Genomic DNA, 141,915 nt, shown 5'->3' on the forward strand with positions numbered 1-141,915 from the left:
GGGTAAAAAGAATCTCAAATCCAAGATGAGCACACAGCCAAGAGTCATTAAACACTGAGGAAAGACACTGCCGTGAAAGAGGCACAGAGCACAATAAACAGAGGAACTGACACCCAAAGAAACAGAGCTAACAGAGCAGATAGATTAAACATTTACAATAAGCACAAACATCCTCAGAAAGTTATTAGAAGAAACAGTCTGATATCTCAGAAATAAAAAATGACTCAAAATCATACTCAATAAATGGGCTATGAACAAGTTGCATACCTGTGGATAATAGCATATAAATGAGCTGGAAAATCAAGTTGAGAACTTCTAGAATGCAGTGGAGAGAGAGAGAGAAGGAGAGAGGGAGAGAAATACAAGTTAGGATATATGAAGGCTAGATTTAGAAATTCAATATCCATTAAACAGAAGTTCCAGAAAGAGGGAATAAAGAGAGAGGAAATGAAGAAAACTAGAATAAATACAGGAGGAAATTTCTCAAATTGACGAAAGACTAAAGTTTTCATAGTGAAAGGGGCCATCACATGACAAGCAGAATAGAAAATAAAATGATGAATAGACATGTAGGATGAAATTTAGAACATGAAGGATAGAGAAAAGCAAAGCAGATTAATATCAGATTCAACTGCAACACCGCATGCTGGAATATCTCCAGAAGTCCAAGGGAGAATTATCTGAACCAGCCAAGCTATCATTCAAGGGTGAGGGCAAAATATATAAAGACAATTTCAAGCATCCAAGGATGATAAAATAAATCCTCTTCGATCTTACCTGTGAGAGGATGCATTCCAACACAATGAGAATAATTCCAAGAGAAAGCTACAGGATTTAAGAAGCATACATAAAAATGAACTCAAGCCTGTTCTCTGTCTGTGAGTCTGTTTCTGTTTCATAGATAGGTTCATTTGTACCATATTTTAGATTCCACATATAAGTGATATTGTACGGCACTTGTCTTTCTCTGTCTGACTTACTTCACTTAGTGTGATCATCTCTAGGTCCATCCTTGTTGCTGCGAATGCATTATTTCATTCCTTTTTATGACTGAATAGTATTCCATTGTATATATGTACCACGTCTTCTTTATCCATTTATCTGTCAATGGACACTTAGGTTGCTTCCATGTTCTGGCTATTGTAAACAGTGCTCTATGAACATAGAGGTGCATGTATCTTTTTGAATTATAGTTTAAGACAAAACTGTTCTTGTTGGCAGGTAGTACAACCTTCTACCTAGATAACCCAAGAGAGTTATTTGGCAAATGATTAAAAGGAATAAGAGAATTCAGCATGCTGGTCAGGTTATAATAGCTTCAAGCTAGCATAGGCCTTTCCTATGGCCCAGCAATAATTAAGTTGAAAGTGCCACCACCAACACCACCACAGACCATCATTAGTGATCTTATTTTCTTCACCATGCTGCCCTTTTAAAAGTAAGTCCTCCAGGGCTTCCCTGGTGGTGCAGTGGTTGGGAGTCCGCCTGCCGATGCAGGGGACACGGGTTCGTGCCCTGGCCCGGGAGGATCCCACGTGCTGGGGAGAGGCTGGGCCCGTGTGCCATGGCCCCTGAGCCTGCGCATCCAGAGCCTGTGCTCCACAGTGGGAGAGGCCACAGCAGTGAGAGGCCCGCGTACCGCAAAAAAAAAAAAAAAAAAAAAAGTAAACCCTCCAGAAAAGCCATCTTTAATCCCTAACCTCTCTGGTTGAATGTCTTTTCTCCAGAGTGGAGGAAGCAGATGGGAAGAAGAGTGCAGCCAGCAAAGGGGCAAACTTAGTGCTGCCTGGAATCTCCCTCTTTCTGGAAGAACTGCTATTTCAGGCAGGACCAGAGTTGGCAGCACAAAAGAGCACTCGGCCAGCAGTGAGAGGACTGGGAGGCCAAAGAGAGAAAGTGATGAAGTTAAATAATGACCAGCAGAGGTGCAGCCACAGGCCAGGTCTCACAGGACCAGCTCTCTGTGGTGGGAAGTGCCTCTCCTTCTGGGCCTCTGCCTTCCAGGGCTCAAGGTCTCCAGAAGCCATGGCCCAGCATAGGGCAAAGTCTGAGGAACAGAAGGGTTAATGCCTAAGCCAGTGGTTCTCATCCTTTGGTACCTGCAGAACCACTGGGAATAGAGGAACACCAAATGCAGATGCCAGGGCACCCCACTCTCCAGAGTCTACCTCAAGGAGCTCCTGAGGGGGTCCAGTGTACAGCAAAGCAGGGAAACCCTGCCCTGGAGTCATGCACAAGTGGAGTCTGGGCTTCTCTTGCTGCACTGGCCATTAGGCAAGGGCTGGCAGCTGCCCTGACCACAGCAGGGTCTGGCTGCCTGAGCTGCAGACTAGGAAACATGTGACATTGTCTCCCCACTCCTGGCACCCCATCATCCGCTCCCTTTGCCCATCTCCTGACTTAATTGTTTTTTCATCATCTCATCATTTCCACCATTTATTTCAGGTTTTTAATTTTATTTCTTAAATTGAAGTATCCACCCTTAATGACAGGAACAAAGAATTAAAAAAAAATCTGAATGCCCAGGCCAGCACCCCAGGGCAATTAAGTCAAAATCTCTGTGGCAGGGCTGGGGCCTCAGGGTTTCCTGAAGCTCCCCACGTGATCCCATGTGCAGCCCAGACAGCCATTCCCTAAGGGTGACCCATGGGCCTCGCCAGGGATTGATTCAGGGATGGGCATGTGACCCAGTTCTGCCCAATGAGACGTGAGAAGTCTTGGGGGTTAAGGCGTTTGAAATTCTGTCAGTTCTGGAGGATTCTTCAGCCATAACAAGGAATGAAGTACTGATCCATGCTACAACGTGGATGCTCCCCAAAAGCATTAGGCAAAGTTTAAAAAGCCAGTCAAAAAGACAACATATTCTATTATTCCACTCACATGAAATGTTCACAAATGGCAAATCTATAGGAACAGAAAGCAGATGAGTGGTTACCTAAGGCTGGGGAGAGGAAGAGGATGGGAGAGTGACTGCTTCATAGTTACGGGCTCTCCTTCCGGGCTGCTGACGTTGATCTGGACCTGGGGAGTGCTGATGGTTGCACATCATTGTGACTGTACGAAATGCCACTCGGGGTAACTTTTGTTGTGTGTTTTTCCCGCCCCGACACACACGAAAAGTACAGCTGTTCTCTGAGAGAGTCCCTGGGAGAGATGGTACCTCTCTGTGTCAGGGGAAGATGAGGTGAATCCCCAGATCCTGTGAGCAGCCTGAGGAAGGAGCCAACACGAAGGAAGGCAGAGCAGAAAATGGGGCAAAACTGGTCACAGATGGCCTGGCTGAGCCGCTGAATCTGCACGTGCCCCGGGGTCCATCCCGCTTCCAGGAGCTCTGTTATGGTTGATGGTAAATGCCCTCTGGTTTAAGGTTGTTTGGGTCAGGGTTTAAGATCACATGCTTTACTTTATTTATTTATTTTTATTGCCTGTGCCACATGGCTTCTGGGATCTTAGTTCCCCGACCCAGGCCTTCGGCAGTGAAAGCGCTGTGTCCTAACCACTGGACCGCCAGGGAAGTCCCTAAGGTCAAACGTTTCAGATTTTCCTCCTCATTTGTTGGTGCTGCTGTCTCACTGGGCTGAGTAGGCTGCTGGTGACCCAGCATGAGCAGTGACCTATCTCCCCACCCAAGACTTGAGTCAGACTTACTAAGAGCCTGGAATGGGCACGGGAGGGCCCATCTGTAAGTGTGGCTGCACAGGGCTGGCTGCACCCACACGCAGCCTGTGGGGCTGAGTGGTGGCCTCTGGGAGAAGGGCCCCTGAGAATGATCCACAGGCACATGTGAGTGCCTTGGTGCCAGGTCTCATACCCCAGACACTGCCCACAGGCGGGCAGCACATGGGGACCCAGCTGGAGAAGGCGTGTATCACCAGAGGAGTGGTTAGAAAAGGGGTATCAGCCTGTGAGACTTGGGCTGTGGCCTTGGGGTGGGGGGCCTTGGCCCACAAGCCTGCCTTCCTGGTCCTCATGGCTGGACCACACTTAAGAGGGGCATCCAGGTGATATAGTCAAGGATGAGGGCCATTGACTTTGGCCAACCGTTTCTCTTGGTGCTGAGCCAGTCTCACCCAGAACTTATGAGAAGATCTTGGGCTTCCCACGGCAATGTCCCCAGTGGGCCGGGACGTACTAGCCTCAGGGAGGGGAACCTAGGCCCTAGGAAGCTGGATTTTCACTGTCAGTTCAAGCATTGGTGTCTGAGATGAGCGCACTGTACTTGTCCCCAGAGTTGACTGAAAGGAAAACACACAACGTAAAAATTGTGAATTTTAAGTTTTATTTGGAGAACTTACTGGGGACTATAGCCTGGGAGACAGCCTCCCAGTAGCTCTGAGGAACTGCTCTAAAGGGGTAAGGAAGGAGTCAGGATATATATGAACTTATTTGCTGGTAAAAACACGTAGTCAAGCAACAAAAGATTATCGCTAATCACTAAGAACAGACATTTCAAGCTGATGATATTAGCACTTTTCTATGTATGGAAAGATGCAAGATCTAGGGTCATTTGAAATTCTTCCTTAGATATGCATCTTAACTATCTAGGGATCAATATAACCAAAGCACAGAAAGTTCCTGTTTTTCTCCATCCTGAATCTCCCACAGGGTGTGATGCTGGTGGGCAGCTGCAGTGGCCGATGGCCTGATCCCTGTAGAACTGGAATGGCTGGCAACATTGTTTTCTTTACACCTGGGACTGGGTGACACCGGGTGGCCTCTGGGCCTGCTTGGCTGAGACCACCTCCCCATGGTGTGTCCACCAGCTCCCAGGGCCGCTCCATCCCTTCCAGCTCTCCTGGGCTCAGGCCTCCGTTCTGCAGGGGCTCTGTAAGAGGAGTGCACTTTGGCCCTTGAATGGAGGAGCAGGTGTCTCCTCAGACTGCCTCCTGTTTTTCTGGAAGGAGAGCGGCCTCAGTCCCATTCTGCAGGAGGAGACGGCTAGTGTGTCCGGGACTTCCAAGACCGAAGGGAAAATTGCCACAAGCCTCAGGACCAACTTCCACTCAAAGTGGGCCTTGTGTGTGAGCCAGGCATTTGGAGCGATGCAAGCCAGAGGCTTCCTGGCATGGCCAAGACTGGCCCGGCTTTCAGACCAGGGGGGCTTCCAGGCTCATCCTGGGAGTGAGTCACGCCCACCCCCTTGCTGATCTCACTCCCCATCCACACGGATGAGCAGGGTCCCAACCCTGCAGGGCTCCTCTCTGCCCATCCTCCCCACCTAGCCCTTCTCCCTCCCCTGGGGGCTAACATGCACCCTCCCCACAAGCCCTGGAGTTCCTGTTCTATGGCTAAGATGTGCCTACATCATTAACCTGGGGGTCAGCTTCCATCTCCTCCTTCCCACAGTGGATGGACACGGGCACTAGACCGCAAGGCTCCCCCTGAGTCCTGCGTCACCCCTCCCAGCCCCATTCCATCTGGACGTCGAGACCCTCGAAGACTCCCAGCGTCCATGAGATCCCCATCAGGCCCGTGCTCCTTTCCCCTCATTCACCCCCCTCACCTGTCCTCCTCCACTGCTCCCCGCGTCCCAAGGTCCTGTCCTCTCTCTCTCTCCCCCTTTCCCCAACCCCAAGCCCTTGTCTGCTCGCTGATGCCTTGGTCCCTCTATGTAAACCTGTGCCAGTGTCGGGGACTAATGAGCATCTACTCACATGGTCTAACTCTTGTCTCACCATCCCCCGACTCCCCACCTTCTATAGCCGACCAGTATTGGGCACTGGACAGGCCTGGGCACCTGCTTGCCTCATCTCACCTTATCCTCACGACAGACTCCCAAGAAGATGTTGTTTGCATGCTCTCACAGCCCGATGAATGAATGAACATCTGCCTTCCTGCAGGTGTGGGCTTCTCCGGGGTCTCTGCCCTAGGCTCGGACCCACAGTGAGGCTGCCACAGGGACGGCTGAAGGAGGGACAGATCATTCTGTGGTACTGGGGACTGTTGGTGACTGGGTTTCAGGAGTGAGAGGATGAGAAACCAGGCTGACTTGTCAGGACAGACATCCTGGACTGGGGTAGGTGGCGGACAAGATGCTGGGCTGTTGCCCATAGATACTTCCTGGGCAGGCAGCTAGAAGGCACTGAGCTCTTCCCTTCTATCCATTTTCCCTTCCTCCCTCTCTTCCTCCATCTATCCATGTAGCTTGGTGTAGCTGTCCACAGGACATGTGGGTACCACAGCTCAGTGGAGCAGACCAGGAGGAGGACCAGTGGGCTTTGATAAAGACTGAGAGAAACAGGGAGGAGGTTTTGATACCAAGGGGTCAGCTCGGCCAATTGTTGCCAAGAGGAAATATGGGCACAGGGGGGCCTGATACCCTGATTTTTCTAGAGAATCCAGAAATGTGAGTTTTTAGGTACACTCTCCGGATTGTTAAGTGTTGACAACTAAGCACAGTTAAAACACTGGACAGGCCCCAGCTGTGTGAATCAGGCAAAACGTGTACAGGCTGGAATCAGTGCAGGGGCCGGCAGTCCGCAGCCTCTGACATGGGATCCAAAACGCAGGCTGTGGAGTCAGAAGTAGAGCCCGATGTTGCACATATATATATATACAATGGAATATTACTCAGCCATAAAAAGAAACGAAATTGAGTTATTTGTAGTGAGGTGGATGGACCTAGAGTCTGTCATACAGAGTGAAGTAAGTCAGAAAGAGAAAGACAAATACCGTCTGCTAACATATATATACGGAATCTAGAAAAAGGAAAAAGGGTGGTTCTGAAGAACCTAGGGGTAAGACGGGAATAAAGACACAGACCTACTAGAGAATGGACTTGAGGATATGGGGAGGGGGAAGGGTAAGCTGTGACAAAGTGAGAGAGTGGCATGGACATATATACACTGCCAAACGTAAAATAGATAGATGGTGGGAAGCAGCCGCATGGCACAGGGAGATCAGCTCGGTGCTTTGTGACCACCTAGAGGGGTGGGATAGGGAGGGTGGGAGGGAGGGAGACGCAAGAGGGAAGAGATATGGGAACATATGTATATGTATAACTGATTCACTTTGTTATAAAGCAGAAACTAACACACCATTGTAAAGCAATTATACTCCAATAAAGATGTAAAAAAAAAAAAAAAGTAGACTTGCTAGTCTACTGGCTAACTGAAAGATGTGGGGCAAAGCACTCAGCCACTCTGAACCTCAGTCTCCTCTTCTGTAAACTGGGGTGAGATCTACCCACCTCGCTGGGATGGTATGAGGGTTAAACAGGTAACGCAAGACAAGCGCCACACACAGCGCCTCCTTGGAGCGACCCCGCCACCCCCAATGATGGCTGTTGTCGCTGTTTCCATCACAGTGGTGAACGTGGGCCCTGGGTCAGGCTCGGGGGCAGCGCGGCAGCGAGGACCCTCCCAGGCAGCCCCTGAAGGCTTGCTAGTGCCGGCTCCTTGCGGGTGGCCGCCCGCAGGCCCCAGGACCACGCGGAGGACGAGGGGCTCCCAGCCAGGACCGAGACTTCCCCTTCTCCTCTCCTTCCTCCTTCCCCTTCCTTCCTTTCCTAGTCCTCTTCCCTTACTTCTGCTGAAAGCGAAAAGGGGAAAAGGGAATTTTAAAAAAGCAGAACAAAGGTTTTGGTTATATATTTTTTTAACTTTTTTTCTGGCCTTGCTGTGCCGCACGTGGGATCTTAGTTCCCCGACCCACAGGGCGGGGGCGGGGGCGGGGGCGGGGCGGGGGGAGGACCCGCGCCCTCTGCAGTGGAAGCGCAGAGTCTTAACCACTGGACCGCCAGGGAAGCCCTTGGTTGTATTTTTTGTTTGTTTGCTTTTTAAGCGTATTTGAAGTCTCAGTTTTCGGAAAAGTCAGCATAGGTCACGGGGTAAGTGCAGGGAGTAAAAGTTGTCTCCGTGGGGATCAGAGCCCGGGGCACTGGGTCCTCGAGACCCCTACTCTCAGAAGCGTTCCTCCTCCAAGCCTCTGCTCAGTGAGTGTTCTGGGGGCTGCGGGGCTGCGGGGAGGAGGCAGGGGGGCGGCTGGGGTGAGCGCAGGGGCAGGGGAGCCCCTTGATTCCCAGCTGTACGTGTCACAGGCTCTCCTGATTGCTTGAGTTGCCCTCAGTTCGTTTCTGTTATTTGACTCCTAGATGGAGTTGTCTGGGTTTCAGGCAGCAGTGCCTGGTCCACGTTCACTCTGGGAGCCCCAGGTCTCTTCTTGCCTCCTATGGTGTCACTACAGCTTCTGCCTCTCCTGTGACTGCTGTCTGTCCAGCTGCCCCTCGCTGGGGCCAGTGGGCAAGGGTGGGGGCCTGGGTCCTTGGCGCTGCTCCGGCTCTTGGCCCTGTGCTCCTCCCCTCCCCTCCCCCTCCCCCTCCCCTCCCCTCCCCCTCCCCTCCCCTCCCCTCCCCCTCCCCTCCCCTCCCCCTCCCCTTCCCCCTCCCCCTCCCCTTCCCCCTCCCCCTCCCCCTCCCCCTCCCCTTCCCCTCCCCTCCCCTCTCCCCTTCCCCTCCCCTCCCCTTCCCCTCCCCTCCCCTCCCCCTCCCCTCCCCTCCCCCTCCCCCTCCCCTCCCCTCCCCCTCCCCTTCCCCCTCCCCCTTCCCTCCCCTTCCCCCTCCCCCTTCCCTCCCCTCCCCTCCCCCTCCCCTCCCCTCCCCTCCCCCTCCCCTCCCCTCCCCCTCCCCTCCCCTCCCCCTCCCCTCCCCTCCCCCTCCCCTCCCCTCCCCTCCCCTCCCCCTCCCCTCCCCTCCCCCCTCCCCTCCCCTCCCCCTCCCCTCCCCTCCCCTCCCCTCCCCCCTCCCCCTCCCCTCCCCCTCCCCTCCCCTCCCTCCTCCCCTCCCCCTCCCCTCCCCCCTCCCCTCCCCCTCCCCTCCCCTCCTTTCCTCTCAATCTTTTTCTCAGTGTCTCAGTATCTTAGTTTCTCTTTCTCTCTGCTTCCACATGTGTTATCTCACTGCTGAAGGGTTTCCACCTCACAACTTCTCACTTCAGCATCCCTTGCTGACCAGCTGATCTTCCCTGGGTTTCTCAATTCAAAGAAAAAAGAACCCTGGGGGAGGGGTCTCAGAGCACTTCTGGTCGCTTGGGTTCACCATCACTGCCCATCAGGTCTTCGGTTGCTGGCCTGCCCATGGATTGATTGCCTTGTATGGGCCAGGTGTCATTCCCAAGTACTGTGTGACCTTGAGCAAATTCCTGCAACCTCTCTGAGGCTCTGTTTATCCCACCTGCCAAATGGGGACATTCATATTTATCTTACAGAACAAAAATGTAATCCTGGGGATGTGAATTCCTTGAGGTCAGGAACAATGTCTTATTCACCTCTAGATCCTCAGATTCAGATTCATGATAAGCGCTCAGTAAATATCTGTTGAATTAAGTTGTTTGTAAGTGGTTTATGTATGTATGAATTAAGAATGCTTTTTGCTATGAAAAACAGAAAATCCTCTTTATAGAGGCCTAGTCATATAGCAAGATTCTTCAGATCAGGTAACTGCTTGCATTGGTTTAGCAACTCCTGATGACAGTGCAAGCTTATCTGCAAGTCTCTTGCTTATTGCCTTGAGACCACAAAATAGCTGCTGCAGCTCCAGACATTTTATTTGTATTCAAGGAAGCACAAAGGAGGAAAAGCTGCATGCTTCCCTTTAAGCAAAAAAAGCAGAACCTTCCCAATCCCAGAAAATTTTCACTTAAGTCTCATTTCTATGTCAAATGTCCACTCAGTTCCAATGGAGGCTGGTAAAGTAAGTATTTAACTCTCCCAGGCTCTTTAAAGGAGGCAGCAAGGAACAGGGGAGAGAAATCTTATCGTTTTAGCCAACTGCACTCTGCCCCAGTCCTTTTCCTCCTGCTCTCCTCCCTCTGTTGGGATTGTGGGATAGAGGTATTTTGTGAGGATTGTGCCTGGAGTACAAGAGAGAGAAAGTCAGGAACAGGATTCAGGCCTGGGGGTAGGAGGTTTGTGTTACTGGAAGTGTGGCCATTGGCTAGACCATGGCCCTCTCTGGACTGGGGCTTCCAGGCTCCTTAGTGAGGTGGCTGAACAAGATGGTGTCTGAGGATCTTCCAGCTCTCATGGTCTAGCTTCGTGAGAGCACCGTGAGAAGGCCAGAGAGGAAGGGAGAATGGAGTGGGGAGCAAAGAGTTAGAAACAAGTATGTGTGTATATGTGTGCAGAGCTGTAGACATGTTTGTAGGCAATGGGAACTGAAGTGTGGGATTGAAGCATCCCCAGCACTGGGCTAGCCAAGACAGAAATGAGAGAGCTGTAGGCTATTGTGTGTGACAGTATCCCCAGGCTGGCAGTAAGTACCCCCTGGGGGCAGTACCCCCAGGGAGGCAGTAACCTCAGGTGAGCAGTACCCCAGGTGGGCAGGACCCCCAGATGGGTAGTACCTGGGCCTCAGAGATGGTTCCAGCTCCCTGGCTGGACCAGATTGTGAAGCAGGGAAAGCAGCATGGACCAGCCCTTCATTTTCTGTCGGGAAAGAATGAGTCAGGGCATCTTGGACTCCTCCCTCCCGCCCCTTCCTTCTAGGGAGGCACTTATTTATCATTAGCTCTAAAGCAATAAGAATATCTTCTCTTTATTGAACTCATTTGTGTTTTCTGCTTTTTCTAAAAACCAAGTCTGGGCCTGTAGCAGTGTTTGCCATCTCTTAAAGGAAGAAATTCTCCCTTACCCCAGGCGTGGGCCTAAATTATATTTAAAAAATAGCTTTGTTTTTTAATTATTATTTTTGGTTTGTGAGAATGAAATAGGCTTATAAAGAAGTGACTCATTATGGAAAAATATAAAAACAGAATTTGTGAATTTTTGCTGTTTTTCACTAACTTTGTACATTTTCTTGCTATCCAAGAAAGAAGAAACTACAACTGACTTCATTGTGAGCTCTTTACTTAAAACTGTGGACTAGATTGTTTTGATTATAATGTTTCTTAACTATATAGAAATATAAAATTAAGCATAAACTTCTTATGCTAATAGCTCTTATACTTTTGGGTACCATAAAACCAAAACAAAATTAGAAATCATATATAAACATTACGAAACCAGTAAAATTCAAAACAACATTAATTTAACATGAGGGATAATGATGTTTTCCTGAAAATTAATAAAAATTTACAGTAGGCCTGGGAGGCATAAGACTTTATTTTGTTTTTCCTTTTGCTTTTGTCTTGTTCAGCATGGCTATACTTCTAAGGACAAAGAAATTAAAAATAAATCTTAAACTTTAAGAGTTTTAGTCCTCCAAGTAATACTAGTAATGTAATTTTGAAATTATTTGATTCACGTTATAGGAGACAGTAAATAAGTAATTACACTAATTGAAACAAAAATTATCAGGTTAAGGGGGAAAAGATAAAAACATAAAAACAAAGAAGGGGGAAAAACCCTCTAATATTAAATTTGAATTGGTACTATCAATAAGAACATATGGTTTTTATTTATTTATTTATAAATATTTATTTATTTATTATTTATTTCGTTGTGTTGGGTCTCAGTTGCAGCAGGTGGGCTCCTTAGTTGTGGCTCGCTGGCTCCTTAGTTGTGGCATGCGAACTCTTAGGTGCAGCATGCATGTGGGAGCTAGTTCCCGGACGAGGGATCAAACCTGGGCCCCCTGCTTTGGGAGTGTGGTGTCTTAACCACTGTGCCACCAAAGAAGTCCCTGGTTTTTTTTTTAATGTGAATTTTCTAGCTCTGCCCATTGAGAGGGCCCAGGAGCAATCATATCTCAGTAGCAATGAGTACACCTAGCACCCAGATTTTGGATTCTAATACCATTTTCCACTGAAAGAGATTAGAACTCTCAGAGAAATGGCTGACTCCAGGCATGGAGAGAGAAAATACAAGGTGAGCTTGCCAGAAAGCAAGGAAGCCTTTTATGATGGTAAATTTTATACGTCAACTCAGCTAGACCATGGTGCCCAGTTGTTTGGTCAAATATTAATCTAGATGTTGCTGTGAAGTTGTCTTGTGGATGTAATTACATCTACAATCAGTTGACTTTAAGTAAAGGAGTTTATCCTAGATAATGTGGGTGAGCCTTGTCCTATCAGTTGAAGGCCTTAAGAACAAAAAATGGATCAGAAGGCATTCCACCTCCCTGACTATAACATAAAAGTCCTGCCCGAGTTTCCGGCCTGCTGGCCTACCCTACAGATTGCAAACTTGTTTGTCCCTACCATTGTGTGTACTTATTCCTTAAAATAAATCAAATACATATATTATTGGTTCTGTTTCTCAGGACAACCCTGACCTTGAAAGACTAATAGGGATATATCAAAAGGACAAGGAACCAGCTAAATGGGGCCCCCACAGGCCAAATTTGGAACAATTTGAGCATCAAAAAAAAAGAATAAAGAATGAACTGATTAAAAACATTGAATAAATAAAGACCCATGAGACCATAGCAATGTTTAAAATGAAAGAGAGAGAAAGATGAAAAAACCCACCTGATTTACTACCTCATTTACTATTATGACTATTATACCAATTCCTTATTCTGGAAATAAAGAGAAAAAATTAAGCATTTATACGATCTTTTTAGCAAGGAATGTAGAAAGAATGTTAGTAAACAATTATTTTTCAATCCTCAATGAAAGAATTGATTTGAGAATGGATCATCAATGGATGCTAAACCTCCCTTAATTGAGAGTGTGCTAGGGATCAGGGACTTGCATGGGGCCAAACTACCATCCTGCCTCTCATCTGCTAATTGTGAGATAAAAACATGCCTTCGCAGTGGGAAGAGCAGGCTGTCACCAGCTTAGCCAAACTGAATATCACTACCAATGGAATTGGCTGGCATTAGGCACCTCCTGTCGTGATGTGTGTGAAGTGCACAGCATCACGGGGTGGGTGAACCTGCCAAAGAGTGTTTAGACTCAGCTTCCAGTTTATAAGAACTCCAGGGAAGCAAGTCAAACCAAACCCCCAAGGAAACACAGTTCAGAATTTGGGACATTCTATAAGACAACTGACCTGGTTTCTTCAAACAGGCAATAGCATATTCCCCCCAAAAGGTGGGGCCTCTTCAAAGTGGACTAAAATGTCTCAGCAACAAATGCAAGCGTGAACATTACTTGAATCCTGTTAACAAAAAAACCCCATATAGGGCTTCGCTGGTGGCGCAGTGGTTGAGAGTCCACCTGCCGATGCAGGGGACACGGGTTCGTGCCCTGGTCCAGGAAGATCCCACATGCCGCGGAGCGGCTGGGCCTGTGAGCCATGGCTGCTGAGCCTGCGCGTCCGGAGCCTGTGCTCCTCAACGGGAGAGGCCACAACAGTGAGAGGCCCGCGTACCGCAAAAAAAAAAAAAAAAAAAAAAAAAAGAAGAAAAGTTGGAAAAAACTGTAGAAGCAAAATAACAACGTAAATGTAATGTGATGGAAGACGTTCATACCTTGTAGGGTAGCACTTGGATGCCAGCTCTTGCTGCTGTTTTAATTTTCAGGTGCCCACAGGACTCGGTGTCATGAGAAGACTCAATTCTCCAAGCACTTTCTCTACTAAAACTATGGTCAAACCTTTTTACCGGGCGTTATGTAGTTGTTTGGCCTTCTCTTGATGCCGACAATGATGTATAAAATCTTTTATATTTACCATGAGATACAGTACTTGGTGAGAGTATGACCCTAAGTGGAAACACACATTCCAGCCTGCTGTGGCTGACAGGTCTCAGTTATAAGGTGTCATGCAGATAAGGCAGGTACCAACATGGGTGGCTGCCCAGTGGGCCTCCATTCTATCAGGGCACTGATTATGGCTCTGTGTCAATTTTAATACTCACTTTCCCAAATTCCCTGTTGCTAAGCATGACATGTGACTCAGTTCTGGCCAATGGGATGAAAGTAAAAATGATTCATTGGGTGGGGCTTCTGTGTAACCTCTGTACAAGGGACACACTTGGGGGGCATGTGGCTTCAATCCTTTACTCTTTGGCTCTCCTGTTGTCCCCCACTAAAACTGGAGGTGTAACAGACATCTTGCAGCTGTGAGGATACACGTCCCACAAACTATTACTAGAGTAACAGAGTCAGAAGATGGCAGGAAACTGTGTCCTTGATGACATCCTGGAACAGCTGCATTTGCTCTGCACTGCTTTTCCTCAGATTTCTTAACATCTAGGAGAAACAAACTTATATGTGTTTAAGCCAGTGTCTGTTAACTTAATTTGCATATAAATAAATCCTTGAATGATTCATTTAAAATATACTTTCCGGTGTTTTTTTTTTTTACATCTTTCTTGGAGTATAATTGCTTTACAATGGTGTGTTAGTTTCTGCTTTATAACAAAGTGAATCAGTTATACATATACATATGTTCCCATATCCCTTCCCTCTTGCGTCTCCCTCCCTCCCACCCTCCCTATCCCACCCCTCTATGTTAGATGTTTAGATTATCATATGTGCCATGAATGTTGATGCAAAAATTCTTAACAAAATATTAGCAAATAGAATTCAGCAATATATAAAAAGAATTATACACCATGACCAAGTGGAGTTTATTCTAGGGGTGCAAAGCTAGCTCAATGTTAGAAAAATCAATGTAATCCATCATATTAACAGTCTAAAGAAGAAAAATTATATGATTGTATTAATGGATGCAGAAAAAGCATTTGACAAAATTCAACACCAATTCACACACACACACACAAAAGAAAACTCTTAGAAAACTAGGAAAGAGGAAACTTCCTTAATTTGATAAAGAACATCTAAAAGAAAGCTACAACTAACATCATACTTAATGGTAAAAGACTAATGCTTTCCCCCTAACATTAGGAACAAGTCAAGTATGTCCACGCTTACCACTGCTACTCAACATAGTACTGGAAGATCTAGCCAGGGCAATATGTAAAAAAACCCCAAAACAACCAAACCAAATCAAAACAAAACAAAAACAATAAAACCCAAACAAACAAAAAAATGAAATTAAAAGCATATAGGTTGAGGAAGGTAGAAATAAAACTATCCCTATTTGCAAGTGACATATTGTCTACATAGAAAATCCTGAAGAAAGAAGACAAAGAAAACCTAAATAAATGGAGAGACATATAGTGTTCATGGGTTGTAAGACCTAATGTGAAAAGATGTCAATTCTCCCCCAAATTGACATACAATGCAATTCCTCTCAAAATCCCAGCAAGAAATTTGGTGGGTATAAACAAGATTATCTTGAAATCTATATGGAAATGTGAAGGAACTAGAATGGCTTTTTCATTTCAGCCCCAACTATTCTGACACCAGTGGATGTACTGCCATAAAATTCTGACACTACCCACCCAGAGTTAGCCCAGACCCCACAAATCAAAGGTCACAGTCACCAGCAAGACTACTTCCACTCCGGATTCCAGCCACAAGTGGGGTCCCAGGACACATGTGCTTCTGATGAACTGCCTACAAATCTGCGGGTTCCCACCATTTCCTCAGATTAGATGATTCACCAGAACATCTCACAGAACTCAGGAAAACACTATACTTATAATTTAATTATAAAGAATACAAATCAGGAAGAATCAAATGAAGAGACACATAGGACAAGGTCTGGGGGGATGGCAGAGTTTTTGTGCCCTCTTCCTGTGGAATCAAGGCACATCAAACAGGAAGATCCACTGAGCTTCAGTGTCAGAGTTTTCATTGGGGCTTTGTTATGTATTGAATCATTGGCCATGTGATTGAACTCAATCTCCAGTTCCCCTCTTCCTCCCCTGAGGTCAAAAGTTGGGCTGATATGACACGGCTCAAAGCCCCAACCCTCTAATCATGTGCTTAGTCTTTCTGGTGACCAACCCCCATCAGGAGTCATTGCATCTTTTAGCATAAAATCAGGTGGGATTCAAAGGGGCTCATGAATAATAGACATTTCTATTACTCTGGAAATTCTAAGGATGTCTTCTCTCTTCCAGGAACCCAGGACAGATGCCAGTCAATTCTTTATTATACAATAATAGCTAAAACAACTTTGAGGAAGAACAATGTATGAGGAGACCCTCTATCTGTTGTCATGACTTGTTATATAGCTAGTGTTATTCACACTGTGGTATGAGCAAAGGAATAGACCCATAGGTCAATGAACAAAACAGAGGACCTAGAAATAGACCATACAAGTATGGCCAACTAGTTTTTGACAAAGGTAGTAGGAAAATTCAATGGAGGAAGGAAAGTCTTTTCAATGCACGGTGCTGGATCATTGGATATCAATAGGCAACCCAACACCTCACATCTTTTACAAAAATTAACTCAAAATGGATTGTAGATTTAAATATAAAACATGAAGCTATCAACCTTTTAGAAGATGAGATAGGAGGAAATCTTTGGGACCAAGGGTTTTGTGAAGATTTCTTTTTCTTGTTTTTTTTTTCTCGGCCACGCCATGCGTCTTTAAGGATCTTAGTTTCCTGACCAGGGATTGAACCCAGGCTCTCAGCAGTGAAAACGTGGAGTCCTAACCACTGGACTGTCAGGGAATTCCCAAGGGTTCTTAAATATGACACCAAAAATGCAATTTCTGAAAGAAAAGAAAAGGATACATTGGATTTCAAAATTAAAAGCCTTTGTTAAAAAAAATCCTGTTAAATGGATGAAAAGAATTAGCTTCAGACTGTGGGAATATATTTGCAGACCACATAGCCAACAAAGGACAATGATCTAGAATATATAAAGAGCTCTCAAAATTCAACAGTGAAAAAACAAGCAATCTGATTAGAAAAGAGATAGAAGACATGAAGAGACATTTCACTGAAGAGGATGTACAGATGGCAAATAAGCACTGAAAAGGTGTTCAACCTCATTAGCCATCAGCAAATGTAGACTATGATGAGTGATTACTATACACCTATCAGAACGGCTAAAATGAAAAATAATGACAACACCAAAAGCTGGCAAGGATGCAGAAAGCCTGGATCTCTCATACTTTGCTGGTGGGAAGGTACAATGGTACAGCCACTCTGGAAAACAGTTTGGCAGTTTTTAAAAAAATGAAACATATGCTTATCATATGACCTGTCAATTGCACTCCTGGCTATAAACACTCTGGGATAAATACCAGAGAAATAAAAATTATGTTCACACAAAAACATGTACACGATTGTTCATAGCAGCTTTATTTGTGGTTGTCAAAACCTGGAGTCAACCCAAATGTTCCTTAATAAGTAAAGGGCTAAGCAAGGTGAGGTACGTCCATCCATATCATGGAATACTACTCAGTAACACCAAGAAATGAACTATGGATGGATGAAAAAAGCCCATCTCAACACATCACATTCTCTATGAATTCCATTTATAGGACATTCTTGAAATGACAACATCATGGAATTGGAGAATGAATTAGTGGTTGCCAGAGTGGGAGGAGGGTTGGGGGAGGGTGTGACCATGATGGGACAGCACCAGGGAGGGCTTTGTGGGCTGGGATAATTCTGCATCTTGACCGTGGTGATAGTTACTATGAATCTACACATGTAATGAAGTGACAGAGAGCTATACACATATATTGGACTAACGGCACATTCCTGGTTTTATATTGGATCAGTTAGGTAAGATATTACCACTGGGGGAAATGGGGTGGAGGGTACATGGGATCTCAACTACCTTGTCACTTCCTGTGAAACTGTCATTATTTCAAAATTAAAAGTAAAGAGTAATGGCCTATATGGAAAAGAATCTTAAAAAGAGTGAATCTATGTACATGTAAAACTGATTCACTTTGCTGTACACCTGAAGTTAACACAACATTGTAAATCAACTATACTCCAATAAAAATTAAAAAAAAATAAAGTTAAAGAAAAAAATGATGGTAAAATAAAACCTTCTTCAGAAAAAAAAAATTATTAGGATAGAGTGTATCAGGGCCCACCACCCCAATTGGAGAATCATGAAGTGGGGGCAGAGGGGCTGGGACTGAGCCCTACTGGGTGCAGGTACATTCTGGTTGCCCGGCAGGTGCACTGATGAAGTCAGCTGTACTCACCCCAGAGGAGAGCGCCGTCTAGTCCAAAGGGTCCAGGTAGCGTAGCATCCCGTGCTCTCTGCTTCCCACTCTCCTCTGCTTTTTCCGAGCACTCAGTGCATCAGTGCTGTTGGACACTGGGAACACGGTGATGAGTAAAGGTGGAGGTCTCCTCCTTGGAGGGACAGGTAACACAGTGGAAGAAGAGGTATCGGGTCCCAGAGCAAAGGCGCTGGCCCAGCTGGAGGACTTGGGGAGGTTTCCTGGGTGGCAGGAGTCTTGAACTGAGTTTAGAAAGATGAGCTGGAAGCAGTGAGGCAAAGAAGGAGACGCTGGTTATATAGAGAGGACAGCTGGGGCCGAGCGCTGGAGGTGAGGGTCGGCAGAAAGGGCTGGGCGTGCAGGGAGAGGAAGGTGTGTAGGCAGGCAGGGGCTGGGCCTCCAGGGTGCTGTGCATTAACCTAAGGTATCTGTCATTTATTCTACAGTCTCTGGGGAGGCAGTGAAGGGTAGGAGAATGGCATGATCTGATGAACATTTTTTTTTTAAAAGAACTACTCCGCAGAAAGTGTCTATGGATGGATAATTGTTAAGTATTATAAGTTGCTCTTTACATATGGTACCCATCCGTCCCCCAGCTGCTTGAGTGTTGTTTTGTTTTTATTTATTTATTTATTCATTTACCCATTTTTGGCTGTGCTGAATCTTCAATTCTGTACCACGGCTTTCTCCAGTTGCGGCGAGCGGGGGCCTCTCTTCATCGCGGTGCGCGGGCCTCTCACTATCGCGGCCTCTCTTGTTGAGGAGCACAGTCTCCGGACGCGCAGGCTCAGCAATTGTGGCTCACAGACCCAGCCGCTCCGCGGCATGTGGGATCTTCCCAGACCGGGGCATGAACCCATGTCCCCTGCATCGGCAGGTGGACTCTCAACCACTGCGCCACCAGGGAAGCCCTTGATGAACATTTAAGAAAAATCTCCGTGGGCAGTGGAGAGGGCAAGTTGGTGGGGGGAAGGCCAGGGTCCAACCCAGAGGACAATGCCGGGGGGGGGAGGTGAGGGCCCTGTGGGCATGCGGAGGAGGGTTCAGATGGAGGTGGACCTGGGGGCTGAGTTGACCAGGGCTTTGTAGCTGCAACATAGATACAGTGGTTCCAGAGCCCCGGCCAGGCCCCCTCCAAGAATGCCCGGAACTCAGCTTCCTCTGGGCTGCCAAAGTGTCCCCGCCTGGACCCTGGGGCAGGATGGGCCCTGCCCTGAGCTACCTCATATCCTTCTCTGAGCTGCCAGGCCAGGAGTCTGCTCACTGCTTGGGAATGTCTTAGTTTCTGCAGATGACCTGCACGGGGTCAGGCTTTTTGAGTGATGCTTGCTGCCGGGACCCGCACCTCCCCCATCCCCCCAGGAGCTGCAGCACCTCCAAGGGTGTCTATGTTGGTGTGGATGCAAAAGTCATTCAAAGTGTGTATGCTTGTTCGGGTTTCTCTCCCACTTGTAGAAATTTTGGCAACAGCACTTTATAATGTTATGGATGATCGTCTACTATTGGGTGCTCCTTCCAAACTGAAGACTCCTTGTGGGCAGGCACCTTGTGGGCAGGGTCCTCCTATGTGTGTCCCCAGCTCGCAGGGCCGGCTGGCTCAGTGCTGGATGAACACTGACCAGAGATTTCACTGCTTGGTTGGCTGAACTACTCTCCCCAGCCTTTGTCTGTGCACTTAGAGGCAGGCTGTGCTGGGGCCTTATTAGGCTGTTAAAAAACACCTCCCTGCTCCATGTTTACAGTGGGGTTCACGTAAACTGTATATATGTGTATGCGTAAATATACACACACACAGGATAGTATTTGGAATGCTAACCACTGCTTCTCTTATCAGCAATTTGTTACCCGCTACCCTCCCCGGTTCAAACAAATGAGCTCTCCGCTTTCATTGCCTCAAGGAATGGATCAAATTCTTGGTTTTTGACTTTCATTTTTTTTTAATTTTTAAATTTTATTGAAGTGTAGTTGATTTACAATGTTGTGTTAATTTCTGCTGTACAGAAATTATACATATAAATACATTCTTTTTCATATTCTTTTCCATTATGGTTTATCTCAGGATATTGAGTAGAGTTCTCTGTGCTATACTGTAGGACCTTGTTGTTTATCCATTCTCTATGTAATAGTTTCCATCTGCTAATCCCAAACTCCCAATCCATCCGCCCCCCCACTCCTTGGCAACCACAAGTCTATTCTCTATGTCTGTGAGTCTGTTTCTGTTTCATAGATAAGTTCATTTGTGTCACATTTTAGATTCCATGTATGAGTGATATCGTATGGTGTTTGCCTTTCTTTTTCTGACTTATTTCACTTTGTGTGATAATCTCTAGGTCCATCCATGTTGCTGCAAATGGCATTATTTCGTTCTTTATATGGCTGAGTAGTATTCCATTGTACATATATCTACTACATCTTCTTTATTCATTCCTCTGTCAATGGACATTTAGGTTGTTGGCTTTTGATTTTTAAAAGTCTGGACCTGTTTATAAGCCAGTAGGCTGGGGATGGTACCTGACAAGTTAGTCGAGAGCAAGCGTGCCTCCTGTCAGATCAGAAAGCTATTCTGAAGGTGGGATTGTGGAGAATCGGAGAAGAGAACGTGGCTTCTTTTAGGTTCAGAAAGAGGCCCCGACCCTGCTGCCAGGACCAATCCCCGGGGACAGGGAGAGTGAGGGAAATCTGGGTTTGGGAGAATCTGAGAGCAGAGTACACCTTGCCCAGAGTCCCCAGCTGTCACGTGTGAGGCAGGAGAAACCTGCCCATCCTGTCTGGGCAGTGGGCCCTAGGGAAGCTTCAGAAGGTTCCCTGCGGCCCCCACATGGAGGGAGGAACAAAGTGATTCGTTAGGTCTGTTCTGAGAGGCTGCCAAAGCTAGGTGTCCTAAAACCCAGTCATGAGGGAAGGGGGCTATTTCTCCCATGCCCTGGAACAGACCCACGATGCAGCTGGGTGGCTGACACAAGGATCCCAGACTGGAGACAAGGGTGGGAGCACGATGCTATGGTGTGTGGAAGTGGCCAGGAGACACACGTGAGGCCAGAGCTTTCTATGTCTGGAGACATGGGAGCAGGGGGCAGGAGGGACCTGCTGGAGAAAGAAGGGTTTAAGAGGGAAGAGTAAAGCGAGTCAAGTTTTTCCTGCACAGCCAGGACTGTGGCTTGAGATCTGTCCCCACTACCTTTGAATGCACATCTTTTCAGCCATTTTTTATTTAAGGAAGCATTGTTGTGTTTGGGGGTGGGGGGCAGGACCCATTGAATTGGACATTGTCAGATGTTTACTTAGAATGAACAAAAACTATTATTATGTTCTCTGTCCCACTCTGTAAAATATAAAATGCGAGAAACATGATTTCATTGCAAGAGTGATGCTGGCCACCTGCACCCTGTGAATGTGCATCACTGTCTGCCCGCCACACCCCTACCCCCATAGGTCCACCAGTGAGAGCTCGGCTGAATCCTTGGTGCTTCCACCAGCTCCTGGGGGCCAGGAACTAGGCTGGGGTGGTAGAAACTGGCTTTAGAAGCAATACAGGTCTGCAGGAAATAAGTGAATTATGCACGGTCAAAGACGTGTAACCATAAGCAAATGCAGCATACTTAATGCAGCAAATGTCAGAGAGAGAGGAGGTGACAAGGGTGGGGCATATATGAAAAGACAAAAAGGCAGGTGCCTTGGGCTTCCCTGGTGGCGCAGTGGGTGAGAGTCCACCTGCCGATGCAGGGGATGCGGGTTTGTGCCCCGGTCTGGGAAGATCCCACATGCCGCGGAGCGGCTGGGCCCGTGAGCCGTGGCCGCTGAGCCTGCGCGTCCGGAGTCTGTGCACCGCAACGGGAGAGACCACAACAGTGAGAGGCCCGCGTACCGCACAAAAAAAAAAAAAAAAGGAGCAGGCAGTGACTGGCCCAGTTTCACACCACTAATAATCACAGAGCTGGGACCTTTTGGCTCTGAAGCCTATGTTGTTGTTGTCATCTTTTTGGTCTATTACCTTTCAGCCACACCATAGACCACACACAGGTCAACAAATGTTTAAAGACATGGGGGAGGCACACAGGGAAGTCTATTATCTTAAACATTTTTTTGCTCTTGGAGATTTCATTTGCTGGTGGCCAAAGGGAGTTACTGGTTTTTGCTTGAAGCCTTGGAAATAACCTGGGGCTGGTTGGTGGCCCGGTGACTGGCCTGTTCCCCAGCCCCTCCTGCATGCCCTGGTTAAAATGGATGAAAACTGGAGCTGACCATCTGGGTCAGTAGGTTTGGAAGCAAGTAGGTAGAGCCTGGAGACAGGTCCCCTTTCAGAAGGTCCCCTGGAGGGCTGTCTTCCTATCTCTGCAAAGGTCCCCTCCAGGATAGTGGTCATGCCCGGGAGAACAGATGGGTATCAGCACTGAGGACCAGCTTGAGCACAGGCTGTGAATGGCATGTCCTTAGCCTCTTTCCACCTGTATTCTGAACGTCTACTCCTTAACTACGTACTTGGACGTCCCAGTTTGCCCAGGACAGTCCTGGTTTAGATCTAATATCCCAGTGTCATTGTTTTTTCCCAGTTTCCCTCAAACCTATCCAAGTTTGGACATTTCACCTTAATTCAGATGGGCCAGGTAGAGGCACTCAAGAGAAACTCTAAGTTGAGGATACTTGTAGCATTAGGAATTCACCAGGGTTGTCTCTCAGAAGGACATTATTTTGATAACAATATATCAGTCGTGACAACTGCAGGTGACCTCACATTGGCTTTAGCAAGAAAACAAATGTATTGGTTGGTTTAGTTGGATAGTGGGAGGTGGGGAGTGGGCAGGATTCAAGCATGACTGAAACCACGTTCTCAAACAATATTGTTATGTCTGTCTCTCTGTCTCTGTTTCTCTCTCTGTCTCCATCTCTCCAACTCTCAGCTCTTGTTGACTTCATTTTCTAGGCAGGAACTTTCACATGGTGAGCAAGCTCACTTCTGGAGGCTCCACACTTACATCTCGTGTATTAGCAACCCCAGCAGGAAGAGGAACTTCTGTGTCCTACAGGCATATATTCCTACAAGGCCAGGGAAGACTCTTATTGGCTCTACTGGGGTCATGTGCTCATCCCTGAGCCAATGGTTATGGCTCACCTGGGGTATGTATGCATCATGGTGCAAGGGACAAGGCAGCCTCAAAAAAGAAGGACAATTAGCTGGGCAGAGTAAACTTATAGCATCTGCTACTCACTGTATAGAGCCACCATTTACAGAGTCACTTCTAATATTCCAGGAGCTTTATATATATTGTTCTTTATTTCCACAATAATCTAAAGAGTGTAATATACTCCCATATTGCAGATGACGGTTGAACAGTTTAAATGACATACCTAAGGATGGGCAAGTGGTAAACTGAGGAGCTGACTTCTGACTCTAGGTCTGACTGGCCCTCCCACAATATCATGGTGACATTTTACACTTGGAGGGAGTGAGGATCATTTGCGCCAGGGGCCCTTCTTGGACACCGTATCACACATATGCTGCCTGAAATAATGCTTCTGGAAAGACCTAGGCCCTTTTGGTTCTGCCTGTAGATTCTTCTGCATCCTCCCTGTCTCTCTAAAAGATGAAGCCTGCTGTCCCAGGAGGAAGGTATGAAAATGGTCTGTTCCCCATTCTGGAGATGGCCAGGTGCTAGGTGATCCCAGCACAGGACCTAGCAGCCTTGTGCCTTCAGGTAAACCTGTCTTCTTCAAGTCTCCACCTGTAAGAGAATGGCACAAGGTTCTACTGCTATTGAACACAGGATTACTCTGACGGTCAAAAGAGTATAAAGCAAAAAGCTTGCTTTGTAAGACAGAATGATGCTGGTGATGCTAAGAGTCATAGTGCCATCTCAGAGCGTCTTACTCAATTCTTGAAGGATAGAGGGAAAACATTGCGCAGTGCTCTTTTGTCTCCAAGGGACAGGAGGACTGCCCTTTGCCCACCTGAGTCCTTCATGGTTTAAAAAATAATTTCCCCAGACCTCACTCTTCAGACATGCAGACCAGCAGGTACGGCACACAGTCTTTCACAGCGTGGTTTCCCAACCAGTGTTCCAGGGAACAGTTTCCTCATTTCAATTTGTGTTTTTAATAGCATTTCTTTCTGATTACGAAAATAGTATACAAAAAAATTTTGCAAAATAAAAAACGAGGAAGGGGTAAAAAAGACCAAACCCATGCCAAACTGCTCCACCCAGAGATAGCAACCATATTTGTTTTTTTAAAATTAAAAAAAAATTTTAATTGAAGTGTGGTTGAGTTACAATGTTGTGCCCCTCTCTGCTGTACAGCACAGTGACTCAGTTATCCACATACCTTTTTTAGTATTCTTTTCCAGTATGGTTTATAACAGGACACTGAATAGAGTTCCCTGTGCTCTACAGTAGGACCTTGTTGTTTATCCATTCTCTATGTAATAGTTTCCATCTGCTAATCCCAAACTCCCAATCCATCCGCCCCCCCACTCCTTGGCAACCACAAGTCTGTTCTCTATGTCTGTGAGCCTGTTTCTGTTTTGTAGATAAGTTCATTTGTGTCATATTTTAGATTTCACATATTAAGTGATATCATATGGCATTTGTCTTTCTCTTTCTGACTTACTTCACTTAGTGTGATCATCTCTAGGTCCATCCTTGTTGCTGCAAATGGCATTATTTCGTTCCTTTTTATGGCTGAGGAGTATTCCATTGTACATATGTACCACATCTTCTTTATCCATTCATCTGTCGATGGACATTTAGGCTGTTTCCATGTTTTGGCTATTGTGAATAGTGCTGCTCTGAGCATAGGGGTGCATGTATCTTTTTGAATTATAGTTTTGTCTGGGTGTATTCCCAGGAGTGGGATTGCTGGCTCATATGGTAATTCTAGTTTTAGTCTTCTGAGGAACCTCCATACTGTTTTCCAAAGTGGCTGTACAGATTTACATTCCCACCAATAGTGTAGGAGGGTTCCCTTTTCTCCACACCCTCTCCAGCACTTGGTATCTGTAGACTTTTTAATAATGGCCATTCTGACTGGTGTGAGGTGGTACCTCATTGCAGTTTTGATTTGCATTTCTCTAATCACTAGTGATGTGAGCATCTTTTCATGTGCCTACTGACCATCTGTATGTCTTCTTTGGAGAAATTTCTATTAAGGTCTTCTGCCCATTTTTCAATTGGGTTGTTTGGTTTTTTGTTGTTGAGTTGTATGAGCTGTTTGTATATTTTGAAGATTAAGCCTTTGTCTGTCGCATCATTTGCAGCTATTTTCTCCCATTGCGTAGGCTGTCTTTTTGTTTAGTTTTATTTTTTAATGGTTTCCTTTGCTGTGCAAAACTTGTAAGTTTGATTAGGTCCAATCTGTTTATTTTCATTTTTATTTCTATTGCCTTGGGAGACTGACCTAAGAAAACGTTGGTACAATTTATGTCAGAGAATGTTTTGCCTATGCTCTCTTCTAGGAGTTTTATGCTGTCATGTCGTATGTTTAAGTCTTTAAGCCATTTTGAGTTTATTTTTGTGCATGGTGTGAGGGTGCGTACCAACCACATTTGAATATCAGTTGGGGCTATAATGTTGTAGAATTAAATATACTGTATTATTCTATTAACAACACATTATAGCATTTCCCCATCACGAAAAAGTAAAAGTGTTATTATTGTTTTGGTAAACATTTCATGTTTGGCTATACTGTAGTTTAATCACAGCTGGTAATAGGCCTTTGTGCAGAGGCCTGGGGTTGGGCTTTGGAGAGCTGGAGGGATGCAGGGGCTGGGAGGCCTGAGCTAAAAGGACAGAAGGAAAGGTATACCAATAATCCGTCAGATATTTGCTTGTCTGCTCGTTTATTCCTGCCTCGATGTTTGAGGGCTCTGCTGGGCACCAGGCTCCCCTCCCTGTTCTCCTGTCAATGCCCACTTCAGGTTGCTAACATCACCCCCTCAAAGAGCCTCCCACCACCCCCAGACCCCATCAAGCCCCTGCAACAGTGAACTTTCGAGGGAGGGGCTTCATTGCATGCACCACTGGCAGAGCTGAGCCCAGACTGGTACTTAGTAGGTGCTCAGAGACGTCTGGAGACTGAAGGAGTGAGTGAACATGAAGAGTAACAAGAACAATAATAATCGCCAACGTATCGTCAATTTTGTACTATTATAACGGGATGAACATCTTTGTGATTAAAGCTTTGCTAAAATTTTATATTTCCTATACTTGGGATTCTAGGGTTGAAGAATTTGATGATTCTTAATATATACTGAAAGATTGCTTTCCAGAAATTCTGTATCTGTTATACTCTCAGAAGCAGTATGTGAGAGTATCTGTCTCTCTGGTTTTAAGTAACATAACTTAAAAAACGATTTGTTGATTTGATGAAAGTGAGGGCAGGAACGGTATCTCATTGATTTAATGGACAGTTTTTTTTTTTTTCTTCTGGTAAGACTGAACTTTTAAAAAAACATTTATTTATTTTTTTTGGCTGTGTTGGGTCTTCGTTGCTGCGCATGGGCTTTCTCTAGTTGCGGCGAGTGGGGGCTACTCTTCATTGCAGTGCATGGGCTTCTCATTGCGGTGGCTTCTCTTGTTGAAGAGCATGGGCTCTAGGCGCCCGGGCTTTGGTAGTTGTGGCTCGCGGGGTCTAGAGCGCAGGCTCAGTAGTTGTGGCACATGGGCTCAGTAGTTGTGGGTCGTGGGCTCTAGAGCGCAGGCTCAGTAGTTGTGGTGCACAGGCTTAGTTGCTCCGTGGCATGTGGGATCTTCCCAGACCAGACCTCGAACCCATGTCCCCTGTACTGGGAGGCAGATTCTTAACCACTGCGCCACCAGAGAAGCCCAAGACTGAACTTTTAATACCTATGTATTGATGATTTGAATTTCCAGTTTTGTGAACTGTCCATTTGTGCCATTTGCCCATTTATTTGTAGAAATCTTAATGTTTTTCTTATGAATTGTGAGTTCTGTTTTATTTTCAAAGATATTTCTTTAGTTTCTTACACTTCAATTTTTTATGTCAACTTTCTTTTCAAAACGGAAATAATTTTTTTCCTGATGGTGAAAACAATGGACTATCCTGGTAAAAAGTAAGACACTAGAGAAAACCATAAAGAAGAAAGTAAAAATCGCCTACATTCCTATCCTTTGGCCTATACTAACATTTTTTGAGCATTTCCTTCCGAACTTTTATCCTGTGTGTTGACAGTATTTTTTGAGGTTTAAAAAAATTGAATTTTTGCGTACCCTCAAAGAAGCGTTTTTTTAAGTCAATACTTCCTCCAATGGTTTTGTGCTTTAAAAAGTCTTTCCAATCTAGAGATCAGGTAAAGAATTATCTTTTTTAAAGATAAGAGCTGTGTGTATTTTTTAGTTATGAAGGCAACATACTATATTACAGAATATTTAGGAAATTAAGGGGAAAAAATCAGCCATAATGCCTTGATTGTAACACATCTATTTCCTTGTGCATGGTTCTTTCGAGTCTCTGATCATGAGCACTTACTTTTATGTTGTTGCAAGGATAGTGCATGCACGATTTCCTATCTTCTCCTTTTCACTCATAATTATACTTAAGCATTATTTTCATGTTGCTACACAATCTCTGTAATTGTTTAAAATGATCCTCTAATGGTCTCTTTGGTCGCTGTGCTGTCTAGCTAACCCTATCCTGCTGATAACCATTTAAGTTGCCTCCAATTTTTCTGTCAAGTGATATTTTGAAACACCAAAGTCCAGTGAAGCAGAATCTCCCACTGTTCCCTGGAGGCTGACTGTAATATGATTTGACTTCTGCTCATTTTCTCCTTTCCTCAGAGGAGGACTGGAAGAAATCGCTCTTAGAGAGTGGTTAGAAAAATGCCAAACATAAAATTAGGAGGAGAGCGACCATGAGGTGAAAGCTTGATGAGCTTTTAGGAGAAAGCTGCCTTAGAAACTGCACTGTTTAGGTTTTGTTCTTGTAACCCAGGAATCGGGCATGAGTTTATTATAATAATAATTTTGACAAAATGCCTTCCCCTCATGCAGTGCTTGGTGCTTTTCCTGGTATGCAGTTCCGTGTATCAGCTGAGGGCCTTAGTGCTGGAGGGCCTGGGTCTGAATCTCTGCTTATCTCTTTGACCTTCAGCAGCTGCAGAGCCTCAGTCTGTCTTTCTGCAAAAAGCAATAATAATAGGCCCGGAGGACTGAAGTCCTGAGCACTCTTGGGGAAATACCAGAGGAGTAGCCAGAGAGGTTGCAGAGGAGCCTTCCCGGGGAGCACAGGCCAAACCTTTTTTTCCTGGGCCTCGGTTTCTCCATGAGTATGGCAGGCTTGGTGTATGGTCTGCAAGAGCCTTTCCTGTTCCTCCCAGAAGCCTCCAGGGGACCCCTGCCCTGGCTCCTGCCTGGGTGCTGGACATGACCAGTCCTCCTCAACAGGGCCTCCAGGACTCCTCTCAGTACTCAACTCAGCTCACATCCCTGGGACACGCCCTGACTTCCAGGGCAGCAAAGTGCTGTGGCATCCTTCTAAGCCCCTGACATGATTTTGGGGAGGGGTGTGGTGGGATCAGTAAACCCAATGCATATTTATTAATTTTGAACAAGTGTCATTGGTCTGTTGGCAAAGTTGTCATCGGTGGGTTAGCAATAACCTTATCTTCTCTTTGAATAATGACAATTACTCATCTTTCTTCCATCAGGGCATAGGAGACCACCCAGTGTATAGTGGTTGGAGAGCCTGGGATGTGGAGTCAGAGGTCTGGCTCCAGGCCTCTCTGTGCCTCGTTTGCAAAACGGGAGAAATACTAACACCTACTTCATCGGGCCGTCCTGGACACGGACCGAGATAATGCCTGCCTATGAGACACTTAGCAGAGTTCCAGGCACACAGGAAGGCTCAGTACTGTTAGGCTGCTGTTATTATAATAATTATCCGCAAATTAGAAAACCGAGCGCCTGGTTGGCAAGGGACTAGGCAAAGGGGACAGTTCACAGGTGGCGCCCTGAGAACCCAGGTCGAGAAGGGTGAACCTAGAGGCCAGGAGGAGGCCGAGCGTCGAGGGGGGTGCCCAGAGGTGAGCCGGGGGAAGGAGAGGCGGCTCCGGCTGGGCTGCGCGCTCCAGCCCGGGCTCCCTGATCGCCACACACTTTATCTTTGATTTTTGAAAGCACCCTTCTCCTCCATCTGGCCTTTCCGGGGCTGTGGAAAGGAAAGACAGCCCGCGGCGGCGCCGGACCCAGGCCTGTCGTATTCGTCCCAGCCCCGGGGCGGTGTCATCGGAGGGTCCCGGGAGTCCCGCTCGCCACCTCAGCCGCGGCGACGGTGGGCGCCGCTCCCTCCTCGCCGGCCGAGCGGTTCCGGCGCCCGGGTGGCCCTTTAAAAGGCCGTGTCTTGTCCGGACAGGGCGGGCGGGGGGCGCTGACCGCCGCCGGAGGCCCGGCCCCTCCTCCCTCCCCCTCCCTCCCCCTCCCTCCGCCTGTCCGTCCCTCCCACGGTCCCCGCGTAGCTCTCTAGCTCGCTTGCCGGGCGCACGCTCCGCCTCCGCCAGTCGGCTCGGCGGTCTAGTGCGCGGCGTGGAGCGGGAGCCCGGGCCGGACGCGCGGCCGGGGGCCGGGGCTGGGGGCTGGGGGCTGGGTAGATCGGCGCCAGCCACCGGGCAAGCCTGAGCCGCAATGGCTGAGATGGGCAGCAAGGGGGTGACGGCGGGGAAGATCGCCAGCAACGTGCAGAAGAAGCTCACTCGCGCGCAGGAGAAGGTGAGCGAGCCCGAGCCCCTGCAGCCGCGCCGTCCGGACACCTGTCCCCCACCCCCGCGCCGGGGGCTGGTCCTGACCCCGGGCCGGGCGCTGTCACCTCCAGACGAGCGCTGCCGAGGGCCTAGGGGGGTCCACAGGCTGCGCCCCCTGGCGCTCTGGGTGCCCTCTGCCGTCCGCGTCCTCCGTCTCCTCTCACCCCCGGCGGGGTGCAGGAGAGGGCGCAGCTGTTCCTTCACCCCACCCCACCCCCCACCCCCGCCGCTTTGTATCTTCGCGGCACCTCTGCAGAGGAGCGGCGGCCCCCGCTCTTCTCCGGGCGCGAGGTCCAGGCTAACCCCGCCCTGGAGGCCGAGGCCGGGAGGCTGGGAGGCGAGGTGGCGCCCCTAGCCCTCCGGGACCACTTGAGCCCTGCGGGCGGGGCCGGCGCTGGGGCGAGGGGTCCTGCCCCTTGTCCCCAGGGTCGCTTAGTTCCGGGAATCCCGAGGCTGCCCTTCTGCTCGCGGGTGCCTGCGCGCCGACTCCAGGCCTCTGAGCGCTTCCTGCGCCCGCCGTTCCCTCCTCTCCACCCGCCGCTCCACCTTCTGTCCCCGTGGGCCGAGGGAGGGGTTAGGTTTCCCTTCCCGAGAGGTGCCTGCGGCCTGGAAGCTCCGGCCCGGCTCCCGGGGAGCAGAGAGCTGCGCAGCCCTCGAGAGGTGCCCTCGCCGGAGCAGGGGCTTCGTGTTTCCGGCCGCGGGGGGAGAGGGTGGCGGCTCTGGCTTTGGGAGCCCGCGGCCGGGGTGGGGATCCGGCCCGGAGGAGGGGCGGCCAGCCGCCGGGGGTGTGGAGGGCCCCGCAGGAAACCCGACCCCTCGGCGCGGAGAGCCACTGTTTGCAGCCGGGGCTTCCCGGGGCCCTCGGACTGTGCAGGAAACGCAGGATTGGGCGGCAGGGGTCCGCGCCCGCCCGGCTTGCTATCCCTAGCCGCCTCTGGTTTATTGAATTGGATCACGCCAGCTGCTGACGCCACTTCCCCTGCCGACTCCAACTCTGAAATCTGAGATTGCAGAATCAGTGCTGCTGCCAGGGTGGCCCCCCAGTACTCCCCTGGCCGGGTCTGTCCCCTCTGCCGCCCGATCCCGGAGACCGGCCGGCCTTCCCCCGCCAGGCTTGTGGCTGTTTATAAACAATGACTTTTGCAGCTGAGACCTGCGGGCTCCCTAAGGATGCAGCCACGTGACAGCGGGGGTGGGGGTCGGGGTGAGAGCGGCGGCGGCCTCTGGACCTTCCCCCGCGCTTCCCTCCGAGTCCTGCAGCTCATCCTTGTGGTCCCGGGCTAAGGAGGTGGGGGGTTGCGTAGAGGGAAGGGCCCTCAGCCAGACTCCAGATCGGGCCTGTCCCAGCTGTCCTCCTCCCCTCCCCAGGGCGGGACGAGGGATTAGAGTACCACAGATAGCTGGCTGGGGGCTGGGAAGGCTTCAGCGCCCAGGTTGGCGGGAGGGGAGGGGCAGATGCCTCTGCCCTTGCTCCCCGCCCACGGCTGGGTAATCCATTTAGGTGCCTGGAGCAGGCAGCTCTGGGTCTAAGCCTGCTTCCTGCCCCTGAGGGGCTGAGGAAGATGAATGGGAAGCCTAGGGAAAGCTGAGGCAGTTTCCCTGCCCCCAATCCAGTGACGTCCTAGTCCTCCCCGGCTCCCCTTTGCTTTTGCTGTGTCCCCGTTGCCCTACTTGCCTTGTTTCTGCAGCAGCATTTTTCAGTAATTTCAGGGGCAGTAAGCATGGGCTGTATCCCCTCCGTGTACATGGCGAGAGGTCATCACTGACCCCACTGAGATGCCTCCTCTCCCTCCTTAGCCTCTGTTCTGTGGCCATGGGCAGTTGGTTGACAGCTGGTCAGCTGTGGATGCTGGCCTTGGCCAAGGGCTGGCCCTGCCCGAGCCTGAGCCTCATGGGACTGGAGTTGCTTAGCGCTATTGCTGTTCACTGCCCCGTGGGCTCTGGTTGGGAGGTCTTCCCCAGCGGAAGCCAGAGCAGCACCGCGGGCATCCTGGCCGAGTCTGGGAAAGTAGCCTCCCCTGCTGGCCCAGCTGCAGCCCCCTCCCAGGAGCCCGATGACTTGACCTACAGCAGTCTCTCCCCTCTGCCCTCCGGAGGCTCAGAGTCTGCGTTGCAGCCTGGGTGCCGCTGACCTGGCTATCTCCTCGGCCATCTTCAGGTGGCCCTCAGGACCATGTCTAACTCGCAGTGTCAGTGGTCTCATAGGCACCCAGCCCCCGGCCCCACCTCGCCTTGGTCAAATCTATGAGTAAAGGGGCAATTCCAGTGGTCCTGTTGCCACGGCAGGGTATTTCCTGAGCAGGGACAAGCAGGCGCTTGGGCAGAGGGCCTAGGTTGTATCTGCATAGGGGGAAGGGCCCCCACCTCTCCTCTTCTTTTCCGCACGCTCGAATTCCCCCCGTGTCTTCTCTGCCCAGTCGTCCACCAGGATTCAGAGGGGGACGGTGAGGTGTGGGAGAGCTTGCCCGCTGGTGCCTGCGGAGCCAGCTCTCCTGTCTCCCAGCTCAGTGACTCCCCGCTGGGCCCTGGCATTGCCCATTGACCCGGCAGCATCCACCTCTGGTCTGGGTGCTCCCTGGGGCTTGAGCAGATCCGTGTGGGCACCCAGCATTCACCTGGCCCCAGCAGGTGCAGAGTGACTGTTATGAAAAAACAAGGGCGTTTGGGGGCTTGGCTTGGGAGCCCTGACGCAGGCTCTGGGTGAGCCGATTTGTCCCGTGTGTGCTCCTTGGCCTTCCCTCATTCAGCGAATCCTGCCTGCGCCTGGACCTGTGCTGTGTGCCTGGGCCTGGGCTGAGCCCGGGGTGCTGCGGGGAGCAGGGTGCACGTGGCTCTGGCCGGCGTGGATCTTACTGTCGTAAGGTCCTGAGGCCTCTGGCCCTGGTGTGAGGAGGGCGTGAGACCACAGCGGAGGGCTCCCCGTGGTCCGCCAGCCCAGCATGGCACTGTCAGCGCTCACCTCCCAGCCCCCAGCTGCCCCCAGGGTGCTCGGGTGCAGAGTATGTGCCTGGAGTTCGGACCCGGGTACCATGAGGTCATCTTCCCGTCGCGTTTGGCTTGTCGGATCCTCTATAAATGACTCTGTCCATTTTGGGGCCTCAGTAGGTGGCTGGGCAGAGCCAAGTTGGGGTGGAGCCTGGGTCAGATGACAGAGGAGATTAGGGCTTGGTGGGCTGGGTCCCTGGGGTGATGGGACGGTCGGGGAGAAGGGACAGTGAGGTGGGGGTACGCTCTGGCCTGCTTGCCCCAAGGTCCACTGCCCAGAAGTCCTCACGGGGTGTGCGTGAGAGAGGCCGGCCTGTGCTGGTGGAGCCGGGTCCGCGGAAAGGCGCAGGGGAGGAGGCTCTGCCCACTGTCTGCGCCCCCGACCCCACCCCACCCCCGCCACTGGCCCAGGCTGCTGGGAGTGGGGAAGCCTGGCCCCGAGGGGCAGGGCCTGGGGCTGTCCGTGCAGGGAATAGCACTGGCGTGTCACAGCAGATCCTCCCTAGAGGGAAGGTGCAGTGGCAGTTATTTATAGGACCCCGACACACGGCCACGATGGGGCCACGCTCATCTGGGTGGTCAAGGTCTCCCGTGCCGTAGCCATGGAGGCCTCCTCAGTAGGAGGCAGGCCTTTGCAGCCAGTTCTTATGCTCACAGTGGCCTTGAGAGTAGCCACGCCACACAGAGGGCAGGGGGCAGGGAGCCCGCCGGGTCTGCTGGACGGCCTCTGAGGCCCCGGGCCCCGGTCAGCAGTGGCTCTCCCCGGCCCCGACTTTGCACTGTCCTCCCGATCGGGGTGTCTCTCTCGCCCCTGAGTGTCCTCTCTCTCGTCCCCTCCCATGTTGGCTTTGCCTCCGTCCCTCTGTACCTCCCTGCGCTGTGTCCCTTTCCTCTGATCTTACACAAGCGTTTCTGCACCTCTCCGGGCTCGGATCAGCTTCTCCCTGGACCCGAGTTATTTATGTAGACGGTTCATCTTGCCGGCACTGGCGAGAAGGCTCCTGAGCTAGGCGTCATCTCTGGGTGGGGTGTTTCTGGGGGCTCGGTGGACGTTTGGCTGAGGCCTGTGGGTGTGGGGAGGTTGCAAGCGTGACCTCCAGACTTCCTGGGCCCCGGCGGGCTGGGGTGGGCTGGGCCTCATCCCACTCCGTTGAGTCTGCTGGCTCGTGGCAGGGCCCAAAGCAGGCAGAGGCTGTTATGCCCAGGTCGGCTCACTGGGCTGTCTGGGGCCTGGGGGAGGTGTTCCCTGGGGTGGGGGAGGCAGCTGTGGGTCAGGGTGCCTGTGGAGTGGGGGAGTGAGCTGCTGGTCACCCAGGGAAGGGGTGGGGTGTGTTGGGAGCGGAGAGGGGCGCCTGGGCCGTAGATTTGGGTTGGATATGACCAAGTCTTGAATGTCGGTGGGATCTGTGGATCCTGTGGACTCTCAGAGAGGCTGAGGCCTCAACTCTTCACCCTCCTTCTTCGCAGATGACCTCGCCGTGTCCCCTTCTCACCTTCGCTCTCTGGCATTGCCCACGCCCTTGCTCCTGGAGGAGGCCATCTCCGTCCAGCTCGCCCCTTACCAAGTTGTGCTTCTGTGCCCCCTGTTTCTGCCTTAGCCCGGCCTTGCCTGGGCTTTTGCCATGAGGTTCTAGAATCCCTGGGTCCTACCCAGGGGCGTGTCAGAGACAGAGCCCGGGCATGGGCTCGGCAGGCAGCAGGTGGGGATCCTGGGTTCCCCTGACCAGCCAGGACCTTGGGCAGATGGCAGGACCCTCCTGAGCCCAGTTCCTTCATTTATGAAGTGGGGGTAATACTGGTTCCCCTTCACACGCCTGTTGTGGAGAGTAGGGCCTCGGACAGCTGCCCGTCACACAGCAAGTGCTCAGTGGGCAGAGCCGCACGATGACCCGGAGACCTCCCTCCGCGCCAGGCCCTCGTCCCAGCCCTTCTCCCTGGAGTGTTCATTACAGGCCTCTGCAGACAGCTAATCCCTGCTGAGCCCTTGACGGATCAGGGTTTGTAATGTTGTCCCAGCCCACGGTGGTATGTGTGCGTGTGTGTCTGTGTCTGTGTCTGTCTGTGTGTGTGTGTGCAGAGGAGTGGCGTGTGGCGGGGGAGGGAATTGCACAGTTCTGGGGTTGGGGTGGGAACTGGACTCATCTGCACGTAAATCCGGTGGCCCTGGGTAAGTGTTCCCCCCTCTCTGGGCTTCACTCTGGCCATCCGTAAAGTGATCACGGGGTTTGCTTCTTCATTTACTTGGAAAACCCACTGTGTGCTGGGCACCATCTTGGTTCTGTAGGGCTGAGCAAAATCAAGCCCCTGCCTGCCTGGAACTGACATCTTGCTGGGGGAGACACTCAAGAAACGAAAAGTCTGGTGGCAGGTAGATGCAAGAGCAGGGCAGCTTTTCCTCCGTGGACTGTGATGGCTCAGATCAGCCTTTCCTGAGCATTCCAGGGCCGGGCGCTCACATGGTGCAAGGGATTGGTTTGGGGAGAGGCTGACCGAAGCTTCTGGCTCCAGGTGAGAGGGCATCTGGGGGATGATGCCTTCCTGTTTGATGTCACCCTGCTATGTGGTTTTCTAAAGCTCTTTTTTTTTTTTTTTTTGCGTGGCATGCGGGATCTTAGCTCCCTGACCAGGGACCGAACCCGCGCCCCCTGCGTTGGAAGCATGGAGTCTTAACCACTGGACCGCCAGGGAAGTCACTAAAGCTCCTTTTTTGGCAAGTCTCCTTTTGGGATTAAAAATACAAAGAAAAGGACACCAGAGCTGAAGGGCACTGACAGTGCAGGCCAGGGCTGCTTTGTGGGCGGGGCTCTCACCCAGGATGTAAGAGGAGGTGGGAGGGACCAATAAAAGAGGAGGAGGGAGACACCAAAGATGGCCCAGCCCGGGGAGGACCACTTGAAAGAGTTTCACATCAAGCAGCAACTCAGGGTAGTGGCGACCACTCTCTAGGGAGCTGGGTTTGAATCCCTTCCCACACGGTACTACCTTTGGGCAGGTCACATTGACCTCTCTGAGCCTCAGTTTCCTCACCGGAAGTCAGTGGTGAGAGCCACGGAGAATGCTGTGTGGACTAAATGGACACAAGTGAGGGGCAGGACTGGTGGTTCTTGTGCCGGGGACGGGGCATGCCTCATGGGACCTGGCTGGCACCTGGGGCTCCTGGGGCCTCCCCAAAGAGGCTGCCACCTCCCAAAGAGGCCACATGGCTCTGGACCGGGCAGTGAAGCTGGCTTAGTGCCAAGGGCTGGCAGGGGTCAGGGCTGGGGAATTGAGAAGAGAAAGGCAGGCTCTTCCTGTCCCAAGGGAAGCCTTTGTCAAATATTAACTTAAAAATAACCTGGTTTGGGGGCTTCCCTGGTGGCGCAGTGGTTGAGAGTCTGTCTGCCGATGCAGGGGACGTGGGTTCGTGCCCCGGTCCGGGAAGATCCCACATGCCGCGGAGCGGCTGGGCCCGTGAGCCATGGCCGCTGAGCCTGTGCGTCCGGAGCCTGTGCTCCGCAATGGGAGAGGTCACAGCAGTGAGAGGCCCGCGTACCGCAAAAACAACCAACCAAACAAACAAACAAACCTGGTTTGTTGCACACCTGCTGAGTGCCAAGTGCTTGGTGAAAATTCTCATCCTCACTGCAAGCAGGGGAGGTCATTATGATACCCATTCAGGAGATGAAGAAACTGAGGCTCAGAGCAGTGGTGTGACTTGCCCATGGGCTGTCCTGGTCCACTGTCTGGGGTGCTACCTCTCCCTTGGTGACTAGGCCCTCAGGCCAGGGGGGAAGGCCCAGATCATGCAAATAAGATGCGGATCTCTATCCAGGAGGGAAGGCCTGTCTGGGGGGGCGGGGTGTCATTTGACAGATTTTGGTCCCAAGACCTTCCCCACCATTAAATTAGATCTGGGGCTGTTTGTCTGCCCCTGGGTCCCCACGTGGGGTCTAAGCTTATACTTTGGGATGTGGCCTTTCTGTTTTGGGGGTGTTTGGTGGGCCCTGGGGTGAGGGGACAGCCTGGGGTTTCCTGAGGCAAGTCTAGGGACAGGAATTCGTACCTGCAAGTGAGGACAAATGAGGTGATGTGTGTGTGTTTTCCCAAATATGAAAGCTGCATCCGCTTTACTCAATATAAAGGAACACCCTTTATGCTGAGATTGTATCTACTTTTGTTCATATTGTTGCAACAGTGTTTCTTTTATGAAATGATGGTAGTTCTGGTAGTTTCTTAATGTTTTGGGGGAGGAAATAGTCATAATGCTGACCGCACCCCCCCTCCCCGCAAAACACACACGCACACATACACACACAGTGGCCGAAAAACACACGCACACGTACACGCACACACACACTGGGAAGATTTTCCTGGTGTGGAATCTAAAAGTCTGGGGCCCAGTGCCCTGGGGCAGTTTGCTGCCCACCCTGTGGACTGGCCGCCTGGAGCTGGGGTGTTGTTGGCTGCTCTCCTGGGTCCAGGCTTGAAGCAGGCCCGTGGTGGCCTGGGGCAAGCCCCCTAGAATATCTGCTCCACAAGGGTGGGTCCTGCCTGCTGCGGTAGCTGTGGTGCCCCCAGCCCTGCACACAGTAGGTGCTCAGTGCTTCCTTGTTGACCGGATGCTTGGATTCTGCAGGCAGGTAGAGGCAGGCTGATGGCTGGCAGAGGCCCGGGAGGCCCTGGGTTCAGGGTGTAGGGTGGGAGGGGGAAGGGCGATGTGGCTGCTGGATTTCAGGCGCCCAGAGAGCACAGGAGGCATCAGAGCCCAGGTCTTGGGGTCAGGTGCAGGGGGCGCATCCGGCCCTGGCACAGGCCATTCCGAGGGACCCCTGGGCATCGCTGCTTAGAACCTTCTCCGGCAGTAAAATGTCTCAGGGCTGTGATGGTGCTACCCTGAGCCTGGGGCTGCTGTGCTTGGGCCCAGACACTCGAGTTCTCAGGAGTGGGCTGGGGTCCTGCTGGGGAGCCCTCCTTGGCTTCAGGCCAAATGCCAAAGAAGGGTTGGCCTGGGCTGTCTGCAGAGGTCCTCTTCCGACCTGAGAAAGCTTTGAGGTGACCGGGGTGCAGGGGATCCCTGACCTGGGGGTCTGTGTGATTTGCCAGACCTGAGACTCACTGCTGCCCTCAGACCCACTTGGGCTTGCTCTCAGCTGGGCCTCTTCCCTCTGCCTCCTGGACCTCACCCTCAGCCCCAGTCCCTGACCCCAGGTCCCAGTGCCACGGCAGATGGGGTGGGATTGGGGCCACAGCACTGGTGGAGGGTGGGTTTGGAGCCTCGGGGTGGGCGTCGGCCTTGGGTGCTGAGACCCGTCCATGGTGCTCCTGGAAGTGGGCATTTGTGCCCTGTCCCCCCCATGCTGTGCCTGGGGTGACCGGCTGGGTCTCTGTTGCTGTCTCTGCTCTGTGGACAGGGAGCGAGCTTGCAGACATCTCTGCCTCTGCAGTGCAAGGCCGCAGTAAGGCAGGGGCTGAACCCCAGGGGCTGGGAGTGAGTGGGCGGCAGCCAGCAGCAGCCACCGCATTGCTGGGGGGAGGGACTTGTCACTGTTGTCACTGCCAGTGGAGCTGGGGCTCTCAGGCCCCAGAGGCCCTGCAAGCCCCCCCGCCCCCATCCTGGAGCCTCCAGGGCACCTTTGTAGGGACATCAGAGCTGGCTCCTCGCTTTAGATGCCTGGACTTCTGGCGCTGAATTAGCTCTTCTTCCACTTGTCATTCTCTCCTTCGTGGCCTGCCCATTGTGGGCCAGAGGGCTGAGGTCTGAGGGCACTGGGAGGAGAAGAACTGGCCCCTGCCCTCCAGGAGCTCCCAGCCCCACAGCCAGTGCCCATCACAGCACTGGGACGAGGTGAGGGGAAGGACACTGGGGTCCTGAGGAAGCCTCCCATCAGGCCTGAGCAGTCAGGGAAGACTGCTTGGAGGAAGTGGCATCCCCTCTTGAGGGAGTGAGCTGGGTCAGGTTAGAATCCAGCTGTGCCCAGGAAGGTCCGGGGTCGGGGGTCTGGGGCAGGGCTGCCATCCTGGAGTCCACTCCGTCAGGGCTGGGGTCACAGCCTTCCTCCTCCCAGTATGGGCAAACCTGCTTCTCTCTGTTTTGAGGCCACAAGGTGACACTGCGGAGGGGATGACACTGCTAAGCCTGTCGAACTGGGAGGGGTCAGTGGGCCAGCTCACCCCTGTTCAAGGCACCCCAGTGTGCTCCGCCCTTTGAGGCCAGACCAGATGGCCAAGTGGGGGTCCCCTAGGTCTTGGATCAGAGCCAGGGAGGGTCCTCAGAGGATGAGGGGTCATGCCAGCTGGTGGGAACGGTGGCTCGGAGCGCAGACTGCAGGGTGAGGAGTGGATGACAGTAGGTAGCATTGTGTGGATGAGTCTCAGGGCCAGCGGCTGGCTGGTGAGGGGTCCAGGGCTCCACCCAGGCCTGTGCTTGAGGAGCTCTGCAGGGGCCGTGGGGCCGGAAGGCGGCTGGGGTGACGGGAGCGCCTTGCCAGCTCTTTTTCCGACAGCTGCTGCTACTTTCTTTGGACCTTTTGGTCACCTCGGCCTCTCCCCAGGACTGCGACCAACATGCTGGAGCCCTGGCGAGCCGGGTCCCGTCGTTGGGCACTGAGGGCAGACCTGGCCCAGGGAAAGCTGGGCCGAGGGGTCTCCCTGCTGCTCCCGCCCCGGCCCCATGTGGCCGCCCCTACTTCTCTGCTCTGAGACGGCATCACCTCTCTCAAGATGCATCCTCCAGCCTGTCAATAACTATCTTGGGGCCAGATGTGGATGATGGAGTGGATGAGGGTGCTGAACTGAGCCCTGGATCCCTGGCAGGTGGGCAAGAATCAAAGAGAGACTGAACAAGGGAAAGGGAGGAAGGAGGTTGGGGTGAGTGCGGGAGAAAGACAGACCTGGGCAGAGAGAAGGGAGCATGACCCCAGTGACCACCCACCCGCTCTGGGGTCCTGGGCAAGTTGTGCCCTCTCTGAGCCCCTATTTCCTCCTCTGTAAACGGGAATGGGAGTTCCTGCCCACGGGCTTGTGGAGAGGGTCCAGGAGGAAGGAACATGATCAGTGCCCAGTGCCTGGTGGTGGTGGAGGAAGTGATGCGCTCAGTGCCTGGGTGGGGAGGACGCACAGGTTTTGTCTCAGGGAGCATCTTGGGGAACCCCTGGGAACCCACAGGTAGGGACCATTCTGGCTTTTGTGTTCTGATGACCAGATTCTTGAAATTGAACTGCAGTGCATTTTTGTTTCCTTTTTTTTCCTGCATAGGCTGAAAACACTAAATCGGGAGGGGTGGTGTTGCCTCTCCCAGGAGGGAAGCCAGAGCCCCCCTGAGCCGGAGCTTGATTGAATGGATGGGGGGAGGGCATACAGTTCCAGGTGGGCTGGGTTGAGGGGCCTAATGAGGGGAGGGACCTGGGGACATAGGTGAGGGGTCTCCCATCATTCATTCATTCGTTCATTCATTCGAGGAACTCAATGCATAGCAGAAAGAGCCGGGGCTTGAGAGATGTGGGTTGAACCCTGGCTCGGCTGCTGAACCTCAGTTGCCCACCTAGGAGCTGGGAAGCATGAGATGCCCCTCCCAGTGAGGTAAGGTGAACTCCAGGACTCCTGTAAGTGATAATGGTGGAGCTGAGTTCTGCTGGGTCCAGCTGGGTCTGGATGATTCTGGAGGGGAGGTCAGGGTTAGCATCTCCATGGCATTTTGTGGTTTACTGAGAACCCTCCCACCTGCTGTGTTTCATTTGTTCCTCTCAGTGATTTATGAGGTTGGCGGGACTGGATTATGGTTCCACTTGGCAGATGAGAACACTGGGGCTCAGGGAAGCCCTGGGATTTCCTCCCTCCCAGTCTTGGACTTGGCCCCAAGTTGGCCTTTCCTGGGAGTTGCCACCGCCATCCCTGAGCTGGGAGAGGGTGGTTGGAGGATGCTTGGAAGAGATTATTGTAGTGCAAATGTGAATGCTGAAATGTTTTCCATTAAAAATCAGTGGGTGGGGGGCTACGCTGATGGCGCAGTGGTTGAGAGTCCGCCTGCCGATGCAGGGGACACGGGTTCGTGCCCCGGTCCAGGAAGATCCCACATGCCGCGGAGCGGCTGGGCCCGTGAGCCATGGCCGCTGAACCTGCGCATCCGGAGCCTGTGCTCCGCAATGGGAGAGGCCACAACAGTGAGAGGCCGGCGTACTGCAAAAAAAAAAAAAAAAAAAAAAAATCAGTGGGTGGGGACTGCCTTTGTGGGGCGAACACCTGGGGAGCATTGTGTGTGTGTGTGTGTGTGTGTGTGTGTGTGTGTGTCGTGTGTATGGGGGAGGGGTGCTGGCCTGCTAGAGGAGAAGGTGACCCTGCAGAGCCACCTTGGGACTTTCCACATGGCCCCTGGGATCCCCCATGACTCCACCAGGCAGGTGGAGGAAACTGGCTTCATGCAGGTATCCCAGAGGGTCAGGGTCCGATGTGGAAGGAACTGTCCTGACTTGACTCCCAGGGGGAGCCTCAGGTAGAGAGAGACCTGGGTGCAGATTGAAAACAGAGTTGGGAAGGGAGGGGAATCCCACGGGCGGGGGAGGGGCGGGGAGACTAGGAGGAGTTAATGGCCGGGAATACAAGTGGAGTCGATCTAAACGGAGAAAGAGAATCCACAATTAATAGGGTGCATTTGCTGAATCTGGGACAGGATGAAAATATTGTTGTTTGAAATATAAACTAAGCCAGGAGCTAGTTTATAAGGGGTGTGTGTGTGTGTGTGTGTGTCCGCCACCCAGGCCTCCTGGTGGAGGGGACCATGGGCCTGGCAGGGGCCACAGCCAAGGGGGAGGGGGGGTCCTGGGCCTTTCCTGTGGGCCTCTGGGGCGGTGCTGTCCTGGGTCTGGTGGACCAGGTGGGGGCCATCCTGGTACTGCACTGAGGAAGCTGCCTGCGTGGGTGCAGGGCTGCAGGGCCGCCTGGGAGAGCTGAGTCAGCGCCCTGGGAAACCCATGGCCGGCAGCAGGACAGAACCTGATGCCTGCGTCCCAGCTTTGAGTCAGTGCACCGGCGGGTCACGCTGTCCCACTGTGTGCGCTGTGGGTGGAGGTGAGAGGCCAGGAGGGGCCACACCCACATCCTGCAGCCTGCTAGTGCTCTCTGGAGCCACGTGGCGGGGATGGGGAGGCAAGGCTGTCAGCACACCGGAGACCCAGGACCCGAGCTCCTGCCCCCCGCCTCCACGGGGGACTTGGGCCAGTTACTCCACCCTTCTTATTTCGATTTGCTCTTCCATACAGTGGGGTGACTGTCCTCCCTGCTAGACCCGAGTCTCCAGTGGTGGAGGCTGGTCCCGCTGTGAATGTGTGATCCTGACACCCGCACACAGTAGGCGCTTAATGCTGAGTTGGGGTGTGAGGCTCCCGTGCACGAGGGATGGAAAAGGCTTCTCGGAGCATCTTACACAGCGTGGCAGGTGGAAGGCCCATGTTCAAATCCTAGCCCTGTTCCTACCAAGCCCTTGACCTTGGGCAAGTTACCTGTCCCCTCTGAGCCTCGGTTTCCCCGCGTGTGAGGATTTAACGGGGGAAGAGGTGTCTCCATTTCACAGCCGAGGACACTGAAGGTTGGGGTTCCAGCTCTCGGGTGGGGTGGGGGTACTGAGGCGCCTTGGCGGGCGTGGGGTGTTCAGCTGTGCCCATGCCCTCCATGTGTGTCCAGTTGGGCCATCCTGCCCAAGTCCGGGCCAGCCTTGGCCCAGCAGTGGTGGAGCCATCCAGGCTCAGCTTGGGATCCAGATGGTGAGGCCTCGGGGGAGGAAGGCAGGGGAAGGTGTTGCCCAGAGAGGGCCCGGCAGGGGCCAGGTGACACTGTGGACCCCTTCCCACCACTTTTAGGCCTCCCCCGACCCCTATTCCCTCTCCCTGTAAGCAGCAGGAGTCTCTTCCAGCTTTTAGATGCCCCAGAAGTGTCCAGAGCTGCAGCATGGGCTGGCCAGGAGCCGACCTCCCGGGGTCTGGGGCTGGGCGTCCACCCCAGGCCATGCCCTACGCTGCTCGTTTCCGCTCTCCTCCTTTGGCACATTTTGGGTTTTTTTTAAAAAAGAGGTGGGTAACTCTGACTGGCAGCTCAGCTTTCCCTTACTGTTGAACTGTGTTTCTCCTGGGAAAGCGGGCCCTGGGGGAGGAAAGGGACAAGTGGGTGTGAGCAACCTCCGCAGCAGGCCCCGACGGTGAGCTGGCACTGGCTGTGATTTCTGGGGGCCAGGGCCCTCTTTTGTGGGTGGGTGTGGGGAGTCTCTGCTACCCCTCCGTGTCCACACTGCCTGAGCTCTTCTCAGGGAGGGACGTGGGTCAGACCCTGAAGGCCTCCTTAGCAAGATAGACTCCAGGGCTGATGCCCTGCTGCGACCCTGGGAAGTCAGAGACGGAGGGGCCTTTTGCGCTCACTTGGTCCTTACCTCCCGCCTTTCAGGGTAGAGGTGGGACCCTGGGTGGTGACCTGCCCAGACCTCTGGCGGCCCCTGCATTGTCCCCTGTGGTCTCCGGGCTGGGAAGGGGAGGCCCCAGCTCCTGTCCACCGTGTGCTGATTTCCTGCGTCTGCTGGGCTGGGAGGACCAGTGCCTCCCCCTCAGGCCCCTCCCTGCCCACCTTATTTCTCTACCCGGCCCCAGCTCAAGACCAGTGGTGCAGGGTTAGCAGGAGGGACCCTGGGGAAGCCCCTTTGCCCACTGGCAGTCAGCGCCTCTGCCAGGGCCGGGGCCGCCACCGGACTCCCACTCTGGGCCCCTCTCGTTTCCCGCACCCTGGTCTTCGCCCTTGCTCTGACTATGCTCCCTTCCAGCCCCTCCCAGCCCCCTCGCAGCCTGCCCCCAGCCCCTGCTCTAGTGGAAAGCAGTGGCACTGGCCCTGCCCCTGGGCTGGGAGCAGGACCCCCCTCTTCTGCTCTGGGGCCCTGTACCAGTGAGTCCCCAGCCTTTGATTCTGCATCTGCAAAGTAGGGTGTCCTCACAGGTAGTGGCAACTTGGAATCAGGCCAGGGCTGAGTTAGGGGAGCCCTTAGGACAGCTCCCGGGCAGCTGAGGGCCTGGGAGGGACCACAGGGCGGGGATGGGGAGAGGTGGGGGGAGGGAGGAGGGAGCCGGCCCTCCCCTGTGCTGTGTCTTGGGCAGGGCGTGTGTCTGCACTTGGCAGGACGGGGTGGAGCTATTTAAAGTGGACTCTGGGCATCAACTCCTTTGAGTGACAAAAATAACAACAATAACCAAAATAAAAGCACTAACATGTTGGGGAAAAATACCACATGTCTTATGTCCTTTAGGTACTCTTTAATAGTTCCAGGTTCACAGATGTGGCCATGGAGGATTCCGAGTGGTAAAATGAATGAATAGCCTGGTTGCACATTTAGGCCAAACAGACATAGGCAAAGGGCTGAGGGCATTCAGAGGAATAAGTGAAGCCTTGTGCCTGGGGTGGGGGTCAGGGAAGGCTGCCTGGAGGAGGTGATATGAAGGGCCGGCTTGGCCTGGCGTCAATAGGGAAGTGGTTCCCTGATGAATATCGTGGAGGTGGCCCTGGTCCTGCCCTGGTCAGACCTTTGCTTGGCCCAGGCAGGTGGGTGGAGGGGAGACTTTCACCTCCCCTGTCCTGGCTCTGGCTCTGTGCTCTGCTGAGTTGGGGGCTGGGCTCATGCCTTGCTGCTTTTCCACACAGGCTGTTCCCCCAGGGAGCCCAGCAAGCAGCTGATGAGGGGCTGGTGGGAGGTGGCTGGGCTGGAGAGTCCACCCCTCTGCTGATGGCCGGCGTCGTGGCGCCTGGGGCTGAGAATAGCACCCACACTCGCATGGAGGGGACAGGTGGGCCGGCGGTGGCTGGGGGTGGGTGGTGCTGACGTCTCTGAACAGGTGGCATGGAGGGCTGGGCGCAGGGCGGGGCTGTGCGCGTCCTCCGCTGGCCCCACCCAGCACGGATGCAAGTGGCCGGCGGCGGGTGACCTTGTGGCTGGGAGCCCTCCCTGACCCCTCTGTAGAGTGGGCGGCATCCTGGGCTCAGCGCTGGGATGTCAGATAGCAAGGCCCATCAGGGCTGCCTGTGGGTCGTCAGAGGCCAGTACTCTGAGCCGCTGTTTGGGCTCCAGGGGGCCTTTACCAGTTTACCCTTTTACCAGGGGTCAGGGTAATGGTGGTGGGGCTGGCAGGGCCCCTGCAGAGCCAGGGGGAGGAGGCTGCTGAGGGGGGTGGGACCAGGAGCCGGAGGTGGGCTGGCTGCCCTGCAATGCTGTGTGTAAGCCCGAGTGAGTCATGGCAAGCAGGTGCTTGGGGCGCCAGGCACCAGGCACAGGAAAGGGATGTGTGGGCCGGGGGGGTGGGGGTGGAAGGGAACGAGGTGGCAGCGGCTGCTAGAGCTTTCTGGCTTGGGTGGGAGGAATCCCAGGTCAACCTAGGGGTAAAGGGACAGGGAGAAGCCAGCCCCTGCTCTGTGCTGGACCCTCTTAGCTACACAGCCCCACTTCATCCTTATACCCCCTTGAGGTCTTGGCTGGGTTTGCTGATGGTGCTCAGGGCTCAGAAAGGTGAGCCCTGGCCCCCTGGCCTCCCCGCATCGGAAGCGGTCCAGAGCCGGAAGTGCCCCTCCTGCCCTTCCCTTCCCTTCTCTCAGCTGCTGTCCAGACCAGACACGGAGCTGGTCACCACCCTGAGCTGTTGGCCAGGGGTGGGAGCCACTGAGGGGGCCGGTGGGTGGGGAGGGAGAGCAACAGGAACCCAATGATGGGGCCTGTCCTGGCTGCACCAGGGGTCCTGGCTGTCCCTCCCTGCCTTCCCGACACCTCTGGGGACCTCAGACTCTCTGTGACCCCCAGGTGTCCCCACCTCGGGTGATTCAGGCTCCTTCCCTCTTGTTGCTCAAACCTGGCGCCCCCCTCAGCTTTCTCCCTGTCACCCCATCCTTGAGCACTTCTCGCCATTTCCTGTCTTGGCCCTGAACTATCATGGCCTCTCACCTGGGTCACTGTAGTCACCCAGGTGGGCTCCCTGCTCCAACCTGCTCTGCAGTCTGTTCCCACGCAGCAGCCTGGTGGGTTTAAACCTGTGGGTCAGATCACAGCTCTCCAGAGCCTCCTGCTCCCCGCTGGAGTTTCAAAGCCCTGTGGCCTGGCCCTGGCTGCCAAGGCAGTTGGTGCAGTGGTTGGAGGGTCTAGCCTCTGGAGCCAGGCTCGGGGTTTGGATCCTAACCACCCTGCGGGCTGGCTGTGTGACCCTGGGGAGTTTTTAAGGCAGTGCCTCAGTTTCCATGTCTGCAAAGTGGGGATAATAATAGCACTTCCTTCCATGTGAAGGGCTCGGCACCTGTGTTGCAGGGCATCTTCCTCCTACGCCTGCCCTCTTGCCCTCTTTCACACTCTGGCCTGCTCTTCCCACCCCAGGGCCTTTGCACTTGCTGTGCCCTCTGCCTGGTGTGGTCTCGCTCCTTCATCAGGTCACAGAGGTCACGTCCCTGAACACCGCCCTCTCCGTGCCCTGCTGTGTGTCTGTTCAGAGACTTACATCGCCACTGGACATGCCTCCCCCTTGGAGCACCGGCCCTTCCAGGGCGGGGGGCCTTGCTCTGTGCCCTGGAGAACACAGCCTTCCAGGCTGGGGGAGGGCATCCCAGATGAGCCAAGCCTCAGCTCCAGTCCCAGCCCATACAACCCAGGGGCCAAATCCCCAAGTCCAGGGGCGGTGACTCCTCCATTGCATCCGAGCTGTGAGGGCCAAAATCACTTGGGGGTCCCTGAGGAGGGAGCAGTTTGGGCCCACCCCGAGAAGTTGGTGAAAAGTCCCTTTCTTCCACTGGAGGGTGGGCTGGGTGGGGTGAGGGCTAGAGGGGGAGGTCTGGACAGTTGGGTGATGCTTGATTGTGGAAGGGAGTGGCCTTCCCCTCTGGGTGGTCCTGGCCCTTCCAGAAGCTCTCCTACCCACATGGAGGCCTGTTTCTGGTTCTGGTTCCGTGGACATCCAGGAATGGGCTCAGACTGGCGGGTGGTTCCTGAGGGGAGGGGAGCCAGTCATGACCAAGCCTGGGCCCCCTCCTGTGCCCCCTTGGGGCTCCAGGGCACCCCATGTGGGCTGACCCCCTCCCAATTCCTCCCATATGGAAAGGGGCTCCTTTAGAGCCATTTTGTTTGGGAACCAATGGCCAGGTTCAGATTCTAGCTCCTGTTTACTTAGCCCTGAGACCAGGGGCATTAGGCCTCAAGTTTTTGTGTTTTTTTTTTTTCTTTCTACAACATATTTTTATTAATTTACTGCCTGATAGTTATCTATAATACCTTTTTTTTTTTTTGGCCACGCCACGTGGCATGAGGGATCTTAGCTCCCCGACCAGGGATGGAACCCAGGGCCCCTGCAGTGGAAGCGTGGAGCCCTAACCACTGGACCGCCAGGGAAGTCCCAGGCCTCAAGTTTCCTCATCTGAATACCTCCCTCTCATGGGATTTAGCGAATGCTTGTAAGGCTCTCGGGAAGCGGCTGCGTCTGATCTGTGACAGCCTCCGCCCCGCACCCCCCAACCCCTTCCCCATCCCAACTTCGGCCCCTGCTGCCTCTGATCCCTGGTGCTCTGTTAGGGGCTGTTCCAGCCTCCTCCACCCACCGCAGCCCACCCTAGCCTCCTCTGGGGTCTGGGTGGCCCTGCTCTGGCTTCTGGCCACTGGCTTATCTGCTGAACAGGCTGGAATTTCAGGCTTCCTGGGAGGGGAGGGGAGAAAGGAGAGGAGGGCAGGGTTTCTTGGCTGGAATCATCTGGAAACTCCTTACCTGGGAGTAAGTCAGTAAGTAAGCTGGTTTCGGCCAGACTGTCGTATTTCAAGGCGCTGTTGTGGGTCTGACATACATGGCGGCCAAGTGTTTGTGTACCAGTTAAGGACGTAAAAAAAGAAAACCAAACATCACTTTTCACTCTCGCCAGTATTTCTAAAGGAAAGGAAGAATCACTAAAAGAGGAAGGAGATAATTTTAGAGTGACAGTTTCCCAAGAGAGGCCCGTTGGCTTCCTTAGTCGGTCAGCCGTTCTTACCAGGGCCCACAGAAAAGGATGATGAGTCTCCGTGGACTGGTGTCAGGGGATAGCGACTTCCAGAACATGAGGACTTGTGAAGAAAAATAGATCACCGAGTGGGGTGGGGCCCTGGCGCTTCAGGGAGGCTTGGGAGGGGAACCTGGAAATGTTTTTCAGTTTTGTATTTCATTGCAAACATGTTTGCAAACTTTGCATTCTAATACACAATCTGTGCCGCTTATGTCACAAAAGTGGTTTCTTTACCAGTTAAATCTTTGGAACGCAGCAAGGTGGAGCAGGCATCTTTTGTAGTAAACAGACACGCTTCCTGTTACCCCCAGGCGGCTCTGTATCCCTGGATCACAAGTTGAGGGATTTCCCTGGCGGTCCAGTGGTTAGGACTCCGAGCTTTCACTGCCCTGAGGGCCCGGGTTCAGTTCAGTCACTGGTTGGGGAACTAAGATCCTGCAAGCCCAGTGGTGTGGCCGAAAGAAAAAAAAAAAAAAAGAATCACAAGTTGGGTTTGGGTTTTGAAATCCGTCAGGTTTGGGGTCCTGGCTCTGCTACTCAGTAGCTGAGTGACCTCTCTGAGCCTGTTTCTTCATCTGTTACATGGGACCAACAGTCACACCTTGGGATGTCCTGGTGATATGAGCCCACTTGTAAGGCAGTGTCAGGGGTGGTGGGCCCCCCTCAAGGTGCGTCCTTGGCCAGGGCTCCCTGGGGTCATGCCTTGCACTATGATCTTTGTGGAGCTTTGAAAGAGGGGCACATGCAGTCCATGGGGAGCTTGGCTGGGCGGGTGCGTGGCTGAGAGATGACATCCGATGGTGAGGGGTACCCCCCCCCGCCGGGGTGTGAGCTGAGCTTACAGACTTCCCCTGAAAGGAAGGCAGGTGGCAGCCTCTCCTGTCACCTCCTGCAGCCAGCCTGGGGAGACGGAGGTGCCGAGCAAGGATGGGGGCACAGAGGAACCAGGGAAGGGGGCTGTCTCTTGGGGGCAGCCCTGAGTGTGTGCTGGGCCGAGGAGAGGGAGCTGGAGTTGGGACCCCCTCTCTGGCCTGAGACCCGCCGGCCCAGAGGTGGCCCTTCCTGGGCCTGGAGCCTGGCTTGCCCCCCTGGGAGACTGTTGCTTTCCCTTTCTCTGGTTTTCTCCCCAGCTCCCTTCTGCATTCCAGATTCTTCTCCCACACCGTCTCCTGGCCTCCGCTCTGCTTCTTGCCTGGCTCTGTGGCCTCCGTGTGGCTCCTGCCACCTTCGTACTGTGTCCAGAGGCGACTGAAGGGCCGGGGCAGGAGCCGTGTCTGGGAGCGTGTGTGGGGCTGTGTGCAGACACATGGGCGAGCACCAGCACGCGGACACGCGAGTGTGCACACGGGCCTGCGTTGGGGGGCATTCTTGCCTGCTGCGGTTGGAATGCTGTTCCTGGCTCTTGCCCAAGGCCGGCGTTTTAACATTTATCTTTCTTAAAAAGTCATTGCCCTCTGGGGAAGTCGTCAGGCTGAGCCTGATGTGTGGCCAGCCTGGCACCCCAGGAGGGCTGAGGAGTGCTGTTGGAGGGCCCCTTGCCATGCGTTCTGGAAGCCCTGTGCTCTGGACCGGCTTTCCGGGCCCTGGGCTCTGCTTCCAGGCAGGAGCCTGAGCCTCTCCCCACCACTGCCGGCCACAGCCGGGCCAGGGAGGCCAGACCCCTCATTCTAGCCGCTCTCTGCCTGGTGCCCACCCAACGCCAGGGTGCAGCGGCCGCCCTGGGGCTGTAGCCGTGTCACACTGGCCAGCAGATCGCCAGCCTTGGGCGTGAGCACTGTGGTTCTGGAGGCAGAGGTGCCTGATGCATCTGCGTGAGTGAGTTCACGGGCCCTCGGCGGGAGAGGCAGCCCCGGTGTAGTCACCAGCCAGCTGGGGGCAGGGGCTGCAGCCCAGCAGCGGCAGCCAGGGAAAAGGACCCAGGAGTCAGGAGCCCTGGGTCCAGTCCTGGCCGGCCCACAGTCTCCTTGATACCGGCCAGGGTTCTTGGCCTTCCGCAAGCAATAGAAACTGACTAGGGGCCAGACCAGAAATTCAGGCAAGGCTTTACGGGGCCCCCCTCTGCAGCTGGTGGGAGTGAGAACACACAACAGGTTCCCTTGCTCGCTTGCTTCCTGAGGGGGGGCGAGCTTGTTCCTTATATGGGGTGAGGGTAGGGGTGGGTCCAGGGGTTGGGCCGGAGGGGTGGCTGAGGTGCTTTGCCCACCCGCTTGGTGGTGCTGTGTGCAGGGGGCATGCGCAGTACCCTGCTTTTGCTCCCGACCCCCTGCTTTTGCTCCGGGCTCTTCAAAAGTGGCAGCTGGGTGTTTTGGTCTCTTTGTATCTTTTGTCCATAATTTTGCCCCAACTGTGCATGCACGCAGTTATTTTTAGTCCCATATAGTTTCTTTATATTTTGTTGCTCGCGGAGAGGTGTGTCCAGGTGCAAGCACTGCAGCAAAGGGTCCCAGGTCCCAGGCTGTCTCATTCTCATTCATGAAATGGGGGTGCCAAGGCCCACTGGAAGAAGAGGCCCAAGGGGTCCAGACGGCTGCACAGTGCCAAGAAGCGTTCGGCCAGGCCAGCAGGGCATCCCTGCGCTAGGGTCGACTGTCGGAGGAGCCCATCGCCTCTGCATCCCCAGGGCTGTCACCAGGTGGTGTGGCCTCAGCCTCGGCAGGGACGGACCCAGTGGGCAGCTGCAGGGCCTCGAGTCTAGCTCACTTTCCACAGCAGACGAGATCTGGGCCATACTTGCTCAGCCACGGGGTCCTGGCTTCGCTCCTTCTTTGCCCTGTGGCCAAATTCCTTCCTTTTCTCATCTCTAAAGTGGCGGTGAGAATACATAGCTCTAGGCCTGGCATAAAGATGAAAGGAAAGACCTAGTAACAGGACACCCAGGAGCAGTGAGCACACCTCTCCCCTGAAGGGAACCTGGGCTTCTTGGAGGAATGGCTGATTCTAGGGCCGGGGCAGGGACCCGCTGAGCCTGGAGCATCTCGTAGTGTCAGGAAGCAAGGAGGTGCTCAAAGGCTAGTGGAGGTGTGTCCACAGGCTCCCACTGGCCGAATTTGGGACAGTTTGAGCATCAGAAAGAATAATGATGGTAATAGACTATAGCACATTGAATGCAAAATGGAGGCAAGAGTCCATAACAACATCCCCATAAAGGCAAGACCAGGGGAAGGACTTCTTTATAGCCTTCCAGGTAATATAGAGGAGGTGATAGAAGCCCACGATAACAGTTGGTTCAGGCAAAGATGAGAGGCACAGAGCTTCTCAGACTTTAGTGCACACAGAGAGCTGGGGACTTGTTAAAATGCATCGTCGAATCCAGCAGGTCTGGGGTGGAGCCTGAAATTCTGTATTTCTGCCAGGCTCCCAGAGGGCTGTGATGCCGCTGGTCCGTGGACCCCACTTTGAGTAGTAAAGTGTTAAATGGATATAAAGACATCGGGTAAAAAGTTATTGGCCGTGGACAGTCACACAGTGGCGATGTATCGCCTTTCAGATGACTAGTTAATTATCTAGAGGCAAGTCATCTCTACAGCAGAGGTCTGGCAAACACTGCCCGACCAAGTGGTCAAGCTCAGCACCGGAAGCAGGGGGCATCCTGAGGTGATGCTGTTGAAGGCCACATTACCTTTGTAGTATGCGTGCCAAAACAGTGTTTAACCTGGACTTAATCATGAGGAAATGAGCAGATGAATCTGGAGTGTAGGGCATGCTCCATGGGACTGGTTTGTACTCTTAAAAAATGTGTGGCACAGGGAACCATACTCAGGGTTTTGTAATAAGCTATAAGGGAAAATGATCTGAAAAAGAATAATATATATGTATAACTGAATCACTTTGCTGTACACCTGAAACTAACACAACATTGTAAATCAACTGTACTGCAATAAAAAACATGTCAATATCATGAAAGAGAAACAAATATGTACAGTGAATAGGTATGTGGGGGAATATTTTAGACTAAAGGAGACAGGAGACATGACAATAAAAAGCAAAGTGTGTACTAAGTGAAGTCAGAAAGAGGTACCACTTATATGTGGAATCTAAATATGACACAAATGAACATATCTACGAAACAGAAACAGACTCACAGACATAGAGAACAGACTTGTGGTTGCCAAGGGGGAGGGATGGATTCGGAGTTTGGTATTAGCAGATGCAAACTATTATATAAAGGAGGGATAAACAAGGTCCTACTGTGTAGCACAGGGAACTATATTCAATAGCCTGTGATAAACCATAATGGAAAAGAATATGAAAAAGTATACATATGTATAACTGAATCACTTTGCTGTACAGCAGAAATTAACACAACATTGTAAATCAACTATACTTCAATTAAAAAAAAAAAGCAATGTGTGAACTATGAACTGTGTTTGGATCCCAGATCAAAAACCAAATAACCCAGACCTAAGGGAGATTTGGGGGACAACTAGGCATGTTTGTATATGGACGTATATTGGGTAATAGTAATAAGTAAAGAGTAAACATCGGGGGTGCCATGGTACCGCGGGGATTTAGGAGAACATTCTTATCCTTGGAAATGTGCCGACGTCGTTAGGGGTGCAGGACTCGGGGTACAGGGTCGTGATGTTTGCAGCCTACTTCCCAGTGGTTGGGCTAACATACAAACAAACGAACGAAACTGTTTCAATAGAGAGAAAGAGAGAAAAATTGTGGCCCGTGGTAGCAATTGGTGAGTTGGGGGAAGTGCAGATAGCAGTCTGTTGTACTCTTCTGTCAACTTGTTTTGCCATTTATGGGGGTTATATTTCTTTTCTTTTTTTTTTTTTTTTTGCGGTACGCGGGCCTCTCACTGTTGTGGCCTCTCCCGTTGAGGAGCACAGGCTCCGGATGCGCAGGCTCAGCAATTGTGGCTCACGGGCCCAGGCGCTCCGCGGCATGTGGGATCTTCCCGGACCGGGGCATGAACCCGTGTCCCCTGCATCGGCAGGCGGACTCTCAACCACTGCGCCACCAGGGAAGCCCTATGGGGGTTATATTTCAAACTAGAAGTCAGGAGGGGGCCTGTGCAGTGTGGCCGTGCCTGGTGGGCTGGGGCTTACCTCTCCCCGCTCCCTCCTTGCTCTGCTGAGGCCCTGCCCACCTGGCTCCTACGTTACTAGAGGGCTGGGAGGAGTGTGGGGACAGGCGTCCATCACAGGGGGCCAGGGGGGCCCGGGCAGCATCTGGGCTCGAGGACCATGAAGCCGGCCCATCCCGCTGTTTGGCACAGAGGATGGAGCAGGCAGGCAGGCAGGAGTCAGGGGGTCACCCCAGGGTGTCGGGGAATGAGCCAGAGACCCTGAGGCCGTGGAAAGTTGGGGCACAATATCCTGGGAGGGGGCAGCTCCAGCCACCAGGTGGCCTTTGGCCCAATTCTGATGGCCACCTCTTCATTTTTGCCTCTTGGCGTGTCTCCATCCGAATGGGTCCCTGCTGTGTGGCCCCTGGGAGAGCCTGGCCTTCCACCTGCCCATCTGCCTGTCTGTCTGTGTGCCCCTGCGTGCCCGGGAGCCTCTGTGAGGCTGCAAGGACGTGCATCCTGTCGCTGTGGTCCCCTGACCGCAGGCCCTGCCCGGAGGAGGAAGTGCAGTGGTGACGCCCAGCCGCCCGGGCGCAGCTCATTCCGTGACCAACCTCAACCGAGGCTGTGGCCGTGGCGGTGCCAGAGGAGATGATGAGGAAGGTGAAGGCCGGCGGGGGTCTCAGCGGCTGGGTGGTGGGTGCCCGGGGGAGCTGAACGCCCCTGTGTGTGTGTGAGCGTGAGGGCTCCGGGTGCTGGGGGAGGCGGGAGGAGGTCTCCATCTCTGCTGGTCTCTAGAAGGGCTTTTCTAGCCTGGTCCAGAGCCTGGGGACCAGGGCTTCCGTCCTGGGCCCCTGGGCTGGGCTTTTCTCGCCAGCCCTATGCTACATGTTCAGATGTGGGCGTGTGTCCCACACCTATAGGGGGCGGGGCACGCTCTGGGAGGAGGGAGGGGTCTGAGCGGGGCCCCTGGGGTCAGCCGAGGGGTGAGTGCCTGCACGCTTGCTCCCCTGCGCTGTGGTGGCTGGGCGGGGGCGGCTTGGAGGGGGCCAGGTCTGCTGGGTGCCCGTCCTCCAGTCTGGAGCTTGGGAGCAGCCCTGTGCTCACTCCTGGCTGTGTGTCCCGACGTGCCTGCCATCTGTCCCGTGGAGCCAAGGACACTTACCTGTGAGGAGGGGGCAGTGAGCGATAATTGGTCCCTAGTTCGAACGAGACTGGCCCCGGGGGCCCTTTCTGTTCTTCTGGGTTTGGTGGCCGGGTGTGTGGCACAGCTGGCCTGTCCCCTGGGGCCACTGGCCATCCAGGAGGAGAGGAGGGGGCCTGGCAAGATGGCCCGGACGAGGCCTCTGGGCCGTGAGAGAGGCTGGGGAAGGGGCACCCCCTTCCCTGCAGCACCCCGGCCACAGGAAGCAGTCGCCGAGCCCTGGCACTTAGAGGCACTCAGCCGTGTCCTGTGAGCCTCCTGGCCCACCCAGGGAGGGGCCGCTGGCCCTGGGTCACAGCCCAGCCCGGACAGGCTGACCCATGGGCGCTGTCGGGGAGGTTCGTTCTGCCACCAGCTCCCCTCTTTCTGCCCTGCCCGGGGCTGGTCCTTCCGAGGCTCTCCACACCCTCTGCTATCCAGCTGCACTGAGTATGTGCTGAGAGTCGACGGGGTGGCACCCATAAGGCTTCCTGGACCGCTGGGCTTGGGCTGAGCAACTGCCACCTTGGTGTCGTCCGTCGCATCGTCAAAAAGGCTCCCCTTTGTTTATTACAGGGGAGACATGCGTGACGAGCGTGCGCTTAGTGTGACACAGGAGGGTCTGGGGCTCCCCGAGCCACTCGGTAGCCCTGGACAGGGAGCAGCCGCCAGCCCCCTGTGCACCTAGCTTCTGCTCATTCTCCAAACCCGGCTCAGTGGTCCTGTATCCCTGAGCCCCTGGGGCCTGCACCTCCTGACACCCAGCGCTCCCCGCTGCTTGCAGTGGTCGCCTGAGCATAACGTGGCCTGCTAACCGGGCGTTGAATGGATGGAGCATCTCTGTCCCCAGGGCCCATGGCTGGGGCTCCCCTCTCGGCGAGGAGAGGGCTGTGAGCTTGTGTGTGTCCCAGGTGAGGGCTGGACAGAGCCACCCTGGGGCCTCTGTGGGAGTGGGGACAGGTCGGGCATGGCCCAGCGGCTTTTAGGTGGCAGGGTGATCTGGGCACCCCAGAGGCTGGTCAGAAAGGCCTCTTCCCCAGTGTCTGGGGCGTGGCAGGAGCCCCAGCTATGGAGGGTGGCAGACAGGTAGCCATCGGTGCTGTGGAGCTTTACTGCACCAAATTCTGTCCTGGTTCCTGGCCCGGGGCAGGTGGTGCCCAGCTTGTTTTTCCCCCAGTAGCCACACTGGGAGCTCCCCCTGAAGACGAGGACCCAGGCCATGTGCCCTCTTCCCCTTGTCTCTAAAGTGGGATGGGTACAGTGAGCAATAACCAAGGCCAAGGCCAGCACACACTCACTGGGCGATGCCCTGAGCCTCGACGGTGGCGTGGGTACAGTTACTCCCGTGTCAGAGGCAGGCACTGAGGTGTAGCAAGTTAAGCAGTTAGCCTGAGGTCACATGGAGCCGTGCTGGTCACTGCCTTTCACACGGACTTTGCAGGGCTGGGACCCACTGGAGCCAACACACGTTACCCAAGACCAGACCTCAAGTTCGTGTGAATGCCAGATCTCACCCTGATCCTAACAGCCACCTTCATGGCGAGCTCTCTGCGTGTCAGGCTGAGGACTTTCCATACACGACCCTCTCATTTTGCATAAAAGGAAACTGAGAGATGGGCTCTTTTATTCAAAGTTAACCTCAAAGTTAACAGCTCAGATGAGAACATGTTGTGTGTCGACCCTGTGCCCAGCCCTGTAACGGAGCTGGGGACACAGAGAGGGCAGGCTTGGGCAAGGCCAGAGGCTGACACTCAGGCAGGGAGGAGAGTCAGTACAGGCCCTAAGTGGTACAGAGTGGGGTGGAGGAGGGAAAGGGCAGGGGCAGCTTCACAGAGGAGGTGTCGCCTGAGCAAGGTTTTGGAGGATGAATAGGAGTCTGCTGTGTGCACATGCATGCCCGTGCATTCAAGTACAGAGTGTGTGCACGTGACTTCTGTCTGGCATCTTGGGATGCCATCTGTCTGGACTGGGAGGGTGGGTTTGTGTCAGGTCCAGCCATCAACTGTGTGAAGGCTGTTCTGAAAGTCTTTTAGGGGATCACCCGTACTTGGGTACCTACTATGGGCCAGGTACAGAGATGTTTTACAGACATGAGCCTTAAGGTGGGCGCTAATGTCCTTTTTTAAAAAATTAATTAATTAATTAATTAATTAATTACTTGGTTGCATTGGGTCTTCGTTGCTGCATGTGGTCTTTCTCTAGTTGTGGCAAGCGGGGACTACTCTTCGTTGAGGTGCGCGGGCTTCTCATTGCAGTGGGTTCTCTTGTTGCGGAGCATGGGCTCTAGGCGCGCGGGCTTCAGTAGTTGTGGCTCGCGGGTTTAGTTGCTCAGCAGCATGTGGGATCTTCCCGGACCAGGGCTCGAACCCGTGTCCCCTGCATTGTCAGATGGATTCTTAACAACAGCGCCACCAGGGAAGCCCGCTAATGTCCTTTTTATTTTCCGACAAGGCACTTGAGGTTGAGAGAGACGGTCAGAGTCCCTTTTCTCAGGGTTCTTCTCACCACCTGGCATAGTCTCACCATGGCTGGCCTCTTTCTCGAGGCCTGAAGCTCTCTCTGGTGGCTTCCGCTGGCTGGGGGAAACACACAGCTGTGTTTGATGCCTGGGGCCAGGTGTGCACGTCTGTGTGTACATTGGGGCCTTGGCATTCTCAGGAGTCCTGATAGCCGGGCGGGCACTGGTGACCTCACTGATGGAGGGCATCTCCTCAGGGAGAAGGAGAGGCAGGGGGTGGACAGGCTCACTGCCCAGTCCTCCTGCCTGATGGTTCGCTCCAGTGGCCCCTGCTGACTTCTGCAGGTTCTTTCCCACCTGGTGGTCCATTTCTCTCTCTGGAGGTGGTGGGGCTGTGGGGTGGGCATTGATGGGGTGAGTCACCTACTTGTGCTCAGTGTCGAGTGGGCTGGGCATCCCCACAGCTCCACCCTGTTCCCATGGGGCCAGCCGGATGTGGCTGCCAGGGGAATGGGGAGCCTGTGGATTGAGGGAAGTGCCTGTTTTCTTTCTTTTACTTTCTTCTTTTTTAAAATCTTTTCTTGGCCACGCCATGCGGCATGTGGGATCTTAGTTACCTGACCAGGGATCGAACCTGCGCCCCCCCATGCATTGGAAGCGTGGAGTCTTAACCACGGGACTGCCAGGGAAGTCCCAAAGTGCCCGTTTTCCTGCTCGTGGTTTTGCTTTTCTCCTCTCAGTCCTGTGTTGGCCCTTGGCACCCAGCTGCACTTCGCCCATGGAGTGTCCTGACTATTGTAGCACAAAGTTGTTGGCGGGCTGCTCCCCAGTGCACCGCTGCCCCCACACCCGCCACTCTCACCTTTCCTCTCCATCCTTTGCGACCTGTAGTCATCTTGAGCGACTTGAAATTCCCTGGTAACGGACCTCCTCTTTCTGGTCCTCCTCGCCTTTGCTGCAAGCTCTCCCCTCCGTCTGAGCTGCCACTTCCCCCAGGAAGTCTTCCTTGATTGCCCGGCCTGGATAGGATCTCCATCCTGGGCTCCCGCAGGCTCGTGTACCTCCCTCTCTCTTGGGACTGGACACACGTCTGAATCATTTGCTGCCCCAGCAGAGATGAACAGGGCCGGGCACAGAGCGGGCGTTTGGCAAGAGATGGCCGAATGCATTCCGTGATGAGAGAGAGGGTCTGAGAGCTGAGTGGTCTCGCCCTGGCTCCTGGGCAGCTGGGGGAGGGGGAGCGGGGCAGCACGGGCCATCCTAGGGTCAGTCAGGGGTGGGAAGGGTCCAGCCTGTGTTCCGGGGCTGGGCATCCCTCGGTCCAGGACCCTGGCCGGGCATTCCCGCCCCATCTGGTACTCATCCCTGCCAGGGGCCCACCTGTTGGTCTCCTCCACCTGCCACCCTCACCCACTACCACCTGCTTCCTTGTCATTCTTGCTGGGTCTTGGCCGCCGTCTCGGCCGCCCCTCATCTCCGTGTTGTCCTTTCTGCTTGCCTGCCCAGGCCTGTGGAGGGGAGTCTTTGCCTCCCGCTATCCCTGCACACCCCACCTCCTGTCTGCCTCAGTATCCCCTTTCGTACCCCCATCTCATGTTTTTTCTCTGCTGTCTTCCCATCGCCCTCCTTGCTTCCTTCCTTGCTTCTTTATTCTCTCTCTCTCTCTCTGCCCATAGAAAACTCTGGGATTGGGGGGACAGGAGCTGGGAGACGGGAGTCTGGGAGAACCTGGTGGGCCAGTCCTTCTGGCCAGGGCTTCCTCTCAGGCTCCTGGTCCGGCTCCCTCTTCTTCTAGATCTTTCCCCCTCTCCCGGCCTCGGGTCTCTCTCTCTCTCTCTCTCTCTCTGCCTTTACCCACCCGTCTCCCCATCTGTGTCCTCAATGTCCTCTCTGCTGACACAGCTGAGAAGAGACAGCTGTGACTCACAGAGGAGAGAGTCTGCCTCTGGGATTCGGGAAGTAGAGTGTGTGGCTGTGAGCCCACGTGTGTGGGCCCTTGTGCGCCTGTGTGTGTGAATGCACGTGTGCCAGTGTGAGTGCCAGGGGTGGGAGGGAGTCTAGATATGGGCTAGAATGGGTCACAACTGAAACTCTGGTCAGATTGGGAGCCGACTCCCAGGGACCGCAAGAGCCTGACGCCCAGCCAGCCCTCCCTGCCCTCCTGGTCCTGGGGTGGTCACTTCCCTGCCCCTCCCTCTGGTATTTATGAGCCTTGGGCCCAGGAAAAGGGAGTCCTGTGGGGAGGTGGGGCTGCCCCTACTGGCCCCCTCATGTTCAGCTGCCAGGGTGGGGGTGGAGCACCCAGGGGTGCAGTGTAAGGTCAGCTAGGAGGGGCGCCCGACCCCTCATACTCCTGTTTCGGTTACTACAGCAAGTGTGTCCTAAGTTCCTCCTCTTGACTGCTGGGTGAGCCCTGTGTAGAGGATGAGGAGGGTCTCAGTCCTGCCCTTGGGGGTCACAGCAGCCACAAGCCCTCTGATGGTCCCGGTGCCCTGGGCTGGGTGCTATTGGCCATGGGCCTCCCGGACCCAACCCTGGCTGGGGTGGGGAGAGGTCTGCGGTATTGGTGACAGGGCCCTTTTGGTTTGGCTACTTCCCTTCTCAGAGTAACACACTTTCTTTCTCCCTCTGCCTTGGCAGGTCCTCCAGAAACTGGGGAAGGCGGACGAGACAAAGGATGAGCAGTTTGAACAGTGTGTCCAGAATTTCAACAAGCAGCTGGTGAGTGTGGGTGGCCCTTGGCCTTAGGGAGCTTGTGAAAATGGAACTGTGGCTGCCAGGTGGAAAATGTCAAGAGCTGAGTTTGTGGGCTAGGGGAACTTGAGAAGAGGATCAGTGTGGGCTGGCGAGGTCATGGAAGACTTCTTGGAAGAGGGAGCACCGGCACTGGGTGTGGACCGTGGGGGAGAGGAAGGGGGGGCAGGGGTATACCTTAGGTCCTTGGTAACACTTAAGGTTGGGGTGGGAGCTGGCATTAGATTGTGCCCAGGCTCTGGGAAACCTTGAATGTCAAGGCAAGTGGGATCTCTAGAAGCTTCTTGTGAGGAGAGTGGTATCTGCAGGGTTTAATGCGGGAGCAGACCTGACTGGCTTTGATTTGGGCACCTCAATCTAAGTGTCAACTGTGCCTGGCTGAGTGGCAAGCTCCAGGCCTGGCCATTTGTAGATGGCTTGCGGGTGCCTGTAACAACCCTGTAAGGCAGCTGGTGTCACTGTGCCCCTTTCACAGATGAAGCAGTTGAGGCTCAGAGAAGTTGGGTGATTTGCCCAAGGCCATCCAGCTTTGGGAGTGGATTCAGACCCGCACTTGTCTGATTCCAAAAACTGCAAGGGACTTGAAGGGCATCCTTAGCAATTCCTTTTACAGGCCAGGGGCCAGTGACAGGAGGGCCTTAATTATGTTGGCAGCCTGGGGGCAGTGGTTAGATCCAAGGGAGGACTTCCTGACCAAAGGGCTCTAAATACCCTGACTGGGTTGTACCTGAGACCTTCCCCACTCAGGTGTGCTAAGTCTAGAATGAGCTACTTTGGTGGTTGTGTCTGAGTGTAGTAGAAGAGGGGAATGAAATGACCCTGGCAAGTGTCCCCTCATTGGGCAGGGCCAAGGAGGCAGGGAGAGAGAGCTGGGCCATGGCTCTGTGGCTTCTGCAGACCAGCCCCAGTGAGTGACAGATGGGGATAGGGGCCAGAGGAGGCCACAGGAATGGGCATGGCTGTGGGGAGTGAGGTCAGGGTCTCAGCTCTGCTAGGAAAGGGGCCAGGTGGGCCTAGACGGGGGCTGGGAGGGCCCAGGCCTCTTCCTGCTCCTTGTCCACACCTGACGCCTCAGACAGCACGGAAGGTACCCACCAAAGCCTCTGCGGCTGGAATGGAACCTCTGGCGGAAGGGGCCTCCTTTGGAAAACTCTGACAGCCCACTGGCCAGGGGCTGGGAGCAGCTGGGAGAGGGCTGAAGAGCATGCTGGGAGAGGGCAGGGGAGCAGCTGGGAGAGGGCAGGGGAGCAGCTGGGAGAGGGCAAGGGAGCAGCTGGGAGAGGGCCAAAGAGCATGCTGGGAGAGGGCTGGGAGCAGCTGGGAGAGGGCAGGGGAGCATGCTGGGAGAGGGCAGGGGTGCAGCTGGGAGAGGGCAGGGGTTCAGCTGGGAGAGGGCAGGGGAGCAGCTGGGAGAGGGCAGGGGTGCAGCTGGGAGAGGGCAGGGGTGCAGCTGGGAGAGGGCAGGGGTGCAGCTGGGAGAGGGCAGGGGAGCAGCTGGGAGAGGGCAGGGGAGCAGCTGGGAGAGGGCAGGGGAGCAGCTGGGAGAGGGCAGGGGTGCAGCTGGGAGAGGGCAGGGGTGCAGCTGGGAGAGGGCAGGGGAGCAGCTGGGAGAGGGCTGGGAGCAGCTGGGAGAGGGCAGGGGTGCAGCTGGGAGAGGGCAAGGGGAGCAGCTGGGAGAGGGCAGGGGAGCAGCTGGGAGAGGGCAGGGGTGCAGCTGGGAGAGGGCTGGGGTGCAGCTGGGAGAGGGCAGGGGTGCAGCTGGGAGAGGGCTGGGAGCAGCTGGGAGAGGGCTGAAGAGCATGCTGGGAGAGGGCAGGGGTGCAGCTGGGAGAGGGCAGGGGAGCAGCTGGGAGAGGGCAGGGGTGCAGCTGGGAGAGGGCAGGGGTGCATGCTGGGAGAGGGCAGGGGAGCAGCTGGGAGAGGGCAGGGGTGCAGCTGGGAGAGGGCAGGGGAGCAGCTGGGAGAGGGCAGGGGTGCAGCTGGGAGAGGGCAGGGGAGCAGCTGGGAGAGGGCTGGGGTGCAGCTGGGAGAGGGCAGGGGAGCAGCTGGGAGAGGGCAGGGGAGCAGCTGGGAGAGGGCTGGGGAGCAGCTGGGAGAGGGCAGGGGAGCAGCTGGGAGAGGGCAGGGGAGCAGCTGGGAGAGGGCAGGGGTGCATGCTGGGAAAGGGCCCAGGACCAAGTCTACCCTCACCTGCCAGAGAAGCTGAACTGAGGGGTTCCCCAGAGCAGGGTTGGGAGCCCCCATGGCTGCGTGTCCCCCAGGCCAGGAATGTTTCAAGGCCCAGAACAGAGACATCTACTGGCTGTGTGGCTCTGCGTGAGCCCTTGCCCCTTGGGCCTCAGATTTCTCACTTGCAAAATAGAGGTTTGAACAAGAACTCTGAAGTCCCCTCTGGGTCCCTGGCTCTGGGCAGGGAGTCACTCACTGATCTTTGCCCAGAGGGGCTGGGGAGTGAGGCCAGGGCTAAAGATAGCCAGTGCTGGTGGCTCCCTGGCTGTGGACACGGGCGGTCATTTGAGCTGGTGCTCCGCCCTCAGGCTGGGTGGGGCGGTCGGCTTCTCAGGGGCCAAGGGTGCAAGCAGGGTGGGCAAATTTAAGGTCTCGTTTGAGGCTTGGGGTAACCCTCCCTTAGGAGTTAGGGCAGCTGGGTGGTTCTGGATTTGATTGGTGTGTGGAGATGACTAGGACCTGGGGGTGGGGTTCAGGATTTACAAAGGTGTGCGGGTCACTCTTCTCAGGGGAGTGAATTCAGGGAGCTGCAGGGCTTGGCGGGGCGGTGGGGCGGTGCCTGGGAAAGGCCAGGTGAAGCTTGAGCACAGGGAGCCCTGTTCTTCACCTGGAACCACCAGGCCTAGTGGGCCAGCCCTAGCTGAGTTCAGGATGGCAGGGAGTTTGGGCTTCAAGGAAGTGAATCTCCCACCCCTTCCTATGGGGGTGGGTCCCAGGAGAGGGTGTTGGTCACCTTGCTGTCACCTGCTCTCACAGGGACCCAGTTTACATCGCTCCTCTGGGCCCGCTCAGTGTTAGTTGCGGCATCCCTGCCCCCGCGCCCCGTCCCTGCACTGTGAAACCCTGGAGGGCCCACTCACACTCCCGCCCACCTGAGTGCTTCAAACCCAGTTCAGGCCCTCCCGGAAGCCATCCTGGGTCCTCCAGGTGGCCCAAGCTCTTCCTCCTAGGAGCCACCTGGACCTTGCACCCCAGGGCTCATCGTTGCTGTTTATCTGTCACTGAGGTCGGGCAGGTCCGATTCCTTCTCATCCCCCAGGATCCACCCAGGTCTCTGCTCCAAGGGGGCATCGCTGGCTATCTGTCGTTTGAAGATCCTTCTGGCATTGATTGCAGAGGGGCAAGAGTCAGCTGGAGCCAGAGAGGTCCATGCAGGGGAGGACTTCCCTGCCCCCTGGATTCCCTGGGAAGATGGGGGCTGACGTCAGGGAGGCAGGGGTAGCCTTTGGAGGGAGGTTCGGGGGGACATGGGCTGCCTGCTGGCCGCCCCATGGAGCCGCACCTGCCGTTGGTCCCAGGCTGTGGTGCCCTTCCAAGACTCCCAAGTCCGGAGCCAGGAGAGCAGGCTGAGGGGCAGTGGCTCCAGGACTTTATCCTCCCCCAGGAGCCTCTGGAGAGTTGTTTCTCAGGGCCAGTGTGGAGGGGAGGTGGCTTGGGCGCCCGCCTGAGGAGGCAGCTGGCTGGGGACCCCGGGGTGAGGGGCGTCGACCCTGGGACCAGCTGCAGTTGGCACAGGGCGGGCCTTGCACATCTGTACCCAGCGTGCCTGTTCACAGCGTGGCCTTGTTTGGGAAGCACAAGGGGCCCTGGTACGGCCTGAAGCCTGGGCAAGCGTGGCAACCCCCCTCCCCCCCACCACGGGCGACCCCTTTCTCAGGGTGCATTGGAGACAGACTCTGGGGGACTCTGGGGAGGGGAGCGAGGTGATGGAGGCTAAGCTGGGTCTGGAAGATTCTGTGACATCAGATGAACACGGTAACATCACATCACAAACATACTTAAGTCTTCATCTCTACCACCAAAGCACTGAGTTGTGAAGACTGGGGAGGCTGCATCAAGGCTGCATCAGGAATGGGGTGGACCCTTCCTCGTTCCCCAGTCCCATGGGGTCCACAAGCGGTCCCTGAGGGAATTCCAGAGAGGTTTGAATGCTTTTGTGGATTGGCCTTTTGTTTCGTACTTTAATCTTTAATCAGCACACCTCAAACTTGGATGTTCCTAAGAATTATATGTGGCCAGGGTTTTATACTCCAAAACTCCACTGAAGGAGTTTTGGAGAGGGTTTCCTTCTTTTAAATGTGATGTGCCGAAACCCTCCTTGCACAGTGTGTCTGCTGTCCTATGGAGGCATTCGTCATAACGAATAGGCAACTCCCTGTTCCAGCCCCTTCATGACCCATTCAGCAAACTGGGGCCTGAGTGGCCAGTTACTGGGGGTTCTCGCCAGCTCTCCCAGTGCCTGTGTGACCCTGGGCAAGTCATGCAACCTCTTAGTTTCCTCTTCATTAGGTGGAAACAGTGGTGTTGAGAGCTGGTGTGTGGAAAGTGCCGGCCCCCGTGAGGAGCTGCTGCCCGGAGCTCTGAGGACACCAGGGCAGGAGGAAAGGGCTCTGGCTGTAAAGAGAGGGGCCTGTTTGCAGGGGGACAGGAGAGGTTTGAGGGTGCTGGGGGTGAGCCTGTGCAGGGGGGCTGGGTCCCTGCCTGCCCTCGGCTGGAGCCTTGACCTGCAGGGGTGGACCACCACCTTCCATCTCCTGCGGGAGCTCCAGGCTGGCCGGGTGGAGCTCTGTAGGGGCTCAGGTCTCCTGGGACTGTGGCTCGATGCTGTCATCTTTCTAACCCTCCACCAGGGGGAGGGACTTCAAAACAAGGTGTCCCTGAGGCGTAGGCTGGTGTCAGGGTAGGGAGAGCCCAGGAGGTCAGCCTCACGCGCTGCCGTTCACGGCCCTCCAGAGGCCCCGGTCTCCTGTGTCCCCCTAGGTCCCCCATCATTGTCCTCAGTGTAAAGCCCACTTCCTGAGGCTGGCCTTCACGACCTCGGGCCCGGCCCAGCTCACTTAAGCCATTTCCCTGAAGGCCTGTGATGTGCCAGGCGCCCCTGCAGGCACTCCACGCACATTTGCTTGTGGTCTCCCAGGCTGGGGTCCTTCGACCCAGCGGACAGGCAAGGAGACCGAGGCTCAGAGAGGCTACGTGTCTAGTAAGGGACAGATCTGGGTCTTCACGGCCCCAAAGCCCACGTGTGCTTTCTCCCGCTTTGCACACGGCTTCTGGAAACTTCAGCATCTCCCTGGCGGTGGTCTCAGACTTTCTTCGCTGGCCCCAGCCTGCTCACCCCTCCTCGCGCCTGGAGCTCAGCTTTCCTGCTCCTGTCTTCTGTGGTGCTGACGGCCAGAGGGAGTTGAGGCTGTGCCTGTGGTTCCACCCTCTCTGCTGGCCCTGCCTGCTGTTCCAGGAAGCCCCGGGAGCTGCCCTCCCAGCTCAGGGTGCTTCACTCCCTGGCCCATTCTCCCTCTTCACCCTTTCCTCCTCCATCTTCCCTCTCAGCTGGGCCAGTGTCCCGAGAGGCCTGGACATGACCCCCATACTCCTCTGCGCTCCTTCCAAAGGCCTCCCCTTCCGGACCTGCCCTCTCCCCATCACAACCCTCCTGACCCTGGTGGGATGCAGTGGGAGTCCGCTGGCCTCAGGCACCAACCACCTAAGCTTTCAGGACAAGGTGCTGGGTGGTTCCTGTACCCCCGGTCCTGTTCCTGGGCTTGTTGGTCGCCTGGTTCATGGTTACCCGAGGGCAGGCCTGCCACACGCTGGTCCCATCCTACACCTGGGCTGTGCGTGTGTGTGTCCTTCGGCCGTGCTCCAGTGTCTCGTCCAGGGTGGAGAGGTCTCTGTCTTCTTGCCTTCCTTACAGGGCTGAGAATAGTGTCTGAGAGAGAAGGTGCTGACACCCTTGGGTGAATGTTCCTTCGGGCACAGGGCTCCTGAGAGGGAGCTCAGTGTGTCAGTGGCCAGAGAGGCAATAGCTGCCATGCTCCGGCGCGGGGCGTTTTCCTGTCTGGTATCCTGTAGGCCCCCAGTGCCTTGCCGTGGACAGCCCATCCGTGGCAGGTGTCCGAGGTACAGGAGGCAGACGGCAGGTGTGGGCTGTGCGCCAGGCCCTCACCTTCTTCTCGTCTGCCTCTTTGCAGACCGAGGGCACCCGGCTACAGAAGGATCTCCGGACCTACCTGGCCTCGGTCAAAGGTAAGGGGCAGACCCGGCCTGGATGGGCGGGCTTCCTGGGACGCAGAGAGGGGGCGCTCCCCGTGTGGAGCTGATGGGCGCAGAGCTGGGAACGGGCAGCAGGGCCGTCAGGGATGTCCACCTGCCTCCTGGGACTTCAGGGGTGAGGCAAGGGTAACCCCCTCCACCCCCGCCATCAGGGGTCCCCACGGCCCTGGCTGCAGCATGGCCCTTCTGCCCCACAGCCATGCACGAGGCCTCCAAGAAGCTGAACGAGTGTCTGCAGGAGGTGTACGAGCCTGACTGGCCTGGCAGGGATGAAGCGAACAAGATCGCTGAGGTGAGTGCGGGACGGATGGCCTTGGCCCTTCCCCGGGGGCCCTTCTGACCTCAGCTGGCCGCCCGTCGCACCCTGCTGCGCCCTCTGGGACCAGCCCTTCTGGTCCTCACGTGCTGTGCTCTCGTCTCCTGCAGAATAATGACCTGCTCTGGGTGGATTACCACCAGAAGCTGGTGGACCAGGCGCTGCTGACCATGGACACGTACCTGGGCCAGTTCCCTGACATCAAGGTGAGAGGCGCTTGGTCTGTCCACCCTGCTGCGGCCTGGAAGCCTGTGTCGGGGAGCTGGAGAGGGAGAAAGGGACGGGGGTGCCGGGGCGGGGGAGTGGGCAGCCCCTGGCTGAAGGCAGGCCTCCCCACTCGCCTGGCAATTCATCCTCCAGGGCTGCTCCCTCTGAGACCAGCCTGCCAGCCCCCAGACCTGGGCCTTTCTGAGCTGGAAGCCCTGTACCTTTGGGTCTCCAGACTATGGAAAGAGACCTCATGGGGCCTCATGTAAGTGTGTGGCCGTGTCCCTGTGGAGTGCCTGTAGGGTTGATGAGGTGTAGTAAGGGGCTGGAAGGCCTGGGTACGTGTGCCCTGTGTCAGGCTCTGTGTGCTCGGAAGGGAAGGTGTGTATAGTTGTGCGTGTCGCCTCTTACCTGGGTGTGTTTGCGCGACTTCGCGTGTTCAAAAAGCCAGCTGCCTTTGCTGGGCCCGGTGAGTTAGGACCCGTCCGTGTGCCAGGATCTCTGCCGAGGTGACTGGGACCCCAGGTGCTCCGGACACGCAAGCAGAGTTGTCTGGAGCTCAGGTGGTGACCGTAGAGCTGGACCGGATCCCCTGGGCGGTTGGATGCGGGGGTCCCACTCCACGCTGGCCCCCTCGGCCACCCAGTGCCGAGGCCTCAGGCTCCCAAAGGTGCCTTACGGGGAGAGTAGGGGGAGGCAGGTGGTGGTGGCCCAGGGGGGCCTCTTTAAGGAGCTGAGGGCCAAGGGAGGAGGCTCATCAGACACGGCTGGCAGGAATTGACAAAAATGGCTCACTGTAGCGAGGACCTCCATATAAGAAAGGACCGCAGAGGGCGCGGACTGCCTCGAAGGGTGAGCTCTTTGCCACCAGAAATGTCCGACGGACGGTCTCAGGCACGTCTTAGATGGACTTGAGCCTGGAGTCGGCTGCCCTGAGCCCTCTGGGTGTATCTAGGTCACCGTGCCCGTGACCCAGTTTCCCCGGGTCGGCATCTCAGCGCGGGCGCCAGGCCCTGTTCAGCCCCTTCCTCCCTCTCTGTCCCCCAGTCACGCATCGCCAAGCGCGGGCGGAAGCTGGTGGACTACGACAGTGCCCGGCACCATTACGAGTCCCTTCAAACCGCCAAGAAGAAGGATGAAGCCAAAATTGCCAAGGTAAGGCCGGGGGTGTTGGGTCTGCCTGGGAGTCTTCAGGGAGTGGCAAGCAGCAGGGCCGCAGGGGTCCCAAGCCCCACCCCGGGGAGCCTTCCTCCTGTGCTGCGTTCACCGCACCCTTTGCAGGCTTGTCTGTCACTGCGCCCTGGCCTGCGGGCATCCTCAACCCCCTTGCCAGATGGCCTCACGGCTGGGGACTAGTCCTAGTCGGGCCGAAGAGCTGGGGTGGGAACGGCGCTGGGCCCAGGGCCTGAGTGAGAAGCTCTTGTGGGCCCCTGGGTGAGGCCCCCCTCCTGGCCCATCCCCTGGCCCCTCCGCCTGCTCTGAGGCTGCTTTCCAGGATGAGAACAGGCCTGGCTTGGGTTTCACTGGCCCGGCCCCTCCCGGCCCAGCGTGCTCTGGCTGGAATTCCTTCACTGGATCCCAAGCGACCCTGCCACAGCTGGAACAAGCCGGGTGGGGGTGGGGCGGAGGTTGCACACATTCTCCAGGTGAGGGTCTGCGGGCGGAGCCCACCGCCCCCGCCCAGCCCGGGGCAGGACTGTGCTTGCTGAGCCCCTCTGCCCCTGCTAACGATTCTCACATTTTGCTTTGTAGTTGGAGTTCACCTCCTTCTCTGCCCCGCTCGGGGCACCCCTTAATTCTCAGCCTCCGGGCCTTTACCTGTTCTTGGGGGGCCGGCCCTCTGGAGGGTGGCAGGTGTCTGTCACTGCACTGGAGACTGTTTGGACGTGGTGTTTAATGTCTGTGTCTCTGTTTCTTTCTCCCCACCTCCCTCCTGTTTCTCTACGCTCCTTGGCCTTGACCTTGACCTCCCCTCCCCACCCCCAGCCTGTCTCGCTGCTTGAGAAAGCCGCCCCCCAGTGGTGCCAAGGCAAACTGCAGGCTCATCTCGTAGCTCAAACTAACCTGCTCCGAAATCAGGTGACACTGGCTTCTAACCTTGCACGTGCTGGCGCCTTCTGGTTTGTCGTCCTGTCCTTGGTGCTGGGTGGTGCTGGGCGCCCATCTGCCCAGACGCCCTGGGGGGGGAGGGGCGGGGGCGGGGGCGGGCTCCTCCCGGGTTGGGAGGCAGGGCTGTTTTCATTACGTCTCTGCTGTGAGAGCTCCTGCTTCTGAGATCTGAGGTCCAATGCAGGAGGCGGATAGAGGCTGGGGGCTCTGCTTGACCTGGGGTGGGCCCACTCTGTTGCGTGGTGCCCGGGGCTCTGGTCGTCCTGGGACCGACTCTGAAATCCTAGCCCCCAGGAGCCCAGGAAAGCCTCGGAAACTTTGTCCTCTGTGAGGGCTCTTGCGGGGAGGGATGTGGTGTCTTTAATGCATTGCCCTTCAAGCTTCATGAGAACTGTGAGGTTGCCCTGAATTTACAGAGGAGACAAACCTGTCCAGAGAGGCAGAATCTCCTGCCCAACGTCTCAGAGCCGCTTAGTGCCTGAGTTGGGGCTCAAGTCCTGGGTCATTATCCTGTTTCCCTGGCCCGGGGCTCCATGGGGGTGGTCCTGCCACAGCTGGCCAGAGTCATGGTGACCCTTGTAAGTGGACCTGTAGGCCCCATGGTGCCCCTGGAGGGGACGCCGGGAAGGCTCTTCAGTCTGGCTGGGACGCTGAGACCTGGGGCCGAGAGGATTGGCTCTTTGGGAATTTCATGGAGGGCAAACAGTCCACATCACAGTGGTCCCTGAGGGCTTCCTGGAGGAGGCTCTTTGTACGAAAGTCGTGATTGGTAACTACTATCCTGGCAATACCTTGGAATGGGCCGGGTCCTGGCTGAGCACAGTGTGGCTGAGGACCACGATGCAGTGCCCTGGGAGAGGTGGCCTCGTGGTTCTCAGTCCGGTGAAACTGACCAGGCTGTAGCACCCCTTCGTGGTCCTGGGGTGGGGGCAGGTGACAGAGGCCCCACCCAGGAGGTGGGGTTTGGGGTTTCGCTCTGGGCAGCTGCCCCCTTTTTTCTGGGCCACCTTCTGATTTCCTCACCTTCAGCCCACACGTATTGAATGCCTGGGATATGGAGAACTCTGGGCTCAGCGTGGGCTTGTGGCCACCTGCTGCTTGATGTCTTTTAGGCCAAAGCTGTGGGCCGACTTTGGAGGCACTGAGCTGTCGACAGCCTCACCTCTCCAGGGTCTGCGGGAAATGGCCGAGGGAGTCTTGGACAGGCCCGTGTCCTCCCCTGATGCAGGAGGTGGAGGAGGGCCGGAGGGCTGGAGTGGCCTGTCCTGCCTGTAGAGTTCAGGACTTCTGGCTGGAGGGGGAATGGGGCCACTCACCCAGAGCCAGGATTTCTGCATAATTTCCCCTGAGACGGGTTTGGCACGGTTGCCAGGTGAAGATTTTTGTCCTGTGGGAGAAGCCCCTGGGAGACTGTGGGGCTTGGGGTGGTGGCCGTGGCCGCTTTGGGGCTCCCGGGATGGGTGTGGTTGGGGATCCTGCTGGAGGGCCCCCAGGCCCCCGCCCTGGAGGATGGGCCCTGGAGGATGGCCGCGGGGAGGCCAAGGCACGGGATCTCATCTTTGCATGTTGGATTGCAGATGTTTCGCCTTTCGGCCAAACTGACATTCCCATTTGGATCCAGTTTTCATTCGAGCCTCTCCTCCTTCTGCTCCACCCTGCCTCACGCCTGGCTGGAGGCTGGGGAGCCTTCAGGCCTTTGGCTGGCAGTGAGCTGGGGCACTTGGGGTCCCGGGGCTGCCCTGCTGGCTGACTTGACTTTGGGGGGACAGTGCCACCTCCTGAGGCTGTGCTCCCCTGAGCTGGCCAGCTCCAGAGGTCCCCTGGGCTGCTTCCGAGCTGCTCTCCATGTGGGCCGGGGCCTCCCCAAATCTGCCTGCAGGGCCCCTGCATGGCGAGCTTTCCCACTGCTCTACATGTCCGCCAGCGGTGTGTAGTGGAGCCACCAGGGCTGCAGGGCCTCCCCAACAATGGACAGCTCTCCCCGCACCTCCTGCCACCGCTAGTGTTTCTGAAAGAGCCAGGATATGAGGAATGTGACTCAAAGGGAATAAAAGACACAGGCCCTGACTTCTAGGAACTCTAAAACGGAGCCACCCTGTCCTTTGCAGCGTTGCTGGGTGTGAGAACAGCGCTTGGTGCACAGCTACGAGCTGCTGTGCTGTCCGCCACCGTCTTGGCTACGCTTGTCCATTTGGGGAGTTAGGATGAGCATCGTGGGGACCAGAGCGGTGGTCTCTGTGGCTGCAGGAGCCGGGGCGGTCAAGGTGGTCCTGGAGGATGTGGGACTTGAGCTGGCCTGTGGGTACTTGGGTGGGAGGCCCACGTGACAGTGCGAGGTGCTGGAGGCTGGAAGTGTGGGTAGTGGCCCCCCATCAGGCACTGGGATTCTCAGAGGACTAAGGCAGGGATGATGTGGCCCATGGCCTGGAGGGCACCACAGATCTGACCCATTCCAGGAGTGGCCCGAGGCATGCATGCTTAGAGACATTTCTTTTATTTCCTATTCTCCCTTTAATTTTTTTGATAATATTTGTTATTAGTATTCTGTGGACTCCCTTTAATTTTTTTTTTTTTTTTGCGGTACGCGGGCCTCTCACTTGTGTGGCCTCTCCCGTTGCGGAGCACAGGCTCCAGACGCACAGTCTCAGCGGCCATGGCTCACGGGCCCAGCCACTCCGCGGCATGTGGGATCCTCCCAGAACCCGTGTCCCCTGCATCGGCAGGCGGACCCCCAACCACTGCGCCACCAGGGAAGCCCTCCCTTTAATTTTTAAATGAGATTTTAAAAAGTGAGGCGAGGCGCTCTTGCTTACTCTAGCAAGTTCCAGCAACCTGAAGGTCATGTAGTCAGGGGCACGGTGGCCCTTCTTCCCTCCAGATCCCACCCCCAAATTCACCGCGGCTCGGCCCGGCACAGCAGGGGGTAGGCCCTGACTCGGGCTGATGCTGGTGCCTGAAGCTGGATGGGACAGCTGGGGGGGCTCAAGGTGGATGGGGCAGCTTGGGTGTGCTATGTGGCAGTCTGGCGGTTCCGGCCAGTTGGCCTGCGAACGTGAGGCTGCTGGAGGGGAGTTTTCTCCTGGGCGGGGCCTCCACGTTCGTTCCTGGGCTGTGACTCAGAGCCTGAATCTAAGTCACCCCCCCTGAGTCACTGTTTCCTGAAGCGCCCTCCGGAATGTGCTAGCCGAGCCCTTTCTGGGGCCGGGGTCTGTGACTCACCCCTACCCTCGGCTCAGCCCTCGCCAAGCTCCTTTCTTGGGCTCTGTGATGGGGTCTTAGCGCCCCCGCCTGGTGGGTGTGGGCAGGCCTGGAGGGCTCCCGGCCGGCGCCCGGTCCCCAGGCCTCGGGAGTGGGTGCAGGCCCCCTGCCCAGCAGCCCGGCTCCCTCCTCCCCTGCCTCTCGTGGATGTGCCCGATCTGCTGCCTCTGGCCTCAGTCTGGTGGGGAAGGGTCACAGAGGAGAGAGGGGTCGGGAGAGGGTAGGAAAGACTCTCCCAGGGCGGCCAAGTCCGGCTGGTGGTTGAGGCCAGACCTGGGAGAGGAGGGAAGGCATAGTCAGAGGGGCCGGCACGAGAGCCGGGCGGCACGCGGACTCCTCGCCTGAGAGAGGCTCCGCTGGAAGTGAGCAGGGTCCCACCTGGCCGGGTCTGGGGCCTCTGCCCCTCCTGTGCCCCAGCCCCCGTTGTCCCTTGTCTCCCGCCTTCTTGTGGTTCTCCTCCCCCACCTCCTTCTTGGCGCACCTGGGCCAGATGCTGGGGGCCGGGGTGGGTTCTCCCTTTGGCCGTGGCTGCTCTGCCCGGAATACCTCGGACGGGCCTGGCTGCAGGGGCCCGAGGTGCTGCATGGGGAGGTCTGCCCGGGCGTCCACATCCACTTCAACCTCCATCTTGCCCGAGCCCTGGTCCCGTGCACTGGGGCGGGGGGGCGTGGCCTAGCCTGGGTGGGCCGGGCCGGAGGCCTGGCAGAGGGGAATGACCCGTCCCGCCCCCCAGGCCGAGGAGGAGCTCATCAAAGCCCAGAAGGTGTTTGAGGAGATGAATGTGGATCTCCAGGAGGAGCTGCCGTCCCTGTGGAACAGGTGAGGGGCCCGGGGGTGGCGGGCCGAGCCTCGGCCGCCCTCCCCTCCTGAGGCGGCCTGGCCATTCTGCCTGCCCTGCTCGCGCCCTCCCAGGGCTGGGTCCGGTGAGGGTGGAGGCGAAGCAGCCCGTGCGGCTCTCCTGGGCTGCGCACCCTGACCTGCAGTTCACCTGGCCCTTCTTCCCTCCCCCCTGCAGCCGTGTGGGTTTCTATGTCAACACATTTCAGAGCATCGCAGGCCTGGAGGAGAACTTCCACAAGGAGATGAGTAAGGTAGTGCCCCTGGGCTGTGCTCCACCTGCCAAGGGCCAGGGTCAGAGGCATGGGTGGGCCGAGCTTCCTCTTCCCTGCTGCGGTTGGACACATGCTGGTGACCACAGGGGGACCCTCTGGGCCCCTGAGAAACAGTGTCAGGGCCCAGTCCTCAAGGAACAGAGTGTCAGGGCCCAGTGGGAGCTGCCGGGTGCTCTGGGGAGGCTGCGAGTGGGCCCCAGGGGTCCAGCCCCGGCCCCCTCCCTGCTCGCAGTTCTATTCTCCTTGCCTGGGTGGAGCCCACCACCCTCAAACTGGAAACGTGCTCTCAGGCAGCCTTGGCCCAGGGAGCTCAGTGTCAGAAAATAGTGGCAGTTTTCCAATTTGTAGGCAGATAATAAATTACTAAAATTTTCCCAATTAAAAAAATGTTTTTTCATGTTTCTTAAGACATTGAAACAAGTCTGCTCTATCTACAGAATCTGGCGCAAGAAGGGGTCTGATTAGCTTAAATTCCTATGTTGTGCTGTCATCATTTTGATTAAACTGTCAGTTAAGCTGCAAAGCTGAGTTGGAGGAATCTGGCACTGGCAGCTCCCTCCCTCCCTGTGCCGTGGGTGGACCTGAGTTTGTCTCCTGGGCCCAGAGGAATGAAGTGATTGTGGGGCATTCCAGGCCCAGGGCAGGAGGAGGGCTTTTGCCAGCTTGGGGCCTGTCCTGAGTGACCACCTTCAGTATGGTTTCCTGCCTGGTAGGCCTTCCCTTTCCTTCCTCCTTTTTCTTCTTCCCTTCAAAGATTTGAGACAACTTGTAAAAAAATTTTAAAAACCAGAGAGAGGTGTTTTGGGAAGAAAACATTTCTGTAAAGTGGGAGGAAAATTCAGCTCTGGGCTTCCTAGTGGCTAAAGCAGAGGGAAGTCTACTCAGTAAAGAGAATCACGAGGTGCATGGGGTAAGCCCCTCGTCTTGCCTGGGCTTTCGGTGAAACCTCTGGCCGTTGTAACGTGGCCTGAAAGCATCTTGGCAAGTGGCTTCAGCAATTAGGATCAACAGTTAATTTGCAAAAACAATTGCGAAAAATTAAAAACAGTACAAGCTCTATGGGGCATTTTAGGAAACGCCTGTAAGTAGGAAGAAGAAAAAGGTGGTCCCAGAAACAGTAGCTGTTCGCAGGGCAGCCCACTGCCTCCTCCTTTTTTCCTGTGGGTTTTCTGGGACAGTGTGCTGGTTCCCTGCCCCCCAGTGATGGGAAGAGAAGAGCTTGCTCCCGGTTGGGGCAGGGGCACAGGGGCGGGGCTGGTGGGGAGGAAGAGACTCAGGGATGTTGTTAGGGACAGGGGGGCTGTTTGGTGGCCCCCACCCAACCGGCTTGCTGTCCCTCCTGCAGCTCAACCAGAACCTCAACGATGTGCTGGTCAGCCTGGAGAAGCAGCACGGGAGCAACACCTTCACGATCAAGGCCCAGCCCAGGTGTGTGATGCCCGCCCCCCCGCTGCAGAGGGCTGCTGGGGGCTGAGGGAGGTGTGGTCTGGGGCTGGGCTCTTTGCTGAGGTCCTTTCTGGCTGGGCCCCCCTGTGCTCAGGGGAGCAGGTGACGGTGTCCCACCTCCTCTACCCCGTGTCCCGTCTGGGAAGGAGCTCTCCCGGGCAGCCTGCAGCTCCCCTGCCTGGGCCTGGCTTCCCTATCTGTGCAGCTTTGCAGGCGGGCCCGGGGGACTAAATGATGCAGCCCAATGGGAAGGGAGCCTCCTCGTAGAGCGGGGGCCTGGTCCCAACCTTATCTGAGGCCCCGGATGGGGGGGGGTGCCCTTGTTCCTGCCCTCTGCCCAGAGGGGAGCTCTGCTTCCTGAGGGGAGAGCTCCAGGGAGGAAGGGAAACACCTGGCCCTCGGCTGTGGCCCGTGGGAAACCACAGCAAGTCTGAGATTTCCCTTCCTTTCCGTCCGTGAGCTGTTGTGCATCGCAGCACAGTGTGGAGCAGCGATGCACCTCGCCCTCCTGTTTGCAAGGCGGGGTGATTGCATCTGGTTCTTGGGGTAATTAGGGCATCCCCTAGGAGGAGGAAGGCAGTCAATATTCAGTGAATGTCACTGTCCCTCTTCTCTCCTGCAAACACAGTATATGTGAGGGAGGGAGCGGCCCACAGGGTGCCCTGGGGGCAATAAAGGCCAAAACGTGTTTCCCAGGTCACTGCCTGGCCTGGAGGTCATGGTGGCGCATCCAGGATGGGTGAGGAGGGTGGAGGGTGCCGCCCACCCGGGCAGTGCAGGCATCGGGGGCCAGGCTGCCTTGGGAAAGGGCTGGTCTGAGGGGAGAGGAAGGGCCGTGGAGGCTTGTGAGCCTCCTTTGCAGCAAAGTGGGCAGCCAGGTTGCCACCTCTCCCAGGGACCCCCGCTGGCCTGCTGACCCCGGTCCTTCTTGGGCCCCAGAGCTCCTGTGGCTGGACCCCGGGCAGGGCGGGTGGCCAGCGCTGTCCCGGCCTGAGCCGCCTGCTGCTCGCCAGGTCCTGCTTCAGGGCAGCGTCCTCTTCTGCTTGTTCTGTGGGCACCACCTCAGGGTGTCTGGCAGGACGCGGAGGCCAGCGGGGGCCCCAGGACTGGACAGCCGGGGCCGTGGGCAGGACTGGGCCCTCTTCCTGGCCTCCGGGAGTTAGGAGGGCTTCTGCTCTTAGCCCTCCTCTGAGCAGAGGGGCTTCCGATGAGGGAAGGGAATAGGCCAGGCCCACATCTGCATTTCCCCGAAATGAAGGCCTCCACGTCCCGCCCGTCCCCACAGAAAGAAAACTAAACTGTTCTCCCGGCTGCGCAGAAAGAAGAACAGGTACCGGCAGTGAGTGCTGTGTGCGGGGGGCCTCGGAGGCCAGCACCCCGGCCCCTGTGCATGCGCCTGGCCCTGCCGAGGGCGCCACTAACCCCTAACTCGCCTTCCTGTGTGTGGTGTGCGTGTTGGGGGGCACAGGGCAGAGGGGTGTCGGTGGGAACGGGGGGCGGGCAGACCGCCTTAGCACGTTCCTCTTGGGCTGCGGCCCGACCAGGAGTGGAGGATGCAGCCAGAAGGGGGGCCCGGGAGGCTCAGGGAGAGGGCTGCTGCAGCTCCGCGGTTTGTAGGAATTCTGTGTGTGCGTGCGTGCGTGTGTACATATACTGGATGTATGTGTATTCTTTAAGGAGGCAAAGACGTTCCCATAAAACACATTCAGTAAAGGTGAGAAGGAACCAGCGAGTCTCCCACGCATCTGTGCCATTGTCTGGCCCCCCGCCACGCTCGGGCAGGTGATGGAGTCGCTAGTTTCTGTCTGTCCTTCTAGACCTGCGCGCCTCGTGTGGCTGGTGGACACTGGAAATGTAGCCAGTGTGACTGAGGAGCTGAATTTTTAATTTATTTAATTTAAACAGCCACCTGTAGCTGGTGGCTGGTCTCAGTCAGCACTGTTCTAGAGTTTCTTTAGGCAAGGACAGCATAGATTTCTATTTTGCACCCAGTAGCGGGCCGTGCACACCGTTTGTCCTTGTTGGTACTGAGACTCGACTTGGGGGCCTCACCCTCTCGTCCCCGCTGTGAAGACCCCCCCCCGCCGTTTATTTACCCTCTCTGCCCGTTGCCTCTGCCGGTTGCCCAGGTTCCCCGGGAGGACCCATGGGAGCAAAGCCTCGGGGCCTGGGGAGCGGGGCTGGCTGTGTGCTGGCGTGAGGGGTGGACGGCAGGCAAGCTGGTCCGGAGGCCCGTGGGCTCAGGCTGAGGAGTGGGGCTGCCCTGAGCGCAGAGGCTGCTGAGTGACGCGTGGGGTGAGACTCACTTTGCCTCTAGGATGCGTGGCTTTCTCCTGCTGTGGGGCTCGGCGCCCCTGCACCTGGTGGAGGCCTGAGGGAGGCTGGCCGGCCCCTGGCGGCGGCTCCCGGGTCCCGCCCTTGTACCCCCTGGGGGCCCGCAGACCTCAGCTCCGGGTGTGGTTGTCACTGTGTCCAGGGCAGGCCCTGCTGTGGACACCTGCCTGTTTCCAGTGCTCACGCCTGTGTCGCCTCATTTCCACCCGTCCTCCTGCACACGAACGTGCAGTTTCACACGTGGGTGCACGGGGACACACACTGGTGCACACGTGGGCGTCACGTTTTTCCAGTGAGTCTGGACACACACGTGCACCCTCAGTTTCCCAGGATCTACGTGGACACACACACGTGCGCGCACATTTTCACACACGGGTCCCCGGGGCATTGGCACGTGCACACACCCTGTCCCACGCACACTCCTTCCTGGACGCCGCGGCCTCCCTCCATCCGGGCCCCTCTCTTGTCTCGCCTCCGCAGTGACAACGCCCCTGCGAAAGGGAACAAGAGCCCTTCTCCTCCGCCTGATGGCTCCCCTGCCGCCACCCCCGAGATCAGAGTCAACCACGAACCAGAGCCGGCCGCTGCGGCCGCCCCCGGGGCCGCCCTCCCCAAATCCCCGTCTCAGGTAGGCACGTGTCTCGGTGGCCCGTCTCCTCCCTTCCTTCCTCTGCCTCCTGCTCTGCCGCCGTTCCGCCCCCATCCCTGTCCCCTGTCCCTGCCGGCCCTGGCTCCTCTCCGTGGCCCCCACAGGGGCATCTGTGACCGTCTGTCTCCTCCTTAAGTGTCCCCCCACCGCCCCCCGCTGTAGCGTCCCCTTCTCTCCTCTCCCCTGGCCTTTGGGCTGCTTGACCTTCTTTGCCTTCTCTTCCTCCCGAGACACAGTCTCCAGGGCCCTCAGCCCCCAGAGCATCCAGATCTGCGCAGGTGGCTGCCTCCCCCTCTTCCTTGCCTTCTTCCTTGCGGGGGGCCATGCGGGACCCTGAAAGGGGCATCGAGAGGAGGGGCTCAGTGAGGGGAGAGGGAGGGGGAAGCCCGCTCCCCGCCGTCCGTTTTCTCCAGGTTTCTGCAGCATCCCCGGGAGCTGCAAAGGGAGAAAGGATGGGTGGGTCCACCAGGCAGGACCATCTGAGCCCCGCTAGGCTGTCCCCTGGCCCTTCGGCTCCTGGCCGAAGCTCTGCCGGTTGTGGGCCCGCCCGACAGCTGATTAGGAGAGCGATGCTAAGAGGGTGTTGAGAGCCTGCACTTGACTCGAGCACTTGCTCGGGGCCGGACCCTGCGCCAGCCTTTCTGTATTTTCATTCATCGTCCTCACAACCAGCCTGTAAGGCAGAGGCTGTTATCACCCCAGCTCGACAAGCGATGCAACTGAGGCTTGGGTGGCGGGGGGTGACTTGCTGAGGTCCCCGAGTGGGCAGGTGTGTGGCCCTCTGCGGGGCCCTGGCTGTGTGCTGGCCTCGGGGGTGATGGCCAGAGGCTGGGCTGCAGCTCCTCCAGGGGTTGGGGTGGGCAGGGGGCCTGGGCGTGCAGGAGCAGAGGCAGGGGGCTGGACGCCCGGCTCTCTCTCAGCTCCTGTTTCTCTCCTCAGCCTCCCCCGAGGGCGGGGAGAGCCAGACCCTCCGATGGCGGCCCCTGGCGGCCCCGCAGGCCCTTCTTTCCTTCTTTTCTGTCCTGTTCTCTCCTCTTCTCTCTTCTTTCGCTCCCTCGCTCTCCGCCCTCCCCTCTCTCTGCACAGGGCTTCTGACTGCCTGCTTCGGCCCCTCCCGGGGGCCCCTGTGGTCTCGGTGTCCGTGTCTCGGGGAGCAGTGGCTGTCCTGTTTCGTCCTCCTCGGCGGCTGGGGGGCACCGTGGCCGGGGCTGTGACTAACGTGGCTTTGTCTCTGTCTGTCTCCCCGGCCCCCGTGCTCTGCTGTGCGGCCCCCCACCTGCTGCCGACCCCCAGCTCCGGAAAGGCCCACCGGTCCCTCCGCCTCCCAAACACACCCCGTGCACGGAGGTCAAGCAGCAGCAGACCCTCAGCCTGTTTGAGGACACCTTTGTCCCTGAGATCAGCGTGACCACCCCCTCCCAGGTCAGCCGCGGCCGCCGCGGCCCAGCTCTCTCTCCCTTCTCTCGCTCTTTCAGGGTGTGCATGGCCTCCCCGCCTCCCACCCCCAGTTCCTCTGCCTCAGGAGCAGGGGTCGGCTCTGGGCCTCTCTCTCGCACGTCCCTACGTCCCTCCACCCGTCATCCCTCATCTCTGAGCACGTGGCCAGACGTAGGGACACGGGCAAACAGTCCTAGTAGAGACCGTCGGCTGCGCAGTGGCCTCTCCGTTCCATTGATGCTGTGGCCAAAAGGGGCGGGGAGCACGGAGGACCTGGGCCAATCAGGGAAGGCTTCCTGGAGCAGGTGACGTTTGCCTATGAGCAGACACCGTGCGTTAGACAGAGGTGGCAGCGTGCATGCGTGTAGGTCAGGACGGGTGAGGGACAGGCTCAGGAACCGCCGGGAGTTCCGTGCGCGTCAGGAGAATGCTGCTTGGGCGGCGGTGAGGAGGTGACTCGCAGGGTTGCGAACACCTGCCAGGCACTGAGACTTTAGCTCCCAGAGCTTCTGACCCCCCCTGGAGCCGGGGCTGTGGCTGGGCTGCCGAGCCCGGGTCCTGCTGTCCATGCCCTAGGAGGCACGTAATGCCCATCCCCAGGGGGACGGAGGGAGGGCAGAGCAGGGGAGGTCACTGTGGTGGCAGGCGGGTGGGCCGCACATGGTCGGGTCAGCTCACAGAGGCCGCAGTGCACCGACCACTCCAAGCCTGGCCTCCGGGCCTCACAGCCGGGCCGCCCTGTCCCCGCCGGGCCTCGCCATTCGTGCAGGCTGCCTCGTCCCAGGCTGTGCTGGGCCCACGTTGCAGCGCTGCTGTGGGCTTGTCCTGCCCGGGTCTCTGGGTTCTGCCTTGTGCAGGCTCCTTTGCACAAGCTCAGAGGCCTGCAGAGAGGGGCAGGGCTGGGGGGTGGCACGTCGGGGGAGAGGCAGTTAGGAGCGGAGGACCGTGCTCTCCGCGATGAGGGGCTGTGGGGTGAGTGGGCTTCAAGCCCCCATGGGAGGACTTCGGGTTGGAGCTGGAACTTTCAGTGCAGGGCGGCTGGTGGAGGGCGGGGGTTGCCCTGCCTCGGGGGACCCGGGAGGGAGCCTTCCTGGAGAGCCTGGCTGAGGCCGGCCCCGGGCACTCCCGGGGCCTTGGGGAACCGCAGCCTCAGGGGAGCTTGTGGCTGGGACGCTAGCCACCTGGAGCCTGCCTCCGCCTCGGGGTGCACGCGAGGGCTAGTAGACACTGCGCAGGGAGTGGAGCCAGCCGCTGACCTACTGGGCCTGGTTCGGTTTTCAGTCCCCTCTGGGAGGGGTTGTCCCCACTTCACAGGTGAGGAATTGAGGGCCTCACCTGCAGCCAGGCCGCCCGCTGAGCGTGGCCCTCGCCGTGCTCCCTGCATGCCTCCTCTCTGTCCTTCCGCCCTCTCCCCGGAGCCGGGGCCCCGCTCAGCGGGGTTGGAGAGCGCTCGCCGGGGGTGCTTTGCATGGGGCTGGGGTGGGCTGGTCCCCCCAGGATGCTGTGCCGACAGCGCTGCTCTGCTGGGCTGTGGTGAGTAGCCTGCGTGCCTGCCCCCGAGGCCGGTTCCGGGCCTGCATGGTGGGAGGCTGACCTGCTGGGAGGTGAGCAGAGAGTGCGCGGTCAGCCCTTGGCCTGGTGACCCTGTCCCCTTGGAGTCTGGTGGGGCAGCGGCTGCCTGGGCCTGGCTGGCTTCTTAGAGGGGTGGGTGGTGGGGCCATGAGGGGCAGAGAAATGCCACCTGCAGCCGGTGAGGGCACCCAGGACCCAGCCTGCGCGGCCTCCCGGACACTCGGTCCCCTAGAGATGGCAGTGACCTTCCTCCCAGGCTCGTTGGACAGGGCTTGACTTGAAGGAGAGTCCGTGGCTGGGGATGAGCGTGGGGCGGGAGTGCGTCCCCTGAGCTTGAGCCTGGGCCCTCTGTGCCTTATCCCCTGAGCTGTAAGCTGGCGGCACCAGCCCTTCTCAGGACTGCGGGTCTTGGGTCTCCCCGCACAGGCCGCAGCTCAGCTGGGAAGGCCCCCCCGGGGGACCCCTGTCCACGCTTCCAGGTCTCGGGTCCTTCTAAATGGAGGACCTCAGGTGCTTCGGGCTGGAGGGCGTGTCCCGTCAGTTCTGGGCCCCATCAAGTGGGTGGGGAGGGAAGCTGGCTGGCCCTGGCTTGAGGGGCTGTGGCCCTCCCAGCCCTGCCTGAGGGGAGGACCCTGGGCCGAGCCTGGGCAGGCATAGCCCTCCCTGTACCCGGGGAAGCCCCTTATGTGAGATGGGGCCACAGGTGAGCAAGCCCTCCTCCTAGGAAGGCAGCGTGTCCGCTGGGCACTGGTGCCAGGCGGCTTGTCCTCCAGGGTGGCTGTGGGAAAGACCCTTTTCTTCCATGATCGTCTGGCCCAGCTTACCGAGGGGCTGGCTTCTCACATTGTGGACGGGGCCACTGCGGCCCGTCCCCTGGGGCCATTCCTGCTACATGCACATCCCTGGGCTGCACTCAGCCCCGCTGAATGGGAAACCTGGGGGGGCTGGGGAGGGACGTGCAGTGTGAACACGGGTGCTCAGGTGTGGGGGACCCCCCCCTCTGTTACGACGGGCTCCTGGGCTCTGTTTGCTGGCTCGGCCCTGAGCTGGCTGGGGGTGGGTGTCACCACAGGACTGCCTGTCAGTCTGCCGCAGCAAGGGGAGGCCTGTACCTATCCAGGGGCCCTCTGAGCCGGGGGACTGAGTGTGGTCTTGTCCAGCCCGGGCCTTGGCCGGGGCTGCTGCTGGTGGGCGCAGACACTGGGAGGCCTCCTCGGCCTGCAGGATGGGACAGACGCGAGACAGTTGGGGGCTCGGCCTTGGTCTGGCGGGTGGCTGCCTGGCGGCTGGCCGGCAGCGAGCCAGCCCCAGGTGTGTCCTTGTGTGGGTGGAGCCTGTGCCGGGGGTGTGGTGTGGGTCGTGCCCTTGTGCTGGTGGGTGTGTCTGGGAGCGGAGCCTGCTGTGCCGCCCTGGCCGAGTGCTCACAGCCTGTCACTAACTGCCTTCCTTCTCTGCTGCTGTTGCCAAGTTTGAGGCCCCGGGGCCTTTCTCGGAGCAGGCCAGTCTGCTGGACCTGGACTTTGACCCCCTCCCACCTGTGGCAAGCCCTGTGAAGGCGCCCACGCCCTCTGGTCAGGTTGGTGTGAGCCCACCACTGCCCACGGGCCCACCGGCCTCTGGGCACCGGGGCCTGGGTTCATGTCTGCCCACCGGCCATGTGGGCCCATCTAGGCCCAGGCCTTTGGGGGTCCTGGGGTCACCAGGCTCTCCTCCCTCTCACTGCCCTTCCCCTGGAGCCCTGGTCCCCAGCTCTTGTCACCTCCCCTGGTCCTGACCATGGGAAAGGGAAGAGGGCAGACACAGGTCAGCAGGAGGACCCTCAGGACGAGGTCAGCTGAACACTCACCTGGCAACTTACACGGTCCATCTCAGCCCCCTCCTGGCCCTCTCCTGGCGGCAGCCCCGGGTGTGGGCACTCCCTGGCCTGGGGGGGTCTCTGTAGCCTGGAAGGTGTCCAGGACTCGGTGCTCTGGGGACCACAGAGCCCGGCTCTGTTCTGCCCTGTGCCTGCTGGGCTCGAGGGCCCTGGGATGGGTGCGGGGTGGGGGTCCCTGGGGACTGCTTGCCTGCCGCCGCCTCTAACCTCCGTGCTAACTCTGTCCTTCTCCCCTCTGCTGTGCTCAGTCAATTCCGTGGGACCTCTGGGAGGTAAGCTGTGTTTGCTCTGTGCCCACACCGCCTCGTCCTGCACCTGGCTGGTTCACAGGTGCACACGCACACGCACACCTGGCCGTGCCCACGCGCACAGGCAGCTGCCGCTCCTCCAGCTGTTCTGCTCCCCCCACCGCGCGCCCCCCCCATGGAGACACTGGGCCTTCAGCCAGGCCCTGTGGGAAAAGCCTCCTCAGCTTAGCCTCTGAAGAGTCCCCCATGGTGCAGCCCAGTTGTCAGGGCCTGTGAGTGGCGTAGACAGTGACCAACTGCTCTCCGAGGGTGGATGGGGTGTCCCCGTGCTGGGCCAAGGCCTGCTGGGTAGGGGGGCCTTGGGGTGGAGGGTCCTTGCCCCCGAGGAGCTTTCTGTCAGCAGGGGCCCCGCAGGGCAATGGCACCAGGGAGCTGCTGGGACAGAGGAGGGGGGAGAGATGATTCGAGAAACAGGACACACAGAGTGAGGCCAGGCGCCTGCCCGACAGGTGCCGTCATCGCCTGGTGGCTCAGACATCCACGTCCTCAGGGAGGACACGGGACACCCCACAGCTGGTGATGCGGCTCCCGCAGGACCAGGAGGGGCTGGCGAGAAAGTGCCAGCAGCCCAGGCTCTGGGGCTCGCAAGCTCCAGGGTATTTCACTGGAGGAGGCCAGAGAGAGCCTGGTGCAGGCAGGCGGAGCCTCCTCCCAGCCACGTGCTGAGCTGCGTGTGGCACATTCACACCTTCCTGTCCCCTGGGCAGTGGTGGGAGGAGGTGTCCCTCCGGGGAGTCCCTGTCTGTGCCCCGTGGGGCTCCGGCCAGGCTGCAGGCGCCCATCTGCTCCCGTGGGCCCACGCTGCGCTGCTCACGACCGTCTTCTCTTGTCTCCCGCTCCCCCCCGCCCCTCCCACCCTGTTCTCCCTGGTGGCCCATCACTAGCCCACAGAGAGTCCAGCTGGCAGCCTGCCTTCCAGGGAGCCCAGCGCTGCCGAGGGCACCTTTGCCGTGGCCTGGCCCAGCCAGACGGCCGAGCCGGGGCCTGCCCAAGTAAGTGCCCCCGCCAGCCCCTCACCTGCCCCTGGCCTCTGGGGGTGTAGCATGGAGGAAGAGCCCGGAGGAGGGGGCACAGGACGGACAAGGCCACCGTGGGACTGAGGGTGAGGCTAGGGCCCTGAGCCAGGAGGCCCCGGGGCAGGGCTTGTGGCTCAGTTAGGTCGGCCCCTCACCTGCTCGCCGACCCCTGCCCCGGCTTCCCAGCTCAGGCCTCCCACGGTGGGAGGGAGGCCTGTCTCGAGCACCTCCAGGTCCATGGTGGGCACTCTCCAGAATTCTCCTTTAACCTTCAGCCTGACCTAGACACTTCCTCCTCCTACAGATGAGGAGGTGGGGGCTAGGAGGGCTGAGTGATTGCTCCCAGAGCTCAGAAGTGGCTGAGTTTCAGTGCGGGCCCAGCGCAGCCTGTCTGCAGCCAGGCAGCGTCCGAGGTGCCCTGCCTGGGCCCTCGCCACGGGAGCCACCTGTGAGGGGCCAGCGGGGCCAGGCGGGTGGGAGGAAGCCAAGGCTTGGCCAGGGCTTGGGCTTAGAGGGCAGGGCCTGTGAGGGAGGCTCAGGGAGACTCAGGCTCAGGCTCAGGCCCAGGGGCCTGCGCTGGGCTTCTCAGCAGCACGTCACTTGGGGTCCGTGTGTCTGCCAGCACCTTCTCCAGCCACTTCCGTGCCCGGAGCCTTTCTTTGAGGGGCTCCCTGTACCAGGCAGAGGCACTGGCTCTGCGTGGCCCCTCCCCCTGTCCTGGTCTCAGCGCCCCATCCTGTGTCTGACCCCATGCCGGCATTTATGTTGCAGCCAGCAGAGGCCTCGGAGGTGACGTGTGGGACCCACCCTGCGGCTGGAGCCCAGGAGCCCGGGGAGACAGCAGCAAGTGAAGCAGCCTCCGTAAGATGACAGGGACCAAGGCCCTGTCTTTTCTCCCCGCCGCCCGCGGCTCCCTAGCCCCGTGTCTTGCTCTGTGCTGGTCCAGGTCATGGTTCCTGGTAAGGAACCTGGAGGCAGGCTGGTCTGGCATTGGGCACAGGCACCCCCTTCTCCGCCCGCGCGGCCCCGCCCTCCGGGACCCACTCCCCGCCCTCGCTAACCTGCGCCCCCTCCCCCCAGAGCTCTCTCCCCGCGGTGGTGGTGGAGACCTTCTCGGCGACTGTGAACGTGACGGTGGAGGCCAGCAGCGGGGCAGGGCGCCTGGACCTGCCCCCGGGGTTCATGTTCAAGGTGAGCCTGGCCTGCTGACCCTCAGCCGCCGGCTGCCTCCACGGGGAGGGGAGGACACTGGGCCCGAGGCTACGTGGGGGGCCCAAAGCCGTCCCTCCCCGACTACTACCCGTCCTCTGCTCCCCAGTCCGCGAGGTGGCGTCCGAGCCCCGCTCCTGCTACTTTCACCTTCTCCCGGCGCCCACGGGGCTGCAGGTGGGACAAAGGCTGCTGAGGAAAGGGGTGTCAGCTCTCCCCACCCTCTGCAGGTGCAGGCCCAGCACGACTACACGGCCACTGACACGGACGAGCTGCAGCTCAAAGCTGGGGACGTGGTGCTGGTGATCCCCTTCCAGAACCCGGAGGAGCAGGTGAGGCCCGGTCTGCAGGGAGGCGGCGCGGCCAGCAGGGGGCAGCAGAGCCACGCCAGCCGACCCGCGGCCTCTCCGCACGGCCTCCCTTCCCTGCGGCCGGCACGGTTCCCTTTGCTGCTCTCACCCCGTCTGCCCCCCTCAGTCTCTCACTTCCGGCTTCTTGCTTCCTCCTTTCCGCAGCCTCTGTCTGCCTTTCTCTCGATTCTCTGCATCCTAGTTCCTTCGGGCCCTTCTCCCTTCCAGGCCCCCCCAACCCGGGCCCCCCTCCTCCAGGACCGCATCCCCCCACCCGCCGCTCTGCAGCCTCCTGTTGGCCCCAGGTGCCACCCTCCAGGCTGGCCCAGCCCTGTCCACAAGGGCACGCGCTTCCCTGCCCATGTGACGGACCCCCGAGTCCACAGCCCTGTCCCCAGCTGGTCCTCACCCTGATGCCTCTCAGACCCTTCTCCTGCTGTGGCCTCTCCTTGTGAAGGTCCTCAGAGTGGGCTTTGCTGAGCCCTGGGGGGCGCAGAGTGGGGCAGAACTGCTCCCTCCCCTCCCCCCAGGTCTGGACGGGCTGCTTTATTTAGGTCGCTGTGGCCCCTCAGCAGAAGCCCCTGTTTGTGGGGTGCTGGTGGTCCAGTGGGGCTGCCCACATGGGTATCCAGGGGGCAGCCACAGTGCAGAGGGAACCTAGTGGGGCTCTAGTCCGTTCAGTCACCAACATGTCCCTGTGGTGTAATTGTCAGAGTGGCCGAGGGTGGGAGGAGGGCTGGATTTGGGGTGAGGCCAAGCTGGCTGGGGCGTCCTGGGCTGGGGCTTGAGGACACTAGGTACTTACTGAGGCCACCGTGGGCTGGGAGGTTTGAGTAACAAGGATTTCCTGGGCCTGGTGCTGAATCAGCCCATTTTCCTAAAGCCCCAGGTCCCTGCCGATCTCCCCGGTGGGCCAGCCCTGGTCTAGGTGGGGTTTTTGGAAGCAGACTCCTGGCCTCCCAGCCCACAGTGAGAGCCATCTGGGATGGGTGGAAGTGGCTCAGGTAGGACACACACAGGGTCTAGGACAAGGCAGGTAATCCTGCAGGTGGGTCCCAGGCATAGCCCCGCTGCAGGGGCAGCAGTGGCAGGGGGTGTGTGGTCACTGCAGGCCCAGGGGTCAGGGCTTGTCACGGCTTGGGTAGATGATCCCTGTGAGGGGTCTGTATTAAAGCAAAGGTCAGGTTCGACTCGGAGGGCTTGGTGGGATGGCCTCAGGTCACTCTAGAAGCTTTCAAGTGGTCAGTGCTCTGAAGAATTTTCTGGCATTGTTTGTGGAAGGCCGGAAGAACAGTTGATGTCCTCCTCGGTGATGTGGCCTCTGTGGGCACCAGCTGGTGGGAAGCTCTTTGGTGGGGGATTGAAGGAGTCGTTTAGAGGCGTTTGGACCAGTGCAGCAGTCAGGCTGCCTTCCCGCGGTGAGGAGGACTCACCAAACAATAAAGAGTTAAATGCACCTACTGCAGGGAGGGATGGCTCCTGGGGTGGGGGGCCCGGTTTGGGTCTCAAGAGAAGAGCAGGGAATGCTGCCTGGAGGAGGCATCCTTTAAGGCAGGTGTGATGGCCTAGAGGAAATGAGCGGCCAGAAGGAGGGCTCCCCCAGCCCCATGCAACGCGCTGGCTTCCCCTCAGGATGAAGGCTGGCTCATGGGCGTGAAGGAGAGCGACTGGAATCTTTACAAGGAACTGGAGAAGTGCCGGGGCGTCTTCCCCGAGAATTTCACCGCGAGGGTGCAGTGAGAGCGGAGCGGCTGGTGGTGCTGCGGACGCGTGAACAGCAGCACCTTTTCCCGAAAAATGTGTGTTTTTTTTTTTCCGTTTTTGTTTTTAAACTTTTGAAAAGCAAAGGGAAATTGAGGGGAGAGACCTAAGCCAGGAGGTGTCTTCCCAAAGATGAGGTGGTTTTCCAAAGAGCCTGGTTTCGGCGAGTCCGGCGGAATCGCCAGCGTTCCTGAAGCTGCTGTATCCCCTAGTTGAGTTCCCGGCCGCCTCCCCGGCCCGCGCCCGCTGGGTGGCGCCGCTGCCGCCGCCTGGGTGCCCGGCCGCGGGGCGGGGCCTGGGGGCCGCCGCGCACCGCGCTTGCCTGAAGCTTGGGCCGGCCGCCCGGGCCGGGGGCCCCTCTTTCCTGGCAGCTGCCGCAGGTGGCGTCCAGCGTCCCCTGAGACCTCGGGCCCAGACACCAGCCTGGCCTGGCCCTGCCCCGCAGACGTCTGTGTGCTGTTTGAAAATAAATCTTAGTGTTCAAAACAAAATGAAACAAACAAAAATGACAAAAGTACTCAAAGTGTGTGTCCGTGTCCCTCCATTTCGGTCTGCTATGCAGTGCAGCCGCGATGATCTGTGCTTTTGTCCTGAGACAGCCCCCCCTGCAGGCCCTCTGCGCTGGCCAGCACCCCTGCCCGTGCGTGACCTCCGCGTCCTTTGGGGCTCATCTGGACCCGGACCCGGCAGGGGCTTTAGCCCTGTCCCGTGATGTTTTCACTGGCTGTTGGTGGGGATGCAGGAGACGGGGGCCCGGTGACGGGAAGAGCAGACAAGGGGCTCGAAGAGCCAGCTCTGTGCCCAGGAGTCTGCTGGGTGCCGCCCTCAGGGACTCTATTTAGTGCGTGTGAGAACTCGGGGGCGGTACCAGGGCAGCACTGCACAGACGAGGAGTCAGGCTCGAGGGATTTGGGGGGTTTGCTGGTGAGTGGTGGGACGGGCGGGAGTGGGGCGGGGGCTGAGCCGGAGCAGTTGGCCCCCGGGCGCGGGAAGGCCCGATGGGCCGGCTCCGCCGCGCTCCCCACCCGCCTCTCTGTCCGGCATCAAGGCCCCCACTGCACGCAGCCCGGGTCTCCAGCTCCATCAGTGGACGCGGGCGGCTCTGAGTGGCATGTGGCACATGCAGCAGTGGCCTGAGTGCTTCCCGGGGGCCGCTGGAGTTGTGCTCTTGGGCCCAGGGACCAGCCTGGACTTCCAGGCGGCAAGGACTTTTCTCTGCATGAATCTCTTCTGCAGAAAAAGCAGGTGACAGGGATGAACGTTGGAGTCTTCGCTTTATCTTTGGATATAACTCCTGAGCTTTGTTTCAGGTGGTGGGATTGTCACTGCCGAGGCTCTGCCTTGTCCTGTGGCTGACAGTGTCTGCTCTGTCAACCAAAATTTCTGTGAGCAAGGAAATTATGAGAGTGGGGCACAGGAAGTTGATTTCTATTGCCCCTGCTTCGCAAGCTTTAGCATTTCTGCCCTTTTCCTCCTCCCTCCCTTCCTCCCTTCCAGGTTGACAGGTTAATTCTCCTGCCCAAGGCCACTCAGCTCATTGTTGGTGGAGCCAAGCTTGAAGCCCAAACCAGGCGAGCTCCACTGAGCTTCCAAACCTGGGGTGTGTGTGCCCTGTGGGGTATGTGGAGGCCTGCAGCCAGGTGCCAACACGAGAGGCTTCACTTTTATTTCATGATGAGAAATTTAAAGACATTGTTCAGGAGAAAGTATTTGCGTTAGGTTTCTCACAAGGTGAGATTCAGAGAGGTATCAGCTGGTGGCTGACCCCCAAGGGGGTCCCCTCCCTTGCAGCTGGGCTACTTCGGCAGGAAGAGCCCTGCTTTGTGTCGGGTGGGGCCTGCAGGGAGCTCCGTGTGGGAGTGGAGAGGGAGCCGGCCCTGCAGGGACAGCTCCAGCCCTAGGACCGAGTGTGGGGCTCCCGCCCAAGCGAATAAGTAGCTAGCTCGAGGCCTGAGCTGCACCGAGTGTCTGGGAGCTGGGACACCTCCAGGTGTGTGTCAGCCCAAGAGAGCTCAGAGCCAGGCAGCTCACACCTTGTCGGCCTCCCCTCCGCATCCTCGAGGCCACAGACGCCCCTGGCCCATCTCATGGACTCCCCTGGCCTCCCCTCCTTCCGGCCGGCTCCCCAGGAGGCCTTGCACAGTGACTCGGACATTGTCCAGCCTGCCGGCTGGCCTCCTGTTCCTCCTCCTCGGTTGGATTTGGGGACCAGGCTGGCGTTGCTTCTCTTGGTTCCACTGGCCTGCAGACCCTCGGCTCTGCCTCTGGGAATTCAAGTGTTCACACCTCTAGCCTCACCACCCCAAACACCAGGCTCTATGCAGGGGCTCTGTGACCGAACATTGGGTTTGTTGGCTCAGCAAACCTCAGCTAGTTGTCTTCAGTGCCTGAGGTGGGTGGGCAGTTGGGCTACGGCTCAGGCCCTCCGAGATGCTCCCGGCTCCCCTGTGCCCTGAGTGTCAGCTTCATCTCTGGGCTGCGTCCTCAACGGTTTCAGGTTTGATGTCTGCACACCCCACCCAGAGCGGCAGAGGACTTCCTTCCCAGAAGCCCCCCAGCAAAGCTCCTTTGTCTCATTGGCCTGAACTGGGTCAGGTCCCCAGTGCTGAATCAGCCGTGTGACCAGGGGTGGGACCTCAGGATTGGCCCCAAACTTACAAGGCCTTGAGATGGAGGCGGGGTTGGGCTGGGGGGCTGGGGAGAGAGGACACCTGAACCAAAATTTGGATATAGCTTCCAAGGAGAAGAGGGGTGGGTTCTAGGAACTGGAACCAGTGACTGTGCACACCACGGTGGCTTCCAGAAAGGGCCAAGAGACCAGGGAACGTGCCTGATGGAGACCATCAGTGTATGTATGAGTGTGTGTGTGTGACATTTGGGAGACCCTGGCTTTATTCACCACATCCGATCTCTCTCAAGGTCAGTGTGTGACCGGTGAACACAACCCACGCAGGGCTGTTCCTCCATGTTCCAGGAGTAATGTTCACCGACCGTCCCCCCCTCCCGCTGGAGATAGGACCTGTCCCACTACTGGAGACCGTGTAGACTGTGACCTTCCCCAGCCGCTTGGAGACATGTGGCTGGGGATGCGCCTGTGTCGGCATAGATCCAGTCTCCTGACCGTTCGTTCACTGTTCATCCGTTCACTGATTCGTTCCTCGCACCTCCCTCAGGAGATTACAGAGATCATTCAGTGCAGCTCCTACCCCGCTGTGCTCAGTCTGGGGAGAAGCAGACGGAAATAGTTAAGACCACAACAGGTGCTCTCGTGGTGGTGAGTCCAAGGTTCTGGAGACAGAAAGGCGCCACCACCTGGCTTCACACGGGGGCGGGTGTCTCCGCTGAGCCTTTAGAGTTAACGGGGGTCCCCAGGAGCTGACGTCTGGGGGGCCCATCTCAGGCAGAGAGAAGTGGGCAGAAGATTAGGCGAGTCTGGGGACGAGGTCAGTGGGGTTGGAGGGGCCTGTGAGGGCTCAGGCTCTCGCAGGGGGCCTGGAGCTTAGGAGAGAGGTCTGGGCTGAGGGGCAGCGAGGTGGAGATGGCCCGGGGGAGAAACGAGGGCACCTGGGAGGGGGAGGGCCCTGGGGGTGCGGCCTGAGCACAGCCTCAAGAGGAGCGGGGAAGAAGCGGTTTTGCGGGCACAGAATGCTATGGAGTTGAGAAATGCCTTCCTTTAAGAAGAGTTCCCTGGTCAAGAAAGCCACTGTGGGGCTTCCCTGGTGGCGCAGTGGTTGAGAGTCCTCCTGCTGATGCAGGGGACACGGGTTCGTGTCCCGGTCCGGGAAGATCCCACATGCTGTGGAGCGGCTGGGCCCGTGAGCCATGGCCGCTGAGCCTGCGCGTCCTGAGCCTGTGCTCTGCAACGGGAGAGGCCGCAACAGTGAGAGGCCCGCGTACCGAAAAAAAAAAAAAAAAAAAAAAAGAAAGCCTCTGTGGCCAGTGAGGCCAGAGAGGATGTGAAGTGCAGTCAAGACAGCCTTGCTGGGCTGCTCTTGGGTCCCCGGGGCTCTGGGGAGAGGCTGCTGTGGGCCTGCCAGAGAACACGGGCAGGCCACTGCCAACGACGTTCCAGGCCCGGCTCTGGTTGTGCGGACAAGCAGATCACTGAGGAAGACCCTTCTCGGTATAATGAAGAAGGAAAATTAACAATGAGACAGGAAGCCAGCCCCTGATTACAGATGAGGATCCCGACTGCTGATGGGGGAGGCGGGAAGAGACCTTCCTGGCCTCCCAGCCCGCCAAGGTCAGTGCACAGTGGGCAGAGATGGATGCCACGTCTTGGAATCCCAGGGTGGGCAGAGGCTCATCTCACGTCCCCACAGTGCCCTGCCTTGTGTGAACTGCTGGGGTGACCAGGAAGGAGGCCCAGCTCTTCCCCCAAGGAGGCGATAAGCTCGTGGTGGGCCAAGGTTCGCACATAGAGACCATCCCAGCGTGGAGGCAGTGGGATTCCTCCTCTGGAAGCCTGATATGACGCCCCATCCTTACTTTGGGAGGTCTATGGGGCAGAGTGACAGCATGGGCTGGGAAGTTTGTAGAAGGTCGGCCTTCATTATGAGCTGGCAGCCCTGAATTCATGGCTTCAGGCCAGCGTCCTCACCCGAGCTTCAGGTGGAGGTATCTAACTGCCCATCTTCCCCGATGGCCACGGCACCTCTCAGATGGGCTTGTCAAACCCGGGGCGTCCCCCTGACGCCACTCCGTGCTCACCCGGTACTCAGCTGCCCCTCCCCCCTAACTGAACTCTGATTTTGTCCAGGGTACCGATCAACTCCACTGAAATCACTCAGACTCCCTTGCAGCTATGGGTGACCTTTCGACACAATCGTGGCCAACGAGATGAGGGAGGGCATCCTCTGCCCCCAGAGTCAAAGCCTTCTTAAGACAAGGGCCCTGGGAATCCCCTGGCAGTCCAGTGGTTAGGACATGGCACTCTCACTGGACTCCATCCCTGGTTGGGAATTGGGATCCTGCAAGCCGTGCGACACGGCCAACTGGAAAAAAAAAAAAAAAAAAAAGATCAGGGCCCTTGCCTCCTTCCTTGCCTGGAATGAAACAAGGCCGTCACGTTGGTGGGGTTTCTGTTACCAGAAGGTTCCGTGCTCTGGTGTCTGTCACCAGGCCCTCTGACCGGCCTCTTAAAGAGCTCTAAACCCTTTTTCCTCCCCCTCATCCCCCTCCTCCCAGGTCAGGCCTGTCACCTCTTCCTGCAGGAACGTGACAGTGTCCTGGCCTGTCTGCGGTGTCTCCCTTTAGTCAACGCCTGGAGTGGACCAGGGCTGCCAGGGCAATTTTTTGTGTAATAGGAAGAAAGCAATTTCTATCAGAAACGTTGTCTACAGTTTGAAGTTGGAATGGATTAAGCTGAGAGGAAGCAAAAAATTCCTTTAAATGAGGAAAAAGGTCATGTGTTGGAAAAATAATGTCTTTAGATCACGTTTGGTTTGTTTGGTTCTAATCATGATTCCTTCCCCAATCACAGCCTGGGTGGGAGGAGACGAAGAGGTGAATTGTTTCGGAGAAGGAAGTATTGAATACCTTCCCTCTGCCAGTCGGGGAGGACTGGGGTAGGGGTGGGGGTGGGTGGGTGGGGAAGGGTGGAAAGAGAGGGGGAGGAGGAGTCTGGAGGGAAAGGGGCCTGAGAATGGGGAGAAGCCAGGCCCAAGGACCCAGCGGCCAGAACATCCCCGGCAGTGAACCCTTAAGTCTGTAGGACACTGAAGACTAATATTCAATGTGTTTCTAATTCTGTGCTGGGCTGAAAAATCCCACCTTCGATCCTGAACTTTTCATGTGTCAAATCTGCTTTGAGGAAATCAAGGAGCAGGAAGTCCCGAGAGCAGAGTGTGGAGAAAAGCACCATCGGCCCCCAGCCCTCAGCCCCGCAGACCCTAGGAGACGGTGGGGCGGGTCTGAAATGTTCAAAAGATGTAGGAAAGGACAAAGGGCCATTCCACTTGGGAGCAAAGGAAAGGGTGGTTCCCAAAGGGGCAGGGGCCCCAGGCAATAAGGGGGCAGATGTTTGGGTTGCATTCAGGCCCCCCGGAAGCTGGTGATGGGCCGGTTTGCCGCCTGCCTCTGGGCTCCAAGCCTGTGGCCTTGATGGTGGGACATTGCCTTGGGCCTCAGATTGTTTTCTACGAAATAGTGGTGACAACACTTAATTCGCAGGGTTGTTGCATGAACTAAGAAGTATTAAAGAATATTTTTTAAAAGGCAAAATCAGACACATACATATCCTACAAATAAAAAAGCAACACATTTTATGTAATCAATTAATGAGGAACCAGTGACATGCTACAAGGTAGTTTCAAAGGGCACTAGATTCACAGAGATTCATGGTCTCGCCTGGACAAAATTCATGTGCCCTGTGACCAGGAATCACATGTATTCTGTCAGTCCTGCGTGAACTAACTCAGTCTCCCCAGAACGGCAACCCCAGGTTGGTTGCAGGCACGCACCTCTTACAATCAGACAACCCTCTCCCTGGGTGACACCCAGAATGCCATGAAGGGACACTCAGTAATTTTTTTTCTGTGCAATAAAGTTTCTCACAATTTTTAGAGCCCCAATTCCTCTTGGTCACAAAACTACAGTCTCATTAGGTCTGGCCCGATTATTTACTTAGATGCAGTAACAATGTTCATTAATTTACGGGCCTCCTTAAATTTGCTGTGAGCCATCGAGTAACTGCCAAGGCCCTGGAATTAGCCTCTGTGGGAAGTTTTCATAATGAGTCTCAGCCTGGATTTTTTTTTATTGAAGTATAGTTGATTTCCAATGTTGTGTTAATTTCTGTTGTACAGCAAATTGATTCAGTTATACATACATATACTTGCTTTTTTATATTATTTTCCATTATGGTTTATTACAGGCTATTGAATATAGTTCCCTGTGCTATGCAGTAGGACCTTGTCGTTTATCCATTCTGTATATTATAGTCTGCATCTACTAATCCCAAACTCCCAATCCATCCCTCCCCCATGCCCCTCCCCCTTGGCAACCACAAGTCTGTTCTCTATGTCTGTGAGCCTGTTTCTGTTTCATTTATGTCATATTTTAGTTTCCACCTATAAATGATATCACATGGTATTTGTCTTTCTCTGACTTATTTTGCTTAGTATGATAATCTCTAGGTCCATCCATGTTGCTGCAAATGGCATTATTTCATTCTTTTTTATGGCTGAGTAATAATCCATTGTATATATAGACCACATCTTCTTTATCCATTCACCTGTCGATGGTCATTTAGGATGCTTCCATGTCTTGGCTATTGTGAATAGTGCTGCTATGAACAGAGTGGTGCATGTATCTTTTTGAATTACAGTTTTGTCTGGCTATATTGCTGGATCATATTGGAATATGATCCAGGCTGGGTTTTTCAAAGCCTCTATTATTTGCTGGGAAACAGACCCCAAGGAACTGTCGCCACTGGAAGATTGGATATATTTCCTCTTTTCTCAAAGCTTCTTCTATTGGGGAATCCTCCCGAGCTGCAGGAAGCGACCTTCCTCACCACCTGTGAGGCTGGGATGGGCTTTGTGGCATTGATTCTGTCTATAAAGTGGCTCATCACACCTGATTAAATTAGAATCGTCCCCAAGTATGACATCCCAAATACACGATCCAATTATATTCCAGGAAAAAGGAGGACAGTTTCTCACTGAACATATGACAATAACTACATTTCCATGAAAAGTTCAGGGAACTAAGCAAGAGTCTCTGAATCCTGGAGTTGAGGGGGTCAGTGATAATTGGATGAAAATGTTTCTTTGCATGCCCAGCTATGAACTGTTTAGCAGCTAAAAACAATGCCCGTTTTCGATCTGAGGTGGTTCTAGTCAGTACATAGGTCATCAGACCTGTACAAGACACTTAGTGTACCATATATGGGTAAAAACTGGAAACAACCTAAATGTCTACCAACAAAAAATGATTAAAGTGTAGTCACACGATGGAATATACAAACAGGAAAAAGAATAAGCAAGAACTATATAGACCAATACGGAGTCATCTCAAAAACAATGTTCACCACCCTCTCCTCCAAAAAGTAAACTGCAAGAGGAGAGTTATGACTCCAATTTCAGGAAGATTGAAAGCTTGAAAAAAACTATGCCATATATCGCTAACGGATATCCATATATAACAAAGTGTTTAAAAATGCATGGGAGTAACATATATCAAATTTAGACAAATAAGCACCGCTGAGGAGGAAGGAACGTGGGGAGGGGTTATCCAGGGACTTAAGTCATCTCTGGAAAAAAAAATGTCTCTTTTCAACTTACAAAAGCAAAGTGAATTAAACTGTAGGTTAAGAAGGAAGAGAAAGGCCTTCGCCACAGATCTATAAATGAAAAAGGCGAAAGCAACGTCAGGAATTTTCCAAAAAAAAAAAAAATACCCACAATAAAATGGCCTCATTCAATCCTAAGTAATTAATTCTCGTTCCTTGCACCCTGGGTCAACAGTCTGCTTTCAAGAAGGGTCTCCTCTGAACATAGAGTCCTAGAAATCCTGATCTACGGGTTGGTGTGGTCTGATGGCTGTGCAGGGGAGGTCATCTCACCAGTCTGTCCCCAGGAGGTGGTTCCATGAGGCGTCAGTGGTCTTTTCACGGGGCCCTCAGGCTGCTCTTCACTGCCCAAGACAAAGCATCCGGTCTGTAGCTGATAGCAGAACTTCCAGACTAACAGCAGAGTAAACTAAAGACTAATTTTGTCGATGACAAAAGCTGTGGTTCATTTATGACAGCACTAGCATGAAAAAATGGAGGAGAGTAAAAATCTCTATTGGGAAACAACTATTTCATAAGAGTTTTGATCAGTGTTTCCCTGAAGGTAAAATGAATTATGAAAAGCAAGGTCACTGACAAACCTTCAGGGCCTTCCCATAAGGCATGCAATGTCGGGAATATTTATACTGATGACATTTACCGATACCAACTTAACCTACGGAAGGCTGAGGGGCTCCTCTGAGGTTTCAGCTCCTCCAGCGCAGCTCTGATGAAGAAATGTGGAACCCGTTAAACAAACAATTCCTTCTAGCATCTCACTCTCTTGTTTCATAAGGTGAAAGAACAAATCTTTGTGAGTTTCTAGGGCCCCTCTGAGAAGTTTCAAAGAATGTTTTAAAGATATCTGAAAGTTTTATTTTACTGTTTCTGTATTTAGGATCTGATCTTGGGACAGAGAAATCAAAAGAGTTGTCAGAGAGGATCTGGGCATGTGATTAAGAGAATATCAGGCACTGAGAAACAATTCTTTCTCTCCTACTTGGGAATAATAAAAAAATTGTGACGCCAACATAGAAGGTGGGATGATTCTGAAGAGCTGCATCTCTTTCCCAAGTGAGGCTTTGTGTGTGTTTTGTTTGTTCATAATCAAGGACATCATAACGTCAACAGAAAGCACAGTAGTTTTTATGGTAAGACCCAGACTATCTGTTATCTGGGCAGGTTACATGCAAGGTAGAGTCACCTTTCATATTGTAGACAAAGGCGCTAGTCAGTAAACAAAGGCAGCAAGCTCATCAATAGTGAGTGAACTTGGCCAATTTTTTAAAATTTAATTTTCATTTTATATTGGAGTATAGTTGATTTACAATATTGTGTTAGTTTCAGGTGTACAGCAAAGTGATTCAGTTATACATATACATATATCCATTCTTTTTCAGATTCTTTCCCCATATAGGTTACTACAGAGTACTGAGCAGAGTTCCTTGTGTTATACAGTAGGTCCTTGCTGATTATCTATTTTATATATAGCAGTATGTACATGTTAATCCCAGACTCCTAATTTATCCCTCCCCACCACCTTTCCCCTTTGGTAACCATAAATTTGTTTCCTATGTCTGTGAGTCTGTTTCTGTTTTGTAAATAAGTTCATTTGTATCATTTTAAAAAATTCCACATATGTGATATCATATGATATTTGTCTTTGTCTGACTTACTTCACTTAGTATGATCATCTCTAGGTCTATCCATGTTGCTGCAAATGGCACGATTTAATTCTTTTTTATGGCTGAGTAATATTCCATTGTATACATGTATCACATCTTTATCCATTCCTCTGTCAATGGACATTTAGGTTGCTTCCACATCCTGGCTATTGTAAATAGTGCTGCTGTGAACATTGGGGTGCATGTATCTTTTCGAATTATGGTTTTCTCTGGATATTTGTCCAGGGGTGAGATTGTTGGATAGTATGGTAGTTCTATTTTAAACATGTTTCATGATTTCTTTTCAGAATCAGGTATTCTAAACCAAGACAAATAAAATTTACTTTTTCAGTTTTGTCCCTCACTGTGCTCTTTCACATTCTGGAAGAAAACTGCTCTTCACTGCCTCACAAAACAAAAGCACATCCACAGTTGTGTTTCTTTGTTACAATTGCTTTGTGTATAACATCAACCACCCATATTAGTGATAATTTTTATCAAAAGTAACTAACTTGTATTTTACAGAAAAAACTGGGGAAGTGGGTGGAAAACTGAGAACTTTCCTGCACAAGACTGTGAGCTGACCAGCAGGGCACATGAGTCCATGGGCACACACCTCCCTTACTCCTTCTTCTTCTTTTTTTTTTTTAATTTTTTTTACTGGGGTATAGTTGATTTACAATGTTGTGTTAGTTTCAGGTGTACAGCAAGGTGACTCTGTTATACAAATACATATACCCACTCTTTTTTAGATTCTTTTCCCATATAAGTTATTACAGAGTACTGAGTAGAGTTACCTGTGCTATACAGTAGGTCCTTATTAGTTATCTATTTTATATACAGTAGTGTGTATATGTCAGTCCCAATCTTCCAATTTATCCCTCCTCTCCCTTACCCCCCCAGTAACCATAAGTTTATTTTCTACATCTGTAACTATTTTGGTTTTGTAGATAAGTTCATTTGTGTCATATTTTAGATTCCACTTATAAGTGATATCATATGATATTTGTCTTTCTCTGTCTGACTTACTTCACTAATTATGAGAATCTCTAGGTCCACTGATGTTACTGCAAATGGCATTATTTTGTTCTTTTTTATGGCTGTGTTACTCCTTCTTCAAGTGGAAAACGTGAATACGTTTGTTAACATGACTCCCACACAGATCCTTTCCGTAGCATATAAAAATAAGAAGCAAAAGTACATAGAGTTATAATTATGCTTAGTAATTTTTTTCCAGTATTCTATCTTAGAAATTACCTAGGTAACCAATGATTATCCATTAATTATCTCCATTCAATATCAGTTTAAAGTTTCCAAGATCTGAAGATCTTGGAACTTGACCTCACCTGATTCACTACAAAACATGTAAGTTTGTCTGAATAATGATTCAATTTCGAGTAACACCAATTTACACTTTTCATAATTGGAATATTATATAAGAGTAATGTTAGCCTTTTGGTCAGTAAGCTATTTAAGAAGTTCAATGAAGTATTCTTGCCATGAGAAATCAAACCAAATAAAATGTACACTTGCATTATACTGAACACTGACAAATCAAGGAAAAGACCTACCTGTTTTTTAAAACCAAAATTATTAAGCTAACCTGATTTACCTTATTTATGTGAACTTGGGTTTATAAAATGTTTCTAGGATAGCAATTTCTTTATGAAGGATATTTTATTCAAATACATTGAAAGTATCACCACTTAGGAATATTAGATTTATATATTGCTTAATTTTTTTCTATAAACAAATCAGAACAGAGTTTCTTTAAGATATGATAATCTAATATGATCTATTAACATATTTTATGCTCACACACCAAGAGGTCAAGGTCTTTTTCCACAATAGACCCACAGACACATGAATACATAGATACCTAGAGAGATTTGTCTTCAGTTTTACAAGTTCAGTCACAGGCCAAAAGTAAAGACAAAATCTGACCAATCCCAGATCTCAAAGAGCTGGTCTTTCCAGTAAACACTAAATTCTTAATTGACTTGAGCTCAAAATAGATAAACAAACAAAAAAGGACTAAAAATGTATTAAAGATACATGCAGCCCAATGTTCATAGCAGTATTATTTACAATTGCCAAGGTATGGGAGCAACAGAAGAATGGATGGGGAAGATGTGGTATATATACACAATGGAATACTACTCAGCCATAAAAAAGAATAACATTTTGCCATTTGCAGCAACATGGATGGACTTGGAGGACATTATGCTAAATGAAATACTTAAATCAGAGAAAGACAAATGCTGTCTGATATCACTTATATGTGGAATCTAAAAAATACAACAAAGTAGTGAATAAAACAAAAAGAAGCAGACTCATAGAGAATGAACTAGTGGGTTACCAACGAGGAAGGGCAATATAGGAGTGGAGGGAAAAAAGGGTTATTATGGGAGTATACAAAATCCTACGTGTGAAACTTTTGAAAATTGTAAAGCACTATAGAATTTAAAGAATCATTCATTCAATTAAAAAAAGTTAAATAAAAAAGCACCAACAAGGTGGATTTTCTGTTGTCTCTCACCAGAAGGGACTAGATCTCTATCATCCATCTACAGAGATCACCAAATGCTCAGACCATAAAACCAAATTCCCAACCACTGTTGCCAAGAATGGAGAATAACTTATCAGTCATGCATGAACCAGAAACAAAAGCATAAGCACAGATTCAGTAAAGATTATAAACATAGAAGTAGAGAAACAAAGAATGGATCAAGTCAAAGTTCTGTTGCTGACTGGGACTCACCCTGGGGCTAGAATAACTGTGTCTTAGCTCAGCAGCCCAGGAAGTGCCCCTCTCCAGCACACAGTTTACCTGGCTCTGTTTGGTGAATCCACCATGTATCTCAGTGGGACCTCTGAGACTGCTAAAGGATAATTTTCCAAGAGGTGAAATCATGACTCTAACACAAATATAAAATGAATACCTGTCAAAGATTTTACTTAACTACAAATTAATGAGAACCAGTTCAAATGATAAGTGGATTTACAGAGATTTATATTCTCCATTGGATAAAACCCATGTGCGTGGCTGTGAACATCTTTGGCGTTACTAGGACAGAAAACACCCACATCACCATCCACCCTCTGCAAGTTAATTTCTGTCTCTTCAGAGTTGCCAAATAGACCCCCCCCCAAAAAAAAAGACAGCCCAAGGCGTGCATCACCATAGAATCAGACAGCTCTTGGAGGGTCCGCTAGCCACCAGCCAGAATTCCATTGTAAGGATACCTTGGAATCTTTTTTCCCACTCCGGAATCTTTTTTCCCACTCCAGAGTCTTTTGCGTGACAGAAGGATGCAGGAAGTGCACCTGTCACAGAGGAGAGGCCAGCTAAATGGCAACTACTGGTCAGTCCAGTGATCAGGAGTCACCAGGTGCTTAGAGATATTCTCAAGCAAGGAAGGAGCTATGGCCCCAGGATGTTGTACATACTTGGCTTCTGCCTTGGCTCTTCTGAGTTGACTTCTTTCTTCCTGGGGAAAGAGATTGAGGGTGGGTCTAGGAGAGGGTGAAAGTGGAGGCAGTGGAATTAATTAATCAAACCTCAGTTAAAAATCAAAGTCTGGACAGGCCTGAAGGGGGAGCTCTCATACCCTGTCTTGCATGCTCAAATGCTTCCAAACAGGACAAGACCTATGCCTTACATCTTGGGCAGGAAGGTGTTGCCTAGTTTACTATCCGGCAGGAAGAAGACAACTTCTATCCACCGTACAACAGCTCAGCCGATCAGAGACTGTAGCATCCCAAACAATGAGAAGCCTTCATCCTTTGGACTCCCAGCTTCCTCCAGTGGACTTGGTATCAAACCAAACTTGGGTCCCCTTGCCCGTGCGCCAATCTACTGACACTGGGCTGTGTAAAGTAAAGCCAATCTACTGACACTGGGCTGTGGTGAAGGAAGGTGCAGTGTTTATTGCAGGGTGTCCAGCAAGGAGTCCAGAGAGCTAGTGCTCAAAATACCTGGACTCCTTGATGGCTTTCAGGGAAAGGTTTTTAAAGACAGGGTGAGGAAGGGGGGTTGTGGGGTGCGTGATCAGCTCGTGGACCTTCTTCTGACTGGCTGGTGGTGAGGTCATTGGGAATCAACATCATCAACTTTCTGGTTCCAACTTTCTGGGGTCTACATGCTTGTAGGCGTCAATCATAAAATTAACTTCTTCCACCTGATGAGGGTTTCAGTATCTGCAAAACAGCTCAAAGGACATGGCTCAGAATATTATCTATAGCCCTTGAGGAGGAACTAAAGGTCTTTGACTTTGTTTAATGGCTAAAGTATTATTGTTTTGTCTTGCTTGACTGTTTCCCTTTCTGCATTTTCTCAACTTCTCTGATTAAATTTAGTCTTTGGAACTTGGGGAAGGCTTAGGAGGCTAATGTTATTTTTTAATTTTTTTATTTATTATTATTTTTTAACATCTTTTTTGGAGTATAATTTCTTAACAATGGTGTGTTATGTTCTGCTTTATAACAAATTTAATCAGTTATACATATACATCTGTTCCCATATCCCCTCCCTCTTGCGTCTCCCTCCCACCCTCCCTATCCCACCCCTCCAGGCGGTCACAAAGCACCGAGCTGATCTCCCTGTGCTCTGCGGCTGCTTCCCACTAGCTATCTACCTTACGTTTGGTAGTGTATATATGTCCATGCCTCTCTCTCACTTTGTCACAGCTTACCCTTCCCCCTCCCCATATCCTCAAGTCCATTCTCTAGTAGGTCTGTGTCTTTATGCCTGTCTTACCCCTAGGTTCTTTTTTTACACACAAAAGGCAGGTGGAGGACATGGGTGAGAGGTGTCTGTTCCAGGAAGGCCCCTAGGGTCCTGCTCAGTTACAGACTCTGGTTATTTCAGCCCCTCCCAACTCCCCTCCTTTCCCTATAAAAGCAAGATCCCCTTCCTTGTTCTCTGGATTTGCCTATTGTCCGTCATAGTTGGCATGTCCTTAATTGCAATTCCTCTGGCTATTCCTGAATAAACTCGCCTTTGTTGGTGAGATAACTGACTATTATATTATTAAAGTTGACTAGGGGGACACCAGCTAAGGACCTGGGCTTGCTGGTTTCCTGCAGGGGTGGGTAGCTATCACCTCTATTCCCCCAGTTTTTCTGGAAAATTGCACAGAATATTCACAAATAAAATTTTATCTTAACTGTGTTGGAGGAGTCTGCACAGGACTGAATACTGTAATAATTTTTAAAAAATGCATATACTACTTTTCTTCTTACAGAATTGAGCTGAAAAGTTTTTAACAACCAAAATGGCAAAACAGTGACCAATGAGCCCCTGTGCTGACCAATGAGAATGGATGTGAGCTGCAAAAGCAATAGTTCGGTTTGGTCAGACCAGTTCCTTCCTGTGAATTTCAGCCTGTTCATGACAGAAAAGTCAGAAAATGCCCCAAAGGGACCCAGCCTCAGTTAATATTTTGTGTATATAATTTGAGGTCTTTCTATTTGTCGACTAAAAAATAAATGCACAACCTAAAATTTGAGAATTATGTTTTATTCAGCAGACATTCTGAGGACTTCAAGCCAGGGACACAGCCTCTCAGATGCTCTGAGGGACTGCTCTGAAGAGGTAAGTGGGGGAGCCAGGATATATAGGAGTTTTTGCAACAAAGACCAGGTAGTCAGAACATCAAAAGATTACTGTTAATTAAAGAAAACCAGACATCTCAAGTTAATGAATTTAGCGCTTTTCTACATACAGGAAGATGCAAGAGACTGGGCTCATTGAAATCATTCCTTTGATATGCACCTCAGCTATCTGGGGCCTGTGCTTCTCATCCTGAGTCTCCTCAGGGTGCATCATTGAGGGTGGCTGCAGTGGCTGACTGCTGGATGGTGGGCATCTGTTTCTATCCTGAGTTCCCTCAGGGCTCACCTTGGGGGTGGCTGTAATGTGATGGCTTGATGGCTGCAACATCCTTTGTTTACTGATATGTCAGGCAACATCTTTTCATTCACATATTTATCTATATTTTACTACGTCTATACTTTTACGTATGATTAACAGTGTCTGTTATATTGCAGTTAAAATCAACCAGCTACATGCATATGTGAAACACCCTTCTCAAGTCTGATGATTATCTATAGGCTGTGTGGATCCAGTATCATTCACTAATGTTTTCTCCTGCTGTTGGACTCTAACAAACTTCACGTCTGTAACATATTCTCTGTTTACATCCTTATTTATTTCTTCAGAATACATTTTTGCTTCCCCAGCACTCTCCCGACACCAGTTCCTCCCAGGCTGGGGACCTGTTCTTTCAACATGTGTTTCCAGCCCTTGGTGCTGTTCCTTACCCTCAGCCTGGGGATGGTGGGGCCCTCTGGGGTACTTGGGTTCTTGCATTCTCACTCTTGTTCTGGTCTCTGTGCAGGAGGCTCTGCATGCAAGGCTGGGGTTTAAATCCCACCCTCCATACTGTGTGCATCCAGGCCTGCCCTGCTGGTGCTGGGAGCCTCCTTCTCTCTCCTTCCTTCACCCTACAGTCCCCACCCCTCCCCATGAGTCTTGCAATGACTGATCAGTCTTTCCATTATGGAGCAGCTGCTGCAGGTGGCCCTGGGCTCCGCTGTGTTACTTTAATATGACTTCATCAGTCTTTGACAGCTCCCTTGCTTTCTTTTATCTTTTTTGTATTTATTTGTTTGTGCTTTTTCTTTTTTTAAATTGAAGTATAGTTGTTTTACAGTGTCGTGTTATTTTCTGGTGTACAGCAGAGTGATTTTTTTTACTCTTTATTATGAAAAATTTCAAGCAGAACAGTAAACAGAATGGTATAACAAAACTCCATGTATCCATTATGTAGATTGAATCATTGTTAACATTTTTTTATATTTACTTTTTTTGGCACAAGTATTTTAAAGTCAATTACAGATATTGTGACATTTCAATGTGAATCTTTTTTAAAAATGACATCTACCTACATCACACCTAAGAAAATCAACAAAAATTTCCTATCATCTTATACCCAAAACATGTTTAAATTCCCCCCATTTATACCCCCCAAATATCTTACAGTTGGTTTGTTCAAACAAAGATCCAATCAAGAAGCACTTGTTGCATGCAGCTGCAGTATTCCTAAAAGTCCAGTATACCTAGACTTCCAGGTATCTTGTAATCTAGACATTGCACTGTCCAAAATGGTAGGCACTGGCCACATGCGGCTATCTGAATTAACTGAAAATAAATAAATAGTAAAAATGAAATAATATAAAAGATGCAGCTCTTAGGTCTTACCAGCCACGCTTCCGGTGCTTAACAGTCACACCTACACGACAGAACTTTTGCATCATCACAGAAAATTCTACTGGGCACTGCTTGTCTAGAACATTCCCCTTGTTCACTCTGACATCTTTTTACATATAATATTGACCTGTTGGGGTTTCCCTGGTGGCGCAGTTGTTGAGAGTCCGCCTGCCATTGCAGGGGACACGGGTTCGTGCCTCGGTCTGGGAAGATCCCACATGCCGCGGAACGGCTGGGCCCGTGAACCATGGCCACTGAGCCTGCGCGTCCAGAGCCTGTGCTCTGCAGCGGGAGAGGCCACAGCAGTGAGAGGCCCGCGTACCGCAAAAAAAAAAAAAAAAAAAATTGACCTGTTGAAGGGATCTGGCCAGTTGTTACATAGAATACCCACCTTCTGGATCTGTCTGATTATTTCTTCGTGGTGTCATTTAATTTGTTCCTCTAACCCCTGTTTTGCCTATAAACTCCAAGTTAGAGCTAAAAACTCAATTAAATTTAATTCTTAGAATCAGCAGGGAGAGCATCAATTGTTGCATGAGGGTCAGGGGTGATTTTCCTACAAAGTGTGTGCTGACAGTATTGTGGTGTGATCAGGCACTCTTCCCTTCATTCTGAGCTTGTCCAGTACAGTCATGTACTATCCTAGCCTCGTGGCATTGATATTCAAATTATGTGACTCTACTGCACATAGGAATTTTCCAGAGTCACAGTTATAAAATTTTGCACCTTCTACAAGACCTTAATTTGGCTCAGCGGTATCCAAGCATCAGTGAAACAGAACAGCAAGCTACCTGACCGCCAGGAGACAGGCTCCCTTGGCAGAGAGGTGCCTGAGTGGGGATGAGGGTCATACATGACAAGCCCAGCAAAGACCGTTCTCATGGTGGCAACTCCAGCTGCCTCACATGTGTGCCCATAACACTGGGATCTCAATGGGATTTTTAAAAATATCTCATTTAAGGAACTAAGATAAACAAAAATCAAAAATTTTAAGAGAAACCATAGGACAAGATTTTTTGTTATTTATTTGGAATCTTCACTTCTAAAAATTATTAAAATGACTTGAAAAGTAGAACTCATAAGGGAAAATCACTATAAAGTTTCAAAATAGTACAGAGGACTGATTGAATAAACTGTGCTCACTTACTTATTTCTTTGCCATATCAGTATATAGAGATATTTCTAATTATAGCTGCTCAGTACTCCTTTGTGTGGTGGAAACACAGTTTATAATTGTAAACCAGGTTTTATTTAAGATGAAATAATGTTATTTTTATAATTCTTAGCTTTATTTTCCAAAATAAATCTAACTAGAAGCTTTTCCCCCTAATATTTCCTCTAAACTTTAGTCTCTGCTTTACGCAGTTTCACTTTCAGGGATTTTTTTTTGGTGCCAGTATTTTTGAGTAACAGCCCGAGTGCTCACACCTTTACAAGTAAGAATTCTAAAAAATTCCCTTTGAAAACGAAAGTAGAAAAATTCCTTTGGAAAGTGAAGCCAAAGCCCTACATTTTTTTGCTTCTTGGTCACGGCAAAGTGGCCACGCTGGGCCATTTCCCCCATGACTCATGCATCTCCTCTCCCGGGTGCCTGGTTCCAGTGTGAGCTCTGCTCTTGCCAGCTGTGTCCCTGGGCAGTGCCTTGGCTTCCTGTCGGTCAAATGGGGGGTAACACTGGTCTCCCAGGTGGTAGTGAGGATTAAGTGAGCAGGTGCTGCTGACCCAGAGCAGCTGTGGGCTGGCCCTGAGGGCCCTGGGTGAAGCCAGCTCCCCAAATAAGACATGCTGGGTATACCATTCTTCCAGGGCTTCCTCTAGCAAACAAACCCCACTGAAGGAATTTCCAAAGCAGATGAACTAGGACTGCAGGGGTCTGGACAGCTGTGGGAAGGGCCACAGCGATGGTCACTATAGCCCAGAAAGACTAAATGGTCTGAGCAAAGAGAGGGTATTTGAAGAGGTTGTTTTGGTGGATAAATTTTTTAAAATTAATTTTATTGAAGTATAGTTGACTTACAATATGTGTTAATTTCTGCTGTACAGCAAAGTGATTCAGTTATGCACATATACATTCTTTCTCTTACTCTTTTCCGTTATGGTTTGTCATAGGGTATTGAATATAGTTCCCTGTGCTATACAGTAGGACCTTGTTGTTTATCTGTCCTGTATATAATAGCTTGCATCTACTAATCCCGAACTCCCAATCCACCCCTCCCCCTGCCCCCCTTGGCAACCACAAGTCTGTTCTGTATGTCTGTGAGTCTGTTTCTGTATTATAGATAAGTTCATTTGTGTCATATTTTAGATTCCACATATGAGTGATCTCATATGATATTTGTCTTTCTCTGTCTTACTTACTTCACTTAGTATGATGATCTCTAGGTCCATCCATGTAGCTGCAAATGGCATTATTTCATTCTTTTTTATGGCCGAGTAATATTCCATTGTACATATGTACCACATCTTCTTTATCCATTCCTCTGTCGATGGACATGTAGGTTGCTTCCATGTCTTGGCTACTGTAAATAGTGCTGTTATGAACGTTGGGGGACATGTATCTTTTTGAATTATAGTTTTCTCTGGATATATGCCCAAGAGTAGGATTGCTAGATGATATGGCAACTCTATTTTTATTCTTTTGAGGAATCTCCATACTGTTTTCCACAGTGGCTGCACCAATTTACATTTTGATGGGTAAGTACTTCTTTAACTTCCAAACAATGTTACAGTTCTTTGGGCAAAGGAGTGAGCCTGACTCTGGCCTCATTCCAGCCCCACTGGAGGCCATGGCCTTGAGTGAACTGATCCCTGGGAGCTGCTATAATGTGCAGTGACCATTCGTATGCAGATGACTAGCCATTTCTCTTTATCTCCAGCCCAGACCTTTCTTCTGAGCTGTAAACATAAATATGTAGCTGCCTACCTGGCTGTTGTTATGGATTTCTCAAAGGCACCTCAGATCTAGCCCAGCATGTAAGACAAAACACAGGGCTTGAGGCCCCGCAAACCTTTCCTCCTTCAATGAGAGGCATCCTTTCCATCCAGAAGTGGGGAGTCATTTTTACCTCCTTCCTCTTCCTCCTACTGCCTTCCAGAACCAATCTTAACCAAGTCTAATCAGTTTCTGCTCTATTGCCAGCCTGCCTACACTCTTGTTCCATTTCTATCCCCTACAATCTTCCAAAACTATGGATCTCCTTACATCACCCCTCTGCAAACAGTTCCTCAGTAGCTGTCCATTGCTCTCGCCTTTAAAAACCACAGCCCCTAACAGGGCCTTCAAGGCCTTGTTCGCCGACCTCCTGCCTTATCTTGTCGCATTCTCCGTGCTGACTCAAGTTCCACTGAGGAAAATGGACTTGGCCAAGAAGGGAGTTAATTAGCCTCGTGGAACACAGACCTCAGGAGAAGAGGGTTTGTCTGGTTGATTATCACAAATCTACCACTTGGAAAACAGGAGGGCTGCCATTTGTGGGAACATGGGATTCTGACAGAATAAACTGGCTCCTTGAGCTGCCATTGCCTCCTTTTTCTGGTTTGCAAAACCCAGGAGCCATATACTGGTGCCTTAGGGTGTGTTTGTGGATTGACATCTGTGACAGTTCTGACCTGGTTTTGCAGTCTATTGGCTTTAAGTTGTTCCTTGAACCTGGATAGTAGTGGACCTATCTTCAAATACCGGCTCCTTTGTTTAATAGTTCTATGACCTTGAGTAGGATTATAACTTCCCTGACCCTCAGTCTCTTCAACTATAAAACAGAAATAATTCTACCTGTTCTGTTTGCCCCAAAGAGTTGCTTTGAGGCTCAAAGAACCCATGCAGGCATTGTGTATGGATAAGGTGACCCACATAGGTTATTGGTCCAAGCTGGGCCAGATTTGAGAGTGGCAGCATGTGTTATTCATAACTACAGAGGGACAGTAGGTACAAATGGGACAATGCTGAGCAAATTGGGACTCCTGGTGACCCTGAGTACGGAGGGCGACCTTTCTGTACACTTCGGCCTTTGCTCTGCCAGATGATGACAGCGGGGCAGGTGAGTAGGGCTGCCACGCTTGGAATGAGTTTGTAAATTGACATGTGTTTTAGGCCCCCACAGAGATTATTTCCACTCTTCAGGGAATCCAAGATAAACAGTGGATTTGTTTTTGGAAGCTACTAAATTACTCACTATGATTCTGCTACTGTGTCTGGCTGATTACAGATATTAGCTCTTTTTTTTTTTTTTTTTTTGTGGTACGCGGGCCTCTCACTGTTGTGGCTTCTCCTGTTGCAGAGCACAGGCTCCGGACGTGCAGGCTCAGCGGCCATGGCTCACGGGTCCAGCCGCTCTGCGGCATGTGGAATCTTCCCGGACCGGGGCACAAACCCGTGTCCCCTGCATCAGCAGGCGGACTCTCAACCACTGCGCCACCAGGGAAGCCCCCCTCTCATGTTTTAAAAACAGCTTTATCAAGATATAATTTACATACCATAAAGTTCATTCATTTAAAATGTGTAATTCTATAACTTTTCGTATATTTATGGAGTAGTGCAACCATCACCATAATCTAATTTTACAGCATTTTCACCATCTTCCAAAGAAATCCCACACCCGTTAGTGGTCACTAATAACTCTTTCCTTCTCCTAGTCCCTGGAAACCACTAATCTACTTCCCGTCTCTGTAGATTTGACTATTATGGACATTTTATATAAATGGAATCGTATAATATATGGTCTTTTGTGACTGCCTTCTTTCACTAAACATAACATTTCCAAAGTTCACCCATGTGGTAGCATGTATCAGTACTTCATTCCTTTTCATTGCCATATAATATTCTGTTGTGTGGATAGACCACATTTCATTTATCCATTCGTCAGTCGATGGACATTTGAGTTGTTTGCATGTTTTGCTGTTACGAATAATACTGCTGTGAAATTTTCTTTTTTTTTTGTGGACATATATTTTCTTTTCTCTTGGGTAGATACAAATAAGACACTGTTGTTATGGCTTTGTAAGTTAATTGTTTGATTTATCCACATTTAAAAAATTATTTGCTCAGTATTCTTTCTAGTGCCTCCCACCTTATATCCAAAATATATTCTTTAGATTTCTTTCTGTGAGGGCAAACTTTCTCAGCTTTTGGTCTGAAAACTTCTGAATTTCTCTCTCAGTCTTGAAAGACAGTTTTATTGGGTGCTGTGAGTTGAATTGTGTCCCCCCTCCCAGAAAAGATATATTTAAGTCCAAACCCTTTGTACGTGTGAATGTGGCCGTATTGGGAAATAGGATTTTTGCAGATGTAATCAAGTTAAGATGCGGTCACACTGGATTAGGATGGTTCCTAGTCCAATGAGGGTATCCTTTTAAGAGGAAGGAAATTTGGCACCGAGACACAGGGAATAGGGCCAGATGATGATGGAGGTGGAGATTGGAGTGTTGCAGCTGCAAGACAAGGAGCACCAATGATTGCTGGTAATCATCAGAAGCTACAAAGAAGGACATATATACACTACCAAACGTAAAATAGATAGCTAGTGGGAAGCAGCCACATAGCACAGGGAGATCAGCTCAGTGCTTTGTGACCACCTAGAGGGGTGGGATAGGGAGGGTGGGAGGGAGGGAGACCCAAGAGGGAAGAGATATGGGGACATATGTATATGTATAACTGATTCACTTTGTTATAAAGCAGAAACTAACACACCATTGTAAAGCAATTATACTCCAGTAAAGATGTTAAAAAAAAAAAAAAAAGAAGCAAGGAAAGATTTGTTTTTAGAGCCTTCAGAAGGAGCATGGCCCTGTCAACACTTCAACGTTGGACCTCCAGAACTGTGAAAGAATAAATTTCTGTTATTTTAAGCCACGCAGTTTGTGTTCATTTGTTATAGCAGCTCTAGGAAACTAATACACTAATTATGTGATTCTATGTTGACAGTTATTTTGTTCTTCATATAATGAGGATGTCAATCCATAGTCTTTCTGATTTTCTTTTTTCTTCTTTTTTTTATTGAAGTATAGTTAATTTACAATTTTGTGTTAGTTTCAAGTGTACAACAAAGTGATTCAGTTATACATATGTATATATATATTTTTTCAGATTCTTTTCCATTATAAGTTATTACAAGATATTGAGTATAGTTCCCTGTGCTATACTGTAGTTCATTGTTGTTTACCTATTTTATATATAGTAGTGCATATCTGTTAATCCCAAACTCCTAATTTATCGCCCCCCCTGCTATCCCCTTTGGTAACCATATGTTTGTTTTCTATGTCTGTGAGTCTGTTTCTGTTTTGTAAATAAGTTCATTTGTATCATTTTTTTAAGGTTCCACATATAAGTGATATCATATGAAATTTGTCTTTCTCTGTCTACCTTACTTCACTTAATATGATAATCTCTGGGTCCATCCATCTTTGTTCTTCTTGAGAAGTTAACTATTGATCTAACTGCTGTTTGTAACCAATTTCTCTTTCCTTCTTGACTGCTTTTAAAATCTCTTTGTTTCTAGTTACCTGCACTTTCACTATGAAATGCCTGGGTTTGGATTTCTTTTTATTTATTCTGTTCGGGACATACTGGATTTCTGAATCTGAGGATGTGTGTCTATCATCAATTCTGGAAATTTCTAAGCCATTATCTTTTTGAATATTCTTTATTAAACTCTACTACCTCATTTTGAAAACCCGATTAGACGTAAAGTAGCCCTTTTTACTCTAATCTCTATCTTAATCTCTCTTTCGTATTTTCCCATCTCTTTGTTTCTCAGGCTGTGCTTCAAATCTGCCTTCCAATTTACCAATTGCTGATGGAAATTTAATTAACAATCAAGTTAAGAAGAAAAAAAGGGTATCTTATTCAAGCTAAACTGAAGATTATAACCTGGGAGACAAAGTCTCAGAAGCTCTGAGAACTGTTCCACCTGTTAGAAGTCAAAGGCACAGTGGTATACCTTTATGAGACAAAGGGTGGTACATTAAATAGTTATACTGAGATTTTACATAAAGTTTACCAAGGATACAAAATCCAGATAAGCACATACAAAGCGGGCAGCAAGTCACTATGACCTCTTACAGCCTTGGGAAAGAACACTTTTTTTTACAAAGTTACATTGTTAGCATCAGAAGAAAGAAAGAAAGAAAAAGATCTTTCTGGTAGGGCAGGCCCTCCCATCCTTGAGGTACTCTGGTTAACGTGTAATGCAGACACACACTGAACATTAGGGAGGGAGGGAGGGAAGGAGGAGGCCCAAAGGAACAGAAAGAGAATTTTATGTTTAAATGTTCTTGTCCACTTTAAAAATATAAATTTTATTTCATCACAATTCTCTCTTTATTTGTGTATAATATGCTATATAACCCACCCACTGAGTGTTTGTTTGTTTGTTTGCTTTTTTTTTTGCAGTACGCAGGCTTCTCACTGTTGTGGCCTCTCCCGTTGCGGAGCACAGGCTCCGGACGCGCAGGCTCAGCGGCCATGGTTCACGGGTCCAGCCGCTCCGCGGCATGTGGGATCCTCCCTGACCGGGGCACGAACCCGTGTCCCCTGCATCGACAGGCGGACTCTCAACCACTGCGCCACCAGGGAAGCCCAGAGTGTTTTGTTTTTAATGGCACAATATAAAAGTTTAAATGTTTAGATTTTTTAAAACCATTTTTTAATTGATGTATAATTAATTTACAATGTGTTAGTTTTAGGTGTACAGCAAAGTGATTTGTTTTATATATTAATATACATTCCTTTTCAGATTCTTTTTTCTTAAAGATTTATTATTTATTTAATTTATTTTTGGTTGCATTGGGTCTTAGTTGCGGAAAGTGGAATCTTCGTTGAGGCATGTGGGATCTTTTGTTTTGGCACACGGGCTCTTTGTTGCGGCCCATAGGCTTCTCGCTAGTTGTGCCATGTGGTTTATGCAGCTTTTCTCTTCTCTAGTTGTGGCATGCAGACTCCAGGGCGCATGAGCTCTGTAGTTTGTGGCATGTGGGCTTTAGTTGAGGTGCACGAGCTTAGTTGCCCCGTGGTGTGTGGGATCTTAGTTCCCTAACCGGGGATCGAACCTGCGTCTCCTGCATTGTAAGGTGGATTCTTTACTACTGGACCACCAGGGAAGTCCCCCTTTTCAGATTCTTTTCCCTTATAGATTATTGCAAGATATTGAATATATGTTCCCTGTGCTAAATGTTTACATTTTTTATTGTTAATTATAGTAAACATACAGAAATATATGTAAAACACAAGCACATTAGCTTAACAAATTGTGGCAAACACTTGTGTAATTGCACCAAGTGAGGAAATAGAGTACTGCTGGCACCTTAGCGGCCTCTGCACGACCCTCCCAATCATACTCTTTCCCTCCCCTTAGCAGTAACCCAAATCTCTACTTCTATTGTATTTTTTTAATAGTTTTTTTGTTTGTTATGTATCCTTAAACATGTAATTTAATATTGCTATTTTTTAGACTTTACATAATGGAATTACAATGTGGTATTCTGCTGCATCTGATTTCTTTTTTCTTAATATAATGTTTCAAAGATTAATGCATGTTGTATATCTGTCAGTGTTTAATTCATTTTCATTGCTGTATAGTATTCCTTTGCATGGATATACTTGTTTGTTTATCATTTCTACCATGGATGGACATTTGAGTTGTTGTCACTTTAGCTATCTTGACATTTTCCAAAATGTACATGAGAAAGTATTTCTGTAGGGTATATATCTAGGGGTAAACATGTCAGATTTACTGGATATTGGAAACACTTTTCTAGTGCGGCTGTACCATTTTACACTCCCACTGCAATGTGTACAAGGCCTTGTTGCTCCTAACCAATGCTTGGTATTGTCAGAATTAAAAATTTTTGCCAATCAGGTAGGTGTGTAATATGATTCATTGTGATCTTAATTTTCATTTCGTGATTACCAGTGAGTGTGAGTCCGTATTCATATATTTATTGACCAGTTGGATATTATTTTTCATGTGGTGCCTGTTCAGGTGTTCTGCCCATTTTTCTGCTTGGTTCTTTGCCTTTTTCTTATTGACTTGGGGCAACTCTTTACATATTCTGGTAACAGGATTTTTGTCATTTATCATCTTCTTCCACTCAATGGCTTGATTTTCACACTCTTAATAGTGTCTTTTTGTAAATAAAATTCCTTAATTTTAACGTGGCTAAATTCGTGAATCCTTTTCTCCTATGTCTAGTGCCTACTGTGTCCTATTTAAGAGATCTTTCTCTACCTTGAAGTCATGGAAGACATTCTTAGATTGTCTTAAATATTTGTTGTTTTCCTTTTCACTTTAAGGTTTATGATCTGCCAATATTGATTTTTGGGAACGGGGTGAGTTAAAGATCCAAATTAATTTTTTTATATGATATCCCATTGTCCTAGTACCAATTGAAACAAAGCTGACCTTTTGCCAGCACTTAGCAGTATCACATTTATCATAAATCACATGTTTTTATATTTATGACTGTTTCTGGAATTTCTTTCTAAATCTTTCCATTGGCTTATTTGTCTATCCTTGTGCCTATACCATGCTTTCTTAATTGCTGTCTGTGATGGTTACTTTTATGCGTCACCTTAGCTGTGCCCAGATATTTGCTCACATTATTCTGGATGTTTCTATGAAGGTGTTTTTTGGATGAGATTAACTTTTAAATTGGTGGACTTTGGGTAAAGCAGATTGCCCTCCACCATTGGGTGGTTCTCATCCAATCAGTTGAAGACCTTAATAGAACAAAGACTGGTCTTCTCTGAGCAAGAAGGAATTCAGCTGGCAGGCTGTCTCTGGATTCAAACTGCACCTGTCCCCTTGGTTTCCAGTCTGCTGGCCTACTCTGCAGATTTTAGATTTGCCAAGCCTCCTTAATCACATGAGCCAACTCCTTAAAGTAAATCTCTCTCTACATATACACATCCTGTTGGCTCTGTCTGGAGAACCCTGACTACTGTACTATCTTTTTATAATGTTTTGATAACCGGCAGAGCAAATCAATTCACTGAAAAAAAAAAAAGAATGTGCTGATTAATGTGAGTCCTTTGCATTTCCATATATTTAGGTCTTCTTCATCTTTTCCCAGTGATGTTTTGTGTTTTTTAGTGGTAGAGGTCTCACACATCTTTCCTCCTTAAGGACATCCCTAGCTACTCTGATGGTCTGTTGCAGTCTCAGCGCCAGACTGTGAGCTCCCTGAAGGTGTAAGTGCTGACTTTTCCCCTCCCATCTCTTGCACCAAGCCTGTGAGCTTGGCCCTGAGTAGCTGTGTAACAAATATTTCTTGCATAATTAATGAATTTTATTATTCATACAGACAGTGATATTATTTTAGTGGTCTGTCAAAAGATTAATAATGCAGTAGTGAGTCATTAAACATTTATTGAACACCCATCACAGGCAAGGATACATTCAGAGCACATCCCTTTCTCAGAATTCCTGTGGTTTCTGCAACACCTGGGTCTCAGCCTCTCCTTCAGTCCAGGCCTGCCTACTACACACCACCATTTCCCTCTGGCCCCCCTCTTGTTCTTTTTGTGCAAACCTCAATTTGCATCTTGATGGAGGTGAATAATTAGAACCCTCCAGCATGAATAATTCTAGGCAAATTAATTTTCATGCCAATCAGGGAAAATTAATTGGCTTCATGATGTTTCATATTTTCTAGGCGGGGGTCCCCCACCTCTTCCCTGCCTCAGGCTCTTCTTCCTTAGCACTTTGGAGAAGATTGCTTGTTAGTTTTATTGTTTGTCTGTTTGTTTTTAACACTTCCACAGGCAACAATGCTACCCCTCCTTGTAGCTAAATGAGCCATTTAACAAGCACAATAAAATCTTCCTTGGAGCCACTACTGGCTCAGTCTAATGCACTTGGTCCTCTATAATCCAGTGTCTACTTTAACCTTTTTATTTGCTTTTGTGGATACAAAAACATACAGAGAAATACATAAGAGATATAAATATGCAGCCTAATGAATATCTTTTGCCATTCTGTGGCTTATCCTTTCTCTCTCTTTATTACATTTTTTGATGGAACAAGTTCTTACTTTTAATATAGTCATATATATCAACCTTTCCCTTTATGCCCTGATTAAAAATTGTTCCAAAATAAAGTGTTTATACTGTACTTTTATAAGAGAACTGAACTTCTTTCCCATTTTTTCCAAAATGGAGATAGCTTTATTATATTTTTTCTGGTAACAGAAATAATAGATGATCTTAGTATTTGCCTTGCACACACATACACACACACACTCACAAGAATTATTTAAAAGTAGGTTGCAAATATCATGACATTTCACTTTTTTATTACTTTTTTTTTTTTTGGTACGTGGGCCTCTCACTGTTGTGGCCTCTCCTGTTGTGGAGCACAGGCTCCAGACGCGCAGGCTCAGCAGCCATGGCTCACGGGCCCAACCGCTCCGCGGCATGTGGGATCTTCCCGGACTGGGGCACGAACCCGTGTCTCCTGCATCGGCAGGTGGACTCTCAACCACTGCGCAACCAGGGAAGCCCTTTATTACTTATTTTTAAAAATTAATTTTTTCTTCTAGTTTTATTGAGATATAATTGACATACAGCACTGTATAAGTTTAACGTGTATAGCCTAATGATTTGACTTACATACATCATGAAATGATTATCACAAGAAGTTTAGTGAACATCCATCATCTCGTGTAGATACAAAATTAAAGAAATAGAAAAAAAGTTTTTTTTTTCTTGTGATGAGAACTCTTAGAGTTTACTTACTCTCTTAACAGCTTTCATATATAGCACATTGTTTATTATGTTAATTATGTTTATCACATTGTACATCACATGCCTAGTACTTATTTATCTTATAACTGGAAGTTCATAACTTTTGACTGCCTTCATCCAATTCCCCCTCCCCCCACCAAGCCTTCCTCTGGTAACTGCAAATCTGATCTTTTTTTTCTATGAGTTTATATGTTTGTTTTTGAAGTATAATTGACCCATAACACTATGTTAGTTCCTGTTACACAATATAGTGATATTTTTCTATACATTTCAAAATTATCACCATGGTAAGTCTAGTTATAATATGTAATCCCACCCCAAGGATATTACTTAGTTATTGACTATATTCTCCGCCCATTCATACCCATGACTCATTCATTTTACAACTGGAAGTTATACCTCTTAATCTCCCTCACCTATTTCTTTCCTCCCTCCACTTTCTCATCCTTTGCAAATGACCTATTTGTTCTTTGTACTTATAGTTGTGTTGCTGTTTTGTTGTTTGCTCATTTGGTTTGCTTGCTTTTTAGATTCTACATATAAGTGACATCAGACAGTATTTTTCTTTCTCTGTCTGACTTATTTCATTTACCATAATACCCTTTAGGGTTGCAAATGGCAGGATTTCATTCTTTTTTATGGCTGAGTAATATTCTACTCCATATATGTATATGGAATATAATATATATTCCATCATCTTTATTCATTCATCTCTTGATGGGTTGTTTCCTTTTGTTTTTTGGGAGTTTTAAAAGTACTGTTTCAATTTCATCACTGGTAATTGATCTGTTCATATTTTCTATTTCTTCCTGGTTAAGCTGTGGGAAATTGTGCCGTTCTAGGGATTTGTCTATTCTAGGTTTCTCATTTTATTGACATATAATTGTTCATAATAGTCTCTTATGATCCATTGTATTTCTGTGGCTTTTGTTTTAATTTCTCCCTTTTTATTTCTGATTTTATTGATTTGGGCCCTCTCTCTTTTTTTCTTGATGAGTCTGGCTAAAAGTTTATCAATTTTTTTTATTTTTTCATAGAATCACTTGGGTTGTTTCTCAAATTCTTTGTTATTGTAAATAATGCTGCAATGAACAACAGGGTACCTATATCTTTTCTGATTAATGTTTTTGTTTTCTTTGCATAAATAACCAGAAGTAGAATTGCAGAATCATATGGTAGTTCTATTTTTAATTTTTTGAGAAAACTCCATAATGTTTTCCACAGTGACTGCACCAATTTACATTCCCTCCAACAGTGCACACAGGTTCTCTTTTCTCCACATCCTTGCTAACACTTGTTTTTTTGATGATAGCCATCCTGACAGGTGTGAGGTGATATTTTGTTGTGGTTTTGATTTACATTTTCCTGATGATTAGTGATGTTGAGCATATTTTCATGGGCCTGTTGTCCAGCTACATGTCTTCCTTAGAAAAATGTCTATTCAGATTCTTTTTTCCTTTTTAATTGGATTGTTTGTTTGTTTGTTTTTATCATGAGTTGTCTATTTTGGATATTAACTCCTTGTTAGATATATTGTTTGCAAATATCCTCTCCCATTCAGTAGGCAGCCTTTTCTTTTTTAGAGCTTTCTTTGTTGTGAAAAAGTTTTTCAGTTTGATCTAGTTCTATTTGTTCATTTTTGCTTTTGTTTCCCTTGCCTGGGGAGACTTCTCCAAAAAATATGACTAAGACCAATGTTGAAGAAAATACTGCTTGTTTTTTTTTCAATAGAACTTTATGGTTTCAGGTCTTACATTTAAGTCTTTAATCCATTTTGAAATTATTTTTGTGCATGGTGTGAGAGAATGTCCAGTTTGATTCATTTGCAAGTAGCTGTCAAGTTTTCCCAACACCATTTATTGAAGAGGTGTTCTTTTTTCCCATTGTATATTCTTGCCTCCTTTTTGATAGATTATTTGCCTATGTAAGCATGGGTTTATTTCTGGACTCTCTGTTCTGTTCCGTTGATCTACATGTCTATTTTTGTCCTGGTACCATACTGTTTTAAGGATGGTAGCTTTATAATATAGCTTAAAATCAGGGAGTGTGATAACTCCAGCTTTGTTCTTTTTTTTCCTCAAGGCTGTTTTGGCTATTTGGGGCCTTTCATATTTGCATACAAATAATTTTAGAATTATTTCTTCTAGTTCTGTGAAGAATGCCATTGGTATTTTGATAGGGATTGCATTGAATCTGTAGATTGCCTTGGGTCACGTGGTAATTTGAACAGTATTAATTCTTTCAATCCATGAACATGACATATCTTTCCATCTGTTTGTGTCACTTTCAATTTCTTTCATCAGTGTCTCACAGATTTCTGCGTACAGGTATTTTACATCTTAAAGATTTTTTTGATGTGGACCATTTTTAAAGTCTTTTTTGAATTTGTTACAATATTGCTTCTGTTTTATGTTTTGGTTTTTTGGATGCGAGGCAAGTGGGATCTTAGCTCCCTGACCAGGGATTGAACCTCACTCATTGCATTGGAAGATGAAGTCTTAACCACTGAACTGCCAGGGAAGTCCCTTACCTCCTTGATTATATTTATTCCTGGGTATTTTATTCTTTGTGATGCAATTGTAAATGTTTTCTTACTTTCCCTTTCTAATAGTTCATTTTTAGTGTATAAAAGTGCAACAGATTTCTGTGTATTAATTTTGTATTCTGCACCTTTACCAAATAAACTGATGAGCTCTAGTTGTTTATTGGTGATGTTTTGAGGATTTTCTAATGTCTAGTCTCATGTCATCTGCAAGGAATTACAATTTTATTTCTTCCTTTCCAAATTGGATTCCTTTTATTTCTTTTTCTTGTCTGATTGCTTTGGCTAGGACTTTCAATACTATGTTGAATAAAAGTGGTGAGACTGAACATCCTTGTCTTGTTACTGATCTTAGAGGAAATGCTTTCAAATTTTCACTGTTGAGTATGATGTTAGCTGTGGGCTTAGCATATTTGGCCTTTATATGTTGAGGTGTATTCCCTCTATACCCACTTTGTTGAGAGTTTTTATCATAAATGGATAAGTTGAATTTTGTCAGAAGCGTTTTTTTGCATCTATTTAGATGATTATATAATTTTTATTCTTCAGTTTGTTAATGTAGTGTATCACTTTGATTGATTTGTGGGTATTGAACTATCCTTGCATCCCTGGGATAAATTCCACTTGATAATGGTGTATGATCCTTTTAATGTATTGTTGAATTCAGTTTTCTAATATTTTATTGAGGATTTTTGCAGCTATGTCTATCAATGTTATTAACCTATAATTTTCTTTTTCTTTGTTTTGGTGATATCTTTGTCTAGTTTTTGTATCAGGGTGATGCTGGCCTGGTAGAATGAGTTTGGAAGCATTCCTTCCTCTGTAATTTTTTGGAATAGTTTGAGAAGGATGGGTATTGATTCTTCTCTAAATATTTGATAAAATTCACCTGTGAAGCCATCTGGTCTTAGACTTTTGTTTTTTGGGAGTTTAAAAATTACTGTTTCAATTTCATCACTTGTGATTGATCTGTTCATATTTTCTATTTCTTCCTGGTTAAGCTGTGGGAAATTGTACCGTTCTAGGGATTTGTCTATTCTAGGTTTCTCATTTTATTGACATATAATTGTTCATAATAATCTCTTATGATCCATTGTATTTCTGTGGCTTTTGTTTTAATTTCTCCCTTTTTATTTCTGATTTTATTGATTTGTGCCCTCTCTCTTTTTTTCTTGATGAGTCTGGCTAAAAGTTTATCAATTTTGTTTAGTTTTTCATAGAACCAGCTCTTAGTTTCATTAATCTTTTCTATTGTTTTTTAGTCTCTATTTCATTTACTTCTGCTCTGATTTTCATAAACTGTTTCCCTTCTCTGACTTTGAGTTTTGTTTGCTCTTCTTTTTCTAGCTCCTTTAGGTTGTTGATTTGAGATTTTTCTTGTTTCCTGAGGTAGGCTTGCATTACTATAAAATTCTCTCTTAGAACTGCTTTTGCTGTGTCCCATAAATTTTGTATTGTTATGTTTTTGTTTTCATTTGTCTCCAGATATTTTTTGATTTCTTCTTTGATTTCTTCAGTGATCCATTGGTTGTTTAGTAGCATGATTTTTAGCCTCCACTTGTTTGTGTTTTTTGCAGTTTTTTTCTTAGTAGATTTCTAGTTTCATATCGTTGTGATAAGAAAACATGCTTGATACAATATTTTTAAATTTACTGAGACTTGTTTGGGCTGCCATTTCCAGACTTGTTTTGTGGACTAACATGTGATTTATCCTGGATAATGTTCCATGTGCACTTGAAAAGATTGTGTATTCTGCTGCTTTTGGATGAAATATTCTGTACATATCTCTTAAGTCCATTTGGTATAATGTGTAGTTTAAGGCTAGTGTTTCCTTATTGATTTTCTTTCTGGATGATCTGTCCATTGATATAAGTAGGGTTTTAAAGTCCCCTTCTATTATTGTGTTACTCTCAATTTCTTCCTTTATGTCTGTTAATATTTGCTTTATGTATTCAAATGCTTTTATGTTGGGTGCATATATTTACAATTGTTATATCTTCTCCTTGGATTAGTTCCTGTATCATCATATATTGTCCTTCTTTGTCTGTTACATCTTTGTTTTAAAGTCTACTTTGTCTGATATAAATATTGCTACTCTGGCTTTCTTTTGATTTCCATTTGCATGGAATACCTTTTTCCATTCCCTCACTTTCAGTTTGTGTGTGTGTCTTTAGATCTGAAGTGAGTTTCGTGTAGGCAGCATCTATTCAGGTCTTGTTTTCGTATCCATCCAGCCACTCTATGTCTTTTGATTGGAGCACTTATTTCATTTACATTTAAAGTAGTTATTGACAAGTATGTTTTTATTGCCATTTGTTACTTGTCTTAGGTTGTTTTTGTAGTTTTTCTTGCTCTTTTCTTCTTCTTTTGTTCTCTTCCCTTGTGATTTCTTGACTATCTTTAGTGTATATTTGGATCCCTTTCTCTTTTTTTTTGGTATGTATCTATTATAGATTTTTGGTTTGTGGCTACCATGAGGTTTATATATGGCAATCTATATGTATTTATTTTAGGTTGCTGATCTCCTAATTTCAAATGTATTTTAACAACCTGGTATTTTTACTCCTCTCCCCACATTTACTGTTTTTGATGTCATATTTTGAATCTTTTTGTTTTATGTATCCCTTAACTTCTTATTGTGGATATAGATGATTTTAGTACTTTTGTCTTTTAACCTGTCTACTAGCTTTATATGGAGTTAATTTACTAGATTTACTGTATATTTGCCTTTACCAATGAGATTTTTCCTTTCATAATTTTCATGTTTCTAGTTGTGGCCTTTTCTTTTTTGCTTAGAGAAGTTCCTTTAACATCTCTTGTAAAGATGGTTTGGTGGTGCTGAACTCTTTTTAGATTTTGTTTGTCTGTAAAACTTTTGATTTCTCAAAAGCCTTGCTGGGTAGAGTACTCTTGGTTATAGGTTTTCCTCTTTCATCATTTTAAATATATCATGTCACTCCCTTCTGTCTTATAGAGTTTTTTTTGCTGAAAAGTCAGCTGATAGACTTATGGGAGTTCCCTTGTATATACCTTGTTGCTTTCCCCTTGCTGCTTTTAATATTCTCTCTTTATCTTATTTTTTGCCATTTTAATGACAATGTGTCTCGGTGTGGTCTTCTTTGGGTTGATCCTGTTTGGGGCTCTCTGTGCTTTCTGGGCCTGGATTTCTGTTTCCTTTCCCAGGTTAGGGAACTTTTCAGCTATTATGTCTTCAAAGATATTTTCTTCCTCTTTCTCTCTCTCTTCTCCTTCTGGGACTCCTATAATGTGAATGTTTGTACACTTGATGTTGTTCCAGAGGTCTCTTAAACTGTCCTCATTTCTTTTTTATTCTTGTTACTCTTTTCTGTTCAAGTGCAGTGATTTCCACTACTCTGTCTTCCAGCTTGCTGATTTGTTCCTCTGTATCATTTAATCTACTATTAATTCTTTCTAGTGTGTTTTTCATTTCAGTTACTGTATTATTCATCTCTTTTGTTCTTCCTTATATTTTCTAACTCTTTGTTAAAAACTGCTAACATCTCAATCTGTTCATACATTCTTTTCCCAAGTTCTTTGATCATCTTTATGATCATTACATTGAGCTCTTCCTCAGATAGATTGTTAATCTCCACTTCAGTTAGTTCTTTTTCTGGGAGTTTATCTTGTTCTTCTGTTTAGAACATGTTCCTCTGTCGCCTCATTTTGTCTAATTTGATGTTTTTATTCCTACATATCTAGTAGGGTGGTTACATTTCCTGACCTTAGAGAAGTGGCCTTTTGTAAGAGGTGCCCTGTGCATCCCAGCAGCACACTCCCCTCTGGTCACTAGAGCTATATGCTCTAGGGATGCCCCTTATGTGGGCTGCAAGGATCCTTCTGTTGTGATGGGCTGACTACTGAGGGTGGTCTGGTAGGTGTGGCTGGCTCCTGGTCCAGTTGCTTACCATGCCTTGCCTTGTGTGGAGGCTGCTGGCCACTGGTTGATGGGACTGAGTCACGAGGTGGCTGTCTGTGGAACCGTGGATGTTCCAGGGCTAGTGCTGGCTCACTGGTGGTCACAGTTGTGTTCTTGGGTGGGTGGTTGTGGAGCTGGGTTCTCAGTTATACTGTCAGCCTGCTTGTGGGTAGGGCTGGCTCCTGACATGGCTGGCTGTGGGTTCTGGTGTGTCCCAAAGCTGGTGCTGGTCCATTGGTGAATGGGGCTGGATCCTTGGGTGGCTGGCTGAAGAGTCTAAGGTATCTCAGAGACCATGTTGGCTTGCTGGTGGGTGGTGTTGGGGTCCAGGTCATCCCAGGGCTAGTACTTGCCCATCAGTGGGTAAAGCCAGATCCTGGGGCTAGTGCCTGCCCACTGGCAGGCAGAGCCAAGTCCTAGGGTCACTGACTGCAGGGCTGAAGTGTCCCAGAGCTGAGGTTGGACAACTGGTCAGTTGGGCCAAGGTCCAGGGAGTCCTGGAGCTAATGCTGGCTCACTGGTGGGTGAAGCCAGGTCCTGGAATCTCTGGCTACAGGACCCTGGGGGTCCTGAAGCTGGTACTGTCCCACTGGTGGACAGAGTTGGTTCCTGACACAGCTGGCTATCCTGAAGCTTGTGTCAGCCTGCTGGTGGGTCAGACAAGATCCTGGGGCAGCTGGCTGAGAGGTACAAGGTGTCTCACAGCTGGAGTTGTCCTCCTGGTTGGCGGAGCTGAGGCCTAGTGGGTCTCTGGACTGGTGCCTGCCCACTGGTGGGTGAGGCTGGTCTTTAGGCTAGAGCCAGCTCACTGGTGGATGAAGCCAGGGCCCAGGAGGTCCTGCAGCTCATGGCTGTCCACTGGAGGGCAGATCTGGGTCCCAGGGTCTCTGGCTGCAGGGCCCTGGTGGTCTCAGGGCTAATTACTGTGCACTGGTGTGTGAGGCTGGGTCCTGCGCTCTCTGGTGGATAGGCCTGTGTCACTGGGTGGCTTTGGGCTCAGACGGTTTTTAGGCAGCCTCCTGTTGGTGGGTGGAGCTGTGTCCCCTCCTAGTAGTTGCTTGGCCAGAGATGTCCCAGCACTGGCACCAACAGGCTGTGGGTGGGACCAGTTCTTGGTGCTAATGGGCTGGAGGGAGGATTCCACAATGGCACTTGACAGCACCAATGTCCACGTGGTAGAACAAGTTCCCAAAATGTCTGCTGCCAGTGTCTATGTCCCCAGGGTGAGCTGCAGTTGCATCCTGCCTCTTCAGGAGACTCTCCAAGATCAGCAGGTAGGTCTGACCCAGGCTCCTTTCAAATTACTGCTTTTGCCTTGGGTCCTGGAGTGTGTGAGATTTTGTGTGCACCCTTTAAGAGTGGAGTCTCTATTTCCCACAGCCCTCTAGTTCTTCCAAAAGTAAGCCCCACTGGCCGTCAAAACCAAACGTTCTGGGTGCTCATCTTCCCAGCACAGCACCCCTGGGCTGGGGAGCTCAATGTGAGACTAAGACCCCTTGCTCCTTGGGGAGAACCTCTGCAATTGTAGTTATTCTTCCATTTGTGGGTCTTCCCCTGAGAGTAGGGGTCTTGACTCTACTGTGACTCTGCCCCTCCTACCCTTCTCATTATGGTTCCTTCTTTATACCTATAGCTGTAGAAGATCTTTTCTGCCAGATTCCTGTCTTTCCCATCAATAGTTATAATCATGGCATGCTCACGAGAGGAGGTGAGATCAGGGTTTTCCTATTCTGCCGTCTTGCAGCAAAGACTTCTCATTGTTGTTTTAATTTGCATTTCCCTAAGACTAGTGATGTTGAGCCTCTTTTCATGTAAAATAGTATTATCTCTTAAATTTCATTTCTAAGTGTCTATTGCTAGTGTACAGCAATACAATTAATTTTTTTATATTGACCTCAAATCTTGCATTCCTGAAAAATTCAATTATTAGATTTTTTTTGTATTGTCAACACATATATTATGCCATTTGTGTATAAAGAGAGTTCTGTTTTTTTACTTCCCAGTCTTTATGCCTTTTACTTCTTTTTCTTTGCCTGGCTAGGGCTGCCAGCACAAGGTTGGATAGAAGGTGTGAAAGTGACCATCCTTATGTTCTTCCTAACTCTGGGGTTGAAGAATGTTCATTCTGTCACCGTTAAGAGTGATGTTAGTGGCATTCTTTATCAGCTTTAGGAAGTTCCCTTTCATTTTCAGTTTGCTGAGAGTTCTATTATACTAAACAGGTCCTGAAATTTATCACATGCCTCTTTTTCAGTATTTCTTGAAGTAATCATGTTTTTTCCTCTTTATTTTGTTAATGTGGTGAATTACATCTTTTGATTTTTTTAATGTTAAACTAGTCTTGTATTTCATGATATATTATCTTTTTTATATATCACTAGATTTATTTTGCTCATTTTAAAAATTATTTTTGCACTCTGTTTAAGAATGAGTTTGTCCAGTAGTTTTCTTTTCTCTCATTCTCCTTGTCAGATAGTAGAACTAGGCTTTGCTGTTATAGTAAATGACTAGGGAAATGTTTCTTCTTATACCTATGGAAGAGTGTATGCAATAAGGACTTTATTTCTTTAAGTGTTTGTTACAGTTTTCTTGGGTAGCCACCTTGGCCTGGACTTCTGTTTGTGGATATATTTTTGTTTAGCTTACAGTTTTAGTTTCTTTAATCATTACAGAATTATTCAGATTTTCTACTTCTTCTCGTGCCTGTTGTGTCATTATAGATTTTTTTGTTTTTTTTTATAACTAATTTCTAAAAGAGAATTACTTCCACGTCATCCCCTCAGGGCTCCTCCCACTCTGCATCATCTTCCTATTCCCTAAAAGCTAGGAAATGTAAAGATATTACCTTAAAGCTGTCACTCCATCCTGGACATCATCACTCACAGCATCTAGTGTAAGGATAGATTTAAAATAGATACTCAATATTTTGTTATTGTTTTTTCTGTTTTCCTTTTTGTTTCCAACTCTTGCTGGAATCTCTTTTTGTTCTATTGATTGGCCTTTACAGGGAAGCTCTGTAAATAGTTTGGAGTTTTGTTTTCTTTTGACTCAGAAAGGATGCTACACACGTTAACTTGGCATTTGTAAGGGATCTTAATGTCAAAGGTTTCCAAACATGTTAGGAATTTCTTGGCTATTGAGCAAGCAATTCCTCTCTCCCTTGTGGGCCTGTGGCTCAGGGAGCAGATCCTCAGTGTGTTTGCTTTCCTATGGGAAAGGATCCAAAGAACACAAGAAGGCACTCTTGGCTGCTTCACAGATGCCGGCTTGCTAGACCAGCAGTAGGACCCACTCCAGCCTTCTTGGCCAATATTTGATGCCACAGAGACGCACTAAACAAGTTTGATTTGAAAATGAGCCACAAAGTCATGGAGAAAGGACGTGCTTGGAGGGGAACCCATTCAGTGCAGTAGCTTGGTGGGCTCTAAAATGAATGAAGAAAGCCCTTCCTCCTTATGGACCATCAGAACTGTAAGGGACCTTGGACATGACTTGGTCCAACCCTCTTATTAAACAGGTGGAGAGACTACTCCCCAGAGAGGTGGCACAATTTATCCAGTTCATGCAGTGGGTGAAGGTGGGGCTAAGACCAGCAGCTCAGTCTTCTGACAACCACAGCTGATTGTTTTCTGAGGCTGAAGTGTGTCTCCCTTACTTCCCTTTAGGTCTTTAGTTTCATGTTCACTAATCTACCCAAACAACTAACCTTAGGGAGTGATGCTCCTGCTTCTCTTCACAGTGGACCCACTTTCTTTGTCCCCTTACATTCTTACCCAGGGGAAGAGACTGACAATTAATTGAGCCATGGATTATTTGTGATGTAATTTCCAGGCCTTAATATCAAGGACCATGTGCAATTTTTCTCTCTTTTGCTCTGTGTGGTCCCTTCACTGGGTAAAAGCTAGAAGTAGACATTCTCTACCAAGTGGCTGGTTGGGTAGGTGATTCAGGGGTCTTCTTGGGGCCTTACCTACTTAACAATCTTCAGGCTTGATGGGGAATATGGATCAATAGTTACTCTTGGAAAGAGGAGGTCTTAGAATCTAAGTGTTATTTAACAAATATTTATAGAGTCTTTACACAGGGAATGCTACAGTGAATACACTAGATAGGGTTCCTGCCCTCAGGAAGCTAACATTTCAGTGGGGAAAAATGAGTAAATAAGAAAAGAAAAAAATAAACAAGGTGTCATAGGTGGTGATAAGACCCCTGAAAGAAATACAGAAAGTGACACAGTAGAGAGGAATTTGGTGGTTGACTGGGGGTCTAGCTTATACCTGGTGGCCAGGGAGGGCCTGTCTGAGGAGCTTCCACTTAATCTGGACCTGAAAGATGGGGAAGAGCCAGCCCTGAGCAGAACTTAGAGGAGAGCGGAGAGAACACGGCAAGGGACTTAGATGTCATAGGAATCTCACAGACTCCGGTCAATGTGGGCAGAGAATCACATGCAAGGGGAAGCGAGGTACCAGATGAGCTTTGAGTGAGGGTGAGTACCAGATCTGACAGCGCTTTCTGGGGACTTAGAGTTTATCCTAAGAGAATAGGAATATTTTAAGTTGCGGGGGGTGACAAGATCCAATTTATATTGATATTTTTTAAAAGATTGCTTTGGCCAATGGAGCCACCACTGTGAGGCAGAGGCTGCCAGCTCTTCCCGAATATCTATCTTTACTATCTTTACGTAGTTATGGAATTTCTCACTGGTCACGTGGCCACCCAGGTAAGGATGACACTCCAACCTCCCTGGTAGTGGGTGTGGCCTGTGACCAGGTCCGGCCCAGTGGAATGTGAGGGAAATGACATAGGCAGGGCAGGTCTGGTTGAGGATTGACTCTCGTGCCCCACACCCCCCATCATGAGCAAGGTATCCTCCTGCCCCTGTGTGGAGCACACCTGTGTAGGATCAACTCCGCTCACCCGACCCAGGTAGGAACCAGACACCTGTGTTACACTCGGGCCAGGTCGGCCGGCTGATATTCAGTGGGACACGAAGCTGTAGGTCCTTACTCGTTGCAGGCCACCTCAGTGATCCCCGCCCCCTCCCCATCTTGGCTTAGGGCTGGGAAAGCCTTGGGAGGCAGTAACCTGTCTCCACAGACACTGTATCCTCAGCAACGTGGCTCTCCCTTGTCCTCGTCCCCAGTTCTTTGCTCACGTAGAAGTGGGGGGGATGGGGATGGAGGTGCCAACTCTTACCTACCTCTGAGGGAGTGCCTGCTGCCCACATATGGGTGGCCCTGTTTAAACAGGGAGAACTTAGGGACTCTTTTTCTTCAGCTTTGGGTCCAGGTTGCCAATTCTGTGGTGACAGGTGGTCTTTATCAGCAGCCCATTATATGATTATTGCTGTCGTTAGTATCACAGTCATGAGCAATACCAGCCACATCATCATCATCATTAAGATTGTCACTGTCACCATCCCTGTCTCCATCCCTGCCATCCCCACTGTTATTGCGGCCCTATGGCCGTTGGCCACCTCCACAGTCATCACCACTACAAACACCATGACCTCCTTCAGCATCACTGCCCCCCATCTGTAGTAGGTGGGTAGGACTACCTGCTCTAACAAATGGACCACAGAATGTATGATGGCTCCAATACCGTAGAATTTTCTTCCTCATTTATGTAATAGTCTGCAGCAGGTGTTCTTGGTTGGCAGGAGATGTCCTCCACACAGTGGCTTAGAACTTAGGACCTTGTGATTGTCTGCATGTAGCCCAAGGAGGGGAAGGAGGGTGGGGGTGGGCACACTCAGGCGGAAGTGACTCATATTTCTGCTCACATTCCATTGGCTAGAGCACTGGTTGTGCCTAAATGCAGAGGGTCTGGGATGGGCGGTGTAGCTAAAAATGAAACAGTTTTTGATCAAGTGGTAACATTCTCTTACAGGCCATCCTCACAAGCAATTTAGTGCTTGTGCTCTGTTCTAGGCTTGCAGCTTCAGTAGTTGCAGCATGTGGGCTCAGCAGCTGTAGCTCGTGAGCTCTAGAGCGCAGGCTCAGTAGTTGTGGTGCACAGGCTTAGCTGCACCGTGGCATGTGGGATCTTCCCGGACCAGGGATCGAACCTGTGTCCCCTACATTGGCAGGTGGATTCTAAACCACTGTGCCACCAAGGAAGTCCCGGTGATGGGGGAGTATTCTCTAGAAGCAAAGCTGGAAGTGAAGGGTCAAATCCCCTTTTGGCAGCTGGTGCTGGTGGAACCCAGGGCACTTCCAGCAATGATTCCAGCCTCTGGATTTGAACTTTCAACATTCATATTCCAGGGAGAGAGCCTTGCTGAGCCCCGTTTGGGTCCAGTGTCTGAAGGATCCATCTGCCATGGATGGGGAGCTGTCTTATTGGAGGTGGTGTCCTCCCCTCACTCCGCCCCAAGGAGTGTGTCCTATGGGGGGCGCAGCACGGGGGGCATTTGGGAGTGAAGAGCACAGCTGCGTCGAAGGTAGTTCTTCCCATGTTCCAAGCCCAGCTCCTCTACTGACTAGCTGGGTGAGCGAGGCAGACGGGTTGTCTAGCTTCTGTGCCTCACTTTTCTCACCTATGAAATGGATATTGAAAAGCAGAAACCATCTGAGAGGATCCATTTAGGGGATGTGTGGGGAGGGTTCCCCACGTGTGCACTTCCTCCTCTGCTGGGATCCGATTTGCCTGCTCTGATGAGGAGGCAGCTTGACCTCGGGGGAGCTGGGAGAGTTGCCCTCAAGCTTTTCCCTAGACAGTAATGTCCCCTTCAGGCTTGCCTGGCTGGCCCTGCAGCACAGGTGCGCATGCACTGGGGCAGGCACAGGGGAGCCCTCTCTGCAGGGCGCTGGCGTGTTTACAGATGCTCTAATAGCATCGGGGCTGTGAGCCGTGAAGGAGCTGGAAATGCAGTTTTCAATTAGGAGTCTTTGCTTGTTCTTGCTTACATTGCACTCTAATTAAATTTCAGTCAAACGTGGCACAGTGGTGCAGGGGGAGGGCAGTCTCCCCTTCCTCTAGACGAGAGGCCTCTCCTTTCCCTCCCCCTGGAGTGGTCTCTATCTCCCACCCCTCGGCCTCCATGGGGGCAGTCTGGAGCCGGTGTCCCTGCTCAGTGGGTCCAGCAGGCCTCCAAAAGTCCTGAGGGGGCTCCGCAAACACAGGGCTCACAGGGGGCCCTCAGCAGAATTAAAGTGGCTACTGCTGTCGGGATCCTCAGCTAACGGAGGATGCTCCCTCCACCAGGCATTCTGGCTAAGAGAGGCGTGGAGGAAAACAGGTGGAGGTACAGCCGTGGGGCGCTGACTGCTTTCTGATCAGCTGGGCTTGCCGGGGCTCGTGCCCCCTGAGGTAGATCCCGGGCTGCCCTCCCTTCCTGTTCTCTAGCAAATCATTCCGCAAAGGTTTTAGCTAGCAAATCACCCTGCAAAGCTCCTTTAAAGCAAACAATGCCTTGAGTGTGATGGAGGCAGAAGGGAGGGGATGTGGGGGAGAAGTGCCCCCAGGATTGGCCATTATGCCCGCCATCGGGCTGGTCCTGGAAGGTTGGCTGGGCCAGGAGGAGCTGGCACCTTGGCTGGAGAGCCCGGGGATGGGACTCTCAATCTGACAGTCTTTTAAAATCACACCTTATATTTTTTGCTCCCTAATAATGTTTTGATGACCAGGCACGGCCAGGTCACTTTCTTTTTTTTTTTTTTTTTTTTTTTTATTAGTTTCTGCTTTATAACAAAGTGAATCAGTCATACATATACATCTGTTCCCCCATCCCCTCCCTCATGCATCTCCCTCCCTCCCACCCTCCCCATCCCACCCCTCCAGGCGGTCACAAAGCACCGAGCTGATCTCCCTGTGCTCTGCGGCTGCTTCCCACTATCTATCTACCTTACGTTTGGTAGTGTATATATGTCCATGCCTCTCTTTCCCTTTGTCACAGCTTACCCTTCCCCTTCCCCATATCCTCAAGTCCATTCTCAAGTAGGTCTGTGTCTTTATTCCCGTTTTACCCCTAGGTTCTTCATGACATTTTTTTTTTTTTTAAATTCCATATATATGTGTTAGCATACGGTATTTGTCTTTCTCTTTCTGACTTACTTCACTCTGTATGACAGACTCTAGGTCTATCCACTTCATTACAAATAGCTCAGTTTCGTTTCTTTTTATGGCTGAGTAATATTCCATTGTATATATGTGCCACATCTTCTTTATCCATTCATCCGATGATGGACACTTAGGTTGTTTCCAGCTCCGGGCTATTGTGAATAGAGCTGCAATGAACATTTTGGTACATGTCTCTTTTTGAATTATGGTTTTCTCAGGGTATATGCCTAGCAGTGGGATTGCTGGGTCATATGGTAGTTCTATTTTTAGTTTTTTAAGGAACCTCCATACTGTTCTCCATAGTGGCTGTACCAATTCACATTCCCACCAGCAGTGCAAGAGTGTTCCCTTTTCTCCACACCCTCTCCAGCATTTATTGTTTCTAGATTTCTTGATGATGGCCATTCTGACTGGTGTGAGATGATATCTCATTGTAGTTTTGATTTGCATTTCTCTAATGATTAATGATGTTGAGCATTCTTTCATGTGTTTGTTGGCAGTCTGTATATCTTCTGTGGAGAAATGCCTATTTAAGTCTTCTGCCCATTTTTGGATTGGGTTGTTTGTTTTTTTGCTATTGAGCTGCATGAGCTGTTTATAAATTTTGGAGATTAATCCTTTGTCAGTTGCTTCATTTGCAAATATTTTCTCCCATTCTGAGGGTTGTCTTTTGGTCTTGTTCAGGTCACTTTCTGTCCCTAGCAGCAGCAGGGGCTTCACGGGCTGTTGGCGAGCCGTGCAGTATTAGGGACAGAAGTTACTGAAGAGGGACTGGGCAGCTTCTCCCAGTGCAGGTGGAGCACGGTGCACCTGCGGCTGGTCTCAGGTCAGGGGTAGACCAGCACTCTCGCCCTGATGCCTCCTCTGGCTGAGGTCGCGTCCTCCTCTGCCCTCCTCAGAGCCGTTTGGGAACAATACACCGTTCTCTTCATGACTGGGTAGCTGTCCCTGTTTCTCAGTTTTCTCTTTCCCTTTTAATGGTCTCCTTCCAGCAGGGAAATGGCTTCTTTCCCTCTCGCTGCATCCCCGTTGGATATGGAAATTGCGGGGTTCCCCCCTCCCCCATCCCTCATGTCTCCTCCTTGGCTTCCAGTTTCCTCTCCCTCTCCCTCCTGGGCTATGGAGAGCCCCCAGAACCTATCCCAAAGACAGGCCAGGTGGGTGCCAGGCCCGCCTCTGCTGTGAGTGCCCGGCTTCTTACATCAGTGGGGGAGGGCGGGTGTTGGACATTTTCTGCATGGTGACTCACTTTGGTGGTTCATGAGGAGAGCTACAGACTCTGCCCAGAAAAATCCCCACAGTACGTCATAGAATCCCTGAAATCATCCAGCTAAAAGCCTGGGACTAGATGGTCTTCGTGGCTCTGAGGTTCTGTGATTCTCCTGAGGCCAAGGCTGGGGGTGGATGCTTAGGACAGAGCAGAGAACACACAAGCCCATTGTCTTAGGATGCATCCCACACCAGTCGTCCTCCTCCCCCAGCTCCAGGCAATAAATACCTCCCTGGGAGTGGGAATTCTGGCTCTGTCACGGGGGCCTGGTTGGGTGACCTGATGGTGGGGTCTGGGGTCCATCTCAAGGAGTCCTCCCCTGCAGTACGAGGTGCCGCCATTCTCCCAAGTGAAATTTCTCCTCCCTGGTGGGGTTCAGAGCTGGTTGGGGCCCTGCACCACCCACTTCATCTCTCACCCTCTTCCCACCAGGGTTCTGGCTGAGTGAAGCTGAATACAAAGAACCAAGCCAAGTGGGGCAAAGTGCCTGTGTCACCAGGGACTCTCTGCTAAAAGCTGGTCTGGAAGACAGCTCTTGTTTCTGACTCCCTGAAGCTGCACCTTGGGACCACCTGACCCTGTCCTGCCCACCCCAGGAGCACAGGCAGGGGCTGGGGCTTGGCTTGCCTGCAGGTCACTGCAGGGGCTCTGCTTCTTGGCAGAGGGGACCTGTCAGGAGAGGCTCTTCTGCTGGAGAGGTGAGAATAAATAGGAGCTCTTCTCTTTTCCCCTGGAAGCCACTGCCAGGGCCAGTGTCTCCACTGCTATCATGAGCTTGGGCCAAGGAGAGCTGCGTGGGGCATGGCTGTGCCTACGAGGGTGAGATGGGCTGCACATACCACACAGCCCCTTGCAGGGGGACGAACTGCTTGAGTTTTGGTCCAGGAGAGAAGGAAACAGATCAGAGATGGCGGAGAAACAGTATTAAGATTCGAGTTTGACTATAATGAGGTGCCATCTCACACCAGTCAGAATGGCCATCATCAAAAAATCTACAAACAATAAATGCTGGAGAGGGTGTGGAGAGAAGGGAACCCTCCTGCACTGTTGGTGGGAGTGTAAATTGGTTCAGCCACTATGGAAAACAGTATGGAGATTCCTCAAAAAAATAAAATGATATGATCTAGCAATCTCACTCCTTGGCATGTATCCAGAGAAAACTATAATTCAAAAAGATACATGCACCCCAATATTCATAGCAGTACTATTTATAATAGCCAAGACATGGAAGCAATCTAAATGTCCATCGACAGATGACTGGGTAAAGAAGATATGGTACATATATACAATGGAATATTACTCAGCCATAAAAAAGCCATAAAAAAGAATAAAATAATGCCATTTGTAGCAACATGGATGGACCTAGAGATGATCACACTAAGTGAAGTAAGTCTGAAAGAGAAAGACAAATACCATATGATGTCACTTATATGTGGAATCTAAAATATGACACAAATAAACTTATCTATGAAACAGAAACAGACTTGCAGACGTAGAGAACAGACTTGTGGTTGCAAAGGGGGAGGGATGGATTGGGAATTTGGGATTATCAGTTACAAACTATTATATATAGAATGGATAAACAACAAGGTCCTACTGTAGAGCACAGGGAACTATATTCAATATCCTGTGATAAACCATAATGGAAAAGAATACGAAAAATATACATATGCATATGTATAAGTGAATCACTTTGCTGCACAGCAGACATTAACACAACATTGTAAATCAACTATACTTCGATTAAAAGATTCAGGTTTGAGAGGCAAGAGCGATCCCCAGAGACAAGCTTCTTCAGGTTGGGGGCTGGCACAAGGTAGACTGAGCCGTCATAAGGTGTGGAGTTGGGATTCACACGGCCCTGACTTCAAGTCCTGACTCAGCTACCCACTAGCTGGTGACCTCAGCAAGACTCATGCCCTCTCTGAGCCTTAGTCTCTTTATTTATAAAGCGAGGAGATAATACCTACCTCACAGGTTGTTGTAGGAATTGAAGTATTCCTAAAGTAGTGACACATGATACCTGCTTTATAAATGTTTACTATTATTAACTTGATGGGTCAGGGCAAGAGGCATAGGTGTGAGGCCTCTGAATCTCAAGTCAGCTGAGCGGACAGGTAGGAATAATTACATCTCTAAATTTTATAGTCAACAGAGAGAAAAAGAGTACTTTTAAAAGCATCCAGAGAGAAGTGAAGGCATGGACTCAGATGAGTGTGCACCCATTATTCGTCATAGCCAAAAGCTGGAAGCAACCCAAGTGTCCACTGATGGATAAATGGATAAACAAAGTGTGGTGTATACCTTCAGCCTTAAAAAGGAGGGAAATTTGGACACATGTACAACATGGATGAACCTTGAAGGTATTACACTAAGTGAAACAAGTCAGTCCCAAAAGGGTAAACACTGCATGATTCCATTTACATAAGGTCCCTAGATGAGTCAAATCCATAGAGACAGAAAGGAGAAGGGTGGTTGCCAGGGGCTGGGGGAGGGGGAAAAGTGGAATTGTTATTTAATAAGTACATATTAATTAAATATATGCTGTTTGGGAAGATGAAGAGGGTTATGGAGATGGATGGTGATGACGGTTACACAACATTATGACTGTACTTCATAGCACTGATACACACTATTTAAAAATGGTTAAAATGGTACATTTTATGATATGTATATTTTACCACAGTAAAAAAGAATCCAGAGTTTACACTTGGGGTGACATTCGATGTGGGTGGAGGGGAAGGGTCTGGCTGACCCCCTCAGCCTCCTGAGCTCTACGCCTGTTTCCCGGGTGTCCCCATCCTCCTGTTGGGGGAAAGACCACTTTCTGTTCGCAGCCCCACTCGTCACAGACTTTTAGATTGAGGGCTGTCCCTTTTCTGCCAGCCCTGCTTTCCCTCTCCCCTCTAGAAGCCCCTGGTTCATTAGGAAGATGTCTCCTGATGTTCTCTGAAATCCCATTGGCAGCCCTGATGAGCACCAGGGGCTGGCTGCTCTGATATTGGCCCTGGCAGCCGGGGCTTGTACAGCTGCAGGCCCTGGCCTCACAGCCAAGCATTCCTGGCAGCTGGGGGCTTCCGGGGCTGGCTGCCCATCCAGCACTAGGGAAGCAGATGGTGGCAGGGATGCAGGCCTGGCAGGGAGCTGTCTGCAGTGTCCACTCTACTCAGCAAGGGGGAGATAGAGCCCCACGTTTGGTTCTGTGGCTTAAGAGAGCTGCGCATCATATATACACTACCAAACGTAAGGTAGATACATAGTGGGAAGCAGCCGCATAGCACAGGGAGATCAGCTCGGTGCTTTGTGACCGCCTGGAGGGGTGGGATAGGGAGGGTGGGAGGGAGGGAGACGCAAGAGGGAAGGGATATGGGAACAGATGTATATGTATAACTGATTCACTTTGTTATAAAGCAGAAACTAATTTAAAAAAAAGTGCTTCTGGTGTGTGGTGTGGGATAGGGGCACGCCAGTCCTGTTAAAGCCCCACCAGTCCCCACACAGCTCGGATGGAGGATAGATGGGGCTGGGGTCCAGACCTGAGCTGTGTGCCACCCCTGCTGTCAAGGCATTCGTTCTGGGTACCTATTGGTTATGTAACAAACCATCCCAGCCCTCAGAGGCTTTAAACAACCATTTGATTATCTCACAGTTCTGACTCACATGGTGTTGGCTGGGGCTGCTGTCCTCCGAGGGCTGGGCTGGCTGGGACGTCCAAGATGACGCACCCACGTGGCCGTGGACTGGGAGGGCAGCTGGGGCTGCCAACTGTAGTTAGTGCCCAGACGTGGCTGCTCCAGGTGGCTGCATTTCCAGAGGGAGCATCCCAAGAAGAAGTGTTCCAAGGGGGACAAAGCAGAAGTTTCCACTTCCCTTCCACTTCCCAGGCAGGCACTGCATTCATGCTGAGGACTTCTGATTTAGCAGCCCCAGGGCCAGCCTGGATTCAAGGAGTGGGGAAACCAAGAGTGTGCCAAAGAATTCATGGCCAACTTGAATCCACCCTAGTCCTTGTTGGCCCCAGGCTTCAGGTTCCCCTTGTCAAATGGAGCCACGTTGTGTTTCACAAGACTTTAACAAACCTTTAAAACACCATAGAGAGTCTCAGGAGCAGAGAGCAGGCTGATGGTGTGGTTGAGGGCAGGAGGGCAGGACGGCAGAGCAAGCTGGGGGGGCTCTTGCTCAGTGGGCTAGTAGTTGGCTAGAAAGGACTGATCTTTGCCAGGGAAGGAAACCCACAAATTGCAAACTTACTCTGTACCAGATGATGGACTCTACTTTCATTTTCCCTAATCCTCCAAGTAATCCTGTGAGATGGGTAAAATCGGCCCCCTTTTATAGATAAAGAAACTGGAATCCTGTTAATGGCTTGCAGAGAGAGGCAGAAAGGTGGGCTCCGAACCCAAGGGTGTCTCTCTCTGGAAAGCTGTGCCTCTTCCACTGCACTGTGATCCCCAGGAAGCAAAGCCATGCTTTGTCTGCAGCTCAGGAATCTTCAGAGCAGAAGGACCAGGATGACCTTAACATCCAAAGGGCCCTTCCTCTGAAGGTACCATTTATGGTAGGGGGAGCAGGGAGCTGACTGCTCACGAGGATTCAGAAAGGGTCAAGCTCACAGCATGTCTTGGCTGGGGCAGCCCCAGCTGGAAAGAAGCTCCTGGGAGCCGCAGGGAGAACCTGAAACTATGGGCAACTCTGGGTCCTACGAGGCAACAGAGGAAGAGAGATACTTTACCAGGAGGCAGGAGGCAGAGAGAGGATGCTAGGAACAAATTGAAGGAACTTCTGGGTAGTAGGGATGGAACCTGGGAACAGCAGATAAAGGCTATGCATCCTTTCACCTATCTGTCCATCCTTCCATGAGTTCACCCATCCATTCATCCATACACTTATGAATTCATTAACTGCTTTCAACATCTGAGTTTCTACGATGTGTCTGCCCCTGTTTTGCATATATGATTAAGATGCAGCCCCAGGCCTTGGGGAATTCAGATTACCCTAGGGCAGGCAGAGCTGTAACCGGGTGACGGCATTATTGTGTTGGCACTGAGGTGGGGAATGCAGGGGGAGCAGCTATGGGAGACCAGAGGAAGGACAGAAGACTCTGAAAACCAGAGACCCAGTGTGGAAGGCAGGGGTGCCAGGGTGTAGCTGGGTCTGATTCTGGAAAGGATGGGCCTTGGACCCAGGGGCTCAGCCTCTGGGCCTGAGAAGAGCCACTGTGTCTGCAAAGGATGTATGTTCCCCTGCAGTGGCAGGACTCCAAGATAAGGCCTGGGGTCTTCCAGCCCTTTCTTTTTTTTTTTTTTTTTTGCTGTACGCGGGCCTCTCACTCTTGTGGCCTCTCCCTCTGCGGAGCACAGGCTCCGGACGCGCAGGCCCAGCGGCCATGACTCACGGGCCCAGCCACTCTGGGGCATGTGGGATCCTCCCGGACAGGGGCACGAACCCGTGTCCCCTGCATTGGCAGGTGGACTCTCAACCACTGCGCCACCAGGGAAGCCCTTCCAGCCCTTTCTTAAAGGTGCGAGTGGTCTGACAGTTCCAACTTCGGAGAGTGCGCACCTGGGGAACTGTGGCTGAGGCCACACCTGTGACATCTCAGAGGAAGTGTCTGACAGCTCTTTCTCCAGGGAGGACCAGACATGAGGAAGACAGTCCTGAATGTGCAGCATGAAGGATTTTGGTTCATCTTAAGACAGAAGTTGAAGAAAAACTTTTTCTCATCTTGATGTAAAAAAAGAAAAGATGCTTTTATTATATTGGAGCATATATAATGCAGACTCGTTTGATAGTGTAATAAAACTGGTTTATCCTTGGTGATGTCCTTTGCACTAAAATTGTTCCCTGTCTGGAGAAAGGGGGCAGGATATTGCCATAACAGAATTGGAGAACTCAAAATTCAAATTCTCAGGTATGAGATGACACATAGGAAGAAGTGTGATCAGAAATATTTTGTGGTTCCCAATTTTTTCACTTGCAGATATTTTTCACGGGACTTTATGCAGCCTACCTGGATGTACAATATCTCCTTACTCTTCTTTTTCCTTTGTACAGTATTATGGGCGTTTTTGTCATCGTGTAATCCTCACATTTGTTTTGTGATGTAGATAAGAGTTCTTCCATTTCTTCTGATGAAAAGTTGAGTCTCAAGGAGGTTATATAGACCCTCCAAGATCCCACAGCCAGTGAACAGCAGAACTGAGACTCAAATCCAGGTCTCTGATGCCAGGCCTGAACTCTTTCTGCTGAACTGCTTCATGTGAGAATTGAGGCACCTCCATCAGTTTGGTGTTTGGAGGCAGCTGGATAGAGCTTTGGACTCTCAGGGACTCCCTTTGTGATCATCAGCTGGAGATGCGTGGACCACATACTGATTGATTCTCTGTGTATCTTTTTATTTTTGCTATTAGCTACATTACTTGTATTCTGCTTATTTTCTTATAATACCCACTATGCAACTGTGTCTTCACCCAAAATAATGATGGCTAAGTGACGTGAAATGATTGACCAGCTACATAATTCCATATAAGATTAGGATTGGTTGTAATAGTATGAACTCTAGATATGGAAAGAAGCAACAAGGGTAAATGATTTCTTGGACCATAACAGACTAGTAAGACAGGTGGTCCAGAGACCTTTATGGCTACCATTAGACTGGCCCAGTTCAGTCATAACACATTGAGTGATCTATCAACAAAATTATCTATGTATCTCGAGTGGTTTATGGCAAACAGTGTGCCTGTTCCTTTGGTCCCAATTTAACTTGGGGATGTGGCAGTTATTCTGTTGGGCTCCCCAGCAGGTTTCTCCCTTTTCCTCTTACTTCAGTTAACATACATGGTCCTCAGGTCTCGTCCAGATCACAGGGATTGGCATGTGACCTATACCTGGTCAATCAGAGCATCCCAATTTCCCTGGCCTTAGTGATATGTTCAGGAACATTAATGTGATCCACCTGGCCAATTAGAGCCTTTCCCCTCGATTTTCTTCTACTGATGGTGGAAAGACAGTCTTTTATGTTGGGGTCACAGTGCTGGAAACATGTGGCTCTGGGCTACCAGAACGTCTTCCCACCTTATGGAGGAAGCCCATTCATAAGAGAAGAGGAAGCTCAAAAATAGAGGGCCAGAAGGTGGCAAGAGAGCTCCCCAAGGTCACGACTTGCATCCTGGATTCAGCTGTGTGGGGTGTTAGCTACACTTGCCTCCACCCATTCTTCTCAGTTATATGAGTGAGCACATTCCATTTATGATGGGGCCAGCTATTGCAGGGTTTTTGTCACTTGCAGTCAAGAGTCCTGACCAGTATAGGGATCACTTGTAATAAACAGAGACCTAGTCAAACCATCTTATGTATACAGGGAGTTTATCGTGACAACTTGGGGACATATATTGGAATTGAGAAGAGTGGTGTACAACTAAACCTTGTAGGTCCATGAGATCACGAGGCAGCTCCTCTAGCCATCTTTCCTTCTCTCTCCCTCTGGGGTCTCATGGCCTCAACTCTGCTTCCTTTTGGGTCTCTGTTCCAGTCTTCTGTTTCCCTCTGTAGACTAGTTTCCTCTGTGACTTGTTAGACCCCTCCTATACCTAAGCTCACCTGTGGCTTTGGCCAGCCCTGTGCCCACTGTGGCCCTGACCTATGTGACTTTGCACCTCAGCCATCTGTCTTCTGATGTGATGTATTGATACTAACATGGCCTGGGAAGAAAGCAAAACACGTGTTCACTTCTGAGCCAGTCATCTGTGGCTGGAAACATGAGGTCAGTGGATATAATTATGGCTGCTTAGACAACCCTGTCATCAGGGGCTGTGGGTGGAACAATTCCTCTCCAGGGGTGGGATAGGGAGGCAACCATGGCACAGCTGGTGTTGGGTGGCTGACATTGATGTCATGGTGAGATTGGGATATCGGACCCCTGTCTCTTCTCCCAGTAACCCCCATGGCCAGAGGTCCCATGGCCTCCAGTGGCCCAAATCATTCTGCCATGCTTCTTCCTGACTCACTATTTAGTTCCCAACCCAGCACTTGTCCTAGCAGTGGGATCTGATCCTACCTGCCTTTCCATGACTCAGCAGGTACTAGCCCTCCACACTTGCCATGTATGTGGCTCTGCCATCCCACTGCCCTGTCTAATCCTGGCATGCATCTCTCCAGCACTGTCCCTCTCCTAACTCACCAGGAGAACCCAGCTTAATTGTCTGCTCCTCATCATAGCCTTTTCTGAGCCTGAAAATTCCTTTTCTATGCTTCCCAGTAAATCCTTGCTCTCTGCAATAGAGTATTTATTACATTGAGTCACAATTATGTTTTTTTTTAATTTGTCTGTCTCTCACACTAATTGTCTGTCTCTCACAGTAATTTAGCATGTAGTGGGAAGATTTTGGAATAAAAAATAAATCCTGAGTTCAAATTCTGACTCTAACACTCTTTAGCTGTATGTCTATGATGAGTGATTAAGCCTCTCTGAGTGTTAATTCCTAACCTGTAAAATGCAGACAATAATGGCACCCACCTTATGGTTTACTGTGGGTGTTAAATGACATAATGTGTATAAGTGAATAAATGGCATTGTGCTTTCTTGAAGGCAGGGACAGTGTGTAACTCATCTTTTGGCACCTGGGTGCTAAGCACAGGGACTGTCATGCAGGAGACTTAATACAACTTTGTTGAATGGATGAATGTTTCATTCAAAGAATAAAGCTCTAAGGGTGGACTAGCAGGCCCTGTGAGAGGAGGGGATGCTTAGAGGCTGGGAGGTCTCTTCTAGTGGACTGGCAATTGATGTATAAAGTATCATCTTTTGTCCTTTCCCAGGTCTCATATCATGTGCCTTCTCTGTGATTCACAACACCGGATGACTTCTCATTTTGGTCCAAAAGGAGCTGGTGGTATCAGACTTACTCTCTGTATTAGTTATTTTGCTGCATAACAATATTACCACAAACTTTTAAGTTTAAAATAACACACATTAGCTATCTCATAGTTTCTGTGGTCAGGATTCTGGGCACTCCTTAGCTGGAACTGCTGCAAGGTTGCAATCAAGGTATTGGGCATGGCTGGGATCTCATCTGTTCCTTTGCAGGTTGTTAAACCAAGGGCCTCAGGTTTGCACTGGCTGTTGGCCAGAGACTATCACCAGTTCCCTGACACTTGGCCCTCTCCATGTGCAGCTCATAACATGGCAGCTTGCTTCTTCAAAGGCAGCAAAGGAAAGGGAGAAACTGCAGTAAAACAGCACTATAATTGTGTGTCACACAATCATGTACAGTAATCATGTATACATGATGGTGTAAATTCCATTACCTTTGACATATTCTTTGTGGTTAGAAGCAGGTTACAGATCCTCTGTATACCCAAGGGAATGGGACCACATAAGGATGTGAACATCAAGAGACAGGGATAACTGGAGGCCATTTTAGAGTCTGTCGCACCATCTCACAGCAAACGATTATAAAATGGAACAAAATATTTGAAACAACTATTTTCAGACATTGAACAGAGCACAGAACTGGACTGTGGGCCTAGAAATAAGCATGGGAGATAAGCTTGGCATTTACCCTGCCTTTCAGCCTGGGGTCAATTTTCAAGCCGTGGTACAAGAAAACAGAACTCAAGTAGAAGGTGGAAGTCTTTTTGAGCAGAGGAAGCAGAGATTGGAATTTAGGACTGCTAAGTGGATGGAATTGGAGGCGTAGGGCACCAGAGGGGAGGAAACCACAGAGGAGAAGTCCCCCAAATTCCTTAGGAACTTGGCCAAGTCCCAGTTTTCTCACACTTAGAGAAAGACTCTGAGAAGACAGTAACAGCTGCTGGGGTACTATGGCAGATTGTATTTTGTAAAGATGGTCACAGCAATATCTCCTATGCCACATGCTCTTCTAAAATGTGACTCTGGAATGGTATCATAAAGAGATGGAGTCTGTTTCTGTACCCTGGAGTCTGGATGGGCTATGATTGCTTTAACCAGTAAAGCACAGGGAAGTTATGCTCTGTGATTTATAAAGCTGGGCAACAAAAGACTATTCAGCTTCCATCTTGTTTACTAGAATTCTTGTTCATAGAGTCCTGGGTGGTTATACAAGCATTCTGCCTATCCCAAGCCATACAGAGAGGCTACATCTAGACAGACAGTCTGGTCGGCAGTCCTGGACTTCAAGTCCTCTGAAGCCAGGTGCCAGAGAGGTCAGATAATTCCAGCTTGAATTGTCAAGGTAGACTCATCACTTACTTGAATCTTGCCAGTTGAGGCTTGAGACATTGTGAACAGAGACAAGTCAGTATTACTCTACCCAGCTTGATTACTCTACCCAGCTTGATTTCCCTACCCACAGAATTAAAGAGCATAATAAAATAGATTTTTTTTAAGTTGCTACATTTTGGGGATAATTTGTTAAACAGAAACTGTTACCAGAACATGGAATTAGAGTTGAGCAGTTTTCTGCTAAGTGTTGGGGAGACATTGGAATTCTGTCCCATGCAGAGTCACCTTGTTGAGTACACTGGACATTTAATATAAACCCTTAGGAAGACCACCTTTAAAATGAAAAGTCTGTGTCCATGGAGGGCAATACTCTAAGATTAAGAATAAACCTGAAATAGACCCTCCTTACCAGGAATTTAACTGCCTAACAGAACAAAACATAGCACAATTTAGAAGTAGCTAATTAACAAAGTATCTCTATACAGTGTCATTGAAAATGTCCAGCATACAGTAATAACCAAAAATGCAAAGAAGGAGAAAAATATGACCTATAATGAGAATAAAGTTAATAGAAGTAGACTCACAGATCCCACAGAGGTTAGAACTAGCAGACAAGGATACAAAATATCT

At 51.6% G+C, this 141,915-nt stretch overlaps 1 protein-coding gene across 15 annotated transcripts; it reads left to right on the plus strand.

Moving 5' to 3' along the window:
* Positions 1-29,570: 29,570 nt before the first annotated feature.
* On the plus strand, positions 29,571-86,802 carry BIN1 (bridging integrator 1; the record flags this gene model as incomplete). Of its 15 annotated transcripts, XM_079710318.1 has the most annotated exons (19): positions 29,571-29,654; positions 58,973-59,053; positions 65,284-65,338; positions 65,563-65,657; positions 65,792-65,887; positions 66,936-67,043; positions 67,875-67,967; positions 71,989-72,074; positions 72,271-72,346; positions 73,713-73,795; positions 76,628-76,775; positions 78,090-78,218; positions 81,274-81,381; positions 81,930-81,953; positions 82,874-82,981; positions 83,777-83,866; positions 84,086-84,196; positions 84,445-84,546; positions 86,197-86,802. In XM_079710318.1, 19 exons carry the CDS (start codon positions 29,571-29,573, stop codon positions 86,302-86,304), a joined length of 1,785 nt encoding a protein of 594 aa, XP_079566444.1. In that variant the 3' UTR covers positions 86,305-86,802. The 15 variants fall into 15 exon arrangements, with proteins under 15 accessions (XP_079566444.1, XP_079566452.1, XP_079566453.1 ...); XM_079710326.1 differs by lacking the exon at positions 82,874-82,981; XM_079710327.1 differs by lacking the exon at positions 78,090-78,218.
* Positions 86,803-141,915: the final 55,113 nt, after the last annotated feature.

This window comes from Hyperoodon ampullatus (assembly GCF_949752795.1).
Source record: "Hyperoodon ampullatus genome assembly, chromosome: 8".
NCBI lineage: Eukaryota > Metazoa > Chordata > Mammalia > Artiodactyla > Ziphiidae > Hyperoodon > Hyperoodon ampullatus.